This window comes from Pteropus medius, unplaced genomic scaffold, assembly GCF_902729225.1.
Source record: "Pteropus medius unplaced genomic scaffold, Ma_sr-lr_union100, whole genome shotgun sequence".
NCBI lineage: Eukaryota > Metazoa > Chordata > Mammalia > Chiroptera > Pteropodidae > Pteropus > Pteropus medius.
In genome coordinates this window covers 18,893,491-19,034,197 of record NW_024352784.1, presented here as the reverse complement: position 1 = coordinate 19,034,197, position 140,707 = coordinate 18,893,491, and the positions used below count along the sequence as shown (strand labels likewise).

The following is a 140,707-nucleotide window of genomic DNA, read 5'->3' as shown; positions in this document are numbered from 1 at the left end:
TTGTTAAACCTGAGGCAGGTGCTCTGAAGGCAGCGGAAACCTGGGGAATACTTAACGAGGGAAACGGGCGGAACAGCATCCCCCTTCATATTACTCCTGCCTCACTTCTTTCTGAAAAGGATTTGAAGTTTAAAAAGCACAGCTATCTACAATCAACTATTGAAAAAAAAAGAGGTAAAGACACCAAGACTCGGTAAATGAACGGGCCGGGAGTGACAGAATCCCAGAGCCCAAAAGAGGGTCCAGCAGTGAAGGGTTTCTGACAAGGCCTCGGCTGAGAGAGGTTACTGTCTTGGGAGTTAAAGTTTTAGGGAAGGGCTTCACACTGTGGTTAAAATGCATGGCTACGAGCCCAGCAAGAGTAATTAATGTTATGGCTTTATCTTTGACCTTAAAGACAGTAACATGGATCGGTACAATAAAGCTTTACTTATATGCCAGAAGTTACACCAACTTCGATTTTGAGAGTATATAGCCTTGAGGGGAGGAGCAGTGAATAAAAGCATAAACAGATGGTTTCAAAGTTCATAGATAACATGCAGGCTTGGATGCAGGTCCCGCCCCTAAATTGTACTGAAAAACGCTCTGGAGCGAAAGCTGGGAGGGCTACCCAAGCAGCAGGGAGCTTTGTGGGAAGGATTTGGAGGTGAGAAACAGTGCAGGCTATGCAGGAGCCGCAGGCAGCACAGTATTACCAGGGGGCAAAGCTCAGGGTCATAGTGGAGAGAGAGAATGCTGGAGAGGGGTGAGGGGCCGGTCCTCACAGCAAGCAGATGACATCACTCTTACTAGAATGGTGTTAAGAGATTTAAGGTGGAGAGACCAGATGGGAAGCTGTTACCTTATGGTCCTGGCAAAGGTTAGGCCTGAATCCCTCCTTAGGCACTTTAGCCATTTATTCACATTCAACCCACATTCCCTGAGGCCCTCTGGGAAGCAGGACACCCATGCTGGTAGAAGGAATGAGTGCAGAAACAGTTGGGACCTGTTGCCAAGGGAAGGAACTTCAATCTCTAGCTTTTAATGAGAGTCCTCAGCAGCGGTCTGGTCCAAACACAGCAATTAGAGGCACATTCCATTGGAAACTAACTCAAGTGAAACTGAAAAAAATCTCAATTTGGTATTTCACTGGTGCACTAAGGACAAGGGTGACCAAACCTTTAACTGTCTTGAGAAACAGTAAAGCATGATTTGGTATTAAGAGGAGGGGTGGGGAATTCCATTCATTCAGTTTCTAGTGGCAGACACTGTATTTCCAGGTTTGCCATTCTACGACATGGATTTTACAAGGTGCACAGTGAGAGAATTCACAGCAAGACTTATGGGAGAAGATGCAATTTGGGTCCCTAAAGCCCAGCCTGCCTGGCTCCCATGCCAGGCACAGCAGTCTGTGGGTAGGGAACTGCCCAGGCCAGCCCAGGCTCAGGACAGGAACATCGGGTCAGCAGAGTCTGACGGAATGCTCAGGCAGTCAGCCCCTCCCCAGTAGCTTGCACATTGGCATGGAGAGCAGGGTGTCCAGGATGAGCCCTCCCCCCTCCAATTTGAGTAGCATAAATATAATACATGAAAACAGGAGCTCTGAAGATAGGAAACATCCCACCTCTCAGGTTCCCTAAGGTGCCCACCTCATAAATCAACCCTGCTGCCCAGAGTGGCCCAGAATGCCTTGGAGGAGTAAAGGGAGGTAAAGAAGTAATGTTTGAAAGACAAAGCTCTCTTCATTTATTTGGCATAAGGATGGAGATGAAGAGGACTGTGAGGTCACAGACATATCTGCATGTAGAGATGCCAGAAGCTGGGATCAACCAGGCCTTCACTATGCCAGGAGGCCTCTCTGGAAGAGGTGGCCAGCTCACAGATACCCTGGATGTCTTCCATGCCAATCATAAAAATGTCACGACTGTCCCATTCTTGCCAATCTGCCAGGGCTCCAGGGGGAAAAAGCGGATAACTATCCTTCAGGAGACAGAGAAAAAGATGTCATCAGCTCCTTGACTAATCCTTCCTATTCCAAGACCCCATAACTAGGCACTCCCACCAGAGGCTCCCGGGTCAGCGTGCCTTAGCCCATTAGGAATTTTGCGAGCCTGCTGTACCCCATTAATGTTCTCTCCAGAACCCCCAACAGGGCAGCGGGCAAGTCAGGGAATGGATGGTGGCTGTACATCAGCGTGGCCTACTCAAGACAACACTCAACACAGTCAGGACTTCATTCAATTCTGCTAGCAATATGAATGTGAACCCACCATTAGGGGGTCCAAAGGGGTCAAGGTACCTTCAGGGCACTAGACCTTTCTGGAGCAAGGTGAGGAATTTACTTTTTGTCCCAACCTTAGGAGGGGCCCTGTGACAGGATCACTACACCACGTCCGTGGCGCAACAGTCCGAGAGTGTCCTCTCTCTGCCCCTACGCACCGGTCCTGGCCTAGTCCCAGCTCCTTGGTGAGGAACTCAAAGAGGCGGGCGCTGTGGCCGCGGTTATCCTCGGCAGTGCCCACTACACCGATAGAGGAGACAAGTAGCTGAGCACAGGGCTCGGCCGAGCCGCTCACCGCCATAGCCAGGCCCGGACGCACCGTCACGTTCACGCGCTGCAAGGGACATGAAAGTTTCACCCGAAGCCGGTGCAGTCCAGGCTCGGAGAGCACCGGGCAGTGCGGGATCGAAGACGCGCGGACCCCGCGGGGTCAGGGATAGGGGTAAGGGCTGGGGTTCTTAGAGGTCCGTTGGAGTCATGGCTGGGGAAGGCTATAGGGAGCAGACATGGGAGGAGTCGAGGTCATGGTGGGGAAGTCCGGGCGTGGACAGAGTCTGACCCTTGGTCCACCAACCTCCCCCAGCCCCATGCTCCCTGGGCCACGCTCACGTCCTCGGGTTTGCCTAGGATGGCGGCGCTGGCTGCGCAAAGCCGCTTCTCCAGCCCCGCGGGCACGCGGCTGGCGGGCAAGTTCGTGTCCAGCTCAACGAACGGCATGTCGGTCGGGAAAGCTTTGCGAGCGGTGGCAGCGGAGAAAGAACCTGCGGCGTCCTGGTCTGTGTTCGCAAGACCCTTGATTAGGAAGCAGGGGTGCTCCGGCACAGATTTCCGGACGTCCTATTGCCCAGTCCGCCCCGCATAACCCCACCCACAACGAGACATTGGCTGAGCCAGGGCCCCGCCCACTGCACTCCGGCCCAGCCCCTGCTCTAGCCGCACTGGCCGCGGTTTTCCGTCCCCTGCGGCGTTTCAGAGCTGCTGTCTTTTGCTGTCTGTCACAAATTAAGATGGAGGTCTGAAAACACACACAGTCTGTCTCTCTCTCTCTCTCTCTCTCTCTAAGAGCCTTCACACAGACACACACAAACTTTTTAGGAGCCTTCCCCGGAATCTACCCTAATAACGTTACATTGTCTCAGAGAACTAAAAAAAAGTTAAAGGAGTTACCACCGCTTCAAAGTTAGTCAGCTTCACGTTCAATATAAGATCTGCACTTTTCTTGAAGAGGCGACCTGGTGACACGTATGCATGACTCATGGGGCTCAGCAGAGCTTCTCGGGTTCCCTGCATCCCTGCCTTCATGTCCTCGTGCCTGTAGCAACCTAGCAACCTTGCCTCAGAGTGAGGAACTGGAGGCGGGGGAGGGGGGGAGCAGGTCCTAGTCGAATTACCAGCAATATTTATGGCATCCTATATTTCCATAGGCAAAACAAAAGGTGTTAATTTAAAACGTGGAAATAGGTTGGTTTGGCTAACCATGGTACTCTCAGTGTTCTGAAGTTGTTTAAATTGTAAATGAAAATATAATTGAAGCTGCGTGGGTATATATGAACAATTTCGATTACACATCTAAAATTCTATATGTGTGCATATTAAAGGAGCCTCCATAGGAAGACTGGTGAGCTGAGAGGCTCTGTCTGTTCATGACCCTGTCCCATTAGCAGTTTATTGGATGACTCAGATATCAGGGAATCTGGGACACAAAACAGGTAGGTTGTGACAGTAATGAGGGGAAAGGGCAAAAACAGGTGGAAAGCCTGGATCCCAGAATGGGGCATGGAGAAGACATTGGTCGGGGTCACAATTAGGCCGGGGAGAGCAAGGCTTCTCAGCAGCACCTGGAGGGCCAGGAAAGAACCTGGAACTTCCCTCCCTGCAAGGAGGTTCATGTACCAGCATGCACCCCACTGTGGGAGAGAGCATCACTCCAGAGATCCAGGAGACAGGAGCCATTCCTGACTCAGACATCTCTTCACAGGGTCAACCTCCATCTGTGATACCTGCTCAGACAGGGGAGCATGGAACCAGCTTTTGGCCAGAACAGAGGGATGAGGAGCCCAGAGGGGTCACCTGATCCAACCTGGGGCTAGGGAGGTCAAGGAAGTATCTCTGAAAATGTGACATGGTGACAAGTGCCAAAAGACAGGGGAGTGGGTAATAGTACCAGGCAAAGGTGAAGAAGGACCCTGTAAGTAAAGGAGTCAGCATGAGTCAAGGCCAGGAGGCTGAGCTGGGAGCTGGAAGAATGCTGGAAAATGGCTGGTGAACCAGAAGGGGGCAGTCTGGTGGGGTAGTGGCAAAGCCTGGATACAAAGTTTGATAACCTGTACCGCAGCTTCAGGGCAATGAGGCATCGTGAAAAGTTTTAAACAGAGAAAGGACAAGGTCAAATATGCGTTTACTAAAGCTCTTTCCTGAGGTCACATGAAAGTTGAAGTGGAAGGGGCAGGAGTGGAGTGAGGAGACAGACAGAAGGAATGCAGGCTTGATGCATGGAGGGACTGAGGACCAGAGATTGTACAAGGTGTCTTGCTCATGGCCAAGGAGAGGGGCAGCTCTATCTCTTTATTCTGACAACAGAGTTTCCGTCATTAGTGGCTCTGCGGGCCCTACTCCTAATCACTTCAATAAAAACTGCATCAAGGGCTTCAGCCTCTCCTTTGTGGCAGTGTCCGCTGGAGGCATGTCCTTGGCCTTCATGACAGCAGCATGGGCCTCCTGGAAGAGGTCCTCTCCCACTGCGGCCTCCACACGCTTATGCCAGGCAGCCAGCTTGGGTCGGCTTTTGAAGACTTGGCAGCCAGCACTGACAGGCTGTGGGAAGAGGAAGTAAGTGGAGGGGCTGGTCATGGTCAAGCACAAGGTAGCGTGACCTCGTTTAGGGACCCATCAAGTGGATTTTCCTTCCTCTGCCTGCATATGATAAGCTGGGGGGCCTCTCCCAGGAAACACTGAGATACTCCTCAATATCCCTTCAAGGTAGGGTTTTAAAGTCCCATTTTACAGATGAGGACACTAAGGCTCAGAGGGGAAGTGATCCATCCAGTATCCCACAGCCAGAAGCGGCAACGTGAGCTGGTACATTGGCTTCCTCCCAGGACACCCCACTCCCCAGTGGGCCACCCCACCCCACAGTACTCACATGCATCAGCTCTGTGATGGCTACCAAGTCAGCCACTGAGATATGAGGCCCAGCAAGGAAATCCTGGTCCTTCAAGAACTTGTCCTCAAGCAGCTGTAGGCACCCGTCCAGCTCAGCCAGAGTCGACGCTAACATTTCAGGGGGCACCTGTTCACCCAGGAACACAGGGAACAGCATCTGGTGGGAGGACAGGAAGGGAAAGGGCTGATGTTTGGCCCCAAGCCTAGCCTGGTTCTGCTCTCAACTAATCTATCACCAGTCCTGTGGATTTATCCTCTCTGCTGCCCACCCCTTTCCACCCATAGCCACCACCTGCTCCTACTCAAACAGGGACAGCCTCCACCTCTCCCTGGGTCCTCACACAGGGCAGTCAGGGACAGCCTTCTGCAATCTCAATCTACCCATATCCTCTCCCTGCATAAAGCCTTCCATGTCCCCCACTGCCCTCATCACAAAGGCTTCGCCACCAGGTCCTCACCAGTGCAACTGTCATTGTCTTCCCACTCCCCCGCAACACCCCCACCTCCTATCCCACCAAGACTTCTCAAATTGGGGGATGTGGTTCAAGTGCACATTCCTAATCAGTACACTTGGGTAGAGCCTGAGACTCTGCAATGAGTTCCTAGCTGATGCTGACACTCCTGGTCCACAGGCCACACTTTGAGGAGCAAAGGTCTATACTTACTCCACTCAACTTCCTGTCATTCTGCCCTCAAATGCAACAGGCTCCCGTCCCCACCAACTTGAGAGGACTTCTCTCCAAGTCCCTAGAAGCTCAAGGAAGACACTTTTAAGACCATTGAAACCTACTTTTTGCCAAATGGCCACTCACAACAGTGGTACTCAACCTACAGGAGAGCGTGAGCCTGCCCATCTCACGTTCCCTCACACACAGGGCACCCACGGAGCGCCAGCACTCTCCAAATAATGTGTACTCTACACATTTCAAAAACACCTGCACATTTGATAAATAAAAACGGAGTGCACATTTATTTGAGTTTTACTGAGGTTAAATGTGTTTTCATCCATTTATTAATCATTTCTCTCTATTCTTCCATTAAATCCCTGCTGGTTTCCTTTGCCCATTTTCCTCCTGTGTCTTTGATAGGTTTAAGAGCATCTTAAATATTAAGAATGTTACTTCTTTCTAACATATCTTTGCCAAGATCTTTCTCATTTTTTGCTTATGTTAAATTTAATCCTTTTTGTCCTTCCATAAAATTTCATTGTATGTGTAAAGTCATTTATGCTTTTCTTCTACTGCTATTAGGCTTAGAAATCCTTGCATACCTAGAAACCAGATCAACATTTATTGAAATGTCTCCTCGTTTTTTCTTTGTTTAACTTTCTTCACTAAACATCTCTCTATCTGGAAAGTATGTATGTAGCAAACTGAGGATTTGTTTTTTTTTTCTCCTCCCAAAGGCAATATTCCCAAGCAGCCTTGAGTATGCAAAGGGGCTCAGGAATCAAGGAACACTGAGTAGCCACTCCCTGGCTCTATCTTGGTTTTCCCTCTGAGAAACAAGTCGGTTGGAGTCTCTAGCATTCTAAAATTTGGTGTTCTAAGGTTTCGGGTCTGAACAAAATGTTTTAAACAGAAAGCACTGCCCCCTGAGCATCCCGGAAGGAGTCCCTGGCCCTGGGACTCACCTTCTGCCACATGGCTCGGGTGCAGCTACTCCGCAGGGCCGTGTGCTGCCACGCCAAGTACTCGTCCACACGGGCGCAGGCCTGCAGGTCCTGGGGGTACCAGTGGTCAGGGGCCTTGTACTTGCGGCTCAGATACAGCAAGATGGCCACACTGGGAGACACAGCAGAAGAGAAGGAGATGTCCAAGTCACTTTTCAGCTACTCCACAGGGGCCAGGCCCTGGGTGGGGCAGACTCCTGCTCCTGGCATGTCTTTCCCCAACTCCTGTGGGTACAGCATTTCACTATCTCCATGACGCAGATTAGGAATGTGAGGCTCAGAGAGGTTAGGTGACTGCCCCGGGTCACACAGCTCTACATTGGGCCATCCTACCATCCAAACTAAGGACACCAAGTGAAAAACAAAATGTAATGGGACTTCAGAAGGTGGGGGGTGGTGTGCTCAGAGAAAGCTTCCACAAAATGGGGCACCCAGCACAGGTCCTGAAGGACGAGAGCAAGTCCAGTACCACTGCTCAACATATCCAAAGCTTGAACACACCAGGAGCAGGTGCTCTTCCCATCCCTGGGTACCTCTGCCCACTTCAAGCCACTCTCCACTGTGGGGCTGGCACAAGTGCTCAGGGCACACAAGCCACAATCCAAGCCATCAACAGTAAACACACAGATGGCTGACTGGCCCCACAAGGTCATGCAGGAGTCCAGGAACCCATTACCTCTCAGCCAAGGTAAAGTCCCCATCCTTCAAGGCTGGCACTTTCTTCAGGGGGTTCACCTGGGCAAAGGCATTGCTGTGCTGCTGGCCTGTGGGAGAGACCAGTGAAGCAGTGGGGAGAACCCTGAGCCCTCCAAGGTCTCTGCCCATCCCTACCCTATTCTTGTGGGGCATTAGGGAGGAGGAGGCCACTCCACTGGTCAGTGAATCACAGACCCTGACACCACCACCAAAAGGCCACCATTCCTGTGTCCACCCCCTCGGAACCTGGGCCAGGAAGCATCTTGACTTGGGCCGAGGGAAGGAGGTGGTTCCATGGAGCTGTAATACACACACACACACACACACACACACACACACACACGCGACAGACTCCAGGCAATTCCATCATGTCAGACACTCCAGCCTCCATCCTGGGCTCTAAGCTTACCTCCTGCAATCCATCTTCCTATGCCAGCTGAATGACCTGTCCACACCCAGCCACACCCAGCTCCAGCCACACCTGCTCCCAGCCCTCAGTCCATCCTTGCTCTCACCAGCCACCCAGCCTCCAACAGCTCAGCTCTTCTTTCTCTCCTGTGCCAAGCCCTCAAGTCTCCCTCTCTGATGTGGATTCCCAGGTCTGACTCACCTCTACATGCCTCCCCAGCCGATGCTGGAGGGGACATCAGTCAATGTGCATAAAGTCGGAGAGCCTCAGTGGAACCAGGTTCTAGCCTGGCCATAGGCTCCTTTTGTGGCCCCCTTTGCCCTTCTACTGAGTAGACAGAATCACCACTACCCAGTCTCCCTTCCGAAACTGCCTCTGTGCCCAGCCCCTGTCTCAAGGACAGCTGAAAAGGCAGAGCAAAGTGGCAATGTAGCAGTTGGTGGCCCAGGGTCGGGGATTCAAAGACAGACGGTGGGCAGGTACGGCCAAGCAGGGTCATCCCTCCTGGCCTACCCAAGAAGCTCTAAATCCGTAGCTTGCCCTACTGCTCAGTTACAGCCCTGTCCCCTTCATCGGATTCTGTAAATGCAGAGGAGACCTAAACAGGGGTAGGTAGGTTTAAAGAGACCAGATCCAGGTGGAACAACCTTCTCCCGCCAGCAGATGCCGAAATTCAGAGATGGGGACCACCCCTACTAGGAAATGAGGAGTTTTCTCTAAGCCACAGTGTGGCACACAGTCAGCACACAGTCGGCCCAGACCCCAGGCCTGCCTGCCGGGCTTCACCTTTGAGCAGATCCACGGTGCGGAGCTCGAAGGGGATGCCGTTTTTCTTGGCGAATATGTAGACGGCGCGGCAGGGCTGGGACAGCAGGTCCAGGTAGAGCTCCAGGCTCATGGCAGGGGAGGCAGGTAGATCCAGCGGGTAGACCTGAGGGACAAGCCCGGGAACAAAAACTGCGGGCAGGAACCGCCGGGCCACCGAGCCTACAGACGAGAGCAGTCGGGGCAGGACTCAGTCACGCCCTCCCCGCCCATTGGATGGCTCCGGAGAACTTTGGGCCAATCAGCAGCGCCCTCGCTCTCCCTTCTTTCCTCTCCAGGGTTCTGTGTTGTTAGGCCCTCTCTTGGTGGCTAGACACAGGAAGATCTGGGCTCTGAGCCGGGGTCTCACGGTCAAGTCACACCCCTTCTCTGGCCCTCAGTGTCTACCTTTGTCAAATGTGGCAGGGGGAGTGGTAATAGAAAACGGGATGCCAAGGGCGCTCCAGCACAGACTCTCAGTGAATTTAGGGTCAAGGGCTGGGCTGCCTGTAGTAGGCAGGCCACCTCTCCCACCCAGGGAGGAGGCTGAGAGAGGGGGGAAATCCGAGTCCCTGAGAACACAAAGGGAGAAGGAAGAAGGTGCAGCAGCCTCCCCTAAGCCTGGTGCCCAGAGGCCAGGGTGGAGGTTGGGAAGGGTGTCTAGACCTGCTCTCTGCAGAAGCTAACCCAAATCCCTCCCTAATCCCTGAGGTCATATACATTACACTCCAGCTAATTCCTCTCCCTGGAAGGAGAAGCCCTGTGAGGATCGTTTAGAGGTTTGCAAGGGGGATAGCACTTCCTCACTTCTTCAGCAGGGCCAGGTCCCTCCAACTGTGACTCTGGAGCTCCTCCAGTCAGTGATTATGATGCCCCATCTTCTAAGACAGCCTCCTGAGTTAAGAAGGCTCTTCTCCTGAACCCAAGAGTCAGAGAAAGCCACTTAGCAAGAGGATCAGTTACTGGAAAACTTGAGAAGAGATTGGCCTCCCTGGTCCCCCATGCTCCCCAGTTAGGGAAGACCTGTCCCTCCAGGAGAGTGCTTTCCTAGCCTTGTGCTGCAGCCCTCTCCATTCTGGCAGGGGCATGTCCTCCACCTCCTTCACTGGTCTGCCCTCTTCCACAAGCCACCTTTGGCTGAATTACTACAATATCCCAACTTCCTTCTTCCTCCCTGGCCACCTGCCAGTCCAACCCCTACCAGCAGCCAGAATATTATTCTAAAACACAGTCTGAGCACAGCATTCTCCTCCATGGTTTACAGATCCTGTGTGTGGCATTTTAAGCCCTGTGTGACTGAGCCCTGAGTGAGAGAGCTGCTTTGTGGATTTTCTCCTCCCTACCAGTTCTACAGCCGAGCCTATTGTGACTTTAATTCCCCTAGTATTTCTGGCAGCTAGAATTAAGTACTTTAATTCTTAATGAGGAAATAGGTATAGGTTTTAACTACATGTTTCAGGTGCTTTGGTTGTCATGTAACTTATAGTCAAAGATTAAGAAAATATGTTGGTCATGTTCTGAGGGACCACCTGTAAAGCAAGTTCCAGGAGAAATGTTTAAAAGTACACTTTGCTTGAAGTAATAGAAAAATATAGCTAGTTAAGCACAAAACAATGATAGTTTAAACAATGATGATAGTCACAAGATGTCTAGTTTCTGCTTTTTTGCTTTAAATTTAATATCACTGACACTTCTTCAGTGACACCATTGTGGGATATTTCGCAGAATCTTGGTTATTCAACGCAGCACTCATTGCTCTCACAATATAATTTCCTGTTGCTGATGTACTGTTTCTTTGTCAAGCAAGAGATAACTCCAGGGCCATAAGAAGAATGTTTGTTTTGCAGAAGGAAAGGTTGTACACAAGGTAGCTGCAACTGGGTGCTGGCACCTAGGAGTCTAATAAGAAAAAGCATCATCTATGACTAAGAAGACACAGACTTCTCTCTCAGTTCCCTGGAACTCCTCCTCCCTTACTCCTTAGCTACATAAAAACTCCTTACTTTTGCTTTTTGAGAGAGATGGATTTGAGAGATCTTGCTCTCCTGTCCTCTTACTTTGGCCAAATCAAATAAACCTTTATACCTAAGCACTAGTGTCTCAATGTTTGGCTTACTAGCACATTGGGCACACAAACCTGAATTTTTGGAGGTGATTACATAACAATTCCTACAGGCAGATTCAGAACTCATGACTTGGAGCCAAATGGCAATGTCCTGGGAGGCTGGCCCAGCCAACTGATCTACCACCATGCCTACAAAGAACACATGTGGAATGCCTGCTGATCTTTACACCGTCTGAGAAATCACTTTCTCCAAGAATTAGAAGGCTAGGGGGCAGTTATTATTCATTTCATTCTTGGCAATCATCAGGGTGAAGCTGACCCTCAGGGCCTAGGAAAGGAAGGTTGCCTTTTGGATAGACAGGGCCAGGGCAAGAATGTCAAATAAATCACACAGCAGAGTTAGAAGCAGAGGGTCAGGCTAAGCCCAGACTTATTTACCAAACTGAAAATGAAATGTAGTGATTAAAGGAGACAGGTTTGGGTGTGCCATTCTCATCGTGGTTTTCAGGCAGCTGTGGAAGACAGGGTAAGGGTAGGGACCTGGGGCTGGAGAGCCACAGTACAGTGGGACATGGGCAAGTTACTCTTGATCTCTGAGCCTGCCTCCCATGCCTTCATGGAACGAAGGTGCTTCATGAACTGCCAGGGGCAGAGCAGAGTCAAGGCTTCCCAGCTCATTGGATCATGGCCAGTATCCCAGGTATCAGCTTCTGCTTTATGACGGGGTCTGCAGGTGGAAAGTTCTTGACATTCAGGATGGTCTCATGGGCCTCTTGGAAGAGGATCTTTCCCACTGCTGCTTCCACGCGCTGGCGCCAAGCAGCCAGCTTGGGTCGGCCTTCAAAGACTTGGCAGCCAGCACCCACAGGCTGTAGGGAAAAAGGGACAATACAGGAGTGGATGGGTGAGGCCAAGGATAGTAGCACTTTCCTGGTTTGGGGACCACACAGCTCCAGAAGAGGTTACCGCAAACAAGCACAGTCCCACAGCCAGGCGGGGGTGGCATGAGCAGGACTTCAGCAACTCATCCTGCCAAGTGGGCCTACCTTGCCCACAGTACTCACATGCATCAGCTCCGTGATGGCTACCAGGTCAGCCAGGGAAATGTGGGGCCTGGACAGAAAAGCATTCTTCTGGAGGAACTTGTCCTCAAGTATCTTCAAGGTCACATCCAACTCTGCTAGCGTGGCTGCCAGCATTTCAGGAGATACTGGCTCACCCAGGAAAACAGAGAACATCGCCTAGTGAGTGGGCAGGCAAAGTGGGGGATTAGGGGTCAGTCCAGCTTTGGAGGAAGGAAGCAAGTCTCCCTCCTCCCATTTCTATGCACCTTTCTTCTGCATCCTGGGTAGGCCTGCAGGAAAATTCCCAAAGAACCCCTTTTCCCTGAATTATTCCTGCTTTCATGAGCTCTGATTGGCTGAGCTTCAGAGGTTTCTGAAGGACTCAAACTCCTTTGAGAATGACTCAAAGGGGACCTAAACAGTGAATTTCATACTTTGGTGGAGAGGAGAGGGCTAGCTGGCTTAAGAACTATCTAATTTATAATCTTTTTTCTCCTGAATATAAAATCAGTTCCTCTTACAGTATAAGTAATTATGAGGACAGGCTTTTAAGGTCTCCATTTTGTCACTTATTAATTTGTGTGACCTAGGGCAAAATACACACTCCATTTTGTCACTTATTAATTTGTGTGACCTAGGGCAAAATACACAATCCTTCTTAGCTTCAATTTCCTTGAATAAACAGTACATGACTTATCTTGTAAATAAAAAAGTGAGGTCCAAAGAGGGACAATCAATTTCCAGAGATGGCATAGCCAGGAAAAGACTCAGCCAAGCATAGAATAAACAACTTCTGACCTGGGAGCTACCAGGGACTAAGGAGGAGAGCCAGGAGAGAGAGGTGTCCAGGATTTGGGGAGGAGGGCATTTTTAGGGCAAAGCCATCAAGAGCCTCAGGCTTGGCAGCTGTTAGGGAGACAGAATAGATGGGGAGCACAGGTGGGTGGTGGGGCTTCATGCTCGGTGTGGTAAAGTCGCTTGGGGGGGCTGGGCTGGGATTCAGGAAAGGAAAACAGGACTAGGGCTGTACTCAAACTCCTGGCTCAGGGCTTCAGTCCTCACTCCCACACGACAAGGTGGGATTAGCGATCACAGGCCAGTGCTGGGCTAATGACATTCCTTTGGCTCCAGAGTTTTAAAAAATATAGATCAGCTATTGACATTTAAAAATGGAGATATTTCATACAAAAGTCCAGATTTCCAGTTTCTTTTTAACATAAAGGGAGCATTGCTAGCTGGTACCCCTGCCTGGCATCTAAGGCTGATGCCTGAAGAAGGAAGGGCACATGCGCTCCCGGTGGGCTGGACCTCACCTAGCCCATCTCCCTCATTTATTACCTGCCTCCCCCTTGCAAGAGAAGGTCTACGTTTCCCTTCTGTTCCAACTGAGTGATTCCAAAGTTTTTAGGGTCTTAAAAAAGTGTTTTTGTTCCTCTTTAAATATAAAAGACCATAATTGGTTAATAAGTAAATTAAGATTTATTCACATAATGAAATACTACAGAGTAGTGAAAATGGATAAATTAGACCTATCCATAGCAACAAGGAAAAATGCAAGTTGCAGAATGGTATGAGAGCATTCATTTAAAAATTTAAGCACTCAAAGCAAAACTTTATTTTGCTTATGGCTATACGTAATTGTAGCAATGTATAAAATCATGAACTGGAAAGACTTGTCCCAGATCCCAGAGTGGGGTGTTCTCTTGGGAAGGAGTGAGCTCAACAAAGAGGTCTTTTGACTTTTGTTCTCTAATGTTTCTTTCTTATATTAAAAATGATATGAGAAAGAACAATAAAACTCACGATCCAGAATTAGCCACACATTTTTTAAAAAGAGTTCCATTGCTGATTAGGCTATCAAAGGTCGCAAAAATACCATTGTTTCCACCCTAAGGACCTTATTTATAAATAACCTTACTTTTCTGTCAAGCCATCAAAGAGTTACAGAATTTGAAAAGAAAAAAAGCCTAAACCCATACTGTCCAATATGGTGGCCACCAGCCTCAAGCGGCTACTGAGCTTTTGAAATGTGGCTGGTTCTAGCTGAGATGTGCTGTACCTGTGAAACATACACCAGATTCTGAGGACTTAGAAAAAAAAAGAAAAATATTTCATTAATAATTTTTCTATTGATTACACAGTGATATTTAAAAATGTTTTAATTCTGGTAAAAAAAAACAAACCATATAATATAAAATATACCATTTTAACCACTGTTGAGTGTTCAGTTCAGTGGCATTAAGTACATTCACATTGTCGTGCAACCATCACCACTACGGTTCCAGAACTGTCTTCACCTTGCAAAACTGGAACTCTGTTCCCATCCAAAAACTTCCCCTCTGTCCCTCCCCCGAGCCCCTGCCAACCACCATTCTCCTTTCTGTCTCTACGAATTTAACTACTCTAGGTGACTCATATAAGTGGAATTATACAATATTTGTCCTTTTGTGTCTGGCTTACTTCACTTAGCAAATGTTTTCAAGGTTCATCCATGTTGTAGCATGTGTCAAAACTCCTTTCTTTCTTAAGACCAAATAATATTCTATTGTATGAATGTACAACATTTTGTTTTTCCATTCATCCGTCAATAAACACAAGGGTTGTTTCCACTACTAGTTATTGTGAATAATACCATTATGAACATAAGTGTAAAAATATCTATTTGAGACCCCGCTTGCAATTATTTTAGGAATATATCCAGAAATGAAATTGCTGGACCATTTGGTAATTTTATTTTTAATTTTTGTGATGTGTGTGGCTATATATATATATATATATAACGCCATCCTAATGGGTGTGAAGTGGTATCTCATTATAGTTTTAATTTGCATTTCTCTAATGACTAGTAATGCCAAGCATCTTTTCATGTGTTTATTGGCCGAAATGATAATATTCTGAATATATTGGGTTAAGTGAAATATATTTATTTCACCTGTTTCTTTTTACATTTTAAATGTGGCTCCTAGGAAATTTTAAAGGACATATATGGCTCACTTTATGCTTCCGTTGTTCAGCACTGGACTAAATTAATCAAATTTTAGAGGACATGAGCCCTTCCTGGATTAGCCTCTTTCATTCCTGGGGTCCAAGAAGGCAGGGTACAAGCTTGCCATTGTTATGGGACTTTTTTGACGTGTGGTTGGTACTTAAGTTCCAAATCCCTGCTGGAGAAAGCAAGCAAGCAACCTGATCCCACCTTCAAGATAACTGAAACCAGAGATGAACTGAAACTAACTAAAGCCACAACCTAGCCCACCTCCAGATTAGCTGAAAGAAACTAACCTACCACTGATGCTTCCTGACAGAAGAAAAGTGCAAGCCTTTAAAGGGGTACTTATTACGTACTTCAATCTCTACTCTTATACATAATGTCTGGCACACAATTAAAAATTGAGGCATGCAAAGAAAGCAGAAAATATGACAGATAATCAAGAAGATGAAAAACAACCAATGGAAACAGACTCACAGAGAATCCAGGTGTTGAAAGTAAGACAGAGACTTTTAAGTAACTATTATAAATGTGTTAAAGAATTTAGAAGAGAAGATGGACCAAATTGGTAAGCAGATGGTGGATTTCAGCAGAGCAATGGAAACTGAAAAAAAAAAAAAATTCTAAACTGAAAAAGTACATATCTCAAATAAAGAATGGATTAGATGGGCTTAACAGCAACCTGGGCACAACAGAAGAGAAAATTAGTGAGGTCAAAGTCATGTCATTAGAAACTATCCAAACTAAAAAGAAGAATGCAATAGCGCCTGAGCTCCTTTGGGGGTGATGCCCTCGCTGTCTTCCCTACCCCACCCCAGGGGCCTCACCTTATGCCACAGGGCCCGGAGGCAGTTTCTCCGCAGGGTTGTGTGCTGCCATGCCAGGTACTCATCCACACGGGCACGGGCCTGCAGGTCCTGAGGGTACCAGTGGTCAGGGACCTTATACTTGCGGGTCAGGTAGAGCAATATGGCCACACTGCAGGGGAGGGGAGAACATGATGGTTGTGGGAAAGGTACTGAGCTAGGGGTTTCTTTAATCTTCCTGATAATGAGTCAAGATATTTGCCTCATTTTACAGACAAGGAAGCCAGGCTTAGAATAGTGAATGGACTTGCCCAGGGACACGGCCTTTGGTAGCATTGCTGAGAGTCTTTCTGAGGCTAACACCCAAACTCATCCTACCACCAGGCAATATCGCACAGCAGAGTGTCCTGCCATGTGCTCAGAGACAGTTCTTGATGGGAAGGCCAGACCTTCCTGCAGGAGATGGCATCAAAGCTGAGCCTTAAAGAAGCTCAGTTCTGTCCAGTCTGCAACCACTCTCATCACCTGGCATTCGGACAAGGCTCAGATGACCTGACTGCTCAAATTAGCTTTCCCGTCCTCCTCTTGTTCTTTTCATCCCTTTGTTCTCCCCTGTAGGAAACACTGGGGCTGCTGCAGGATGGTGGAACAGTAGAACAGACGAGCCCCTAGAGCCCTCCTTCTGCCCTGGGTTATGAGGGCTGTCGTGGTGTTGGGACAGGGGTGGACCGGAAAGGGCACTGAGGGTGTGTAAATTTGGGCCCACACGAAGGCTTTCAGGAACTTGGGATGTCCTAAGGGCTGGGAACTCCAGCCAAAAAAGCAGAAAATCTCTGTATCTGCCACTGGCCCATATTCCTATTAGGAATCCTGCCCCCAAAGCCTAGTTTAACAATTCACTCGTCTGTGCAAGATACTTGAACTTCTCTCACTCCCAGCTAATCGTTCAAGTCAACTCTGAGGAAGGCAGCAGGTCCCTGGGAGCCATAGACATCCCTAGGGGGAGAAAAGAGACAGACAAATGCAGATATTGCATGTTGCCCCTGGCAGGTACCCGTGGGTGCTCAACACCAGCGACACAAGGCCTCAGGACAGTAGGGGCCGCAGGAAGGAAAAATGGTGCTGGCAGAATGTCTGAGAAATTCTTTGGGGGGTGTATCATCTTAAGATTTCAGAGATAAGTTCTAAAGCTCCAGGTTCTCCTTTTTGTGGTAGGGATGACTTATGTGACGAAAGAGGCAGAACCAGAAAAATGTTCGGCCTTTCCTGAAGAGGTTTCCACTTCTTAGGACCTGTGGTGATGTAAAATGTCCACATGCCTGGAGGTCCTCCCAAGGATGAGGCCCACCCATGGAAGCTGTAGCTGGGAGATGGAGTCACTGGATAGCCCAGACACTACTGGGCCATCTTGAAGCAAGTTTGGCCAGAGGAGGCCTCTATGGGGGGTGAAGCTGCCATGCCCTGCCCCCCTGCCTTACGCTACGCTCACCAACAATCACAGGATTGGTATAAAAGTAAAATACATGCTTGCTTTTCCAACCATCCCTGTGTGAACACACAGGGGCCTGGGGTCCAGGCCTGACTCTATAGGATATAGGGCAAAGGGCCCCTCACCTCTCAGGATTTTTGGTTTTTTGTCTATAAAGTAGAGGGTTAGGACAAGATTGTTCCAGCAAGGTCTAGTAACAGCCTGAGGCTGTAGTTACCTCTCAGTCAAGATGAAGTCCCCATCCTTCAAGACAGGCACTTTCTTCAAGGGGTTCACCTGGGCAAAGGCATTGCTGAGATGCTGGCCTGCAGAGAGCACATCGTTATGGGTACTGGGAGGAAAATGTGCCCTGTATGGCCTGTTTCCACTCCCTGCAATGCCCAGTCCCCAATTTCACAGCTCTTTCCCAGCCCCTGGCTGCTCTCCTGTGTGGTAAAGGGCTAGTAGGGGCCGCTGTGGGAGGGGCAGGAGGCTGCTCTGCCAAGTGGTGCAAAATAGACCTGGACACCCTGGCCAAGGCCCGGAGTAGGGCCATAACCTTCCCCCGACAGCCCACCCCTCTGCAACAGAGCTCATGCTGCAGGGCAAGGTGCCCCAGTCAAGCCTTCACATGCACCCCACTTACTGCCTTTGCATCATCACCAGCTTCATGAGCTCACATTTTGGGTGTCCCAAGCTGCAAGGGCAGAGTAGCTAGTCACCTGAAAGGAGCTCTGACTTCTTACAGTGCCCTAAGTAGAGCCACCAAACACAGAGAAGTGGCCTTTTCCTGGTATCTATTTAATTATAACCAACTTCTACTGGGCCCTCTGTGTCCTCTTGTTCACCCAGCCCTGGGCACTGAGGACATCGAGCTAGCCCTGCTGTTGCAAAATTTCAGCAGTTGAAGGCCACCAAGGAGGGACTAGACTAGCCTCTGTCCTAGTCTCTACACTAGGCCCCTTTAACCTCTCTCCTCCTGCCACATCTCTCTTCCAGAGGTCCCCTGTCCCTATGCCCAGGTGCACCCCTTTCCTCGCCAGATCTCTCCTTCTTTCCTCCTCCCTACTCCCCACCTTCCATCCCTTCTCCCGCCCCTTTATTCGGCCTCAGCTGAGCCCTGCCCTGTTGTCCACGGCACCACCAGACTTTGGGAGGTTACTCGAATCTCTCGGATCTTCTTTGTGACCCACCTTTTCCGGTGATGGCCCCAAGAAGTGGGTGGCGCAGGGAGGGGTGCCCCTAAGCAATATTTGGCCTCTCCATTCCTCCCCTACCTCTCGGTTCCCCAAACTCCGCCGTCGGGCCCACCTTTGAGCAGCTCCACGGTGCGCAGCTCGAAGGGGATGCCGTTCTTCTTGGCGAAGATGTAGACAGCGCGGCAGGGCTGGGACAGCAGGTCCAGGTAGAGCTCCAGGCCCATGACCGGCGCCACGGAACCAGACTCGGGAACCAAAGGACGCAGTAAACGCCAGCACTGGTGCGGAGTTGCCCTAGAGACAACCACGCCCCCTGGAGGCCGGTTCCTCTTTGGGCGGCTCCAGGACCCAGACTTTGGCCCAAACACTGGCGACCTGGTGTGCCTGAAAGGCTGAAGCCAGGGGCTCTGGGGCTAGAAGGAGGGGTGGCAACAAGGAATATCGCCCCTCGGAGGGGGACGCTGAGGACCCCCAGTCCTAGTCCTTTGTGACTGGCTCCTTTCACTTAGTATAAGGTCTTCAAGGTTCTCCCGTATTGTAGCAAGTATCAGAATGTCCGACCATCGCCATTTTACAGATGTGATTTACAGATCAAGAAAGTTTTCGATATCCTGTTTTCATCTCCTTTAGGTGTGTACCCAAAAGTGGGGATTGCTGGATCGCTACTCATCATTTTCAAGATGGAGAAACAGAGGCCCAGAAAAGGAAAGACACAAACCCAGGGCATGTGAGGCATGGTGCTGGCAGGAGCAGGAAGATCAAGGCTGTCAAATGCTGGGCCATGGAATTGGAGTGAAGTGAGTAAACACGAAACACTGACCAGAAGCCCTGTCACTTTGACACTGCCAGAACCAGGATCTCTAGAGCGAGGGGCTAAGAGCGTGAACACTGGAGCCAGACTTTCTGGTACATTCCATTGTGTTCAGAGAACATACACTGTATGGTTTCCATGTTTAAACTTGAGAAGAACATGCCATGTGCACAGAAGGATGTTTATTCTGCTGTTCTTGAGTGAAGTTGTTCTGTGTATGTATCTAGTAGTTCCAATTGGTTTATAGTGTTTTTCAAGTCCTCTATTTCCCTGACGATCTTCTGTCTCATTCTATCCATTAACAATAGTGGAGTATTGAAGTCAACTGTTATTATTGGCAGTTTAATCATATTTAAATAATTTTTAAAATTAAAGAATTTAAACATTAAAGAATTTAAAAATTAAAGAATTTAAAAATTACAGAATTTTTAAATTCTTTTTGGAAGCTGGGAGGACCCACTCCCACCCACTCCCACATTAGACCTTTTGCTCACACCAGCAGTCGCAGGCTCAGCAGCCATGGTGGTTGTTCCAGTTCTTTATTAGGCAAAGAAACAGGGCCATTTTCAGCATCTCTGCCAAGGAAAGAGGCTCAGAGAGCTGAGCTAGCCAGGCTCTGCAGGATGGGCTGCTTCTACTTGAACTTCTGTAGCAAGTCACAGATCCTCTCCTTGACCATTGGATCCAACGTTGAACAGTCCCACTCTACCAACTTCACCAGCCGGTCATGGGCCTCCCAGAAGAGGCCAGAGCCAATGGCCAGCTCCACCCTCATGCGCCACTCTGCCAGCTTGGAGCTGTTGAGGAAGACATCGTGGTTGCTCCCTATGGGCTGTGTGCAGACAAAGAGGAGGTGTGGTTGGTCTGGGGACCAGCCTCACCTGGGTCCCCTCCTACAGCCTCAGTCTGCCATCCTCCAAAGCCTACACCAGGGGTCACAGGCTCTGTAATAGATGTGAGATGGGGGTGGAAGACCCAGAATTCCCCAGGGTTCTTAGTCACTGGTCTTGCCTCAAGGCTCCTAAATCCTTCTCTGAGGTAAGCCCTGGCCCAGGTGGTTCCCGCTTCTCCAGTGTGGAAACTCTCATAAGTCCTGTCTTCTTACAGGGAAACCCTTTGTCCGTAGATGAGGGTGGGTGGAATCAGTTCTTTTTCCCCACATTGAGCCTCCCTCTGTGGTCAAGCACAAGGGCTAGAATGGGAGACCCAGCAGGCAGCCTAAGAAATGTGCACCCAAGATGTTAGAGAAGCTCAAAAGGGAGTGGGTTGGGAAACATGCAAGGAGTGGAGGGTGAAATGTAGGGGCTGCACCACTTGGAACAGAAAAACTGGAATGGTTTTTCCTGGTGCTGGCCTGTGCTGCATGCTGACCAAGGACCAAAGTGACCGCTTTGCAACTGGCCAGAGGTTATGCTGGCCTCACAAGACATAGGCTAGGGTCTAAACTGGCCAGCCTGCACACCAACTAGCTCAAAACTGGCCACCTCCCCTGAATGAATGCCCCATACCCGCGTATACACCCAAACGCACAGTGAATGCCCCTCAAACCCAGAGCCAAGGGAACTGCTCTGTACAGCTGTATAGAGCTCAGCTAGACAGACACTTTGGAAACCTCTGGACACTTCCTGGAGAGTCTGTCAGGAGAGGAGGCATCCAGGATCCTGGCTGACTAACCAAGAAACGCTGTGTGCTTCTCCATATCCCAGGCTCACCCTCTAGCTCCTCCCCACTGAGGAATTTTTGCGAAGTATGATGATCATGACCCTCCCTGGTTCAAAACTTTCTATGTTTCCTGTGGCCTCCAGCCACCCAGACTTGGCTCCCACAGCCCAAATGTATCCTGCCTTCACCTGCCTATCCTCAAGTTATGCCCAACTGGTCACAGGGGAGTCCCGCCTCTGTCTTGGGCTCTGTCTCCCCACCACCACACTCCACACCTGCATCATCTGCACCAGGGCCACCAAGTCAGCCAGTGAGATGTGGTCCCCAGTGATGAACATTCTGTCCTGCAGAAACTTCTCCTCGAAGAGCTGCAGGTTTTTGTTTGCCTCTGCTATCATCTCCTCTGTCTTCTCAGCTGGAACCTCCTCACCTGTGATCATCGGGATCAGCAGCTAGCCAGGGTGGGAGAGAGGAGGGAGGACAGGGCTGTACTCCAGTCACCTCTGGCCCTTGTCTGCTAGAGAGGTATTGGACAGAACCAAGGAGATAAAGTGGTTTCACCTCTTTTAGCAGTTCTGGTTGCTATAAGTTACCTGGGGCCATTGTTCAGAAGCATTTTGAGATCCCAGCAGGAAGGAATCATGTGATTGATTAGTGATGTCTGTCACAGGCATAGGATAAGATATAGGAGCACATGTACTGTGATGGATCGCATATATGATGGTGGTCCCGTAAGATTATAATGAAGCTGAAAAATTCCTATCACCTAGTAATGTGGCCATCATAATATCATGATGCAATGCATTACTCATGTGTTTGTGGTGATGCTGGTATAAACAAACCTACTTCACTACAGTCATATAAAAGTATAGCACATACAATTATATATGGTACATAATACTTGATAATGATAATAAAAGGCTGTTTCTAGTTTACAAACTTGCTATATTATACCTTTGATCGTTATTTTAGTGTATTCTTTCTACTTAAAAAAAAATTTTGCTGTAAAACAATATGGTATGTTACACTGGCAATAGCCTCATACACTCCGTTTATCCCATCTCTTGATTGCATCTCTTTCTCTTGTGCTTGATTTAATCTTGTGTTGTTTTGTACAGTAACACACTGTTTATAGCCTAGAAGCAATAGGCTCTACTATATAGCCTAGGCGTGTAACAGACTATATCATCTAGGTTTGTCTAAGTGCAATCTATAACGTTTGCATAATGACAGAATTGCCTAACAACACATTTCTCAGAATGTATCCCTATCATTAAGCAACACACTATATTTGGTGGTCTCTATGGGCCCTTCAACTCTGATATTTTCTAGTTCAGAATGAAATTTCTTGAATTCTATGCTGGCTTGAGTGAGATCAGCCCCTCCTCGGTGCCCCTCCCCTTGCCTTGACAAAGCTCTTTCATATCCTGTGGTTCACTCCACACTCTCGACATCTCTGTTAGGCAGGTGGGAGAGGGCGCTGAGGAAATGAGGCTCAAGGAGGGACACTAGCTTGAGCTCATCAGTGGTCAGCCCCAGCCGCGAACCACTTACCTTGATCCAAAGTATCTTGTTCATGGGCATTTGAATGGCCGTGTGCTGCCAGGCCATGAACTCATCCACACGGGCGCGCATGTGCAGGTCTGGTGGGTACCAGTGCGAGGGGGTGCTGTACTTGCGGCACAAGTACAAGAGGATGGCCGCGCTGCAGAAAGGGTAGGTCAGAGCACTTCTCTTGCCTTCCCCGACTCCGATACACCACCCCAGCGTGGCCTGGGCCCAATGTGGCTCCAGCCACAGGTGCACTCTAGGCATTCACATTCTTCCAGGGGAAGGATGGGCCCAAAGGCCCTGGGAAAGTCTGTCAGTTCCGTCTGCCAGTCAGCAAGGACAGAAAGAGAAACCCTGCAGGGTGAGTGGGAGTTGGCGGATGGTGTCAGGAGGAACAGTCCAGACAAAGAACAGCGTGAGTGGAAACATTGGGGTAAAAAGGAGCGTGGTAAATTTGGAGAAAGGAGAGTATAACGGAAAAAAGGGAGTGGGTAAGGAGTGATTAGAGACAGCTAGAGACAGGGAGGCCCTCAGAGATGCAGGGAGGACGTGGATTTAACCGTCAAGGTTATGGATTATATAAGCAGTGGGATGAGAAGATCCACCTTGACTTTTAGAAAGCTCCCGCTGGTGCTAGATGCAGCAGGTAGGGTCCCCTGGGCAGAGTCAGAAGGTCGGAGGAAGCAGAGCTGGATGGAGGGGGAAGAAGAGGAGAAGGAACAGCCTGGGAGGGAAGAAGGAGGAGGGAGGTCCTGGAGAAGGAGGGCAGTCCTAAATCCTGAATCGTCTCAACTGATCTCACATTAACCCCACAAGGTGGAAACCGATGTGTTCTCTACCCACATTTGAGGAAACTGGGGCTCAGAGATACAATTAACTTGCCAAAGACACATATCCCATGAGTGGCAGAATTGGTTTGACTCCAGCAGCCCAGCCTCAAGCATGAGCCCTGCCACCTTTCTTGACTACCTGGCATAGCTGGTGACCTTGGTCAGGTGGGGTGGGGGAAGGGAGGAGCTGAGGGAAGTGGACAATGGAGAGTAAATTGGCAGCAAGACCATTTGGTCTTCAGCCTCTGCAGGAGGCTTGAGAGGCAGGCAGAGTCTTGCCTCACTGGCGTAACACCCCTGCCCATTCTGTGACTCTTGGTGGCCAGTCGTAGGTCATGACTGCTCTGAGCAGACCTGTCAGTGGCTCCCAGATCTGACTGATTCCTTCTAGCTTGTCTGAGGCCTGCACCCCCTGCTCGAGCCCACTGTCCACACCACCGTACTCTCTGTGTTTCTTTGTCCTGAACCTTGAAATTCTGCCCTCCAACACTATTCCCTGATGTTAGCCCTCCCAGCTCCCACTCTGGGAGCATCAGGGCCAAAGGGGACCCATATGCACCAGCATGTTCTCAAACATTTCCTGACCCCCAGAGAGGACCAGGGCTCACTATGACTAGAGGAGCCCCACCTCCTGGGGGACAGGCACCCCTGCTGGCCTCAGCCCCTGAGATGACCCTTGACTAGGTACCTGGCCTTCTGTCTGCCCAGCACTCTTTCCCCTACTTTTCCCACAGGAACCTGCTCTGCCATCTCCATCCAAATGATTCCGGAGGGACCAGCTGGCAGTCACAGGTCTCAGTGCCCCCGTCATTGAGAAGAAGGACTGGGCCCATCCTTGTCCTTCCCTGGGAATTTCAGATCTCCTAAGAAGGAGGAATTTCTCCCTTCCAGAGAACCAGGTACTCCGAAGATATGGCTACAAAGCTGCTATTAGCTGTGAGTGTACAGAAATGAGGGGAGGAGGCTGACACGCCCTCAGAGAAGCCCCATAGGTGATATGGGTGGAAAGAACATCAGCACCACAGTAGCCAGGCCCAGATTCCCCTGGCTTGTCACATCTTCCAGTAAACTCAAACTGGTTCAGTAGGGTCTCTGCCATTTGCAGCCAGTATCTTTAGCCCCTCACTAAGTGCTCTAATAGACACACCTGAGAGGCTGGAGCGGATAGGGGGATGGGAGTGGATTTACCAGATGAGAAGAGCACATCATTCTAAGGCCCAGACTGGGAGCTGGGGAGGAAGGGACCACCAGGACGAGAATGTGGCATAATAAGGCCAAAGGCAGAGAGAAGGAGCCTTGGCACGCTGAGGTTGAGGTCCTGCTCCGGAAAGAACGCCAAGGATGTGGCTGGACAACTGTTTATTAAAGAGATTAGATACATGACTTGTGGATCCAATCAACCATTTCAGTAGAAACACACCAGCCTGGAGTAAAGGGGACCGAGTTGGGGTAAAATGAAGGAAGGCTGTTGGACTTCTGAGAAATGGGCTGATGGAGCTATTCAACTGCAATGTGTGTTAGCCTTCAAGAAAAGGGAAGAATGGCCCCGAGGGAGGTTCAGAGTCCAACAGGGCTGTCCTGCTGCTACAGGCCCAAAGCGGGATAGTGAGGTGGGGGCCGGGCCTTGGCCTCCTTGGTTCCAGAGGATGAGGCCGTCACCCATAGAATAGAGCATGCGGCCAAAGAAGATGATTCTCAACCCTTAAAATCTAGTACAACTTGCTCTGCTAGGTTTCAGGCTTGTTTGAAATACATGAACTCTCTTTTCCTTCCTCTTCCTCTTCCTCTTCCTCTTCCTGTTTTGAAATGGGAATATATATCCCATTCTTGTCCCCCCATGGGATTTTGGAAACAGGATGACCTATCACAGTTCACAGATGGAGGGGAATTTTGGCCCAGAATGAACCATACCCTGACTCTCACCCCTACCTGATTTGGATTTAGACGTTGACATTTTGGACTTGAGTTGATGCTGGGATGATTAAGATTTTTGGAGATATTGAGATGAAGTGAACACATTTTGCATATGAGAAGTACATGAAATGGGGGGGTAGGGGTGGGGCGGAGAGCAGACTGTTACAGGTTGAATCGTATCCCTCCAGAAAGTTATGTTGAAGTCCCAATGCTCGGTAAATCTCAGATTGTGACTGTATTTGGACATAGGGTCTTTATAGAGGTAATCAAGTTAAAGTAAGGTCGTTACCATGGATTCTAATCGAATATGACTGGTGTCCTTATTAAACGAAGAAATTTGGACACAGACATACACAGAAGGAAGGCAGTGTGAAGAGACGCAGGAGGAAGATGGCCACCCACCAACCAAGGAAACCTTGAGGCTACCAGAATCTAGGAGAGAGGCCTGGAACAGACACTTCCCAGCCCCTTCAGAGGGAGCATGGCTCTACCAACACTTTGGTTTCAGACTTGTAGCCCCCAGAACTGTGAGACAATACATTTCTGTTGTTCTAAGCCACTCAGTTGGTGGTACTTTGTTATAGCAGGAAAATACTAGGCCCTTGTCTGTTGTCCACTTGGGAGGTATACTTCAAAATTATGAGACCACCTGTGAAGTAATCTGAAAACCAATCAACTCTGAATCTTACCAAACCTTTAGATCCAACTATCAATTTACAGGAAATGAAGGGATAGAATACCATGTTCCATGACGCCATGAGAATGCAGTCAGCAAAATTCAGACGGTGGAAACCCCACAGAACAAAAGACCTGGTTTCTTCGGCCACAACAAAGATGCAAAGGTAAAAGTTGGGGCTTGGAAGGGGCTGGAGATTAAAAGAGATTTAAGAGACAGATCAATCAATTGCAATACTTGCAGCTTATCTGGACCTCGATTCAAACACATGAACTGCAAAGGGAATATTTACGAGGTAATCAGAGACTTTTGAACATGAACTGGATATTTGATGAAATCCAGGAATTATTGTTAATTATATTAGATGTCATCGTGGTATTGCGGTGGTAAGGTTTTTTTGTTTGTTTTGGTTTTTAAGAGCCCTAATCTTTTAGAAGTACATTCCTAAACATTTATGGGTAAAATGATGGAGTGGCCAGGAAGTAGGGAAATAGATTAGGGTACCAATGATGCAAAATGGGCCTCTGAGCAAATGAGTGTTGGAGCTGGGTGATGGGTACGTGGAGGTTGATACAATCCTCATTAGTTAGTATTCATTCTACTTTAGTGTATGTGTAAAATTTTCCATAGTAAAAGAAGTAAATAAATACTGGCAGGTTGACTCCAGGTTAATCTCCCAGGAGGAGCAGAGACAGATGGAGGAAGGGCCCCAGCAAAACTGTTACCTTTCAGATAAGACAAATTTTCCATCTTTGAGGCTGGGCAGCTTCTTCAGGGGATTGATCTCAGTATATTCCTTGCTGTGATGCTGACCTGAGAAGGGCAGGGAAGGTCTGAGGCTTCTGGTAGGCCTACCAGAGGCAGAAATGCCTTTCTCTCTATTTACTTAAAAAGGGGAAACTGAGGCCCAGAGGACATCGTGGCTCAACCCAGGTCAGAACGGGGGTCAGGATCAGGACTCCTGCTCCCATCCCAGGCTCTGTGACCAGGAAAACCCTTTGGCTCACTGAAGCTGGAGGCTGCCTGTCCCACCCCTAACTCGGAGCCTGAAGCCACCGCCTGCATCCGGGAGCCCCAGCCCCAGCACACAGCTGGGGAATCCAAAAGGGAGGCTTTCACATGCAATCCATCCAATGTAGTGGGGAGAAGCTTTAAGCTGTCTTTATTGGAAACATTTCTGGGGCTCCACTCATAACCCATTCATTTCTGGAGTTCCTGGATATCCTCCTCTATGTTCTAGAGGCTTCTGCCTCTGCAAGTTGAGCTTTAAGAGTGCCCTCTGTGCTTGGGAGTGTTGGAGACTGGTGCCCTGAGCCTCACCAGTGTCTATGTCACCCTCAGCAGGCTTGAACATTGGGAGAGGATGGGTGTGGCCCAAAGCAGTATCTGGACTCTTAGATGCTAGAGGACCAGACACCTCTGCGACCTTTGCCAACCTTGTTGACAGGTGCTACAGCTAGCAAGATTCTAGACTCCCACAAGGAGAAGGTGAGGTACTGGGTGGAAGCCCAGGGGCCCTTCCACAGTTCTTTCTCCCACTTTGCCTTCTGAAAGCCTGTTCATGGCAGTGGGGCAGAATTAGTGGGGACTGGTAAAGGTAGGCTGCACAGCAGCACAGCCTACAATTCCTTGGGAACCTTTTCTTCCCCTGTGGACTTGGGAGAGAACAGTCTCCCCAGTCTCAGTCTCCACTTTTCAGAAATACCCTGAACGCCTACTCCTAAGACTAGACCTGCCCAGACAGCACTGGATGCCCAGACAGCACTGGATGCCAACCTTTCAGCAGATCCACAAACTGAAAGTCGAAGGGGATGCTGTTCTTTCTGGCGAAGATGTAGACGGCGCGGCAGGATGCTGACAGCAGGTCCAGGTAGAGCTCCAGGCCCATGCTGAAACATATGTTAGGCCCTCTCCAGCTGTGGTCAGCAGGCCCTGAACTTGAGCCTGAGCCCCTTGGTCCTGTGTCAGCCAGCCCTCTCCAACCCAGGCCCAAGACCCCGCATTCTGGAACTTTTTGTTTCACTTGGTATTGTCATGAGGCCATGAAGCCTGGAATTCTCATAGCAGCAGGATTCTGCCACCCGGCTGCCTGCCACCAACGTTTACCTGTGCAAGGTGAAACTATTTACCCTATTGGGCGGGACTGGACAAGAGCCAGGACCCCCAGAGCTGGAAGGAACCAGTTTACCCACATACCTCCTCCCAGCCACTGCCCCTGGCAGACATCGCTAATCTATCACAGCACTCTTTCCCTTGAGCTTGAATGAAACCTCAGAATCCTTCTGAACACAGAGCCCCAAGGGGCATCACTAATGGCTGGTGGCTGGAAAGGAGGGGAGAGAAGGCTGAGGAGTTTGGAGGAGCCCAAGAGAAGCTGCCCCTTTCTTCTCTGCCTGGTCTCTCCTGGGAGTAGGCTAGGAAAGACCCCTAGCTCGGAACTGAGGGCTGGAGTTGCAGGGGAGTGAGGGGTGACTGTGACTTTGCCTTTCTCCTCCCTTGTGCACATGTGTTCGCCCATGGCTTTCTGAGAAAGGCTTACACATAGGAATTCCCAGGGCCAGGCCTTCATTGTGGAACGTGACCAAAGGGGCTTTGCAGGGGCCGGAAGGAGGATGGGCTGGGAAAACCAGCCCTGGAGGATTTCAAAGCAATGATTGGGAATACTCACTGCTCAATCCAGCTTTAACTGTGACTAGAAAAGGATTGGAAAAAAGAAAAACAGGGGCCTGGACAGCTGTCAGAGCATTGGGAACAACGCCACAGAGAAGTCAAGGGGTAGCCGGCCAGGCTGTGCCATGCAGAGGAGCCCAGAAACTTCCAGCCTGGGGCGGCCCGGCCATGCACCTGGAGCTCAGCACTGAGGAATTTAGACTCCGTGGCAAGGCCTGAGTGAGGCTCACTCTCTGCTGTGTGATCTTGGGAGAGTCCCTGTCCACTCAGAAGTGAGGGACCCCACTTCCTGGGGCAGAGAAAGGCTGGAGACAAGTGGAGGACACACGGCATGTTCATTGCAGATATCAGGGTGCAGGAGAGCGGGCAGCACCCCTCTCAGTGGAGCCGCTCCTGCAGCTGCGGCACCAGCTCCTGGGCCAGCTGGGGGTCCTGCTGGGCCTCTTGGGGTTCCCGAGGTTGAAGTACAAGTCTGTGGGCCTCCTAGATGAGCTCGGGGCCCAGAACAGCCTCCATGCGGACCTGTCATACCGCCAGCCGAGGCCACTCTCAGAGGAGGTCAGCCGACATCAGTGGGCTGGGAAGACAGGGCAGCTGGAGCTGGAGGTTCAGCCCAGCCCAGAGTACCCCGCAGAGGGTGAGCAAACAGGAGAAACTCACCTGCATCCGCTCCGTGAGCACCATCGGTTCCATCAGGGAGACCTGCTCAGTCACCAGGAAGGGCTTGGCCGCCAGGGCCTCTGGATCCAGGTATTGCAGAGCAGGCATCAGCTTTCCCAACACCTGCACCAGCTGTGTGGCATCCACAGGCTGCCCCAAGAAGTGGGACAGGAAAGACTAGGCAAGGAAGAAAAGGAACGGCTTATCTTGGGCTCCTCCAAGCTCCTCAGCCTTCTCTCCCCTCCTTCCCAGCCACCAGCCATTAGTGATGCCCTTTTGGGCTCTGTGTTCAGAAGGATTCTGAGGTTTCATTCAGGCTCAGGGGAAAGAGTGCTGTGATAGATTAGCGATGTCTGCCAGGGGCAGTGGCTGGGAGGAGGTATGTGGGTAAACTGGTTCCTTCCAGCTCTGGGGGTCCTGGCTCTTGTCCAATCCTGAGCAATAGAGTAAATAGTTTCACCTTGCACAGGTAAACGTTGGTGGAAGGCTGCTGGATGGCGGTGTGCTGCCATACCCGGTACTCCCTGACGTGGGTGCAGGCTTGCAGCTGAGGTGGGTACCAGTGTGCGTCTATCTGGTACTTATAGCTCAGGTATAAAAGGATGGCCATACTACGAGCAAGGGTGTCAGAGATCTCCCCATCCTGCCAGGACCCGGGGCTCTATTTCTCACAAGCAGGGTGATTTGACACTGTTTGTCTCCAACTCTACCTCCAGGAGAAGACCTCCCCACTCCCACACACCCCTCCAGGTGGCATCTTTCCCCCCAGCAAACTGTTCCATTCCCCCATCTCCAAACTCTGCTCTTCCCTGGGCCCCGTTTCAACCTCCTCCTCGGCTACTACTCCAACTTGCCCTCTGCCTCCAGGCCCAGCTACTGGCACTAAGGTCCCCACTCAGAAGGAGGAAGGCAGATCTGCCAAGGACACCTACCCCAAGGGGTCTCCAAGTTCCTTTCCTGGGCTGGTTCTGCCTCAAGCTCAGAGTCTGGGGAAGAGGCTTGGAGGGTTCCTCTGTCTTGAGCCCCCTCGGGTTCCTGGCACTGGGAGCCCAGTTTCTACCCTCAGGCAAACCCCATTTTACAGAAGAGAAACCTGGGGCAGGAAGTGAGGATGTGGGGAGTTGGGATGCATAGCCCAGTGTCACCCTGGGGCTGCCTGGCTCTGTGACTCTGAAAGGACAGGTTCAGGACATCTGGGCAGGGGTTCCCCTCAAGCCTTGCTCCAGGTTGTTCAAGCCTGGCTGGGTGACCTACGCCTCTTCCTGACTCTGAAGCTCCCAGCTTTAGCCCCAAAGCAATTCCCCTGGTCCAGCTCGCTGCTCTCTGAGCTGCGCCAGCTGAAAGGAAGAAAGGGCTGAAGCATTTTGGAAAGATCTCCAAGCCAGAGGTTATCAGCTTTCTGCCTCCCTGCAACCCTGAGCTCCAGACCCAAAAAGAGCGTGGCTCTCAGCCTAGACTGTCCCCCAGGTCACCATTACCTCTCCGCCAGCAGGAAGTTCCCATCCCTGAGGGCAGGCACCTTCTCCAGGGAGTTTGCCTTCAGGAATTCTGATTTCGGGTGCTTCCTTGGGAGGCAGAGAGGAGGGGAGGCTTAGTGTAGGATCTGGCCCCAAGTGCCCCCTCCTTGGGGCCCTCATAGCTTCCGGGCTCACCCCGTGCCAGCTCCGTGGGCTTCAGTTGAAACGGATGCCATAATGCCATTATTCTTAGCAAAAATGTAGATGGCATAGCGCAGGGTCAAGTACAGGTCCAGAAAAAGCTCAAGTGCCATTGCTGTACCTCAGTCTGGCCTCACCTGCCCTCCCCCTCAGGCCTGCCTCCAGGGTTTGCTCTGCCCCTCAAAATGGGGCCTGAGGTCTATGCCCCTCCCTAGAGCCTACTTCCTCTACCACTAGCTGGTGCCCTGCCAAGCTGCCAACCGTCCTGGACTCTGGGGAGTGGCATCAGGGTGGGCCGTGTCACCGTTGGGGTTTGGTTGTGGGTTTTCCAAAAGCAGGTTCCCCAGCCTGGCCCTCTTCCTCCTTCACAGGTGTTGCAAGCTTGTGGACACTCCCACCTCTTGCTCCTTCCCTCTGGCTACGGCCAATCACTCCCTCCAGGGCAGACCTGATTCCTGCTTGAGGAAGCCAGGGTGGCTTTCACAATCCTTCGAGTTGAGGTGACATGGGCAAGTGGGGCTGGGAGACCAGCTGGCAGGCACATATTTCAGGTGTTTAAAGCCTGTGTCTTTTCTCCCACTACACCTGCGAGACACGCATACACACAGAATCACACTCATACACATTTGCACGTGCACATGCCCATCCACCCCCAGCCGAGGTCTCCCCTCTCTCCACACCAAGAAATGTCCAGACAGCTTAAAGTCACCTCTCCCTCAACTGCCCTCCTTCAGAGCTCCCCACCTCAGGCCAGATCCCTTGCAGTCTTTCTTCTTCCTCATCCTAACCCCATCCTTCCATCGCCAAGTGCTGTCATGCTGCTGCTCTACCTCCTGCATCTTTTATGCCACCACCAAGCTTTTGGATGGCATGAAGGACCTCAGCTTCCAGACCAGCTGCCCTGCCTCCACCCTGGGCCTTCGGTCATGGTCCACACAGCACAGAGAGGATTTCTAAAGTCCAAATCTGAGCCCATGCTCCCTGTGCAACAGCCTCCCATCGCTGAGTGCCCCCTCACCCAGTGTGGCCATACTCCCCGGCCCTATCCATTTGCCTCTCAGCCTCCTGGCAGGGCAGCAGCCGCAGGATCTGAGGGAAACAAGAGAGAGATCCCACTGCCCCCTCCTAGGGGGAGGAAAGAGGCAGGGGGTGTCCCCATCTGCCAAACAGAAGTGGCACCCCCAGCACTCCCAAGCAGGGTCTGCTAAAAGAAGCTGCCCAGCTGTTCTGAGCCCACACCTGCAGAGGCAATTGGCTCCTTCAGCACCATGAAGGAGTTGGTGCTGGGGGTTGGAAAGTCCTGCCCCCAGTAACTTGTCTGTCCTTCTTCCTGCCTAGCTCCTCCCTGGGCACCTTCATAACAATGAGTAGACCAGCACCTCTTGGGCAGTGGAGGGTGGGCTCAGTCTGCAGCCTCCAGCACACTCCCTCCTGCCTTCTCCCCTCCTCACCCTCACCCTTCTCACCTGGGTCCGCACAGGCACACCCAAGTTGCCCTGGACGCAGTCGTCAAGCCAGCCCCAGGAGAAGCACAACATTCCAAGGTGCAGATAATAAAACTGTCTACTAGGCCCTGTTTGATCTGAGAGTTCCCCGGATACATTTATCTTTGTACAAAACATTAACGGCTAACTTCTGCTTCTTGTAATCTGCTTATTCAAGGATGTAGTTGGAGGCTTTATAAGCTGCCTCTGCTGGAAGCTCGGGGCTGATCTCCTCTAACCCTGCAGGTAGAGAGTCAGTCCCCGGCTGGCTAATAAAGGCTCATAATTAATCTCAATTGGCTCCATGGGTCTTAGAATCGAATCGTTCATGCCATAACTTTTGGAGGCCCCAGCAAGATCTCTCCAGCGGGGGAGATCTCCTAAGACCCGCAACTCCAGCCGCCTTGGGCGAGGACCTGCCCATCCAGGGGATGGCCGCTGAGAGATGTTCCTCAGCCCCGGACGCCAGGCAGACTCGCCCAGGATGGCAAGTGGACAAAAAGGTTTAATTCTGTAACAACTGGGCACTCGCCCAGGATGGCAAGTGGACAAAAAGGTTTAATTCTGTAACAACTGGGCACGAGCCATCTGGAGCAGCTTCACTGGTGAGTAAGACTGCGCTTGGATCTGTCTGTCGGTGGGCCCTAAAGAGAACTAGTGGAAGGCTGGACGCAGCAATACTTCCCTAGTCCGGTCAAGGTCTGAGACGTCAGACTTGACTCCAGGTATTCAGTTTTCTGGTGCGCTAGCGTTTTGTGTTACCTGTAGTTTGTCTTGTCTGTCTGTATTGTGTCTGTCTGTCCAGACCGGCCGAATGTACTGTTACCCTCCTATTGCTTTAGCCTTCATAAGTTTACTTAGTTTGATTCTTTCCTTAAGTCTGGCCTCCGTGGCCCTGCCTGACTAGGCGTTAGGTCAGAGGCTGATCCTAGCCCTGGCTTATTTGGCTTTTGTGGGGATTTTCTCTTTTCTTGCCTATCTTTACTAACACGGGTCAGGCTTCCTCCTCAAATCGTCCTACCCGCCTGCAGTGCCTCCTTAACCAATTTAAGGATTTTAAGAAACGAGCCAAAGCCTACGGAGCTAATGTCACTCCCTTCGACCTCCAAAGGTTCTGCCAGTTAGAGTGGCCCACATTTGGAACAGGGTGGCCTTCAGAAGGGTCACTTGAGCTGCAAGCAGCCTTTCAGGTGGGAGATATCATCTACAGAGATCCTGGCCACCCTGATCAGGCTCCATATATCGATGTGTGGGTCGATATCATTTCTGATGCCCCCAAGTACTTGAAGGGCTGCCGCTGTGGTCAAGAGTCAAGGGTGACTCCCAAGCCTATCCTTCTCTCAGCACTGAAGGGGCAAAAGGAGAAACCGTCCGGACAGACACCTAACTCTCTTTACCCTGTATTACAAGAACTCCCTGAGGACCCCGAGATCACTATTCCTCCCCCTTACTCCCCTCGTAACCCTTTCCTGTCTCCGTCCATCCGGGAGGCAGAACCTCTCTGGAGCCCTCCCCATACGCACACTGGAGCTGTGTATCGGCCCCCACAAGACCCTGACCCTGCTCTTGATTCCTCGAACCAGGCAGCAGTCCTGGCCTCGCTCCGGCAATTGGCACCCCTGGTTGGGGGAGAAACGCAGAGGCCATTCATGGTCTATGTCCCTTTCTCCACCAGCGATTTATACAATTGGAAACAGCAAAACCCCTCATTCTCAGAGAAACCCCAGGGATTAATCTCTCTCCTAGAGACTATTTTCTTTACCCACCAGCCAACTTGGGACAATTGTCAGCAACTTCTCCAGGTCCTGTTTACCTCAGAGGAGCGGGAATGAATCCTGAGGGAGGCTGCAAGGATGGTATTAGAGCCCAACGAGCAGCCTTCCACCGATCCGGCCCGCATCCAGCATATTTTCCCGAACACCTGTCCGCCTTGGGACCCCAACTCCAACCAAGATAAAGAGGCTCTCCAACGGTATCACCAGCTTCTGCTCCAGGGCCTCCGGTCTGCCGCCCGACAACCCACTAACTTATCTAAGGTAAGCGAGGTCATCCAAGCTAAGGATGAATCACCGACGGCGTTCCTGGAACGACTTTTAAAGTCGTACCGGTTATATACTCCTATTGACCCAGAGGACTCTAATAATAGAGGGCTGTGAATTTAGCCTTTGTCAGTTGGCCCCAGATATTTGAAAGAAACTGCAGAGGATGGAAGGGTTTGAAGGAAAGAACCTGTCTGAACTAGTTGAGATAGCCCAACAAGTATTCAACAATAGAGATGAGGTAAATATAGCACAGACCAAGAAGACAACCAAGGTCCTGCTTGCAACCATGCAAGGAGCCAATCCAAAGAGACCAACAGGAAAAGGCAGAGGCCAGGGACAGGCACCCAGAGCAAACGATGGACCTAGGAGAGTCGGGCTAAAGAAGGACCAATGCGCATATTGCAAGAAAAAGGGACATTGGAAGAATGAGTGTCCTGGAAAAGGACAAGCCCCCAAGAAGAAGGCCCCCCTCGTCCTCTTCGAGGACGCAAAACGAGGAGGTCGGGGCTCTTATATTATAAGCCCCCGGGAGCCCAAGGTAACTTTACAAGTCGAGGGCAAGCCTGTGAACTTCTTGGTAGACACAGGAGCTACCTACTCTGTCCTACAGAGCTCCCAGGGCCCACTCTCAAAGGAAAAGACACTTATACGAGGGGCCACTGGACAAAGGAAATCTTACCCTTGGACCCCAGCCAGGATAACAGATCTGGGAAAAGGAACAATTACTCATTCATTTCTAGTTATACCAGAATGCCTGTACCCGCTGCTGGGTAAAAAATTTGCTACAGAAGTTACAGGCCACAATTTCCTTCAAGGAAAGGCATACTGAATTGACTGTCAGGTCAGGCCCACCAACCATTCTACTCACCTGCCCATTGTCTGAGGAATATCTTTTGCTAGAGGAGCCCCTAATAAACTCACCGGGAGCCTTACCTACAAACCCCCTATTAACCGAATTCCAACAAAAGATTCCTGGTGTCTAGGCAGAAACAAGTCCCCCTGGCCTGGCAGCACATCATCCTCCTATTATAGTGACTCTGTCCAGCTCAGCTACTCCAGCCCAGGTACGTCAATACCCTGTCAGTCAGAAGGCCCAGGCGGGTATTGCTGTCCATATTCGAAGGTTGAGGGGGGCAAAAATCTTAGTTCCCTGCCACTCCCCCTGGAATACTCTCTTGCTCCCAGTACAGAAGCCCGGCACCCATGACTACCGACCTGTCCAGGTTCTCAGGGAGGTCAACAAGCGAGTTGAGACCATCCACCCAACGGTCCCCAACCTTTACACTCTTCTCAGCCAGCTACCCCTGAGTCATCAAGTATATACTGTCCTAGATCTTTACTCTGCCGCTGGCCAAGGCTAGCCAGCCCATCTTTGCTTTTGAATGGGAAGACCCAGACAGACTTTACTCAGGACAGTTGACTTGGACTCAACTGCATCAGGGCTTCAAGAATTCCCCAACCCTATTCAATGAAGCCCTAAGTCAGGACTTAGTCAAATTCTGCCAGAGGCACCCAGAGGTCGTACTTCTACAATATGTTGATAATCTTTTGCTAGCGGCTGAAACAGAATTACAGTGTGTGTAAACAGGCTACTGAGGACCTACTCCAGGAGTTAAACAAGAATGGGTATCAGGTGTCTGCTAAGAAGGCTCAGCTTTACACTCCCCAAGCGACATATCTAGGGTACAATCTACAGAAAGGAAAAAGGGTCCTGTTCCTGGGAGCAGTAGGTTACTGCAGGCTTTGGATTCTAGGGTTCGCAGAAATAGCTAAGCCCCTGTACACCAGTACCAGAGGGAAAGGAGAGGACCTAGCCTGGGGAAAGGAAGAAAGGAAGGCATTTGAAGCCCTGAAGGCAGCCCTAACCACAGCCCCTGCATTAGCCCTGCCTAACCTGGAAAAGCCATTCCAACTCTTTGTTACCGAGGTGCGGGGAATCGTGAAAGGGGTCCTGACACAGACCCTAGGACCCTGGAAGCGACCAGTTGCATACCTCTCCAAAAGATTAGACTATGTGGCAGCAGGATGGCCCAACTGTTTGAGGGCAATCGCTGCCACTGCAATCCTCACTAAGGAAGCCCTAAAATTGACACTAGGGCAGACCCTCCAAATCATCGCCCCACACGCAGTTGAGTCAGTGCTTCGCAGTCCACCGGACCGGTAGATTTCCAATGCTCGAATCACCCAGCGTCAGGTCCTGCTTCTCAACCCACCCCACATACGGTTCCTGAAAACTGCCACACTCAACCCAGCCACCCTACTGCCTGACGATGACCCTCGCCAACCCCTACATGACTGTCTTGAGGTCATAGAGAATGTCACCTGCACCAGACCGGACCTGACAGACAGCCCTTAGCCGAACCCAGACGCTACTCTATTTACGGATAGGAGTAGCTTCGTCTCAGAAGGAGTCGGTCTTCGCAGGCCCTCCATCTCACACGGCAGGAGACCCACCAACTATTCTCTGCCACCAGAACAACCGCTCAGCATCCAGTCTAGCCACACAACCACGCTCCAGGTGATTGGATCTGGGTAAAGAAGGTACAGCCTGCTTCTCCTGAGCCCCACTGGGACGGACCTTTCCCTGTCATCCTTACAACACCCACCGTGGTCAAGGTAGCTGGGCATCGTCATTGGATTCACCATACTAGGATCAAGGCTGTGCATCCACCACAGACATCGGAACAATGAACCCTACGTTGGTCAGAGGACCCACTAAAGATAAGACTTTTCAAAGGTTCGGACTGGACCATCTTAATTGTCTCTATCTTCCTACACGTCACTCACTGTCACTCCAGCAATCCTCACCGGCCCCAAGTGTATAAATGGGAGTTAACTAGAACCGAGACAGGCATTCCTATTTCCATAGTGAATACCTCTAGCCAACCAATTTTCAATGTAGATCTATGTACCATCCTCAGGCAGCCTGGCAAAGCTCACTATAAGGCAAGGGGCCAACTCTGGTCATCCCCATACGGGTGCGGAAACCTCGCTATGGAAAAAGGCCTTCAAGGAACACAGCTTTATATGTGTCCTCAGGAAGGAAGCCCCATATGTGCTAAGCTAAGTGAATATTGTTGTGCTTCTTGGGGCTGCGAAACAATCGCACCACAAGAGAGTGAACTGGGTGGGAAAGAACATTACATGTCTCTCAGCCGCCCTATTCAGTTTATATGTACTAACCTAGGAAACTGTAACCCTGTAACCCTCATTGTAAAACAATAAAATGCACAGGCCTGGACTACAGGGAAAACATGGGGCCTTCGGTTATATGTATCGGGAGTTGATCCTGGTATACTCATCACTGTACAATGGCAGGTAAACCGCCGCTTCTCACCTCTACCGATAGGACCCAATCACCTACTAAACCCCTTGATTCCTTTGCCCTTGCCATCTCTACCTCAACCCATGCCCCCAAAGGAAGTACCTCTGCCCCTTAACTCCTTTGAAAGTGCTACCCCCACCACCCCTACTATTCAGAGCATCCTAAGGCCACCACAACTCCACAATCCGGTGTTAAGTATGTTAAACACAATTTTTTGTTTTGTTAATCAGATTAACCCTAATATCACCAGTGATTGCTGGTTTTACTTGAACCCAGCCCCACCATACTATGTAGGGCTTGGAGCTACTGCTGCTTTTAGAAATTCTACTCACCAGATTAGGAATATTTCAGTAAGCAATAGCAGCGCTTTGTGCCCTTGGGGTAAGACCCCCAAGCTCACTCTGGGAGACTTACGAGGCCAGGGCACTTGTATCCACTCTACTAGCTATCCCTTAAGCACTTCACCCTATGCCCAGAATTGTGACAGCATCACTCCCACGGACACTACTCCTCTGTTTTACTTAGTTGCCCCACAAGGCACCTGGTTTGCCTGTAATACCAGTCTAACCCCCTGTATCAGCTCCAACTACTGGTCCCAGGGGACATATGGCTTCTGTGTATTAGTTCACGTTATCCCTCAAGTGTATTTCTACTCCAGGGAAGGAGGCCGCGAACATTTCCAGTACATAGACTATCACATTACAAAGAGGGCGCCTATCCTAATACCTGCACTAGTAGGCCTAAGTGTAGCAGGATCAACCGCTGTTAGAGCGACAGCCTTAGTTACGGGGGATTCTAAATACCAGACCCTGAGTCAACAAGTAGACAAAGACTTGCAAGACTTAGAAACATCGGTTTCTCACCTAGAGACCTCCATAAACTCCCTAGCAGAGGTAGTCTTACAGAATAGGAGAGGACTGGATCTCCTCTTCCTGAAACAGGGAGGTCTTTGCATGGCTCTGGGTGAAACCTGCTGATTCTATACTAATCATTCAGGTATTATTAGAAATAGTTTAGCCCTGGTCAAACAAAAACTCCGTGACAAAGAAGAACAACATCAGCGGACAGGGTCTTGGTATGAGAACTTGTTCAACGGATCCCCTTAGTTAACTACACTGCTTACCTCCATCACGGGACCCCTAATGCTGGTATTTCTGGGGTTGCTATTTAGCCCCTGTGTAATTAATTGGATAACTGCCTATGTCAGAAAGCGGGTCCAGGCAGTAAAATTCATGGTCCTCAGAAAAAACTATCAACCACTCCAAGTCGGAGAATCAATGATTTGATTTCCCTTTGAAAACCAGTGAGGAATATAAAAGTAGAAATTCTCCGGTTTCAGGGAGGTAATATCTCCAGGCACCAGCCCCCAGGGAGAGCAGAAACTCAGTCACAGGGAGGTGATATCTCCAGGCGCCAGCCCCAGGAGAAGCACAACATTCCAAGGTGCAGATAATAAAACTGTCTACTAGGCCCTGTTTGATCTGAGAGTTCCCCCAGATACATTTATCTTTGTACAAAACGTTAACGGCTAACTTCTGCTTCTTGTAATCTGCTTATTCAAGGATATAGTTGGAGGCTTTATAAGCTGCCTCCTTTGGAAGCTCGGGGCTGATCTCCTCTACCCCTGCGTGGTAGAGAGTCAGTCGCCGGCCGGCTAATAAAGCTCATAATTAATCTCAATTGGCTCCGTAGGTCTTAGAATCGTTCACGCCATAACATCATAAAATGAGTTGCAGGCCTTGTTGTTATGGCCTGTATGGAATACACCAAACCAAGTGTGCTCGCAAAGGCTGTTTGTTTGCCGGCGGCTGTCCTGTACAAAGGAGCAGCCCCGAAATGCCAACATACAAGGTTTTTAAGCCCTAAATCCCATTCCTCATTCTGTCTTAAACACAAAGGTCTATTTCTCTCCTATTCACTACCTGTCAACCAACTGGTCAGGTGTGCAAGTAGGGAGCACAGAAGCAGAAAGCCTATTGTTAGAATGTTATGCTCCTATGGGTGATTGGCTATGTTCCCATGGGCAATAGCCAGTGTTCCCATGGGCAATGGCCAAACAATAATTTTTCAGCTTATATACAATTGATTATTTTTCATGCCGCACAAGCAAGCAGGGTTACACAGGCTAAAATTGGCAGTTAGCGTATGAGCTCATTGTTACAAGTTTCATGATTAACAGAATGCAGTTAGGGGTTCCAGAAACTAGGCCTAAGGTATAGACTTCCTTTGTCCAGTTTCAGGTTTTAATTATCCTTTAACCCTTTCACATTTCAGCAGGCTATCACATTCCCCACTGGTTTTCAGGCATATATCAAATCTTTGATTTCTTATAAACTAGGGGCAACTGAAGTACCCCTGTTACTTGAGTAGATAATACCATTAATTTAACAGCCTGGACTCTCTGTTTAATATAAGTTAGAAGGCAATTCACTGTACATGGTCCAAACAGCAGTCCTAGAAAAGCCAATATTAAAGGTCCAGCAATAGATGACAATAATGTTGTTAACCGAGGGGCTGCATTAAATAAACCTTCATACCATGACTGACCTTGTAGTAGTTTTTAGTCCCATTTGACCAATGTGGGTTGATGAGGATTGGCAGCTACACAAGCTGCAAGTCAAAATATTAAACCCGCGAAAGTCTTAATTTGAGGGGATCTCCAGTGGGCGTTGCTTTCCATCGCTGGTCAGGATCCGGAGGCTGGGCCACTTTGAGTCGGGTGTGATGGATCCAATGCCGTGGTCCAGCGACCTTAACTGCTGTTGGTGTGATCAAGACGACAGGAACCGGGCCTTCCCATCGAGGCTCAAGAGCAGCAGGTTGCACTTTCTTTATCCAGACCCAGTCACCTGGGTGATAAGAGTGGGGCTGGAAGGAGAAGTTCTCATCTTCTCTGGTGGCCGACACCAGATGATTTACATCTCTTCGGGCTGATTGTAAAGCCTGCAAAGACTTAAGCAAGGACAGATTATGTACTTCTATTTCTTTTCTACTTCCTAGTTTGGGCAGTAAAGGGAGTGGACACCCAAACATAATTTCATAAGGCGTTATTCCTTTTACATAGGGGGCACATCTAGCACAGAGAAGTGCAAAGGGAAGGAGGCTTACCCAATTTTCGCTGGTTTCTAATTTATACTTAGTCAATGTTTCTTTTAAAGTTCTATTCATCCTTTCTACCTGGCCTGAACTCTATGGTCTATAAACACAATGCAATTTCCATTCTATTCCTAGTAGTTTTGCCATAATTTGACTAGTTACAGTGATAAACGCTGGGCCATTGTCGGACCCTAATGTTATGGGCAGGCCAAATCTCGGAACTATCTCTGATACTAATTTCTTAGCTACTACTTGTGCAGTTTCATGCTTAGTGGGATAGGCCTCAGTCCATCCAGAGTATGTGTCAATAAAAACTAATAGGTACTTAAATCCAAAAGTTCCAGGCGTAACTTCTATAAAATCAAGCTCCCAGTGCTCTCCAGGTCTCTTTGCCCTGAGTCTCACTCCTTGTTCCGTGGAGGTCCTTCCTTGGTTTACTTGTGCACATACTGCACACCTATTAGCCACGTCCTTGGCTAAACTTGTCAGTCCAGGAACATAATAATCCCTTTTCAATAGTTCAATTAACTTGGTTCCTCCTAGATGGATGGACTGGTGTGTTAAGTCCACTAAGGTCCTTCCCAAAGCCTGAGGAAGGAGCAGTCTTCCATCTTCGTTTTCCCTCTTGTCCTCCCAGTCTTTCACTTAATTCCAAGTCGAACGGGGTATACTCAGGCCTTTCTTCAAAGGCTGGGGGAAGCTTTAAAGGCAAGATGTCTACGGGCCCCACTGGTTTTCTGGCAGCATCCTTTGCTATCTGATCTGCAAAGGAATTTCCTTGTGCCACCTTAGTCTCTGCATTTTGGTGTCCAGGACAATGAATTATGGCTACTCTTTTTGGTAGCCAAATGGCTTCTAACAGGGCTAATATCTCTTCCTTATTTTTAATTTTTTTTGCGTCCTGATGTTAAAGGTCCTCTTTCCTTATAGAAAGCTCCATGTACGTGGGCAGTAGCAAAGGCATGTCTACTGTCAGTATAGATGTTTACAGTCTTATTCTTTCCCCACCATAAAGCTTGTGTTAAGGCTATAAGTTCAGCCCTCTGTGCCAATGTCCCATGGCTTAGGGCCTGTGCCCACATCACATCCCTGACTGTTACTACGGCTGCCCCGGCATACCTTACTCCGTCGGTTACAAAACTGTTTCCATTGGTAAATAATACCGCATCTGGATTAGGCCACGGCTCATCCTTCAAGTCTGGCCGTAGTCCAGTTACCTGCTCAAGGCACTGAACACAGTGATGCAATGGAGCCTGCAGGTCATCATCCGGGAGCAGCGTGGCGGGGTTCAGGGCTACAGTTTTCAAAAACTGGGTCTGTTGGGGGTTAAGCAACAGTACTTGGTACTGAGTAATCCGGGCGTTGGAAATCCATCTTTCAGGAGGGCTGCCCAGCATGGCTTCAACTGCATGTGGAGCCACGATCTGAATATTTTGGCCCAAGGTCAATTTTAAAGCTTCTTTGGTCAATATAGCAGTAACAGCTAGTGCTCTCGGGCAACTAGGCCATCTTCCAGCCACCGGATCTAGTCTCTTTGAGAGATATGCCACTGATCGCTTCCAAGGTCCCAAACTTTGCGTGAGAACCCCTTTTGCAATTCCTCTTACCTCAGTCACAAATAGTTGGAATGGCTTTTCTAAGTCTGGCAGAGCCAAAGCGGGGGCTGAGGTCAAGGCCTGCTTCAAGGCTTCAAAGGCCTGTTGTTGTTCCGTGCCCTAGCTCAGTCTGTCTTCCTTTCGCCCTGTGCTAGTGTACAGGGGTTTAGCTAGATCAGCAAATCCGGGAATCCAGAGACGGCAATAACCTACCGCCCCTAGAAACTCTCGCACCTGCCTCTTAGTCTGTGGGGTAGGGATGCCAAGTATTGCCTGGATCCTGCTGGGTGAGAGTCTTTCGGGTCCCTCTTTCTAAATTATATCCCAAGTACATGGCCTGCGAAGTGCAAAGCTGGGCCTTTTTGGCAGACACCTGATACCCTTTCCTTTGTAGCTCTTGCAACAAATCCTTTCTCGCCTGTCGGCATTTTTCCTTCGTGTCAGCAGCTAGCAGTAAATCATCCACATACTGCAAGAGTGTGACCTTCGGATGTCATTGTCTATACTCAATCAAGTCTTTTCCTAATGCCTCATCAAACAATGTGGGGGAATTTTTAAATCCTTGTGGCGACCTAGTCCATGTTAGTTGTCCCGAAAACATTCCATCTAGATCCTCCCATTCAAAATAGACCGGCAGTTTCTGTTAAAACTGGGTAAGTTTGCACCAGTATGAACTAAAAAGTTCACAGGTTTGCCCCCTACTTGCAAAGTTACCTTGGGCTTTCGGGGGCTCATTAGATAGGAGCCCTGATGCCCCTATTCATCTTCTAAAAGAACGAGGGGCCTTTTTCCTTCTTTCTCCTTAGAATTCTTCCCTTTTTCAGGACACTCATTTTTCCAATGGCCTTTCTTCTTGCAAATAGCACATTGGTCTCTTCCTAGCCTGGGTTTTCTATTTTGGCCTTCTTCGTTGCTAGGTCTCCCTCTATGGTTAGGGGTTTTTTTTCCAAGGAGGTCGGTTTCCTTGTTGTCCCACAAACATGACCTTTTGCACATCGTCCCTATTGTTAAATACCTTCTGTGCTATCTCTAGTAGCTTGGATAAAGTCTCACCCTCAAATCCTTCTAATTTTTGTAATTTCTTTTTAACATCTGGGGCCGGCTGACTAACAAAAGCCAAATGAATTGCCCGTCTATTGACTGGATCTTCAGGATCTATAGGAGTATATAAGCGATAAGACTCCAGTAACCTTTCTAAGAAGGCAGATGGTGATTCATCTTTCCCCTGTAACACCTCGCTTACCTTAGACAAATTTATTGGGCGACGGGCAGCCGCTCTTAGGCCCTGCAACAGCAACCGGCGATACCGTTGGAGAGCCTCCTTGAGTGGTGTTGGGGTCCCAGTCAGGACGAGTACTGGGGAACACAAGTTGCATCCGAACAGGATCCGTGGTGGGCTGACCTGTGGGTTCTAATACATGCTTTCTCCCTTCTTCTAAAATTCTGCCTTTTTCCTCTGTAGTGAACAAAACCTGTAACAACTGTTGACAATCATCCCAGGAAGATTAACCCTTACAGTTTTTTTTCACAAGAGAAGAACCAGGAAGGAAACTGAGGAAGTTGGGGAGGAGAGAGGGGATCTATCTGCAATTTCCAGTTATACAAATCACTAGTAGTAAAAGGAACATACAACATCATAGGGGTGGTGTCTCCAGGTGGCATGACCTCTCTCAAGGGTGCCAACACAGGCACCGGTGATGTTGTGGAATCAGGGGGAGGCTGGTATTGCAACCCAGTATGGGTATGTGGGGGACTACTTAATTCTCCATGTGCTCCGAACCCCGAAATGTTGAGGCGCGGGTACGGAGCGGGTATGGCCAGTTCAGGCGGATCTTCTGGCGGAGCCGGCAATACTGGCGGCTTCTGGGGCGGGCTGGTTGGAACTGCCGCCATTATAGATGATACAGTACTTTGGCATGTTTTCAAATACTTAGGGGCATCTGACATGATATCAATCCATACATCAACGTAAGGGGCTTGATCCGGGTGGCCTGGATTCCCATAAACTATACCTCCGACCCTGAAAGCCGTTTGCAAGTCAAACAAACCTTCACTGGGCCACCCGACTCCAAGGGTAGGCCAGTCCAATTGACAAAATCTCTGTAAATCAAAAGGAGTTACCGAAGCCCCATATCCCTGTGCCCTTTTCCTAAAATCTTTAAAGTGATTAAATAAACACTGGAGTGGTGTCAGTTTCCCAGATGTTTGCCCCATTATTACACAAAACAGAGCAGAAGCAAATACAGACAATCAATCAGACAAACAGACAAATGAATAAGCACACTCAACACCAAACCTAGGTAGGGGTCTGTTGTCACAGCCCCCACTGGACCAGTGATCCTGTGTCACGTCCGACTCACTAGGTCCCCTGGGCCCCCTTCTGATACAGCCCTAGAGCATACAGGTGGTTCTCCCTTTTGCCGCTGCCAAGAGGAGGGGGGATCCCGGCCCGGGCTGGGTGAAATCCCCAGAGGCCTCTCCAAGCACATGGGGATCCCCGCCCCCGTCGCAGCAGCGACAAACGAACCACCCACACAACCAACAGATCTTACCTGAAGGTGTGGATCTCGCTGGGGCCTCCAAAATGTTGTGGCCTGTATAGAATAGACCAAACCAAGTATGCTCTCAAAGGCTGTTTATTAGCCGGCGGCTGTCCTGTATAAAGGAGCAGCCCCGAAATGCCAAGATACATGGTTTTTAAGCCCTAAATCCCATTCTTCATTCTATCTTAAACAGAAGGGTCTATTTCTCTCCTATTCACTACCTGTCAACCTACTGGTCAGGTGTGCAAGCGGGGAGTACAGAAGCAGAAAGCTTGTTAGAATGTTATGTTCCCATGGGTGATTGCCTATGTTCCCATGGGCAATAGGCAGTATTCTCATGGGCGATGGCCAAACAGTAATTTTCAGCTTATATATAATTGATTATTTTTCATGCCATGCAAGCAAGCAGGGTTACACAGGCTAAAATTGGCAGTTAGCGTATGAGCTCATTGTTACAAGTTTTATGATTAACAGAATGCAGTTAGGGGTTCCAGAAAGTAGGCCTAAGGTATAGACTTCCTTTGTCCAGTTTCAGGTTTTAATTATCCTTTAACCTTTTCACATTTCAACAGGCTGTCACATAAGGAATTATATATACAACTGATTATGAATCTTTATAAATTTTGTTCCGATCAAGATATCTTTAAGTTTTTGAACTACTTTTCAAAGGTACTTAGGAAAAAAAAAATGCACTTGTGTCAATCTCTACCGAAACAAAGTGGCAGGGTATATTGGGGGGTGAGTAACCTATTTTTAACAAGCTCAACAGTGATTCTGTTGCATAATCATGTTTGAGAACTACTGTATTTTTTATGCATACATTTGTAAAAAGTTTTAATTCTTTACATTTTAAATTTATCATAGGTTCTATTTGTGCTAGTCACTGTGCTAAGTATTTTAAACATATTTCTCATTTAATCTTTACAAGGTACTCATACTTCTGCAGTTTGGCTGGGCCATCTCCGGCTTGCTCATACACCCGAGAGCCAGCTGATCTAGACTGGGCTCCACTAGTTGGTTCTACTTCAAGTTATAGGTCTACAGGTCATTCAGATGACTCTACCATGTGTCTCTCATTCTACTTGGAGTAGCAGGCTGGTCAGGTTATGTTCTTTTTATGGTGATGGTAGAGGTACAAGAGGTAAGCCTTGCCTGTATCACATGTCTAACATCCACAAGTCCCATTGCAAGGCCCAGAAGTTAAGGGTGGAAGAGAGTATTCACTCAGCTTTCTTAGTTGCAGAAACTGCAGTTACATGGTAAGAGTAGTGAATAAAAGAAGGAGCAGGGCCAGCAATCTGCCATATATGGAAAATAATCCAGTTACATTCCCCTCCTCATACCACGAAAAGTATTTGTCAGATTTGAGGCTTCATGGAGTTCAAATCTTCCAAAGTAAAGAACGGAACCCTCTAAGGAAACAGGGATCTGCCAGGCTCAATTAAAACCTCTAGATTAAAAGGCTCTAAGCAGAGGTGTCCTGAGTCTTATTTAAATTTTAAAATGCAACCCAGTCCCAACCCAGCTTAATCTCTGATTACATTGAGGTAATCAGTGTCTTATCTGCCTAACAAAAGAAAGGTGGAAGTTATCATCTAGAACACACAATCTTCATCATATAATGATGCTAGTAGTAGTAGTAGAAGATATGTAAGTAGGCAGGAAAGAGTGACTGATAATCAGAAGCAAAAACAAATAACTAATGTGTTAAAGGAAATAGAAATAGACAAAATGGATGAAAAGATGGGGTGTTTGAACAGAAAATTTCAATCTATAAAAAAATATGTACATTCTAGGCTGGGAAAAAAAAGCTGAAATTAACAACCGATAGGATAGGTTTACTAAGAAGTTTGACATAGTACAGAACAGGATTAGTGAACTCAGAGACAGGTCAATGGAAGGATCCAAAACAAAACACAGAACAGAACAGAGTGTAAGATAATTTGGGATACACATTCAAAAGTCTTACAGACATTACAAGTCTAATAAAGGAATACTATAAACAACACCCTTTTTCCTGCTTCCTCTAGCCACAAATACGTTTTTATTTTAGCCCCTCAAATCCCATCCTGCAATACATTTCTTCACAACTGGGGCCACCCCCCACCCCCCCCACCCCCGATGAAATGCCAAGGGAAAAGAGAAAAACAGGACCAGAAGAGGCCCATTTCCTGATTGCTCTGTATTCATTTTTCTGGTTTTTCTCTTAGTGTTTTAGGTGTTTGGCCTCTGGGCAGGGCAGAGAGAAAGAGAAAACAGGAAAAAATGGAGACTTTAACACAGTGGCTTGCTGGGGCTCCCTTTTCTAGTTCTTTGGCCTGAAAGGACTGTCTCTTGGGAATTCTTACTGTCCCATGCCTATTGCTTAGTTCTGTGACCTAGGCTGCCTTGAGTCAAATTCAGGATATAAAAGAATATAAAATTTATTCTTCGAGTTTTGACTTCCCTCTTCAGCCTGGCTGCTACGGTTTAATTTTCAAGAGTGTTCTCAGTTTAGGTCCTTACGGCAACTTCTAGAGACCTAAAGTGTGAATTCAGCAGGCAGGCCTATAGGAGGACAGCTCACTTCCCCCAAGGGCTGTGATTTTTAGTAACTCAGCCCATCTTGCTGGCTTCACTTTGCAGTTAGTTCCACCTTCACTTTTCTCCCTTACTGAATGCAGAACCCTCTGCCTATTCATATTTTTTTCAGAGCCAAATCCTCTTAGCCCTTTACCTACACTTCTGTTGATTTTTCATGTCACTGTACCAGGGTGGGTACTTGAAAAATTGGCTTATCATTTCATTCATAATATGCCTCAGGAATTCACTAGTATCTAAGACTAGTGAAGTCAGTATATCATGATCCAATCTTACTTAATACGGTTCTTTACTTTAGTATTTCAATACATTTCATAGGAAAACATCACATAAGATATTGTCATTGACACTTTCTCATACTTTCCAAAGGCAAATAGGATATCCTCACCCAGCACAGTCATCCCTCTCGTTACTGTCCACACCTTCTCACGTTATCACAAATGGAGGTCACTGAACACACAAAGCATAACTCCTTAGGAAAAAAGTGGTATACATAGGAATAGGATGTCAATATATCAGAAAAGAATTCTAACCAAGTCAAGAGAACAAAAGAGAAATAGTTAACTTAAAAATAATTGTACATTACTAAATCACCATAATTCTTTAGTACAAACAAAGATATTTTAAGAAAATACATGAAAAGTTAAGTACAAAAGAACATACTTCCAAGAAAGAGATTCATGGTACTATGTCCTTAACTTTATATTTAAGAGTTAAAAAGAAGTTACCAATAACTATCTGTGTAATGACACCATTTTATTAGGAAATATTACTGATACAATTAAAGCTCCTTTGTACTCCTAGTTCACATCTCCCTCTCTCCTCCTAGCAATACCATGACTTATTTCCATGTGTTTATTTTTAAATCAGTCACTTAATTTCTGTGAAATAGAGCACTCCAGGTCACAGGTTTAAAACAGTAATCATTCATACTTTAAGCATCTGTTTTCTGGGGATTGGTGGACCTAAGCTGGGCTTCCATTCTCTCCTAGATACTCACTGGCCAAGTAGTCTTTCACTATCTTGTTAACTCTTTATTAGTACCTTCAAGGAGGTACATTTATATTTTTCCAGCTTTTAAAATTATCTTTAGTGAGGATCTGTCTGAATTATCTAATCCACTATTACTGGAAATAGAAATCTTAACATTTAACACTGGCCATTGGTTTTTCCTTTTCTGCTACATGCCAGTTCATAATTTCTATTTTTCTATTGGGTGTTTGTCTTTTCCTTAATGCATTCTTAATACGAGCTGAATTTCATCAGCTATGTTTTGAAAATATGTTCTCCCAGACCGTGGTCTGCTTTCTTCCTTTTTGAGATATAGTTTGACCAAGAAAAGTTTTACGTTTTGATGTTGTCAGATCAGATTTATCTGTCTTTAATAGTTTGTGTCTTATGTTCTTTAAGAAATCCTTCTATGCTCCAATGTCATAAAGATAACCTCTTATACTTTTTTAAAACTTTAAACAATTTAATATTCGCATTTAAGTCTTTAATTCATTGAGTATTGAGTCCAATCTAATTTTATTTTTCTTTATTAAAAACTGGTTGTGGCAGCATTATTTGAATACATTTTCCTTTCCTCATTGAAGTATCTACATATGTGAGGATCTGTTTCTGGTCTTGGTTTTCTGTTCTATTGGTTTGATTGTCCATCACTGTGCCAAAAACATGATCTTTTAATAAGTTTATAGATTTTGATATCTATATATCAAATATCCCTAACCTAGTCGTCTTGAAAATTGTCTTTGCTTATCTTGGCCTTTTGCTATTGCATATATTTTAGAATCAACTGGTGAGGTTCTATGAAAAGCTTTAGTGGGATTAGGTGGGTATTGAACTGAATTTATAGTTTTGAGAAGAATTGATATTTTAATGAGATTGCATCTTCCTAGTTATAACTATTTTTTGACACTTCTTTAAGTTTACAACAGGTTTATAATTTTATCAATGAAGGTTATATATAATTTTTGTTAAAGTATTGCTATGTAGTTTTGATAACATTGTAATTGATCTTTTTCACATTTACATTTTTAATTGTTTCTTGTTAGTTTGCAGAAATACAACCCATTATATATTGATTTTATATTTAGAAACTTTTTGAACTCAGTCTAATAATTTCACTATACATTCTCTTTTGTTTTCTAAAAAGTCAATCATGTTTTCTGCTAAAAAGCTTATTTTTTTCTTCCTTTTTGGTAGTTACGGTTCTTCTCTTTCCTGTCCTTTTTTTTTTGGTTGAAATTCCAATAATTAATGATATTGGGCATCCTCACATTTCTAATTTCAAAGTGTATATGGCATTAACATAATTTTGTGAATAGATATATCTATATATATAATTTTAAAAATTGCTTCTCAGAGAATCCTGTTGTGTTCACAGTGGCCTCCTTGCTGTTTCTTGAACATACCAAGTTCTCTTCTGCCTCTGGGCTTTTGAACCTGCCAGGAAGGATGTTTTTACAAATAACTTAATGTCTCACTTCTCATTTCTTTCAGGTCTTTGCTCACGTATCTCTTTATCAGAAGCTTTCCCTGATCTCCCTATATAAAATGTCCTTATATAGAGAGTCTGATTCCATTTTTGATGTTTGACTGCTGACAGCTAAGCCTTACCCTTTCTTCCCTTTCTGCCCCACATCTGGGCAAGCTGACAAAAAAGCCTGGGTGCTCCTTCCTTCGACACTTGTGGGAAAATCAAACTGCATGCAGAACCGTCACCCTGGCCGTACCTCTTAACCACCAGCAAACCCCCAAGGACTTCATCAGTCTTGACATTTGAACCAAATTTTGCGTGGGGAGTCCATTCTGTCTCGGCATAGGATGGCCACAACAAAATAGCATCTACCTTTACAGTCCATCCAATGCTTTATTTTCTTCATAGCACTTACTACCACCTGACATTATTATATATTTGCTTAATATTTGTCTTCCCTACTATATAAATGATTGAATGATAGATCCCAGCATCTAGTCAAGTATCTGGTATAATCATCCACCCATTCATTCATTCAATCAATATTTATTGAGTGCCTACTTTGGCCAGACACTGTTGAAGGCACTAGTGCTATACTGATGATCAAAGCTCTTGTCCTCATAGAGCATACATTCCAGAGAGCAGGGTATGTGTTCAATACATATTTAAGTGAATATTAATATTATTTTTGTCTAGAGGTAAATATTAAAAAGAAACAATATCATATTGTGAATTTTAAAATTTTATTCATTCTTTTGCTACAAACTAGTACTTATTTAAAAATATTTTAAAATTTATACTCAAAGGATATGTTATAGCTTACATCCAGAGAAGACAATCAAATAATATTTTTTGATTTATTATGTGCTTAGTACTGAAGATCTCCTAAATCTGCACATTGTTGGCATTAATAAGATTACAGTTGATTTCTTACTAATGATTATTACAGAAGAACACTGAAGAAAATTTCAACCATTATAACCAGTAACAAATGTATTCAAATATAATTTTATATTTCACAAAGGACAGTGGTCATGTGTAACAACAGCCTCACTTAGAAATTATACTCACTTCAGTGTTGTATTTTGATGCTGTTTCTTTTCCCCGCTTTCTTCTTCCAAATAACTAATAAGGTACAAACTGCTTCCAGTTGGCGATCCAAACAAAAGAGGAATCATGGCTAACTGTCTAGTTGCTAATGTTTGTACAAGGCAAACTGCAAACTCTGAGTATGGTTCAACTTCACCAAAAGGGGTAAAGTTGCTCCCTCTGATCACCTTATTCCATGAAAAAAGTGTACTCTGACTCCTAAAATAGACTTTTAAAATTCAATACAAAGATTCAACAACTATCAAAATTTCCAACACTGATTTTTCTAGTACCCAGAAATACCCAATTAGCAGTTGTGAGACTAATTTGAAAAAATTAATAATGTTAAGTGTAAATTATTACTGTTAGTAAAATTAACCAATCACATGATTCCAGATCATGTTTATATTTAAGGTATAAATATAAGACTGATTTTTAGAATAAAAAAATAATGAAGAACATCTCCATTATATATCTTTGTTCCCAAGAAACTTTTTCAGATCTATGAAATAACAGAGTAATGTCAACATACCTTTCATTTCAAAGGCCAAAAAAATAGGGTTTAAGTAGTAAGATCATTTCTATTGAATTTTATATTTGTAGCAATTAATGAGTTAATCATTTAATTAACTTTAGTTAATCACTTCTTTTTCTAAATGCTGATCAGTTGATTTAATCTCGCCCATATGAATGGGTCTCTTCTGGTTGATCAATGCGATAAAGAAACTCCGCAGGTAAGAAGTAGCCAAGATATTCTACTATATCTGGGGTAGTGTCATAATGGTAGTGTCCACCTTCTCCATGATGACTGAAAAAGTGAGTGTGCTCCAATCGCAAATCAAATCCCTAGGATGACAGACAAGCTATCTGTTAATATTCAAGTTATTTTGGATAGAATTTATTGGGGCAAGAGATCTTTATGTTACAGTAGTTTTTATATTTTATTGTTTAAGTAGGTAATACATTCACAAGATACAAAATTCAAAGGGTGCAAAAGGATATAGTCAGTAAAATATACCTTTCCATCTCCTGCCCTTACCTGACTCACTTCCTTTCCTTGAAGGCAACCAATGTAAGCAGTTTCATCTATATCCTTCCAAAAAGATTGATTTTTTTGTTTTTTACTCAAATGGTAGCACTCTGTGTGCTGCATATTGCTTTTCTTCATTTGACAATATAGCGTTGAGATCTTTGTATATCAGATCATAAAAGAGCTTCCTTATTCTTTTACACCTACATGGTATTCTACTGTATGTACATACCACTTTTCAACTAACATTTAGATTATTTGAATTCTTCTGCTATTATGGCAATCCTACCATGAGTAATCTTTTAATAATCATTTTATACACTTATGCAAATATTCAAGGTTAAATTCCTAGACATGTAATCAATCATTGGATCAAAAGATATCACTAGCCAGGATTTTAGTAGATATTTGCTTTGAATTGGTCTATATTATAATATTTTTTTCTAATGTATAATATTAGAATATACTGAACAGGTAATAAAATGGTAAGCCTGAATCTTGTTGCGATTCTACTACTTAAATACATGACTTTTGGTATTATTTAAAATGGTTGTGTCTTCATTTCTTCAAAGTTAAAATCTGCTCTGCCTAACTCATAAGGTCTTTAGCCACCTGCTCTGTTACTACTCAGAATAATTCTAGAGACTATCCTAATTCTTAACACAAAAAGTGCCTGGTTGTAAAAGAATATTCTGAATATTGAGCATTATCATTGTGGTATACTGCAATATAAAAGATAAACATAGACTTACTGGGTCTTTGGAGACAAAAACTGGCAGACAAATCAAAGGAGCCTTCATCTCATAAAAATTCAACCATTTATTCACCTTTTCCTCAGAGTTCAATGGGCAGGAAGAAAATTCTGCAGGCTATAATAAAAGATCATTAAACAGATAAACATACTGAATATTATTGAGAATTAAAATTTTTATATTACATTAAAAACTTTAAGCCTTCTTATACATTCTATTGACTATTTCTGGCATCAAAAGAAGTTATACACTCTAGTTTTCAAAAGGATCATCAATCAATGTATATACACTAAAACATATGCATGAATAAATGAAAGAAATGCGTCTATTACTATATTTTTATTCTTCATAGCCAGTTTTCCTGTGAATATATCCTCATTCTAATCTTAAATGTCATCCTATACTTAAAGTACACAATACTTTATTAACTATAATTACCATGATTCATTAGATTTCTAGAACTTACTCATAACTGAAAGTTTGTACCTTTTGACCAACATCTCTCCATTTCCCTTGCTATCACTTCCAAGCCCCTGACAACCACCACTCTACTCTGTATCTCTAATTTGGACTTTTTTTGGATTCCAAAAGCTGGTATCACACAATATTCATCTTTCTGTGCCTGGCTTATTACACTTAGTATAAGTTCATCCACATTATTGCAAATGTCAGGATTTCCTTCTTTTTTAAGCCTGAATAATTTTGTATATATCTATATCACAGATAGATAGGTAGATGGATAGACAGGTAATCACAATTTCTTTATTAATCCATTGATGGACACTTAGTTTGTTTCCATAACTTGGCTATTGTGAATAATGCTGCAGTGAACATAGGAGTTCAGGTATCTCTTCAGGATACCAATTTCATTTCCTTTGGATATATACCCAGAAGTAGAATTGCTGGATCATATGGAAGCTATTTATTTAAATTTTTTGAGGACCCTTCGTACTGTTTTCCATAGTGGTTGTACAATCCTGTAATAATTTGGTAGTTACAAATAAATTTATAATTTTGTTGTAAATAATTTGGAAAAATAAGTAGTTTCACAAATGTGTTTCTTTGCAGGATCAGCTGGCTTGCCATTTAAAATTATCAGCATGGAAAAACATTAAAACAATAAATTTTATAATGACTTTATTGATTAAAAAAAAAGGAAGTTGTAATCACTTTCACCATTCATTCATTCACCTACCAAAAATTATTTTAAAGGTATGCCCTAGGCCTGTCTTTATATAGTATTCCATCCTTAATATCTTATAAATTTGTTATATTTAGCCAACAGATTATAATTTTCATGATACCCAAACCACAACTATCCTAATAGTAAAGTCTATGTATGGGATTCTGGCAATGAAAATAATAATCCTTTTAGCACGTTTAATGCTCACATTGATCTTGATCTTAAAAACAAGGAAAGTTGAAAGTTCTAATATATTAACATGAAAAAAAAGACTCTAGATGTTATTGCATAATATAATTTACAGTATTGTTTGTCATTTGAATTTTAAAGTAATACAATCTAGTAAAAGGATTTGTTCAGGGTGTCTTTAAAAGTAGAATTCTCAATGCATATTTACAAAATCCATAGAGCCTTAAACATATATGAACACACCCACACGAGCATGCGTTCACACACCCACAATCCCTTACCATAACGTGAGTCTTCACTTTTCCCTTCTGAATTACGAAAGTACCTCCCATTCCTACAGCCTTATCTCCATAATGTTTTTCAAGAGTCTGTCTCATACAAGTCACAAAGTTAAGTTTTCCAGTTCTTCTTTTGGCTTTCACCTCAATGACCTAGAGAGGACATTAATATGCATACCGTTGTTATAAGTTGCAAAATTTTATGTAAATAACTACCAAAGTGAAACATACAATCTAATGCCATCAAGCAAATATTCACTAGTTTGCTTAGCGAACCCAAATGAGTTGAAGTACCTGAATCCTCTGTAAGTCTTGATCAATAGCATATATATGAGTTATATATAATTTTCTGTAATAAGTCTTATTTATGGACTGAGAAAGAGTTATCGCTAAATCCTACACTGAACTCTAGAGATTCTTATTATATCAAGGTGGTCAAAGGTTGAGAATTCCCTCGCTTAAAGGGTATTGCTTACTGAGTGTGATTCTTAACCTCAGTTTTAAATGAGACTTTAGTACTTTCTGAATCTTTCATAACTGGGTTAATTGCAGGGGAGGTGAAAATTATTACATTTTCTCACTTTAAAATTCTGAACTCAGGTTACCTCGAGTTTATTAGGTATTTTTATTTTACTACCTCATTTCTCAAAGTAGCTGAAGTAGCTGTCTCTATGAAATCTGAGAGTTCTCACAACTGCTAAAACTGAAATCATCTTTTTGGGTACTAACAGGAAGTAAATCTGAAGTGAGGCATTAATTTTCCTTATCTCCTTCTTACTATAATTTTTTTGCTGACATCATTTCTGTCTAGTTCAATTTCTGATCAGTTAGGAATGAACAAATTGCAAATACACTAACTATATAGGTAGGCATTGTATTAGAAAAACGGTTCATCTGTTTGACTAAGTCATTCTCCACATGAATATCCTGTTATCTTTTAGTTCCTCAGAAAAAAAGGGTATTGCTTACTAAATATTAGACTTAACTTTAGTTTTAAATGTTACCTTCACTCTGCCTGTATCTTTCATAATTGAGTTATTTAAAGAGCTTTGACTTAGGTATTTGGATTTTCTTTAGAAAATGATATTTGTGGCAATAAAAGTTCAAAATTTTAGCTATCTGAGAACTTTTGAACAACACTATGTTTTTATGAACAAAATCACCTTTCCATGTTGGCCCTCACTGGCAAAAAGATTAGCCAGTAATGCACACCCAAAATCACGATATTTCTCACTGTATTTCTCTAGTAAGCATCCTCCATCTGCAGGGTTAACACGGGCAAAGTAACTTCCATTCACAGGAGGTTTGTGTTCACTTTCTGTTTGAACAATTGGCATAAACTGAAAAGTAAATAAGGTAATTAGTCAATCCTAGTATTTCAATGCAAACAGAATATTTTGAATAATGTGATAGAATTTTATTAGACTTTGACAATTTAAAGACATAAGAAAACATGAAATACGAAATAATTTTAGCGTTAAAAAATGTTGAAGGTTTACAAATACCAAAAAACTGAAAACACTGTTTACAGTATTTCTTATAGTTTTCTATAACATTGTAACATTTGCTTTTAAATTTCTAATTTTAAACTTTTTTCCATTTGAATACTAGGCAAATTATATTAATGATTCTGCAGAATAACTTGTATGATTGTTGACTAATGGTCACCTCTGTAAAGGTTGTGAGAGAATTGGCAGACTGAGGAGGTCATTCACTCTTTATTCATGAGATGTGAAGAAACAGTGATACTTTTATGCTGGAATTATATTGATATACATAGTAATAGATATTATCTTCTGTAAATAATTATTATACTCCTGGGGTAGTTTCCCACTGTTTGGTCTGAAAGGGGCAGGGATTGACTAGATCATTAAATATTCCATTCATCTTATGATTGAAAGCTGCCCTTGTATCAAAAGCAAAGATTTATAGAGAAGCTAGGAATTCTCTGATGTAGAAGGATTAAAAATTTTCACAGTCCACGGTCCTTAGCAGACCACAGTAGGACCTGGGACTCATCTAAGACTGAGTGAGTGTATACCCTAAAAAAAACTGGGAAGTAGAAGTTAGTGCTCCATTACAGTTGCCATAATCCAAATTTGTATCAAACAGTATCAAATCCAGAGAGACATGACATCAACTACTTAGAATTCATTCAGAAAGTAGGATTTCTGATAGGGAAATAAAAGGAAAAAGGCAAACTAAGTATGAAATCAATAAAATAAAATAATTATACATATGCTGACCTCAGCATTGAACCCGAGAGTCTGAAATGGGCCTGCCCCCGCTCCAAGAATAAAAGCTCCAGGAAGCTTGATTTCTTTTGCAATCTTATTTAGATCATAGACCTATATAAGAGGAAAAATATTTAAATCATAACAGATAAATTACTTGGTTTACTTTTTATCACTGAGTCCAATAACACTTCTTTGCCATACTGGTCATTAGATCTGATAATAAAAAGAAAGAATCAACCCAACCTCTACAATCTTCAAGTGAATGTGAAAAGTAAAAGTACACTTACTTTGTTTCTATTTACAAGAGGCAATAAGTAAGGCACACCTCCTACTTCTGCAATTCTAGTTTTCCCACAGATGCCTAAAAAAAAAAGCCATCTTAAAAATAGGTAAACATCTAACTTAAGTACTATATAATAAAGAAGAAATTAATTTATTAAGAGTATATAACTTCTGTTCTCATAGTATTACAAATAGTAGGGGTTGGAAGATGTAAGTAGCTAGGATCCATGTCCTATTCTAACTACCTGTGACTGATATTGTCATAACCAAGCATGATTTGATATAGTTGGTAGCATAAAGGTAATAGGAAGTTGATGATGGGGCAAGGGCTAGAATTGGGGCCAAAGTTTGGATTTGATGAGGTTTCTATAATTTCTAGTCTATAATTATTCCTTTAAAACTTTATTTCTTTGGGGGTACAGAGGAGTTTAGCTAAAATTGTATTTTAAGTTAAAATACTTTGCTGTGGTAGAATATAAATAACATTGATTCTTTTAGAAATCCATATTGGGAAATCCTCTTGTCAAAGTTGTTTTTTCCTAAGGTTTTTAAATAAAACTAACAAGTAATTAACGGTAACTTCAGATGTGAGAAACTTTCTACTTAAATTTTTAATTAATATCACAGGTGCAGCTAGACATAATTTGGGAGAAGGCATTATTTTTAATGAAGAGTGGAAAATAATTACCTTTTGTTTGAGAAAAAGTAGTCTTGTCAGTTTCATACTAACATCATTACACAGTAGATATAATTGATCTATTTCTTCAGCTATGTAGAGGGTAGATGTACAAAATTCTTTTAGGTCCTATTTATAATTAAGGATTTTGGAAATGTTTTATATGGGATCAGCAGAAATTACACATAGATAAGACTCTTTCTCATAAGTGACAGTAACGCTAGAATTTAAAGAAACCACAGGAGGACTATTTGAGTAGTCCAGGAAAAAGACAAGTAATGAGCTAAAAATGGTGACTTGTAGAGATGGAGAAGAGGAAATTAAGAAAAAGAACAATGAAAGAATAGCAACTATGGTGAAATAGAGTTAAATTTTAGACATGTTGACCTTGTTATCTTTAGCATATATGGGTGGAGATGTCCTGTCGATAGCTGGAATTCCTGATCTACAGCTAAGACAAAAAGAGATCTAGGTGAGATATACAGATTTCAAATTTGTTGCATCCAAACAGTAATTAAAACCACAGGAGTAGGTGGAAAAACCCAGAGAGATTGTACCGAGTAAGAGGAGGCTGAGGAAAGAATTCTGGAAAACATCAAAATTTAAAAGCCTAATAGAAAGAGAAAGAAATCAGGAAAAATGAAGGGGGATAAAACAGAGAGAGGAAAGGCACCAAGGAAGAAGAGGCCAAAGAAGAAAGAAAAGAGGAGAACCAAGGGGAGAGTTAGAATGTCAAGTAGCAGTGGCCAAACAGTATGAAATGTGTAGAGATCAAATAATACTAGTAAATACACCAAGGTCACTGGAGATTTGAGCAAGACCAGTTCATGTAGAAGAGCCTAACTGTTTATGAAAGGTCATACATATATAAATATACATTCTGGTTTCCTTAGTATTTCAATTTAAAGACTCAGAAATTATTGACCAGAAACTCTTTTTCAAAGTATAACCCTTTCTATGACAGAATTAAGAATTCACATTTTTTCTTTTTCCTGGTACCCTCTGTTTTCTGTTTTTTCATTTTATTGTAATCATTGATTTAATTATTTTTAATTAGGGAGAATATAATTGGAAGAAACATAGTTATAAAAAAGCATTTGCTAAATGCTTTCAAGGTGTGAAGAGAAACTGCCATCTGGCACACAAAATTTCTAGAATTTAGAGGTCTAGTTAAAATCAAAGACTCTAAACTGGAAAGACCACCAAAAGAACATTTAAACCCTCCCTCAGCCCCGTGAAGCCCATGTACATTGATTAGCTTGGGTAATGAAATGAATGACAGAGAAAGAACGAGAGCCTAGGTGTTTCATGTAAAACTGCTCTTTAACAAAGATGTCAATTATATAATAAAAGAGTGAATGAGTGTGAGTGTTTATCTACAAATTTTGGACTTTAGAAGCAGACCTAGATTTGTATCTTCATGATTCACACTGAGCTTACTTAGCCTCTCTGAGTTTCAGATTTCACGTCTATAAACAGGGGCTACTTACCTTGCAATGTTAATTTTAAAAATTAAGACATCAAATATAGGTATCATACTATCTGACAAATTATATTTACTCAGCCAATATTAATTTCCCTTTAATAATTAAATTAATTATTCCTTTCACTTTAAACATTGGCTGGATGATCACTTGACAAATTTGTTAAAAGGATATAAATATTTAATAGATTATTCAAATACAAGGCTTTTAGATCCCTTCACATCTTGAATAAGTAAAAACAAAAATTAAAATAAGTTTACTTAACGGTCACTTGAGCAATTAAAAAACAAAACTCATGTAATAGCAAGGATTCTAGTCTATTGCACAATATTTTTCCCACAAGGATACAAAATGACATTTGACCAATATAAGAAAACAGCACAGAAATTAAGTATAATTTCATTTAAGAGTTGGGACAATATTCTTTATTTGTAGATAATTTAAGATAGTCCTTAAAAATAATTCTGGTTTCAGAAAAATATTAGAACTGAAAAACAAAAGCTAATTGCAAAAATTGCTTACCTTTCACAGGAAAGGTAAATGGCTCTTTAGTCAAATCAGGGCAATCAACTACAGAAACCTGGACGTCAGCAAAGTTATCCTTTAGCCCCTTCTGTAGAACTGATAAAACAAGGAAAACGGTTATTTAACATCAGGTAAAAATCTGTCACCACATAGCAAATCTTCCCTCAACATTGCTGTGTCATATTTCCAACCTAAACTTTTGTAATTAAAAGAGAGGGAACTGGTGTTATTAATGAATATAATTTGACGTCAGACACATAATCACAAGACATGTAGACTAAAACACATAAATATTAGTATTTATATCATTGTAATTATAAACCACTAAAGATAAACACTGCACTCAGTGAAAACTACATTTCTTTGGGGGAGAAGATTCCAAATATCTATTTAAATGGAAATATTTAAAGTGCTAGAAAGTAATCGATTACATGCAACAACTTCCTTTAAGCTTAAAGACAAAAACAGGCAGCTATTCTAATCTAAGGTGACAGAACAGTGGCTACCTCTTGGGGTATAGATATTGACTGGGAAAGTGCATGAAGGAGCCTTCTGGGATGCTGTAAATATTTTATACTTGATCTGGATGGCAGTGACATGCATATAAACATGTTAACATTCATCAAGCTGTACATTTAAGATTAGTGTACTTTAATATAAATATGTTATAACTCAATAAAAAAATAAAAAAACATGTCTCAAAGTTATAAATCTAAGAGCAACGTACTTTTAAGGATGACAGTTCTTATAAAAATTCTTTGACAGTAGCGTCAGCTATTAGTTTGTCTTGTAGAATCTCTAAAAACATGAAATTATCCAAAATCTAGCTTTAGCTGTCCTGTCATTATCAGGGAATACAGAAAGACTGATAGAAAAATCCAGGAAAATAAGTAGCAATACAAATTGTTTATGAGCTGCCATTCAATTTAGGAAAAAATAGGAAGGTTGTAAGAGAGCCATAACCAAGGCATGAGTACACTTCTTGACTTAAGCCTTATCAGGAAGACAGACGAACTACCAGGACAGATACACGTTGAGAAGGGAAGGTTTTATAGTTACTATCAAAATAGAAACAAAAGGCTGTCATACAAATGTTAGTATTCTGATAGGCTACATAGTTTTGGGTTAGTACTATTCCTGGCTTCATCTTCCTATTTTTCTTTTCTTTTTTTTTTTATGTCCCCTCCTAATTAGTCTTGTGAAGGAACCTTAAATTCTTGTTTGAACAAGGTGAAATACATAAAAATATACAAAGAAATATAAGCAAGTTCACTGGCAGTCTAGCATATCAAGAGAGAGGAAAAAGTCGTATATGGGAATATGATAAATACGCCACAGTAGATTGTATATTTAAAAATATTGTAACCGGTAACACGTTAATAAAGCAAAATTGTGCACCTCGGCATCACACATGATTTAAATCTTGGATTCCTATAGTTTCATTCTGTAAAGTTAGTATACTATAAAGAATCTTAAATGGTTTAGTTTCTTTGGAGGGGCAGAATTTTGGGCTCTCAATAAAAATAGTACAGAACAGATACTGAAAAGGAAAATGAGTTCTATATTGAAAGTACTATTACATAAATGAAATCTTAGCATATATTTATTTTTATTTTTTTCCTTAGAATAATTAAAAAAATTCAAAGTTCATCTACAGCCATGCCACCCTGAACAAGCCCGATCCTGTCTGATCTCAGAAGCTAAGCAGGGGTGGGCCTGGTTAGTATTTGGATGGGAGACCACCGTGTCAGCTTACAATCCCTTATTTTTTATTTTTTACGCCTACAGCATCTGGTAGGCGTAAAAAATAAAAAATAAGGGATTGTAAGCTGACACGGTCCTTGCAATCTGTGAAGTCAACCAGATTCCTTCAGCTATAAAATAATAAGTAAGTAAATAAATAAAGCAAAGTTAGCATCGTATTTACCTCCAGCAAGCTCCTCTAGACTCGGCACATGAAAAGAATACTCGGCACAGGCCATTTTCTTTCTTCTTTAGGTGCGAGACTGTACAAATAAAGCTACTGTAGGTTAATTATCACAGGAGTTCAAAGTGCACCAAACATGAACAGTTGCTGTTGTGGATATGAACATTAGAGTTCATATCTAAAGAAGGCAGAAGGGATTAAAGTTCTTATAGTGCTGGTAGAAAAAAAAGAAAAAGAAGGCAAAAAGGCATTGGGTTTCTGTCTTCACAGAAAGGCAACCACAATTTATAGTATTTAATATTTCAGGTGAGAAAATGCCTAGGTAACCTCTTTTAATACTTAAGTCTTATTTTTTTGTTTTTATTTTTTTCAGTTTGTTAAAATTTTATTAGTAATTTTACACCTATGCTCATAAATGAAATTGATTTAAAATGAGCATATTAAAATCCTATTTTGTTCATTTTTAAATTTTTTATTTTTCAATTACAGTTGACATTCAATATTATTTTATATTAGTTTCAGGTGTGTAGCATATTGGTTAGACATTTATACAATTTCGATGTGATCCCCCTGATTAGTACTCACCTGGAACTATACATAGTTATTACAATGTTATTGTTATATTCCCTATGCTGTACTTCACATCCCCGTGTTTATTTTGTAATTGCCAATTTATACTTCTTAATCTTCTCACCTTTTTCACCCAGTCCCCAACCCCTCTCCCATCTGGCAACCATCAGTTTGTTCTCTGTATCTAGGAGTCTGTTTTTGTTTATTTTGTTCTTCAGATTCCACTTATGTTCATATGGTATCTGTCTCTCTAATACTGATATTTTAAATAGTTGACATTTAAAATAGACAGGAAATTGCAAACCAAGAGGCAACATGGTCCATTAATATTATATCTAGATTGAACACGGAATTTTCTAATGGTTGGTCTAAGGAATATACTGAGGCAAAAAGTAGTTAACAGTATAGGACACTCACGTACTTTTATAATAAATGATTTGTGTATTCTAGACTGTATTTGACATTTAGGCTAAAAATTAAATGTTTCTTAGACTTACAAAAGAAAATTTAAATTACTAAGAGAAATGGAAACTTCTATAAATGATTAGGTTTTAAAATCCAAATTACTTTCATTTACAAATAAACATATTTTCTTGGTAAGCATCTTTAATATTCAATTATTCTGATAACCTAAACAATTATAATATTTAAAAAATATATGCTAAGTATATTTTACAATAAGTAGGCAAGTACACACAGAAATTAGTATCTTACCTTTTATTCACAGGACAGCGTGCACAAGCAGAGGGAGATAAAATGAAGACAAAGAGAAAAAAAACCAAACAAAAGTAATAAGATGGGCAGGGAATCCTATTCTAGGCCATTTGCAACGAGGAATAAAGGCAAAACTCCTGAGGGTGCCTCTAAGAACACTGTTGGAGTTCTCATGAAAATTGTTAATGGAAAACTTCATTAATCTGAATAGTCTTTGGTACATGGCTACTTAGTATGCAATGGAAAAATTCTTTGAAAAAAAGTTTCTTTTTAACTTTTCCAAAGATTCACAGGTTTCTTAGAAACTCGATTTTTAGTTTTGAGGATAATGTCAAACAATCCATCTCCCACAAACATGCTATTGCATACATTTAGGACCTGACATTTACTTTAGTACTTTATGCATATTAATTAAAGGATACTAAAAGTTGGAATTTGATAATCTGGTCTCCCAAATAAAATATAAACTGTTGATAATAGGCCTTAAGTCCTATATAATCTTAATTCAGTTATCTCAAACATATTTTTGAATTGAATAATCTATAATTGTTCAGGAATTAGACATTTTAACTTTTTTAAAAAATAATTTCAGATGGACAGAAAATACATACCAATAATTTCTGTATACTCTACACCTAGATTTTCCAAGTGTTAACATCTTATATTTTTGTTATCACAAACCAGCAAGTACTAATTAAGAACGTTAAAATGTGCTCAACGAATACTAGATTTATTTATAATAAAGATAATACAAGCACTCCAGGTATTTGTTTACACTAGAAATAATAAAGACTCAAGTTTAAATTCAAATACAATCCTAATTTTACACCATTTGCTATCTTTAAAAGAAGGTCAGTTTTGTTTTGTTTTTTTCTTTCCCCACCAAGACAGAAACAAAATCCAACCCTGGGAGGCTATAACCTGAATAATTGTTTTAGATATATAGACCTTCAGGCAGGCCAGCAGCCCAGAAGGCCGTGTATGTATAAGTGTGTTTAAGTGGGAGGGAGGAGGTTGCAGTAATGAGAGAACAGGATTAGAAAGGTTCTACTATAAACTCAGAGTGGTCCCAAGAGGACAGCTTTGGGCATACAATATTTATCCTTCAGATTCCATTGCTGGGATTCAGTTGCCCAATAGTGGGGTGCAGAGAAGGGAAAAATAGAAGGAGGCAGTTGGATAGGCATAGCTGCAGAAAGAACACCTAAAGGGATGAACCAACTATGGCAACCAAGCTGATAACTATTAACTGCATATTATGTACCAGACACTGTGTTCAGGCACTTTACAGACATTCTCTCAAACCTCTCACAACATAGATATTATCCGCATTTCGTAAAAGAAGAAATCAGCTACAGAGAATACATTATTGACTTTAGATCACCATTAAGTGGCAGAAACAGAATTCAAACCAAATCTAGCCCAGCGTAAAGCCAGAACTCATCACATACAATGTGGATTAACTGGTGAAGGAATGAGACATCTCAGTTCACATTAGGGAAGAATTTGTAGAGCAATCTTACAGCACCTGTGATCATGTTTACTTTGCTTTTCCCCCTAGACTGTGATTTCTGAAGATAAGGCTGTTTCTCATATATGTCTTCTGTTAAAGAACAAAAATCAACCAAGTAAATTTGAGGATCTAATTAGCTTTATTAAGTGATTCATGAAATAGACAGCATCCTATCCAGTAAGTAGATGGGCCCTCCCATGGATTGTACAAAATGGAAGGTTTTTATAGGAAGAAGGGAATGTCAAGCAAGTTATTAGCAAAAGAAAAAAGATTCTTTTTAGGCCAGGTCATCTTTTTTTAGGCTAGGGAATGGCAGGGGTTTTATCAAACAGATTACCTCACTAGTTTTAATCAGGATATTCTGAACTGATTGGCTTAAAATTCTACTCCTGGGTGAGGCTGAAACTGCAATTAGGTTTGTTATTTATTAAGTTTTGATTTGGTGACTGGGCTTAGCAAAAGTGACTCCATTCTGTCCAGTTGTTTCTTTTTATTAACATTTCAAAGTACCTAGCAAACAATGGACACTAGTTTAGCCTTAATTATTTATGGAACATTTACAATATACCAGACTCAAGGCTCTGGGATAGGACTGGCTTCATGGGTATGCAACTAGTATAGTTACTCAAGGCCATATGCTCAAAATAGAACTTGGTTTAATGCTCTGCTGTCACTATCTGAAGTTCTTAATTTTATATGTGAACTATTGTTTAAGACCAGTAGTGTGCTGGCTGGAAAATTACTGCTTGGCTATCACCCATGGGAACATAGGTTATCACCTAAGGGAACATAACATTCTAATAATAAGCTTTCTGCTTCTGTGCCCCCACTTGCACAACCAACCTGTAGGTTGACAGTAAATAGAAGAAAAACAGACTTTTGTGTTCAGACAGAATGAGGAATGGGGTTTAGGGCTTAAAAACTCTGTACCTCTACATTTCGGGGCTACTTAATTTGGGGTCTGCGTACCCCTGGCAGACCCAGCTGGCTGAATAAAGAGTGTGTTTCCTATAACTCACTGATTTCTGGTGGTCCATGTGTCTATCGGGGGCTGGCGGCTACAATAGTAGGACTGGAGCAAGGAATGAGAGGAGACAGGCACAATACGCACGCCGCCCACCATTCCTAACTACCCCCATTCACATAAAGTATTTGTGAAGCCATGAACATGGCACTGAGTAAGACATGTGATGCCTGGAGCTTAAGATAGTTCATAGACTGAAAATGCCTACAGGATTAGACTTTTTATGCATGGACTTGTTCAATATTTGGAGCAAAACTGAAGAAAACAGATTACTTCCATGTCTGTCTAATCCTGAGATGACACTAACTATAAACCAAGATTAGACAGCTTTACTGGTTTATCATATAATACAAGTGGTCTGAAAGTGGACAAATCAAACAAGCTCATTCCTTTTTATAACTACTTTGGGGAAGAAACCCCACTAAAACTAAGCTAGTTTAAACAGTTTCACGTAAACACTCAATTACTGTTCAGGGACTTAGGGGGCGTGAGTGGTGGGGGGGGCAGAAAAAAATTTGTATCGTGATATATTAACGAACTCCTGAAAGGCTGACCTTCAGTTTGGAGTGAAAGAGTTAGATAACATAAGTCCAAATGTGGAGAGAGGAATTGAGTGTCCAATGAAGTAACATTGGCTTCCAGCACAAAGGTTACATTTTTTGAGTGACAGTCAAAGCATGATCCTTTTACAATTTAACACAGAAGAGATTTAAAAAAAAAAAATTTTTTTATGGTGACATTGGTTAATGACATCCAATAAGTTTCAGGTGTACAATTTAACAGTAAGGCTTGTATATTATTGCATTGTGTTCACCTCCTCTTGCTAGATTTCTTTCTGTCACCACATATTTGATCCCTTTTACCTCATCTACCTCCCTCCTCCCACAGAAGAGATTTTGGAAGACAAAGGTAGACATAATATGACAAAACACACCCCGCCACTTCCCCCGCCCCCCAACTTAGTGAGAGACCACCGGAAACAAATCAGGCTGAGTGACTGTTTCATCGCAGTTCACATCTATTCCGTTCACTTGATCCCACAATTTCTTTTTGTCTTTTGCCGAAATTTTCTTGGCTATTCCACTTACCTAGTCCGTTAGGGAAGCCTGCACCTGAGTCCTTTGCCCTGTCGACCTCGCCTCCTCTGGGTTAGGGACTTCAAACTCCGCCCACTTTCACTCGCTCCTCCCTTCGCGGTGATCAAGATGGTACCTCCTTCCCCTCTTTCTCTCCGGAGCTAAGTTGTTATCGCGAGATTTCGGCCCCACTATTAGCTGTGTAGTGCGTTTGGCCCATCCTTTTCTTCCGCTCAGTGGCAGAGGTAAGCTGTTCTCGGCGTGAGGGAATGCAGAGGTTGGGAGGTTGCGAGCGTGCAGGTTACATACTTCCGAGTCCTGGGTAACCGGCAGCAAGTATGCATTTGAGCCCGGTACTGAGCCGGCGCTTGTTGGTTCTAGCCGTCTGTCACCCTGGATGATGAAGGGAGAGGACCTGCCGCCCGGGCATGGTGGGTCTGGAAGGGGTTGCTCGTCTAGCTTTTCCCCGGGCTTTCTTGGGAGGATCGAGCCGAGGAATTCAGGCCCTAAGGATGGAGGGCTCACGGTTGTTGTTGGCCTGGGTTCTAGACGTTGGACTGCGGCCCACACATATTTGATTATAGTGTGCGCGTGATCCACTGTGTCTGAGTTGTAGATATCAAAATGTATATAAACAAGTACAGATATTTTGAGTTGATAAATGCGAGGTAACAATTACGCCATTTTCCATGCATGGAAAGATTAGGTGCTTCTTGGAGACACCCGCCCCAAGGTCACACGTGGTGTTTGAGAGGTATTGTTAGCACTGGTTAAGAGCACTATCTGGCCATGTGGCCTCATCGTAGAATCCCAGAATAGGAAGCGACAGTTGGGTAGGAATGCTTTCCAAAGAAGTTTCGAAAGTGACTTTTGAGTTTGTTCTTTGGTAATGTTCTAATTTATTTAAAAAATCTCACTTCAGGAATACCAGCAGCAAATGGATTCAATTTTGTTGAATTTCGTTTTTGAGCAGTTAATTCCATGATTTAGATTGTGCATTTAAACATAATAGAACCATGAAATTACTACGTGGGTCTATTGGACATTTTGCAAATCTAGAATCTGTATGACCGTATTGATTTCTTGTATTTGAACTATTTTGCTATTCTAAGATTTCCTTTCATCTTTACTCGTTTGTCATTCCCCAGTATGAACAATACAAAAGTGGAAGAATGATAGATAGTATCCCTGATAACGGAGATTCGATATTAAATGAAGATGGCGTCTTTTTAAAAATTATTTTGCTCAACCTATTGTAAAATCTTCAAAGAAGATTTTTTAAAAGGAAGACAAAGGGCATCATTGTTACAGTCTGTTAGGCTTTCATTGAAAATTTTGAGAATTCAGGACTTTTAAATTAATACCCATAATGGCAAAGAGGTAATATGCCAAATAAGTGGTTTCACAATAATTTTGATGAATCAGTATGAATGGGAAGAGACCGTAAATAAAAACACCAGGCCAGGAGTTTAAAATGGTGTGTTAGATTTAGATAGTAAGTTGTGATGATTTTTTTTTCTGGGTATACTGAGGCTACGCCCTGCCTCCTGGCTTTGTATGTAAAAGTTTTTTCTAAGGATTCCCATTTGCTCTTGAAAAATGGTTTCAGGGCCATTAATTGTACATTAGCAATTGCCCATTACTATATGGCTAATAAAATTATATTTTACTGTTAATGGAAAGATATATGATATTTTTCTTAAGAATGACGGTAATTTCCTAGACTTGTTTCATTGGATAGCTTTAGAGGTACAACTGAAAGACAATTTGAATAAAATTTCTAGATTTTGGAGTTTATCTGAAGTAGATAGCTCCTGCATGAAAATAAATGATTTTGCTTTGATTTTACATATCATGGTATAATTTGACTATATTGAATTTTATATACCAGCTGTTTGTGCTGGTATTTACTTGTTCAGAGAAATTACATATTTACTGTCTTTTGTATTGCAGAAATTTGGTTAAAGAAAAGTGACAAAAAACAATTTTAAGAGGGACTTGAAGAATACAAATCAGGAATGGATTCTCTCCACTATGTAACAGCATCTGATTCAGCTATGGAAATTGATAATCAAAGGTAAGTGCATTTTTTTTGTATTAACAGCAACCACCAGTTTTTTACTGGAAAACACTAGATTCCATGATGTTTACTGTATTTGAATTACCGGGAAAGCATCAATCATCGTAGATGAGTTTTCAAAGTATTTTCCAAGAATGAGGAAGGAAAAGAAAAACCTGTTTTACAGACCTTCAAAGTTTACCTGCTTGTATAGTTAATAGTGGGACAGATTTACTTAACCTGAGGAGACGAGTATATTCTCTGGGCCAACTTGGTATCTCTTAACTAAATCACCCTAATTTCATAACAAGAAAATGGACATCAGTGAGGCATCTTACTTAAAAATCAGCTTGCTCTGATATTCCATTATCAAGGATGCTGACTTATGCATGTGATGGAGGTATCCTTAACTCGTCCATTAATCTCACTGGGAAATCAAACCAGCATTTCTAATATACTCACACAAAATGTCTACTAGGCAACTCTTGTTTTATTTAAAGAGGAGCCTCTAGCAGTGAACAAGACTACCTGTACGGAACTTGTATTTACTTTGGAAGATTAGTATTTGGTGAACACAGGCATTTTTGGCTATCTTGGGTAGAATGGTCAGAACTAAGTGGTGAACTAGTACTGAGCCTATCTTTTTAAAAATTGTCCTGAGCTTGTTTTCCTGCTTTGGTGAAATAAAGGTACTGGTAAGCAACATTCTGTTATATTAAGAGGATGCCATTAAGTTTCCCTTTTTTTTTGTCTCTCTAGTGATAATTCTTCCTCTGGTAGCAGCTTATTTAAAACTCAGTGTGTTCCTTACTCACCTAAACAGAGGCAGAAAAACCCTATTAGAAAATTTGTTCATTCACCTGAAAGAGTTCAAGCGAGAGATTCATCTAGTGACTCATCTTTTGAACCAAGACCATTGACTTTAAAAGCTATTTTTGAAAGGTTGAAGAAAAAGAAACGTAAAAAGAGAAAGTATAAGCCAACAGGAAGACCCAGGGGAAGACCAAAAGGAAAGAAAAACACTAAAAAGTCACAAATAAATGAACAATTAAAAGATAAAGGGCCCGGGTTCCCATTTTTAGAATCAGAGAATGGAAGAAAACCATTACCTTGGAGGAAAATTTTAACTTTTGAGGTGAGTCAGTTTTTTATATATATGGATATAACATAGCTGAAGTGCCTAAAATGATTTGTTGGTCACTTGTAGAATTTAGCTGTACCTGACTTATTGCCACTTAAAAACCACCCCATCCTTCACCCTAAACTTCATTTGGGCTTCTGGGAGGAATCTTCACTGGTATATTCAGTGACTATCTGTATGTGAAGTGCTCCAAGGCTGTTTATATAAAATTCCTTGATCTCATCTTATCAGGTTTTTAACATCCCTAAAACCCAAATGGTTCTCAATTGTAATCTAGATCAAACCCACACCTGCCTTTCCTGTTCAGTGACTTTGGTAGATTTTATTCTCTTACAGATATTGAGTATTCAATTTCTAACAGAATTGCCTAGTAAATACCATAATATTTATCAGTATGCTCTCAAATATTTGAATTAATGTTTGTAGTTAATTTATAATCCCTTGATATAGAATCTGATTTACTTGAAGGGATTAATACTCATTAACTTTTTATGTTTTAATGTGTTTATAAAACATTAGAAATTTCTCTCTGCATTTAAGTGTCTTCAGTATCAGTAATTTCCAAACAACACAAAATTTGTGCTTCAGTTTTTCTTGGTACCAACTTGTTTGCTAACTTGTTAGGTAGCAGTGAATTCTTTTTACAGCCAGCATTACACATATATTAATATGTTACCTGTGAGCCATTTATGGCAAAAGTAAAATCAAGATCACCAAGAGTTCTTGGTAAGGAGCTCCTTGCCATTTTGGAACACAGACACCTGCTGAGTGGAGAAAATTTTACTTTATAAAGCCTTGACCTAAAATTGTGGTGTTTTTGACATATAGCAAGCAGTGGCAAGAGGATTTTTCAACTACCTTGAAAAACTGAAGTATGAATACCACCTGAAGGAATCCTTGAAACAGATGAATGTTGGTGAAGATTTAGAAAAAGAAGACCTTGATAGTCGTAGATATAAATACTTGGATGATGATGGATCTATCTCTCCTATTGAAGAGTCAGTGTAAGTTTAATCATGTGAATTAATTTTAGTCATAGATCTTAACAAGTGTTTTTAACTTTTAATTGCTCCATATTATGCTAGCAATTTTTTTATACTTTAAGTGATGTGAGCACAGGATCAATAGGCCATATGGGTTATTACAGTTGAGCTCTGTTAGGCACATGACATTCATTTTGGGGTGTTATATATGACAACATAATTTTTCTCCTTGACTAGTATTGCTTCTATATACTGTATGTCATGACAGTATACTACTAATTGGGTTATAGATTCTGTCATCTGACTGATGGTGTATTTAACGTTACAGAGGAGAAGATGAGGTTGCAACCAATCTTGAACATGATGATGACTGTGATATCAAATTGGTGGTAAGTGACATTTTTGTCTCAGATTATTTTGGAAGGGCAGCAGGTGATGCCAGAGAAATTTTATCCATTCTTACAGTCTGTTTAATTTTTGAAAGGCTTAATGCTTTCGGTGCAGGAAATGCAAGGATTATGATTTTTTTCATAGTTGATGAGAACATGGACTTTACAGTAGTAGTGTTTTAATATGTGGTATTATTACTAGAATATCGAATAAGAAAATAAAGAAGTTAACTTGGATTTTTAACATCTAGCTAGATGTAGTCTCCAGGTTATTTGAAGTAACCTAGAGCTCAGTTATGTGTAATTAATGAAGCAATAAAGTTTTAGTTATTGCTTAAATCTTCATATTTTTATGCAGGAGGAGAATTATTTCATAATAAATTCTGAATTACCAAAGAAGATGAATGTATATTTAGACCAAGAACATACTAAAGAAGCTGCTTTGTTTAAAAAGAGAGTATCAAAGTTAAAAAACATTGGACAGAAGACAGAATGGCCTGAAAAGGAGATAGGAATATGAATGTCAAACAGGTAAAAATAGAGAAAAAGAAACTTTACAGAAGGAAAGTAAAGATAATGTGCCTATATATGTCAGTGCAGTGATAAAAAAAAAAAATCCTAAGGAGAAAATAAAGAGCCTCGTAACATTGTGACAGAAACTGCCAAAGAATAAAAATTATCCGAAAAAGAAAAAAAAAATTAAATGGTAAAATTATGTATGTACAAAAACGTGAGGCTTTCATAGAAATAATCACTTGCTAATAAATGGGGTTCTACTGTTTTTGCCTGTACTTATTTTATTTCAGGGTAAGAAAGCTTAAACATGTCATTTGAGCATTGAATCAAAGTAGAGATTATATTCCTTAAAAGAATTTTACAGCAATCACTAATGATTGACAACCAACCACCTTCTTAGGATCTCTGAAACCCCCTACTATATAGGGGTTTTTATCACTTTTTTTCAGACAGGTGACCTTTATTGTCAAATGTTTAGTACTGTAATAAGAATTTAACAAATTTCCCTTTTTAACTGCAGGTAATATTTCAACTATCACTTTGTCACTACTGTATATTGCTGATTATTTCACTGTATATGCTGCATTTTAGGATAGCACTTGTATTTGTTTTTGTTTAATTTGTGGACAAAGACTTATAGACAGGTGCGAAAAATAAATCCTCTTTTGCAACCCAGAACTCATCATTCAGTATGAGTTTTGATACATATAAGAAGGAACATGATACCTAAAACAAATTCAAGTGATAGGATATAAGTAAACATAAAGTTTGGTTCCAGAACTGTTGAGTTGATCATTGCAAAGCACAGGATATAAGGGAAATCTCACTTATGTTGATTGAGTTCTCTAATTTTAATGTTGATGCTACAAAAGATGGCTTCTTTTTTTATTAGGGTTTTATTTTGAGAACACAATGTCTGGACTTAAAGGTATGTCTTAAGCTTTAGGTGACTTTTGATCAGATTTGTTTAAATGTAGCAAATTATAATCTAAACCTTAAACCTCCATAGTTTTCATTATTAAAAGATATTTTTGCCAACTTTTGTTTATGGCATGATACCACAAAATTAATCTTAGTCATACATTTTATAGTGATATTACATCAGCTTCACTTTACTTGCAAGACAGGGTTTCAAAACTAAGTTAGGCTATAGCAATAACCAGAATCTTGGATATCCCCACTCAAGCATATATAACATTTTTAATGCCTAATACAAATTGAGGTAGATCTAATATTGTAATGCTAGAAATGACTGCATAGAACATAAGATTTCATAAGTAGGCAAAAATTCAGTTAATGTAAATTTTTTGCTGTGTCTTTGGAATTTCATAGGCAAAACACTGCAGTATTGTGGTGTTAAAGTTCATAAAAATCAACGCTTCGATTTATACATGGAAATCTTTTGAATTATCTATAGTAGCTTGGCACTTTTCGTTTTTGTTGTCAGTATACTCTAAGCAGTATTGTTAGTCTTTGTGATTAATTTATGAATGACTAGTTTAAATAGAATGTTTGACTGCACAATTTCGAACTCATTGAAAAGGCTGGAGCATTTCGCAGTTCTGATGTCTTCCAAGTGTAAATAATGGTTGAGGTCTATCCCGATGGGGCTTTTTCTGTAGACCTACATCGTTGGAAACGCCTCATAGAGTAAATATGTGCTTTCCTTTCCTCACAGAACTATATGTTAGATCTGTGGGAAGGAACTACATGACAGCTGCTAAAACTATGAAAGGTGTAATAGGTAATTTTTTTTTTAATTTTAGGTTTTGATAGATATCAATGATCCTGTACTATTCTAGGGTGTGATAGCTTAGGTAAGTTTTGATTGGTGACAGTAATCTTGTGCCACTGCAGTTCAGATGATGAATTTAACTGTTCAACTGCTGAGTGATACAGACATGAACTAAAACTTAATTCTGACAGAGCTGAATATAGCTCTTCATAGGTTTTAGTTTTTAATTACACTTGTCAATCTTTTAACTCGGTATTTTCTCTGTAGGAGTGAATATGATTTGAACTTAATCATGTTTAGAGGTAAGTGGAATGTTTAATGTCTACTGAAATTTAAGGATTCAAAGTCCTGAAAAAAATGTAAATTGAGTGCCATTAAGTCTTCACTTAACATTATTAATAGGTTCTAAAACTTTAAGTAGATGTATAAGAAAGCCAGTTTTACCATAGGCTGATTGATATAAACCAGAGATAAGTTCCTATGGCTTCTCATCGCCATTAAAGCATTGAACCAAAGGACGTTATGCGAGCACCTTTTGTACAGGATTCCATTATTGTTGTGACTAGTAATTATTTAGGTATAAAACAAAATTGTCAAGATTTTAGCAAGAGTATTTTCCATAATAATTTACTTATATACAGAATAGGAAAAATGAGACTGCATGTCTAGGGCTACCAAATGAAAGTGCCATTTTGCACTTTTATTAAGGTGACAATTTGATATGGTTTATCCTAATAACATGTATACTTGGACACATTAAAGTAGCGAAGGAATTAAAATTTTGAGCAACTGTGATCTTCATTTCTAGTGCAAAGAGAAAAAACATCACTAGCTTTATAGTTCATAATGCAGTTAATGTGGTTGCCTCACTGAAATGACAGGAATTAAAGGTCAGATTATTTTATCTGTTAAATGAAGTTAAAATTTTTAGAGATTTGTGAAAGTAGGTTTTCTCAGATAATAGCATTGCATACTTGAAGTAGAGGTGTTTATAGTTCAGGCACAATTGCACTGCATGGTATCTGCATTCAGCAGTTTGTTCCTGCTGGGTGTTCAAAGGACAGTGCAATATAAATTCAGTATCTGGCATCGTTGGTTTTCTTGTCTTCGTGCATGTTAAACCTGGTATTTTTATTGATACAGTATTCCTATAGTTTCTTCTACTGTTCAGTTTGACGTAATCTTCATTCGGTGGGAGCTAATGCTTATCTTTTTTTAGGGTGTCTGAATGAAATTGAGAACTAAGCATATCCATCTACTGTGACCCTAATCATGTAAGGCTTTCTATTCCTGTTGCTTCTTGGAGCTTCTTTTCTTTATTGCTAGCATGTCAGCAGAAACTTCTATATGGATGTAGAAGCCTTTTGTTTTGCATAGTGTACATATAAGCTTGAGAGAAACTTATAAAAAGCCTCATTCTAGGTGAAAATGGGCACTGTTCTTCATGGTGTCCAGAAATAATTAATGTGGCTATATTGAGACACAGGTTATGCTTCCATCACAGTAAGTTTATTGCAGTGATGACAATGAGACCTGTAACATTTTTTGCTAGACTCAATGAGTAAAAGATGGATAAAATACTTAGAGGCCGTTAAGGAATAATATAGTTTAGATAATTTGCCAAAATGGCAATGTACTTATAATTTTAACTTATAGGGCCCTGAAGTAAACTGAAGAGGTTGAGTCCCAATGACTACAGGTAACATTTTAATTTATTCCCTCATTCCTAGTTTATATGAGACTTAAACTTCTCCCTTATAAAACTTTAACATTAAATGTCTTTGCATTTAATTAATTCTTACAGCAGCCCTTCCTGGTGGTTTATGATCTCAAAAAAGATTAGATGTTAAATAGGCCACCATGTGTTTGTACTGTTACCAGCATGATGTTATGATGATGGGCAAAATGTTCAACTGCTCTGAATGAGCTGAATGAAAATAGCCTTTCTGAACATCTAAAATATGTGCTACATCTTAAAATATGAAAGCACTAAGATAAAAGTTCCCTGAAACATGCATGTTTCCAAATAGCTGCCTTTGCAGTTAATGATCAGGGAACGTTTCATATAGGTTCAGTTATGAATGGAAATGGATTAATTAAGGCTTATTTCAAAATGTTTCTTCCCAACATTTAATTTAAATGAACTGGATTGAAAATATGCTTATCCCAACCATTTGCAGTTTTAACTCTGGAATTTTCAATGTATGCTAGTAGAACCGGGTTTCAGGATACTTTGGAACCTAATGAACCTCATTTTGAATAATTTAGTCCAATAAGAACTTTAAAATCTTTCTCCATAGGTGAGGAGTTTTTGAAGTATGTCTATATTCAAGTGGAGATCAAAGAAACCTAACTAAAAGAATTGTGGCAAGTAATTTCTTTATCTTACCACACCAAATTATCAGAGTATAATGGTCATTACCAAGGCTTTTAGAATGCAGTTTCTCATTTGCCGTGGACATGACCACAAAACATTTTTCCCACTGGGTTTTCTTTCTGCTACATTGTGAGCATTCAGCCTATTGGGAACATTTTATTAACCCTTGTTTTATTTCCATGGTCTAGATCAGCTCTGTCCAACATACAATATATATATAACAAGCTGTAATGTGATTACTTAATAGCCATTGGTATTCAGCAAGATTTCAACAGTAGCCATAGCAAGTGGTTATTATATTGAATAATGAATGCCTAGATTTAGAGTCATGCAGCTGTCCTTTGTCTAGTTAATTTCTTTTGGGTTGCTAATGACCAGATAGTTTGTGATCATGTGGTCATCTCTGTATTCCTGTTATATAGGACTGACGTGACAACTGGATTAAGCAAAACTTATTTTAAAGGTATGCACACATTAGAAAAATAATTTATAGGTCATTTCAAAGAGAGCTTACAGGACGAAAACCAGGAGCTCTTAACGCTGTGACCAAAGATTGAAGTTCTCCATAGGATGTAATAGTCACTCAATAGTGCTATGTTTTCCTGAGGAGATATAAGATTTAGCTACATAAGTGATGTGGGAAAGTAAATAAATGTCTCCCAAGTTTAATCACTGCCTACTCTCTTCTTTCTTAGGGATTGAGACTCAAGAAGAACTGAGGCAATGGAAAGGGGAATTCCTTAAATAAAAATTTATTTTAAATAATTATGCCTATGTTACACGTAATAAAAAACCTTTATGCTTTTTGTGGAAAGTAGTCAGCATGTATTTTTTGCTCGAAGTTTCTCTAGTGTTTTCTGTGGAAGAAATAAGAATAGTTAGCAGTTAACAGTTGTATTGAACCTTTGACTTGAAAAGTTGTAGGGGGCCCCTGCTTACCTTATGAAATTCTTTTGCCCTTGCTCTATTTTGGGCATAAGCATCTTGCTTTGCTTTCTCATCTAACTGATTGTATAATCTGTAAGAAATTTATATGGAATTAAAGGCAAATATTTCAGAAATGTGAATTATATTTTATTATTCATATATACATACCTTAGAGCTCTTTGGTGCATGAGGGCTTGTGCAGTCTTTCTGTCTTGGGGAAGTAACACTCTAGTCACACCTTTTAGGCAACTCACAGATGAACCTGAGCAGATGGACAGATGTGATTTGAGAGATTCTATTTTTGGAAAATGATACAAATGTTTTTCAGAACATACCTGTAGGTTTCCCCTTAACTATTTTGCTTGGAGAATTTTCTGAGACACGAATTTTATTCTTTATTTCCTTCTGTCTCTGAGAGGATCTCTCTATAAATGATTTTTTTTTCTTTACAAATGCTTCTTGTAAGCTTCCTGGCATAGGTGTAAACTTGGGAATGGTTCCTGTTAAAAGAAATTTGAAGCTACTTTCTTCTCACTGAAATTTTTTACGTCAGCAGTATGCAAGATTATGAGATTCCTACTTCCCACCTATCCCACCTAGAAAAGTGGAGGCTGTGAACTTGAGTAGGGAACTCCCGTGAGCCCCTGAATTTACTAACCATTTCAGATGCTCAGGGCATACCTGCTGATGCTGTAGCTGGCTTCTCCACAGAATGCTCTGGATAATCTGAGGTTTCTGTTTCTGATACAAGAGGCAGAAATTCACTCACCTAATTACAAAAAAGTCATAGATGAATTTACCACTTTCCACCTCATTGTATAGCAAAGGCTCTAAACTTAACCAGGTTTTACCTAAACCCTGGTTCCCTTGGGTAGACAAAAAGATGCTATGTCCAGTTAACTTGGCTCCAGTTCTCACTTGTTCACTGCTTTGTGTTCCCCTCATATCTGTCTCAATAGCTTTAGGTCTGAATTTTCTGGGAAGGGGAAGTATTTAATAAATGGTTTTATTTCTTAAAAGACTGTATGTTACCAGCAATACTAGAGAAGATTACTAAGTCTACCTGCCATCCTATCACCTCTACTATATCCTCACTACTTGTCCGTTGCCTCAATACCCTTGTCAGTAATCATAATTATCAGAGGTGAAGTCCATTCTAATTTGGCTTTAGGCCACAAAAATTAAAGACTTGCATACAACAAATTCTTCATTAACCTGGAGACTAAATTAAGATTACATTAATAGAATTCTATTCATGACTGCCTTATAAGAACTGGAATTATGAGCCAGGCAAGAATCAAATGGTTTGCTTGTAGTGGAAAAGCAGTACAGGAACATGCAGTCAGTATGACTTGAAATACATCCTTATTTTTACATCAGGACTGAAAAGTGAAAAAACTTCCAAAACAACAACATTCTACCTCTGGTTTGGATTTCCTTATTCATTTTCTAGAGCACAGTACTGGTTCATCGCCTGTTAGTAAGTGGGTCACACAGTAGGAGGTGAGCGGCAGGCAAACCAGCAAACTTCATTTGTGTTTGCGGCTGCTTCCCAGCACTAGCATCACCACTTCGGCTCCACTTCATATCAGGCATTAGATTCTCATAGGAGCACCGGTTCCTGGTGCCAGAAAGGTTGGGGACCACTGTTCTAGAGCACCTGTGCTGCCTCAGCTTTGGAACAAAGTATCTTTCATTGGAGAATGGAAGGCAAGAGTTCCAACTTAAGTCAATATTATTGGGGGTTTGAGAGACTTGCTGTCAGCTCTCAGTTTTGGCTGTGAGCAAATTAAGACTCCTGTTCACTTAGTAGTTTGTACTTGAGCAGTAAACTGCAAACTAATATGAGGAAGGAAATTAGTTTGCAAACAATTATGGAAGGAAAAAATGCCATGTGGAGAGAAGTGAAAAGAACAATATCCTTTTCTATTTCCCAATCCTCAGCTATGGGTTCCTGCTTAAATGAGGTGTATTACCTGAAAACTTTCTGCCTCATTCTCTTTCCTGTCTCCAAGGGTTAAGTTTGCAAAATCCACTTCAGCAATACTGACATCACTGGTGCTTACTAATGTAAGCTCTGGTTCTTCCATTATGCCATGGCCAGACTCTGTCTCCTGTGTAGTAAAATTAAAAAGGAAGCTAAATAGCCTTAAACATTCAAAATGAAATACTGTGCAATTATAGAACAACAACAGACCAAGATAGTACACCTCTACTTTCAGAAACACTGGGGATGGGTAAAATAACATTTCTCTGAAAATATCTGCAAGGATTACAAACTCAAGTGCTCACAAGGCTGGACAGATAAGTACAGGTTAACTGGGCTGTGCAGAATCAGAGGGTACATCCCATCTAAAAGGAGCAGCAGCTATTGGATTGTAGCCAAATGTAGGCAACTGCTGCCAGAATAAGGGAGATGCCATCTTTCAAACATTGAACAAGATTTTTTTGAAAGACTACAAAGTAAGTTGAAAAAAACAAAATGCAAAAGCAACCAAATCATATTCGTGGTCTAGATGTAGCCCTTATTTTCAATCTCTTAAAACATCTTCAGTCTCTTACAATCTCTTATCTGTGGAAGGACAATACTATATTCAGGTGACGAGTTGAAACCTAGAACATTTAAGTCAACGCAGTGCAATGAAGTTCAACACAGGGCTGAAGCATATGCTAGCCACCGTACCTCAGGGAATTTAAATGTTATTTATACAACACAGATTTTACTTACCCAGACTGGAATAGAGCTCTGTAGTGAAAATGAACCAGAACTTAAAAACGGCTCAGACTGTGATAGCTGAGAGAGGTTTTGTGTGATTTTTGGAGTTTCTGCTTTAGTTGAGTTCTCAAAATATTTTTCATTCTGAAGAGTTAATGAATATGGTGTCTGAATTCCCATCTCTACTGTTCTTACACATAGCTGTGAGTCAGTTTCCTCTACAGATGGATTTGTATTTAAAACCCCACAGGTTTCATTATCATTAATGAGTCCTTGACTTTGTAGCACTGGATCAACCCCTCTTTCTGATAGTTCTCCAAAGGCCAGTCTTTCTTTCCTGTCTTCTAGTTGGTCTTTCATTGAGCATGCACTAGAGGTAGAACTACGCGGAGGGCTATGCTGTAGATTTAACTGATGAAATACATTAGCCTCATCAGATAAACTGAAAACTGAATCTGGAAAATTTCCTACAGAAAGCTGGAAATGAACACTTTTTTTCTTATTTTGTAGTATTTCAGTCTGTTCAGAGGAGTAGTTCTGATTGTCCATGCCTTGGGAAGAATCTCTTGCTTCAATGCTAAAAATACTTGGTAGATCAGCATGCTGGCTCCCCTCCTGGGAAGAAAATTCTGGCAGAAGTTGTTTAAAAGATTGTTCAGATCCTGCATTAAGAAGTTTAAGAAATCAGTTAATCATCATATGTTATAAAACTTAAATAGAGATATAGTCCCTGACAGTCTGAGTAAACTGCAAAGGTTACTTCCTACAATTTTAGGAGAGGAAGCTCATGTTTGTAAACACGAAGAGAAAGCTAAAGGATGGTCAGTGATTTTTCAAATAACTCCACTATTCACGCAATGTATTTTCTAATATTTAATTTAAAAAATATGGCTATGAGGACATCTTCCCCCGTAAGAGAAGCAAATATTGATTTTGTTATAACAGGAGTTAGGTTAAAACATGAATGTGTATCTCATGTATAGTGTATGTGTGTGCGTGTGTGTATGTATAAAATTTGTACAAAGTTTCAGAAGGATATTTAAACTTAACTGTAAGGGTGGAGTTATGGAAAGTGAGCAAGAGACAGGACTTTTTTTAAATTTTATCGAGTTCATGACTGAAAATACAAACTCAGCATATATTACTATTTAAACAAATACACAAAGAAATAGAACTTGTAACACTGGGGACCGGGAAGTGGACAGGAATAGAGACAAACCGAGAGCTGCTAGGCACAATTTCCAAGCAACCAAGAAAAAAGTATTTTTTTCCAACTTAATCATACATACCCTCAATAATATTTTCTGTGGGAAAACTGTGAGCTGCAGTGTGAGCCAAGTTAGGGTCAGGTTGCTGATTCAGGCCTATGTTAAGAGGAGAATGCAGGCTGGTCCTCAGTGCTGTAAAAGAAACTGTACTTTTGGATGACATAGTTGCATGGTGGCTTTCACATGAGGAGTCTGAGCTCTGAAGAAAAGAACAGGGAAACGCTGAAATACTGGTTATTTATTACAAGTTGAGACAATAATCCTTATGTTCTTTGATAGTACTCCTTAATTGCCACTTCACTATCACACTAATTTGCTTATTCAAACCCAATTCTTCCATTTCAATCAATATGAAAGAGACTACAGAATTAACCAGATTGAGTGTAGAACATGATGTCATTTTCTGAAAAGCAAAACTATGTGCAGCAGCCTGGGGTGTCAGGATGTACAAGTAGAAAGACCTAGGTTTGAATCTTAGCTCCTCTACTGTATAGAAAGAGACTTTAATTATATTTACCTGAACAGTTCAAGGCTGAATTCCATTAAAGTAAAAAACAAACAAAAATACTAAAAACAAACTAAAAATATTCTCAAGGCTTGTATGGGTCATACTCACTAGATGGATAAGGCTAATAGGACAAAATACTAATGCAGCTATTTTCAATCTTGGTTCTAAATTAGAATCACTTGGGGAGCTTTAAAAACAAATCCCGAAATCTGAACACTCTTAGGGATTCTGTTTTAATTGGTCTGGGGTGCAGCCTGAGTATTGGGATTTTTAAAAGCTTACCACATGATTCCAATTGGCAGCCAAGGTTAACAACCATTTGTTCTCTTCTAACAGAAGAAAATTTAACAAACTGTTCTTGAAAATTCATTGCAATGAAGCATATACTTTAGTATACCTGGTAAAAGTCTCTGCTCTCTTGAGAAATCCCAGAGGATAATGATGACAAATCAAAATCTGGATGTGGTTCTAAGGGTTTAAACAGCTGATGATGCAAGTTTGGAAAAATGTGTTCCAATTCTGGAAAGTCAAGATCAACTGTTGGCATTTTGAGAAAAAAATATAAATTTATTTTTAAAATAAAGCCAAGAAAAGTAGTACTAAGAAATATTCATAAAAGCTTACTTTTAAGTAACTCTAAAATTCAACAAAATTGCTTCCATTTTTTTTCATTATCAGCAGATGTTTTCAGATTAAGTTGTACCATTATTTTCAACATACAAAAAATAGGGATATTCTCAGTGACCAAAACCTTTGACAAATATGTCTCCATTTCTACAAGGCCCAAAGTCTTATGAAATTAATTAGGACTGAGAGGCCATTATAATCACTGCTTTGTTATAAGCTTTGTTATTCTCACTTAGCTCACTTCAGGTCAATGATTAAAAAAAAAAAGCTCACCATACGCAGCTTTTACTTAGTACTGAGCTTTTACTGTATTGAGTGTTACTATGGGCCACGCAATATCACAGCTAGTAAAACGGTTAAAGTAGGAGTCAAATCCAGGTCTGAGTGATTTCTGAGCTCTTGTTCTCAATATTGGCAATACATACTGCCTCAGGCTGTTATCTAACTTTGCAACTGTAATGGAAGATCTGCTACACTCTTCTACATGTCCTTCTGTCTAACTCGTTCCAAATCTTCTCTCTCACTAAACGCTCTGTTTTCCATAGCATAACTGTGCTGTGGCAGGCCATAAAAACGTGGAGCTCAAACAATCACTACTTAAAACTAAAAAGAATGAAAGGTTTAAAGTTAAAAACAGTTTATATGAAAGTATTTGTTCAAAATAATTTTACCCCGCAAGTCTTTTTGAGTCATCAAATTTGCTTCATTTATGTACTTGTCTATCATCTGCTGAACGTGCGCTTGACCAGATGTACATTTTTCCACTGCAGCCAACATAGGTTTATGAATGTCCCAAGAGGCCTGCCTTTGGTAAATAACTTGTGAAGGAGGAACTATAGAACTTAAAATATTTGTTTCTTCTTCTTTGCTGGTGGTAGATTCTTGTTCCCTATGGTCCACATACTCTGAAAATGATTCTGAAAATTGAGTTTAATGAAAATTTTAGTGGCTGGGTACTTCCTTAGAGGTAAATTTTGGCAGAGAGGCACAACGATATACATTTATAAGGGGTCACTGTAACCAAGAAATTTGCTCAAATAGCTTCCCACTGAATGGGAAAATGTGACATTAGCAGATGCTTTTCAAAGTGTTGGTGATCTACAGACCATCTTCAAGGGTCTGCAGGCCTGTGACTTCCAATGTTTAGAATATCATACTGTCCAAACTTTACTTTTGAGATTCAAAGAAACAGTCCCTCTCAGCACAATGTCAAAAGCAATGTTTGCTCTCACCATTGTATTGCAACTGAACGGATGCTGTCTCTCAATTTATTCACAAATGTTTTGACATTATTACCTGGATCTGTAAAGCTCAAATCTATGTTTTCATAACTTAAGCTCCCAGTAGAAACAGTTACTGAAGACAATGGCTCATGATAAATCTCTTGTGTGTCAGCCTAAAAATTAAAGAGAACAATAGACTATAATGTAGGAAATAATATCTAGAGAAAAACCCAAATCACCAATATCAGCAGTTACGAATTCTGAGCTCAGATCAAGTGTAGAAACCTTCATATTTATAAGGTCAGTAGTAACACCTTTTCATCATTGCTCAGAACTGATTAGCCTTTCATGCACACATAACTCCCCAACCCCAAATCTCATTCATTCATCAGCAAATCCTCACTTACCCACTGTTACTTTTACACACACACACACACACACACACACACACTATTGTTTATACTTTTGCTTCTCAGAACTATAGAGATCATGCATCAGGTAGACTGGAAGGTCTTCTGATGCTCAGATTTGGCTATTTTCATCATTGATCCACTTAGAAGTAGATCTCAGAGAACACTAACATTTAACAAATGTTCATTTCTATGAACAAAACAAAAGAGAATATAAAGCCAAATAACTCTAACAATGCAGTGCACATTAAGACATTACTAACCTTACTATCTGGCTTCACAGCTGGACTCAGATATGTATGTTCTTCTTCCTCCACGGCATAACTTAATACTGCATGATTCTCAATCACAGCCTCCTTAACCTTGACTGAAATGGAAGGAAAAAAGGTATGCATTATGACAAATCAAAATCTTGGCACCAGAAAGCATCATTTCCTGCTTTCCTACAATTTTCTTTCATATTTTGCTTTTAGAGTTTCCTTATATTAGACCAAAAAGAAAAAAATGAACAGAAAAAAATCATTCATTTTATTATTCAAACATTTACCAGTCAGCACAATATACTTTTTTTTCTTGGAAAACTGTAGGTGTCATTGTTATTTTTATGAATAAAACTCTTTTGAAAAGAGCCAATGTGATGTGAAATAGTTTGTCATCGTTTTAAGTGAATAAACAGGAATATTCAATCATAAATACAGTATGATCTCAAAGTTGAGAAAAACATATAAAAAGGACAACCAGTGGTTGCTTATGAATGGTAGGACACAGAGGAATTTTCTTTTTAACTTTTAATGCTTTCTAAAATCACAATGAGCATGCATTGCTTTTATTATGAACTATCATTTATAATTATATTTGAGATACTAAAATACATATAAAATTATATTTTGTCTCACTATTAATAATTCAGGTATACTGAGTTAATTTTTCTCTTATGTCCAGCAGCCAACATTTACGAAAATGCCAGCCAAGGCATATGATTAGCTATGGCTCTAAAAATTAAAACTGCTCCACCAAATATAAACTAAAAATTTCTGTCTCATTATCGCCATGTTATTAAGAGATCATGCACATTAAAAGTATGTTTCTTAAATGTTTGTGTAGGAAATGTTTTCTAAAGGGTAACCCAGGACACAGACACACACACATGTATATCTGTATCTGTGTGTGTATGTACATATTTACTTATAAAATATCTATATTATAGACATTAAAGTAGGAATAAGGCTAATACCAAATATAGTAAAATACAATTAATTTTAAAACACAATTTATTTTTAAATACAATTTTTATTCTCTCCTGGGTCTAGTTCATTTAAAAATATATTACTATGACATAAGTGAAAGAACCATTTAACTGTTATTTGGTGGCTTCTATAACACACTAGAATTTTAAGTAAAGAAGATAAGATGGTAAAATTTTATAGTGAGTTATTTTTTCTTAAGTATCTCATTTCAAAAGCTAGTTGGGACATCGGAAATTAATCTGTTTTTTTTAATTCACACTCACAATTATATACTACTCTCTATAATATACCAAGATAACCTCAGAGGAGAGATGAATGAACAGGATAGCATTTGAGTAGTGGTAGAAAGTGAAAAACAAAAATTGGAGAAAAGAGCAGAGTCAGAGTTATTTAAGATACTAAAGAATTCAATGAATAGGTCCTTGAAAGTAATTGGAAGAGAAATAACTGTCATTGGTTTGGAAATGGTTCAGTGACAGTAGAGACCCATTAGGAGCTTCATAAAAACAAAGTAACATTATGAAAGCAATGTCTTAAATAAAGCAATCTTTCCATGCTAAGAGGAAGGCAACATTTTCTGCTTTCCTACAAAAGCAAGGGTGCAGAGCTTGAAGTTATTGACGCCATCTAACAGCTATTAAGATATAAAGGTGAGCTGATGAGGACCCGAACAAAGTGCTAGGGAGGGAATGGAGAAGTAACGAAACTAAGACCCTCCCTTCTATGATAAAAACAATATAAATCTGAGGCTGATTATGAGAGGAGGAAAGCAGCCCCCGAGCCAGGAGCTGATCTGGCACAATCAGCCGGGCCTTGGTGTTCTCCTGTTAAACATTAACGATTTCACAGAACACCAATATCAGAAAAGTCCACTCTGTGACCATGATGATGGATCAAGAAAAAAAACAGACTACTCGTACTCATTTCTGAACATAGAAAAAATCATGACTATTGTCCAGACCACAAAAATGACCAAGAATCTCCTTATCCTGACTAACAGAAGTGACTGTTGCTTCATTATTACCGCTTTAATTGGCTTCACTCCATTATTTCTACCTCCTAAATAAGAATTTTTTAGGTATTCCAAAATAGAATTACCCTGTTCCCTGATAACATCCAATACTAAGCAAAGCCCCATTTCCTTGAATCTTCCCCCAAATCACCTAATACAAGCCCGAATATTACAGTAACTTCTAATACCCACTTATTGAAACATCTTACGGTCCCCTGCCATGGCATTCTACCTCACCACAACAAGTCAAAATCACCCAGCTTTGCTCAACTACAGGTGTGTTCCTGGTAGTCTGGCTAGAGGACATCAACAGCTAGAATAAAAAGGAAATACAAGTATCTGATGGCTAAATCTAAAAGAATGATATAGCAGTTTTACTTTAAAATGTCAAAAACTGTAATTCACTGGAAATTATATCTGTTGCAGTTATTTCAATCTCCAATTTAAAAAAAAATGTGAAAGTCGATTTCTCTATAAATCCTCAAAAAGAAAATAGGTCTCTCTCACCTTTCGTTCTATTGAACTATATAGATAAAACTAAGATAATCATTCAAGTACATGTGACAGCTAAAATAAAAAGAAATCTGGTTAGAAAAGGTAAAAGGTGCTTTAGAATTAATAAAGCGGTACAAGAACTATGCTCTGTAGGTAAACATAATACATGTAAAATAGCTTGTTGTATACTTACATAAATTCAAAAGCAAGAAAATTAAAATTGCTTGTCTTTGGGTGGCAGAATTAAGAGATTTAAAGTTTTGTCCTTGTAACTCTTTTTTTCCAAATGTTTAAAAGTAAACATAAAATAGCTCATTTAGAAAGCCATACATAGAACTTTTTAAATATAATATTTAATAGTATTTAAATGTGAATTGTTATGAATAGGCTTAAATACAAAATTTGTAAAGGTTGACAACTATAAAAACCTCATATTTTCATATACTTCCTACCAGCATTTACTTAGTGAAACAACAGAAAAGTGAAATTATTCTTTAAATAAACTTCACTTACTTCATTCAACTTTTTCTGTACAGAAATACATGCTTCTTATAAAAAAAAAATCTACAATATGTGAACATATAAAATAGAAAGTAAAACCCTGTCTCCAACAAAAGTAAACTTGTACCAATACTTTGGTGATTATCGTCCAGACAATTTTCAGTGCAAGAATGCAGACTCCACCTACTCATTCGACACCACGCAGAACTGCACAGTATGGGCGCACCATAATGCTTCCATTCCCGACGGTCACTAAAGTGATTCACCCGTTTTCATCACATATAACACTATAGTAAATATCTTCTGTCCACATACCCTTGCGCACAGCAATTCCACTTTCAATTTCTTTATCTCTCACCTGCTTCATCAGAATCATCACCACAGACCTTCTCCTGGTCAGTTGGGGGAGGACGACCAAATGGATCGTGGTCCAGTGAGGTCTCAAGGAAATTTTGTTCTCGACTAACAGAGACCCGCAGGGGGTCTCTGTCTTGATAAAAATCTGATTTACCTGGTAGGGGAAGAAATGGACTCATTAGATTTCCACTTAAGTTTCAAGTGCTAACCAAAACTAAAATGGCAATTTAGATTACGGGGCAAAAATCTAAACTCTGAAAGACTTGATATATGTAGCAAGAAAATGATAACTACTTTTCTTTCACACAGGCTTTTAAATTATTTTACTTCAATTTTACTAAGATGATATACCTACATCTTAATACCAGATAATGCTTCAGTATTGACTAATAATAGGAAAAATGCCTGGAGAATTTACTCACCATTATAAGACATAATATGCATTCATAACATAAAGTTTGAAAATAGCCATGGCTAATCAGTGGTAATAAGAAATCAAGATAGGGGTTTAGCCTGGGGAGAACTGAGCAAACAGTAACCGGGGAAGGGAAAGGGACGGGTTTATGGAGTTCTCCAACATTCCACTTCTTGACCAAGGCAGTGATTATGTATGTGGAGGTGGTTATTACAGTGATAATCTCTGAAGTAAACACTGATGATTTATGCACTTCTCTGAATGTTGAACTTTGGTACCGAAATAACAAGCAAACAAAGGAGTAGAATATTCTCAAAAGTAGAAGCTAATTTACTGTGCAGAACCCTAAAAAACTTGGTTATTAAAGGCACCAGTTATTGCAAAAGGAAGGTGTATGTCAGGGAGAATGTTTAAAACTATGTATTTGGAACAGATCCCTCCCAGCCAGGGACATCCCTGTCCCTCAACATCATCCCCAGAGTCGACTAAAGGTTTATTCTCCAGAGAAACGCTGGAGTCTGATACGCTCTGAATTCAGGGGGATCAGGCACCGAAAGGTGCAAGGGTGGAAGGAAGAGACAGAATGCCATTAAAAAATATCAGGCCTATTAAAAGAAAGTCTGCATTCTCAACCCAGATCCCCCAGGTCTGGCTGCATGACAGCAGCAGCCAGACGTGTATCAAGCTTGGAGGATCTTTGAAGAAACTAAATTGTAAACTGCTTTAAGGAAAAGAACCACAGATATTAAGTTGAGGGTCCCCAATGAAATCCAGCAATACACAAGGCCCCTGCCTACAGAATCCCCAATTAGCCTTTTAGTGTCCCACTCCAATATGCAAGCTATTAGAGAAAGCCTCTAAAATATCTAAAAAAAAAAAAAGGAACAAAGGAATTCAGACAAACAGAAACTACAGGAACCCAAATAAACAAAACTCTATAAAAATTCAAAGTAAGTAATATCTTGCATCCATGAAAATAGCAGAATGCTATGAAAAAGGGAAAAAAATCAGGAAAAAGAACAAGCTTTTGTAAACTACAATTTGACAGTCAAAATGAAAGTTCCTAAGAAAAGTCAGAAGTTAAGGAAATTCTCCCAGGAAGTAAAACCAAAAGAAAATGAAATGTACTATAAAAAAGAAAATTGGGAGATCAATACAGATCAGTATTTTTCAACATTACTTTTTATCATCATCACCTAGCTAAGGAGCCTTTTTTAGAGTTTTTTTTTCTTTTTAATTTACTCCTAACTCCATGAAATTTTATACAGTATAGTTATCCTGTATATCTTTCTATGTACATCTGTGCTTTGGTACATAAAAAGAGTTAAGACTTTTTCTCCTTCCCCAAACCAATTTTTATCCCTTTTGGGGACAATACTACTCTTGTTAAAAATATATGACATAAGTCGTCCAACTTTCAACTAAAAAGTGTTCTACAGAGAAAATGGTGTGACCTCAAATTATATTAGTGATATTTAACAGATTAGTGTGGGAAGACAGACATTCAACATAAGCTTTAAGCAAATGAAAAAGAGGAGACAAAAGTTTTACAAATAGGAAATACAATCGTAGAATACTAATTGTCTCAGCAGTGAAAAATATTTACGCATCAGCATGATAATAATTTAGCTTGATTTTGCTAAAATCCACTGCCAACTATAGAGGTAAAACAAGAAGAAACACTTAAAAGACTTGAAAAGTGACTGCTTCTGGTGAGTAGGATTAAGGGGTAAGGAGGTGGGTAAAGCAGGAAGAAATGTTTCATGCTATAACCTTTAGCACTATTTACCTTTTAAAACTATCTGCCTGTAATATTTTGATTAAAAGTATTACCCAAAGAGGTATGATAAAGGCTATAAGAAAAGCTCCTAAAGAGCACATGAGAGAGATATCTGACAATTCAGGAAATGTTTACCAGACAAGTGGCACTTAAGCCAACCCTGAAGGGAGGAGTGAGATCATGAAGGGCCTGGTAGGTGAAACTAGAGACTTAGACTTAATTTGGACTTATTCCTCATATCAAAAGGAAACCACTGAAGAGTTTTAAACATGGAGAAATGAAGGGCGATTACTCTTAGTATATTATAGGAAAATGAATTAGAGCAAAGCTAGACTGGAACCAGGGAGACACTGGGAGATGTAGGAGCCATTCATGAAAAATAGCAGCCTGAATTAAATGAGTAGTAGTGGGAATGGAAAGAATTGGACAGATTCCCGAGTTGACCAAGTAGAACTGAGAAGAACTGGTGACTTATAGAGTGTTGGACAGGTAGACAAAGGAAATCTCAAGACACGTTGGGGTACTATTCACTAGAAAAAGAAGGCTAAAAAGTAATGAAGTGGAGGTCAACGAATAGTACGCAGCTTTCCTTTTACAGGTGATATTTTGCAACCTCAAACATAATTCATTAAATTATAAGAATCAATGGTGAGAATTTCCCAATGTTCATTCTGAATTAGGAAAAGCACCAATCAATTCCCGAAGCTGTGGTTTGACAAACAGTACAAAATATGCTAAAAGCTTCTAAAGCCTAGTAATAAATAAAATCATTTCTCTGTTTTAAGTTCCATAAGACATAAGAAAGCAGAAAGGGGACTGACTCTTAAAAATTACTCTCAGTTTCTACCTTCTTTAATTCTTTCAGCCAGAAACAAAGATATAATGTTTTATGGCTGAAGACCAAAATAGCTAATATTAACATTACACTTCTATGTACCTTTGTACTGACAAAGCTAATTTCGTCTTTAAAAAGGATTTGCTTCAATGAATTTGATCAAGAAAGTTATTTGGTAAATCTGAAATCTAAAAATAATTATGAAATTCAAACAGAAATCTCAGGGAGGAATCTTTCTAGATAACTGGATCTAGCAAGAAGTATAGTGAAAAAATATACCTAACTGTCCTTAAAGCCAGATTTTAAGCATAATACTTACCCTATAAAAGATATAAGAAAAGAACAATAAAGGTACGGAAGTAGGAAAGCAAGATGGGAAAAGAGAAAAAACTGAGCTCTATCCTAAAGAAACTGGTTTAAAAGGCAGACGTGAAAGGAAGCAGATGGAAACTAGAGTGTCAGAATAAGGGATGTCAAAGAATTTTTGTCTACAGTAAATGAGTCTCCCCCATAGATAAGAAAAACCTAGTTACCTATTGCCACATTTTTCTAAGTCCAAATTTTGTATAGTTTATGTAAATCATTTTTTTCCTTTCACAAGTACTCAAAGCCAAATTCTTCAACAATAACAACGAAAATTAGCATCTTAATTTCTACAAAGATGTAGAAAACTGGCAAACTGTTAAAAACCATATTTCACAAACCATCTGTTTACCTAGTATAGAAGGTCTGCCACTTGCTGGTGAGTCTACCTCTTGAATAGCACTAAGTTCATGTTGGTTCAAGTCCAATCCACATTTCACTTTTGCTACAGGTGGCTTTGAGGCTCTCCTATCCGGTTCTTTGTTCAGATGCTCACCTATCAAGTCAATGACAAAGTTAGGAAGGATACAAATCTATTAATATACTATAAACTTCTTTTCAACCAGCAAGTTGCAGGAAGTGAAAGCAAAAAATAATCAGCTGAATAATTACAATAAAATCCAATTATCTTACCATTTTGTTTGGTACTACTATCTTCTGAAAGCAGCTGATGATTATCATCAGAATTGCTTTTATCTGCAGGACTAATGTCTTCAGGACCATCTCTAGCTTGGTCTTGGAGATGAGGAAGCCACTCCCTGAGCATCTGGGTTTTTAAATCATTTTCAAGTGTGGACTTACTTGTCTGAAACAGTAGACAGATGAGGGTAAGGATGACAAAGGATGAGGGATCATGCGATTAGATTCTTATATCCCTCTTAAGTTAGAATCGCAACCAAATAAATAGTTCCATCAATCATACTATTTTTATCAACAGATAAAAATAAAAAATGCTTCTAATATTAAAAGGGTGATATATTACCATTGGAAAGTACAACTACTCACAGCCTTCGACCTAAAAACTTAGCTTCCACTGTACCTTTCAACAAGAGATTTTACTTGAGTATCCCCCATTTGCTTTTCTTTTCCCATTGTTTTTCCTTCAAATGACCAGTAAATCCCTAGAACTCCAGTTCTCATTAACTTGACTCAAACTTCTCCTGAACGTCAAAGGATTTATAGAATTCTATTTAAGCTAAATCATAACTTTAGGAAATGGCCTTTAAAATAAAAAAAAAAAAGACAGTCATATTTATGAGAATATACTCATCTCCCATATAAAGAAACTATGAATATCTGAGTGACCATGCCAGAGTTTTCTCAATAATTCAGTAACAAGTAGCAGGTCCAGCTGTCCATCAGCCTAAAATCATCTCAATTATACAACAGGCATTAACATTGTCAATTAAGGAAAAAGATAATACTAATTTTGATTCATATACAAATGTCGAAAAGTGCTATACAGAAAGTACAAGGTCTGCTATTTGCTTAAGATTAATTCTGCTAACTGGTTATTTTACAATTTAATCTTATGGTAAGCTCGAAACCCTTTATAACAAAACTTCATATGACAATCTATATTTTTAAGAGTGTTCGCATTTGGTTGTATCAAACTACGGGCTGAAATTAGTTGGGCTTCAAATAACTATTAACCTCATAAACACCATGTGAGGTAGTTTAATTTTATGTTTTGATGTCCACATTAAAGTAGAAAATTAAAGCAGTTAAGATCAAACCACTTATTCTCAATAACTAAGAACTTACTTAGGCCTAAAATTTAAAAAAAAAAAAAAAATTTAGCTTGTCTGAGCCAGGTTAATTCCATTGTTTAATTCTTAGATACCCATTTGATACGTACCTGACCATCTTTAAAGAAATCCTTCAAAGTCTCTTGGTGTTTCTGTATCTGCTGCTGCAGTTCTGTTTGTCTCTGTACTAGCAGTTCTTCTTGGGCTTTTTGGTTATAATGCAGGATTTTTTTTTGTAGATCCAACTGCTTCTCAAGTCCCAAGTTATCTTGCTGAGCTAAGATAGGCTGTGAAAAACTCAAAAGTCTATCTTGAAATTTGGGGACCACAGAATTGCCTGAAGGAACTGCATGTTCATTCTTGAATGAATCCAGTTCACAAATGTCTTTAGATTTCACTTCAGCAAATGGTAGTGGAATAAATAAATGCTCTCTTTCCTTGGGTAGAGACAAAAAGGGAATAGCGTGCTCAAAAGATTCACTTTCAGTCAAGTTATTTTTGTTTAAAAACAGTTCTTCCTGGGCCTTCTCATCAGAATGCATTACTTCCCTTTGTAAATCCGACTGTGCTGTCAAATGTTCATGTTGAAGCAGAAAAGGCTGTGATAAACTCAAAAGCCTATCCTGTGATCTGGGGATCTCAGGATGACTTGAGGGAACAGTATTGTTACTTCTTGTTGGAAAAGAGTTTGAGATTCTTTCAGATTCAGCAACAGGTAGTGCTACCTGGGATAACAATGAAGAGGAGCTCGTCGGATCAGATGATACCCTTTTCTCCAATTGACTTAGTCTTTGCAAAAGCAATTTTTCTTGGACTTCCTGTCTAAACCGAATGGCTTTCCTTTGTATATCTAACTGCTGTTGAAATACCTTCAGATCACCATGGTGAGGTTGGATAAAATGCTCAGAAGATAAATTTTCCTCAAATTTATTTTGTCTGGGCAATATACCTTGAGGTAAAACTGGCTGTGATAAACCCAAAAGCCTATCAGGCAATCTTGGTTTCTCAGAATGACCTGAAGAGGCTGTATTGTCAATCTCAGTTGGGCAAGGTTCGTGGATTCTATCAGATTCAGCAAGAGGTAATGAAGCAAATGAATGTTGTCCACTTAAGGGTAAGAAAGAGGTGCCAATCTGATCAGGAGATATTCCTTCATTCCACTCACTCTGTTTATGTAAAAGTAATTCTTCCTGGGCTTCCTGTCTAGGTTGAATGATGGCTTCCCTCTGTGTAGCTAATTGTTCTTGAAGTGCCCTCAAGTTATCTTGTTGAGGCTGGATAAGTTGGGATATTCTCAAAAGCCTATCCTGCAATTGTGGGATCTGGAAATGGCTTGAAGGAATTTTTCCATCACTCTCTGTTGAAAGAGGTTCCTGGGTTATACCAGATTCAGAAGGTAATGAAGTAAATGAAAACTGTCCTAACTGGGGGATGAATGAGGAGGAACCAATTTGTTCAGAAGATACATTTCCTTGGGTTTTCTGGCTAAAACGAATGGCCTCCTTCTCTGTGTCCAGCTGCTCTTGATGTTCCTCCAAATTACCTTGTGAAAATCTCATAACTCTTTCCTGAAATCTTGGGAACTTAGAATGGCTCAAGGAGACCATACTGTCACTATTGATTGACATAAATTCCTGGCACATTTCAGATTCAGTTACTTGCGATAGGGATAAAGAAGTGCCAGTCTGTTCAGAAGAAATTCCTTTTTCTAATTCACTTTGTTTGTGTACAAATTCCTGGGTTTCTTGTTTGGCACCAAGTATTACCCTCTGTATGTGCGACTGTCCTTGGAGAGTTGTCAGATTTTCTTGCTGTGGCAGGCTATGCAGTGGACAACTGAGAGACTCATCTTGAAACGCTGGCATTACCGAGTGACTTGAGGAAACAGTACTTTCCTTCTCAGACAAATAAAGGTTCTGAAATCCAGGATCAGTTTTAGCAGAAGCTTGCGAAGCAATTGAATGCCGAGCAACCATTGGTGGGAATGAAGAACTCATCTGCCCAGATTTATCGTCCCCCAAATCCCTTCGTCTATGTAAAAGTAATTCTACCCGGGCTTCATGCCCAGGCTGAAGAGTTTCCCTCTGTGCAGCCAGCTGCTCTTGGAGCAACTTCAATTTATCATGCAAAGGTATGAAACTCAAAGAGCTACCCTGAGATTTTGGGATTTCAGACTGGCTTGAGAGAAGGCCCTCTTCACTCTTTGATGAATACTGCTTCTGGATTTTTCCAGATTGAGTATCAGCAGAAAGTAGTGAAGTAAATGCATGCTGAGCTACCTGAGATGGGAGAGAAGGGGGCTCGGTCTGTTCAGACCGCACTTTTCCATTCAGTTCACCCTGTGTGTGTACATATAATACTTCCTGGGCTTCTCGCCTAGCCTGAAGGCTGTCCCTCTGAATATTTAACTGTTGCTGAAGAAATTTAAAATTATGTCGCTGTGGTAAGATAGGCTGTGAAAAATGCAAAAGCCTATCCTGAAGTTGTGGGATCCCAGGATGACCTGAGGAAACTGCAGAATCATTCTTAGCTGGAGAAGGTTCCCGGATTCTCTCTGATTCAACTTTGGCAGAAGGCAGTGAAGCAGATGAATCCAGAGGTACCAATGGAAGCAATGTAGAGACACCAGTTTGCCCTTCTAATTCTTTCTGTTTGCACAAAAGGAACTGTTCCTGAGCTTTCTGTCTTGAGCGAAGAACTTCCTTCTGTAGGTCTAACTGTTCTTGGAGAGCCTTCAAGTTACCTTTTTCGGATGTGATGTTCTCTGAGGATGGCAAAGACTTACCCTGCATTTGTCTGATTATAGAATGGCTTACAGAAACTGCACTTTTGCTCATGGTTGAAAAGGTTTCCTGGATTTCTCCAGATTCAACTTTAGCAGGCACAGTACGAAAAGAATGGTCAGGTACCAGTGGTGGTAGGAATGAAGAAGGTTCGGTTAGCTTAGAAGATATATTTTCATTGTTCTCTGAAACAATCTGCTGGGAGTCTAAAGTTTGAAAAGTTGTTGCCCTAGATGTTTCAGCTATTTCACTAGAATGCCGGAATACTGGAAGCCTTTCATGTGATAGAGCCCCTGGAAGTATATGAGACTCTTCAGGGACTGATTTATAGTCTCTTTGTTGTGTTTCAGTCTGAGAAAATTGCTTTGGCTGTTCTTGTGATTCTAAACATTGGTTGGCTAAAACATCAGTTTTTGTTGTTTCTATCTGTCTCTGTGGAAAACCTTTTTGTCGTGGAACCTGAAAATAATCTGGTTCTGATTTGGGGATCTGTATGAGCTGTATAGGTTGATATTCGTTAGGACACAACTTAGGTCTCTGGCCTTGGTCCCAAAGGTCTGATACAACAGTGAGTCTTTCAGATTTCAGTGGTGGGACTGATGTAACAGAATCGGATATCAACGATGTGGCTGTCATGGATGGGTATTTCCCTTTTAACATAGTCTGATACTCAAGTAATCGTTTCCTGGCTGTTTCAACAGACTTTCTGTGAAGCCTACCAAAAATAAATACAAAATAAACATATATTATTCTCTTTTGATTAAAAAAATGTTCCATATTCTTAATTATCTATACTTTAAATTTAAGAGCAACCTAAGGTTAGCCATAATCATGGTGGAAAAGGAACAACATTCACATTGCCCTTTCAGAAATCTGTAATAATTCGAAGGGAATCCCGATAAGATCTTCATATAAATAAAGTAATAAATCCTGAGGATGTAGCCACACACTATAACATATGAATTGTATCCTAACTAATACCTGTTTTGCTGTAAAAGCTGATGTTGATAGTTACGAATCATCCGCCTATGACTTTCTTCATCAGTACTGATGGCACATGATCCTGGAGCACTGCCAACCTAATAAAAGACAAAGCTGCTAAGACAAATCCAGAAACAAGTACTCAAGTATTTAATATGAACTGAAGTTCTATAATGGTAAAATTCCATATAGCTTCCTTTTTTTTATAAAAAAGACTGGCACTTCTATTATTATAAAACAAAGTAATCTACCATTCTCTTTTAGTGCCAAGTCCAAGAACTCAACATTCCCATTACATACAAATCACGGTCACATGATTTGTATGTAATGGCACATGGCACTCTCTAGAAGCTGAAAGATGAAAGCCATTAAGTTTATATAAACTTATTTATATATACACATTATTAAAATAAAAAAAAGTTACCAAGTAAGAATTAGAAATGCATTTCACTTTTCTGAATACTTAGATTGCTCATAGTTTCTTTTTCTCCCCCAATGATCTGTGCAGGGATGAGATTTCCCACATCCTACCCCAGTCTGTTGAGCTTTTTTTCTTTTTACTTCTTCCAGCTGAGCCCTGAAGCAATCAGTTTCTAATCTTAACTTCTGTTGTTCAATTTGTTCAAGTAATTCCAACTGCTTTTGATTCTGCTCTTCTATTTCCATTATCTAAGTAACAAAAAACGATTATTCTATTAACAACAAACTCACATAAAATCAAAGTTTATAGTAAGCATTACACTGAAAAGAAATAGGTCTTATCACCAAGAGTACCAATTATGTGAAAAGAAAGTAGAGATTTTTAATTTCTGTTGTACCACTGCCAGAGGGAAGGGATTGAGAAATGGGAAAGCAGGGAAAGGAGAAAAAGGGAGAATTAAAAAAAGAGGCAGAAAGAGAAGAAAAAATAAACGCATTAACTATTTATATTTCCTGGGAATATAGTGAAATCTTGATCATCACTGAAGACCCACCTCCAGAGAAGTAGCAAATGAAGCTCAGACAAATTCTGTCTTCACATCTTTAATTTTACTTTGTTCTCAGTAAGACTGACTAAAGAAATTAAATAACAAAACTTCCCCAAACACTTTGATTTCTTAGGCATACCCATAAAGGAGAAAGCCAAATGATAATACAATGAGGAACATTCCATATCTTTTCTGACAGGCATGAAACAGGTGGTCAGACACTGGCAGAGAGATGACACCCAAACTCTAATATTATACCAATGCACACACAGATGCATGTGATAAGAACATGTGTCAGAGTCACTAAGTTTCATGAGTACAGGAACTTGTCTGTTTCGCCTGCTAAATCTAGCACCTAGTATAGTTCCTCATACAAGCATGATACATAGATAAATATTTAATGAATAAGTAGAAAAAGGAATGTATGTGAAGTTTCATTAAGAGGAATACTTCTACGAGAGGTAATGAAGAATGATCTTGTTTTCAAAATAAAAAATGCCTCAATCTGACACTTTACCTATTTCTAATCAGGCAATAGTTAATATTAATAATTAACCAAGCTGTAGCCGAGTTCTTATCTTCCTTCTCCTTACTTTCCCTTGCTCACAGGAGCCAGTGAATTTAGACTGTTTACAGTTCTGCAGTACCTTTAGAAGCGCATTATCAGTACAAGTCGCTAGCTACATGTGACTATTAAAATTTAAAGTAGCCCAAACTAAATACAATTTAAAATTCAATTCCTCAGTTCCACTAGTCATAGTTTAAGTAGTCAACAGCCCATGTAGCTAGTGGCTGCCATATTGGACATAGACATGGAATACCTCCATTACCACAAAAAGTTCTAATGGACAATATTGCTTTGGAATATTATTAGAAAACATTTATTTGAAAAGAATACTGTGCACTCTCCAGATGTATTTTTGGAAAACTATAACTATAAACTGACTGGCTTAGTACTAATTAGCATCTTTTAAGGTAATTTGTATTTAAAAAATCTTTTATTAAAGTAAATGGGATGCAAATTATAGTTAAGGAGCTTAAATTTAAATTTTTCTTCTGAAATACTATTTTTCAAAAAAAAATTGGAATTATAAAGCCCAGCTGAGTGTCCAACATTATGACAGGAACTCGTTTATTCAATAATTATTTATTGAGCACTTACTATGTATAAGGCATTGTATGTAGAACTTACTATGTATAAGGCATTGTATGTAGTACATAAAGTATGTAGAATGGATTCAATTTTTAAAATACAGTTTCTGCCTTTAAAAAAACTTATGAATTTTATCGGGAAGATAAAGTACATACAAAAGTATAAAATACAAAGCAGAATGCCATAAGGGTCAAATGAGTAGTATAAGTGAAAATGAAGAGCCTTCTATCAGCTAAATGTGTAAGACAAGATAGAATAAATGGTATCAAAAGCAGCCAGATAGTAAGACAAAGGTCATTGGTCAAACAAAGGTATAGTACCTTAGGGTAGAAAGTAACCTTTAAAAATAAAAATTTCAAATTACCTGTTTCTGCCTTGCTGCCATTCTAATTTTGGCTGCTTCTTCTTGAGGATGAAGTAGTACTGAACTCTGAGCTACAGTTGTGATAGGCTGAGTCTCTTTTATTTCTAAGAGAATCCCCAAAACAAAAATTCATTTCAATAATTCAGAATTCTGACACTACTATGATACCTTTTATTCATTCACTACATGAAATTTTATTAGGAAAAAAAATTAAAGAATCAAATAAGTTTAATTTGAGGATGTGATAAAAAGAAGTACCTTGTTCCTTTTTAGAGTCTCTATCACATGAAAGTGGTTTATCCTCACTAGTAAGTGGTCCAGAGTCAACTGTTATCGTATCACTTTCAACTGTAATAGATAATTATGGACATATTATCACTGTCACGCCTAATTATAAACAAAGTAACAAAAATCTGCATTTAGATTAACAATTCAATCTTGGTCCACCTAAATGTCTAATTTAATTAAGATATAGTCACCTTCCAGATAATCATATATTTTATACATTAAATTCAAGCCTAATATAAAACCGATGGAAGTCTAAAACTGTGAAAAGGAGAACTCATTAAAAAGCCACGTTAACAGTTTCAAACATAACAGAAAAGCATCAAAGGACACAGGTAAAATAGAGCAAGATGAGGCTAGAGAAAGCCTACTTACACAAGGCCCTTTTCAAAATAACCTGGTTATGGACTGAAGATGAAAGAGCCCTTTTTATTTCCTACTTTGTTGGTCATTCCTTTTAACTGCCTTCGCTATTTGCCCTTTCTCTTGCCATGTACTAAATGCTGGAGTCCCTCAAATGGTCTTAAGCCCTCGTCTCACTTCTTTCCCCTAAGAGTTCTTACATGCCCATGGCTTTAATTAGCATATGTATGCCTGACTTCCTAACTTACCACTCCTACTTTAAGCTATTCAATTAATTCAATAAATATTAACTGAAAACCTTTTATGTACAAGGTACTCATCTAGGCCCTCGGGATACAGCAATGAGCAAAATCTAGTACCTATCCTCATGGACCTTACGTTCCAGGATTGGAGGGTGCTCAGGGTGGAAAGAAAAGGGTAGGTGTCGAGAAGCAAATAAGAAATAAATTTATGGTCCATCAGATGTTTATAAGAGCTATGGAGAAAAAGCAGGGTAAAGGGGATAGGGAGTGAGGGGTGTGGGGAGGGAAGCTTGTCATATTATACAGAGTGATCAGAGAAGGCCTAAGAAAATGATATCTTAGCTAATACATGAAGGAAGGGAGTGAGACCAGTAATCGCAAAGACCATGTGAGTCATGTTTGCTCTGATAGAGGAATAGGGAGGCCAGTGCCTAAAATGCAGTGGTTGGGATAAAAAGTGTGGTAGAAAAATGAAGTCAGAGAAAGAAGGAGGATGAGAAGTGGTGTGAGAGGGGTGTTATATGGCTTTGATGCCACTGTGAGCACTTTGGCTTTTACTGAGTCACACAGGCAGTTGTTGGAGGGCTTCCCCCACAGGAATGACGTGGGCTGATATATGTTTTACCAGGATGACTTTGGGCATAGACTATAGCAGGAATGTGCAAAACTGAAAACAGAAGACTTGTTAGGAGGCTATTGCAAAAATCTACACTATAGAATGAATGTGGCTTAAACTAGGAAGGTAGGCAGTGAGAAATGGCTGGACCTTAGTAATATTTTGAGGGTGAGACCAACAGGATTTTATTTTTTAGATGTAGGATATAAGAGAACAGGAATAACAGGGTTTTTGGCTTGAGCAAGAGAATTTTACTACACTTATTGAAATGTGAAAGACTGTAGGAAAAGCAGGTATAGGGTGGAAGGGGCTATCAAGAGTTTAGTTTTAGAAAAGTTTAAGATGTGATTAGATATACAAGGGAAGCTGTCAAATAGACATTTAAATGAGTGGAGTTCAAAGGAGAGGCCAAGCCTAGAAAGACACCCTTGGAACTCATCAGTATATGGATGGTAATATAAAGTCATAACATAAGAGATCAAAACCCAAGAGTGTTGATACAAAGAGATTTGAGAAACAAGCTCTGGAGGCAATGACTGGTGGTTGTAGAGATGAGGATAAGCAGCAAAGGAAACCCTGAAGGAGGAGCCAGTGACGTAGGATACCAAGAGAGGGTGGGGTCAAGAGGTCAAGCAAAGAGTTGTTTCCAGAAGGCTTTCTGTCATACTTAAGATGAAATCCAAAATACAAACTACAAGTCACTTCTTTTAGAAGCCTGGTAGCAAAACATTTCCATACAAACCCAACCACATTTTTCAAAAATTCCAGATGATAAAACTCTAAGAATAAACACACAATAGAGTACACTCAAAAGCTGTTAACATGTTCATCTCCTTCAGGAATTCTTTCAAAATTAAAAATGTGGGCAAGGACTTCGCTAAAAGAATGCTCATTGCAGCACAAGAAATAAGAAAAATTAGAAACGGCCTAAATGTCTCAACAGGAAATTGGTTAATTTTTAGTTCATCAATTACTCTGAAATTAATATATATGAATACTACTACTACATTGAAAAAGGTCTAGGAGATTCACTAAAGTTTTTAACACTTATTGCTTTAAGTAGTAGCATTATGGGCTTTAAAATGTTATCTTGCTTTTGACTTCTATTTGATTTTTCAGAAATGAAGATACTTTTGAATAACTTAGAAAGGGTTGATGGACTACAAAATGAGACTATTAGAGAAGCACCTTGTTCCTGCCCAGAGGATAACGTTCTCTCTTCGACAGCAGTTGTTCCTGATTTAGCTGTTGGTGCTTCACTCTCAGTTCCACTAACAGTTGCAGTCTCCTCACTTTCATCCTCAGACATGGATTTAATTGTCCAGAGAGATTTTTGGCTTCGGATCTTATTTAATAATTTTTTAAAAAGAATTTTTGAAGGGAGCTGGTGGGTCTTCATTGCCAAGGGGACTGGAAGAAAAAAAACACAACTTATTTAGCACCTATTACATACCAGGCAAATTATTCAATCTTTTTACTTAGTTATCACTATGACCACCAGTTAAAAGAGAAGCACGACTTTATTTTTCTCCCCATTTATAATTTAACACTATATACAATGCTAATTCACCCCCAATCACAATTTTATAACCAGGAATAAATTTTTTCAACTTAAATTTAAATACTTCCCAACACCAATTTCAAGCTTAAAAATTTATCATGCTTATTCTGCTTGCTAGATAATGACAGAGTGCATACATCTAATTTGCGGATAAGATTAGCATTCAAAATATGTGCTGTAAGGTTCTATACTCTATGCTAGAGAAGAGTCCCAAATATGGCTCTGAACTTCTTAATAAGCTACAGAGGAAAACGTTACTAATTATAATTTTAAAAGCAAATCAAGTGCTCCCAAGTCATTTCTCGTACTATCTGGGAAAATTTCTCCCACTTAGCTTCACAAAGAGAGCTCTACGGTTAAAAAAAATTTTTAAGCTGTTTCCTCAAAACATTCTTCCATGTGATACAATGCCAAAACTCAGTACAGTATTAACAATTCTCTTATGAGACAAAACTGTGTTGCAGATACATAGACCTCGGACTGATTTGAGTAGTAAAACTCAAGAAACCTATAGAGGTTGAAAACTGGTAGACTGCAGTTTTGTTGACCCACATTTTTCTTTAAACTTACAAACAGTAACGGCACAAAACCTAAGTGTACAGCTCATGAGTTTCACATGAATCTAAGTAACACCATTCAGATCATTATGTGGAACACTTCCAGCACCTGGATAACTCCTTCGTGCCCCTTGCCAGTCAATATACCCCAAGATAACCACTATTCTAACCTTGAGACCAGATAAGCTTTGTATGTTTTTTGCCTTTAACTTCGTATAAATATGGAATTATACTTAGGTGTTCTTTTCTGCCTGGTTTCTTTCACTTACCATTAATTAGCCTGTGACTCATTCAATTTTAAGAAATAAATTACATTGCCAATATTTAAAAATAAGTATTTAAAAACAATGGGATTCCTATTATCTTATTTAATAAGTTTTGAAACATCAAAAGTGTTGGCAACACCAAGCCAGCAATCTCAAATGGGATCAGCAGAAGCTGAAGAATAACTGTTCCTTTCGATAAGGCAAGACTCGCAATTCTGACAAACTAGAGATCTGAATGACATTCCCAATGAAAAAAAAAAAACTAAAAAAGCTGGATAAAGTAATCAAATATCTTCTTAAAGGCACAGCTGAGCTGGCAAGAAAATAAAAGATTTGCAGAGGTCGGAAATGAAGTGTAAGTGGGAATTCTGGTAGGCAACTGAGCCCTGAAACCATCTGCTGAAGTTTATGCCAAACCACAATAACCTGACACTTCGTCTGAACAGCAGTGTGGGCACAGGGGCAGGGATAAAACGTAGAGCTCTCACCCAAGGAGTAATAGGAGATCCACATAAAGTTGTAACCGCAAAGGGCTACCTATCCACAGTATAGAGGAAAATGATAAGAAAGCCTGAGTGGTTTTGAACAAAGGCAATACTAGTAGGTGTGGGGGTAAAATGAGGTCAAAATGAAGAGGACTTGGTCTCTAAGGAGATGTAGAGTAGAAGAAAGGGAAGTGTTAGAGAAAATTTTTATTGGTCTGGCTTGGATAACTGCAGACTGTGGTATCATCTACTATGATGAGGAAGACAGGAAGGTTTCAGCAGACAAGAGAAGATGATAAACTTATTGTTAGACATTGAATTTTAAGTACCTGTGAGACGGTCTAGTGAAAAAGTTCAGAATGTGGAGAAAGGAACAAAGTTTAAAAGAGACATCTAAGTTTGTGCTATTTATCATTACACATGAAGTGCCTAGCAGTAATTAACACAGAAGACTCTCTGGTGATTTGATCAAAGTAAAAAAATGCTGACCTTACAAATGAATGAATCATCTAATCAAATAACCTAAAAATCTTCAGACTATATGTACATATGAATAAAAGAACTCTCTTCTTATGTATATGAAAAGGATATTTCATAATGGAAATCTGAAAACACTGTTTCTTCCTTCCATCACTCCCATTAGTATTAGTCATTGTTTGCACTTAAATTAAACCTGATTTTTCTAACTGTTGGCAAATGATTAGCATTTTTTTTCTACAAAATATTTTAATAGTCAGCTCAAAAGAAGTTTTTACCATCTGCTTCACTAAAACATGTTCTTTCAGCTTCTGTCACTGGAAGGTTTTCAGTTGCACCTAAATTTTCTCGTTCCATTGAAAGGTCCAGTTCATCTTCGATCTGATCAGTCACAGTGGGCAAAGGCTCTGGTTCAAGGTGCAAAATCAGGTTTCCTTTCACCTCTCAATAGAGAAATAAAGAGACATGTTTTCATTCCAAAAAACCTTGAGCATATAATTTTAAAGGCCATCACAGTTTCTAAGTTTAAAACATAAAATCCTTATATGGAGAACTCATTTCAAAATAAAAACTGCTCCATCAATACAAATGTATTTTCCCACCAAAACATCTGAAAGCATTGTTAAGTTTATTGAAAATTTCTTACTCCTGTCTGCATTGTACATGTCCTCAAAGGCAAATTCTAGCTCTCTCTGCCAATCTTCTTTCATTTCACTGCGTTTGTATGGAAGTTCAAGTAGTTGTGATGGCATTTGTGCTACAGTCTGTCTCCTACGTGCCAGATCCTCTTGCTGTAGCTGTCTGAGTTCTTTCATTAGTTTCTCTTGATTCTTCAAGAATAAAGAGAATTAATTAACAACAGCTGAGTCACAAATTTTGCATAGTAGCAGTAACAGTGAGGGGAAAGCGGAGAAACCTGAGGAACAGAGGCCTGGGGTTCCTTCCTCTCCCCTCCACCCCTCTCTCCTCCTCTCTCCTCCTCTCTCCTCCCATTTATTCTGTCACAAAAAGCCATTAACATACTCGTTCGAAAAAAATTTACTGAATGCCAAATACCACGACAGATGCTAGAGACACAATCTCATCCCTAGCCTACAGACCAACAAATAGGTAATTAGTATCCCGTTAGTAAGTACTATAAGATGGTGGTGCTTCAAAAGTATCTGCCAATTACAGTTCTCTCTTGGGAAGGTTGTCATGGCTCCTGCAATGTACTTTGTGCCAATTCTCCACATAGCCAGCAGCACATGCCAGTCTCAGGTAAGCAGTAAGATCCAGAGTGACTATGGCTAAACAAATGATATTTGTTACTTCACGCTCTTAGGAATCACCGTGATTAAAGGGTATCTGTAAGTATCTCTTTAAGCTTAAAGCTAGGGCCCCCAACCTCCAAGCTGCAGACTGGTACCCGGTCAGTGGCCTGTTCGAAACCAGGCCGCAAAGCAGGAGGTGAGCGGCAGACAAACAAGCAAAGCTTCATCTGCATTTGCTCCACCTCAGATCCCAGGCATTAGATTCTCATAGGAGCACCAGTTCCTGTTGGGGACCGCTGGCTTAAAGAATCTGGCTAACACAAAAGTTTAAGCAAGTGTTTAAGTGAGGCTATCTAACTAAATTTTGGTGGTGGAGGATAGGGAGGGGCCATGAGGGACGACCTCTCATCCCTTGGTACGATTTAGCCAGATAAAGTGGGTAAAGGAGAAGTACAATAAAGAAATAATAACAAGTACAAAGGTATGGAGATAAAGGAATGAGGTAGTCAGAGAATGTACACTGTTCATTATAGATAGGACATAGACGGCAAGGGTAGTTAAAGAAAAGATAAAAGTTGAAGAGCAGGCAGAGGCCAAATACTAGTGACATTTAGCAGGAAATAAGATCCCAGGGCACAATGGGGCATACAGCAAAAGATTCAGACACGGGAAAGGAAATGCTCTAATAATAATGAGATTGCATGGTTTTGACGACCATTCTTGTGTAAGAGACACTAAGTCTACAAAAAGGTGGACAGCCTGTAAAATAAAGTGTTTGTCAGGTGATAACATATACACACTACTTATTCTTATGTAAAGTTTTAAATATTTTCTCATTTGGAGATTTTTTTTTTGCCATGCCCTGAAAACGAATCAAATTATGAACAAATTTATTTCATTTATATTAAGATCAAATCATCTCATTAAATTAACTTGAAAGTTATTTGAATAAGTATACTATTTCTGGCTCACTGAAATCTTGGCATATTTATCTATTTGAATTATTTAAAATAACAGCTACCACCACCACTGACATGTACTGTAAGCTTATGAAATTCCAGGCACAATTCTAGGGGCTTTACTAAACTCATTTAATCCTCACAAAATAGATGATGAAACAGAGATCAGAGATGTTAGGTAACCTGCCTGAAATCAAACAGCAAAGTAGTGAAGAAGGAAGGAAAAATCCAGGCAGATTGTGAGTCCACTTTTTTAACCATTAAATACTATTGATTTATGAGAAGATTGTAATCAGTTTATGATGCTTTCTCATTTTTTCCCTATAGGCTTAAGCTTTAGATAAGAATTACTGGTAATAATTCAGACATTCAGTTACTTTAGTCATGATTTACTCCTGGTTCATCAAAGCTAAAAATTTAAGGGAGGTCATAATTCAGTTCAAACTATACAAATGAACTTTAATAAGACTGACATTTAATTCCTATCCAGAAGTACTTAAAAACTCATTCCTCAGATATGAGTGTTTAAAATATCCAAATGCATTAGTCAAATTCAGAACATAAAATCAGACTTCTAAAAAGATGAATCATTTTTATGCTGTTTCAGGAATAAATGCTCATTGAGTAGGCATGACGAAGTGAAACTCAAACTATGAAGCCAGTTTTCATTTTATGTATTTTGCAGCTCTGCAACAGTCACTTTTTCAAAACTCCTTGACAACAGAGTCATGACTCTACCTTTGAATCAATACTCTGCAAAGCCAACAAGTGCTTTGCTCAATAAATATTTAATGAACTGAATCTTAAAATTTGCAGAGCACAAATAATTAGAAAAGTGATTAACTTCTTCTCAGGCTATTTTTGAAGTGATTAAAATATTAAACTTAATAAATTCATCATTAGTAAAAGTTTTAGAACAGTAACATACTCTAAGTAAGAATAGCTTCACCCAACCTGAACTTGAAACAGGAGATAAAAGAAAGTTGGAAAACCTGAAATCATGACTCAGAGACTATACTGTCACATTCTTCATACATACTTCTATAACGTGAGCCCATTTACTCCCGAGTTCTACAATGCTACTCGTAAATCTATCAGTATTGGTCACAGCCAGAATTTAAGTCTTACTTGAGCCAACTGAATCTTTTTCATTGCTTGGAAACCCCGTACGTGTGCCTTCTCATTCTGTTCCATTCTCTCTTTCGCTGCTTGTTTTTGTACTTCTTCCAATCTTTTAGCTTCTTCTTCAGCAGCCAAATGAGGATCTGGCTAGCAGTGAATCAAACATTTTAGACAATTTAAAAGTGTGAAATAAAGCGATAACTAAAGAACAAAACAAATTTAAGATCATGTTTTTCTACTTATCTAAAATTAAACTATAAAGAGTCATATTTTTAAATGCCCACAATTATCAACAGCATGTTTCTACGAAAAAGATCACACTGCTAGTGTAGTTTGTTCACTATACTACTCAAGTTGCTCTTTTCAAACCAAATTACACTATATTCATCCAAATGCATTTCTCCATTGTTGTCTGTTAATGGAGAAATCCCATAAAACTGACAATGTTGAAAGGTAAATGCCCACGAAGCTAGTAGTTAAGAAACCACAAACATCACAGGTCATATAAGTCATTTAGAGAAGCAGTGAAATTTGTCTTTGGTTCTTAGCCAACAACTGTTGCTTGGCTTCAGCCTCAGGAAGGCCAAATCACCAAAATACCCACTTTAATAAAATTTCTAGCTTCCTAGAACTTGTGCATAACCAATAATTACGTGATTGTACTTTCGGCCATATCTCATTAAAATAACAATAGTAATACCAAAAGCAGGGAGAGGAACACAACTTGGATTTACGATTATATCTGAACATTCACTTTCAAAGATAGGTAAACATTCCAAATGTAACTTTAAGTAAAAATCTTATGTATTTTATATGTTGAAATTCCACTGGTCAAGTTATACAATAATTAATGACCATGAAAGCTATTAAGTATAAATGTAAAATTATTTAAAACATTCAAATAGTGAAGTAAATAGGTAAAGAAACTGACAATATATTAAGAAAGAGTGCACTGGCCAAAAACTTTATGAGAAATATTATATCCCCTTTGAGCCAATAAATATTTATGCAAATCTAAATATACCAGGCAGAACAAAGGTTAGTTAAGTCTTTCATCAATCTTAGTTGAAAGGAAACATCTATTTAATACTACAAAAATGCAGTATTAGTAACCACAAGAGCAAGTTAGCAACAGACTGAAGTTACTATTCTTCTATTATAATACTGAAGTTGTGATGATAATTTATGATTTTAAACGAACCTCAAGATTTATTCTTATTTCTTAGAAGTTAACTCTATAACAATGACACTCATCTTAGGTCTTAACCAAACATTGATTTTAACATCTGCTATCAAGCAGTCAACAAAAGTGTGTATTCGTTGCATTTTAAACTCCATATGAATGCTATATTGAGAACATTTATTTTCCTAGTAACCAAATATATCCAACATGAAAAAAAAATTAAGACTCATCATTACAAAAATATACAAATTCTAATAACAAGAAGATATCTGTCATTCTTAAGACTGGCAATAATTTTTAAATCATAATAGTCCACACAGATAAGGGCACAATAAGATAGCGATTCTCATATTTTGCTAATGATTTTAAAAGGCAATTCAATGATCCATATCAATTATCTGTATCAAATATTACACAGTTTGGAACAAATAATTTCTCTTCTAGGAATCTATTCTAAACAGACAGAGTTGTAGACAAAAATGTACAAGATTATTATGTTTGCATTATTTACAGAAGAAAAATGGAACAATAGAAAAATGGTTAAATAAATTCTATGATGAAATATTAAGTACTTGTTAAAATCATGTTTTGAAAAGTGTGTGTATGTGTTTATATGTAAAGACTAATAAATTCGTTAATGCATTAACCACATTTTCTTTTAGTGAAGAAGTCATAAGTTTTCTTCCTATAGTTTATGCTTGTATGTGTAATTCTGAATTTTTCACAAAGAGCATGTATTATAATAGTTTTAAAATCTGCTATTTTAAAATATAATCATTTAAATAGCCAACTCCTTTCATTCATATTAAACCATCATTCATATCAGACACAGCATGATAATTCAAAGCATAATTAAAAGATTTTTTTGTATCATTATTACCCTGTGATGATTGGTAGAGTTGTTCAAATTTTGATATCTGGGAACAACACACAAAGAACCAAGAAATAACTCAATTCAATGAACAGAGAAATAAAGTGAGGATCATAAACAAACCATAAATCAATCACCTGCTTTGTGTCTATCTCTCTATTCACGAAAGTGTAAAGATGATGGTAGGTAGAGCTACCTGTTTTCACATTAGAAATTCTCTTTACTTCAATGTTCTAAAAAATGGAACACAGAAAATAGATTATTAGGTTAAAAGCGTTAATTTTAATTTAAAGCTAGATCCACTGCAAAAAAATAATTTTGTATTTTCATCAGTTATCCTTATTTGTTTTTTTCACATGGCATCAAGCACTGTATATCCATTAAATTAGAATTTAGGTTTAAAAGCTGGATCAGACTGAGGCAAGAATATTAAAAATAGGTGATACTGTATAGTTTAATGCATCACATCAGTAGGCACATAATGGTAAGTTGCGCCACTATTATTGATTCTAAGTTTGATCATTTGTTATGGTGGTTCATGCCTACTGATAAGACAAAGTTCTCTTTTCTTTTTTCAAAAAGAAGTAGGCCAATGAATAAATGTAGAAGGATGATAGATACCTGCCTGGTGCCAAATATCATATCCCAGCTTATCTGGTAATTGAAAAGAGAAAAATAGATCTTTATGATGGATGTCTTGTGTAATCACCATCATGAGACAAATATAGAATATGAAAAACTAGTCTAGTCCCTTCAACTCATCTCTTCAAAAGTATGAAATAATAAATTTGGCTAAGGTTGGAGGAGATAATGTTTTACATTAAGAAGGACCAAAGAGATAAAAATAAGAGGAAACAATGGGTGAACCTTGACTTAGATCATGGCTTAAAAAAAGAAAAAAACCTGTAAGACAAGACAATATAGGGACAGCTGGAGAATTCTGATTATAGACTGTATATTAATTGGATTTAAGGAATTAATTTTCTTAGTGTGATATATAGTTGCATAAGAGAATACCCTTATTCTTACAAGAAACATGCTGAGGTATTTAGGGTGAAATGCCATCTCTACAATTTACATTCAAATGCATACACATATACACACAACTGTTTGAAATCTAAAATTTTTTCCTAATAAAAAGTTTGGGGAAAAAGTATAACCACACATTTACATACAATTCATATTTGCCAAATCACTTACATAGACACTATTTTGTTTGCTTTTTGTAAATTTTTGAACTTGGCTTGTTAGGAACATTGGGAATTATGACAAAGGTAATCAAAAGGCATCATGGATAAAACACTGCCTGCCTTTTAACACAGTAACTAAGGGAGGGACTGAAATCTGACTCTTCCATTTGAATCTTGTTGGATTAAATGTTGCATTGCAGATGGCTTAACATAAAAGCAGGAAGACTGACAAACGGAAAGGCTTAAGAGGCAAATATCTGGATTTATGCTGATTAAACACCATAAAATATACTTGTATATACAACTAGATTAGATATCCCTGTATGTTTTTTTCTTTTCTATGTAACTTTTAGATAAAAATATCCAAATAGTCATCTCAATAAACCACAGCAAGCTAATGTGAACAAGAAAACCAATATCTTTTAAAAATAATTTTCACTTTGGCCTTTTTTTTCAAAAGTAAGCTCCAAATCACAAAAGCACACATTTTACTCTCATAAAGAGACCTTTCTCATTACTTTGTCATCTTGTGTAAATTCATTAACTTATCTGAGCCTAATTTCTTTATATATAAAATGGTATCTATGTACAAGGGCCAAATCCTGAATGTGGGAAAGTCTATATAGAGTAAATATTCCATTTTTTTCAAATAAATAAAGGGCATTAAAAAAAAAAAGGGCCAAACTATTCCATTTTAAAAAATCAAAAACATTACAGGTTTTCAAACAACAAAAAGACATTTTGAGACAACTGGGGAAAACAGAACATAGACTGGGTATTAGATGGAATAATATTAATATTATGCTTTAAAAAAAGTCCTTATCTCAGAGATACATAATAAAGTATTTACAGGTAAAATAATATCTAGCATTATTTTTAAATACTCCAGATATAGTCACATGTTACTTGTACAATTTAAAAGTTAAATGATATTTTGATCTGTACTGAATTCTAATAATAAAGAATTACAACCTAGGTCTTCTAATATTCAAAGTAATTCACCTCAAAAAGAGTTGGAGGAGGAGGTGGCAGACTTGTAATTTTGGCAGATCTCTCTTTTTCCACAAGCAGTGCTTCCTTTCGAGCTTTTATATGCCTGAAAAACAAGAGATATCATAAATTAATCTCTCAGATAATAATACAGTATAACCCTTAGGGTTAAAAATATAAAAACCATAGGATCTCAAGAAATCCTCCAGTCCGATCCCACAGGCTCAGTATCCTGTTTAATGAGTTTATACACAATGGATAGGTAAAAAAAAAATGTTTACCAAGTAAAAGATGTATCTAAAGTTGTAAAGTTCTATAGTGGGGACTGACCCAACAAATATCCATGTTCCTTAGTTTAGGATAGTTTAGAGTTAATGTCGATAAAGATAGGCCACTGAATAAAACGACCACTGCTGACTAGTAACAGGCTCTTTCATTTTTATGCAAAATATGCAAAAATACTCATTAAGGACTTCCAGAGTCTACAATCTCTTTTAATGTTCTTAAATCATGCCGATTTTTTTTCCTTTTTTACATCAGAAGCAGAGAGATTCTGGTTGACATGCATTCTGAACTAGCCATATATTTCTATAGAAATTTAGTAATTGTTGCTAAAGTTGGACTGGAAAAGAAAGCTCTTGTTACTATGTTCACCTAAGCAAACCACTCCCCTCACTGCATTATTTTTAAACCAAGTTAACACTCAACAGGTGTACAATGATTTTTATTTAATATCTGCTTAAACAATATCCATGCAGCCTCTACTTCTAGCCAACCAGTTTTAGTGGAAAATATGGTAAAAATTATTACTTTACCAGGTTTTTTGTTTCATTAACATTTCTTTTTGATTTTTCTGTACTTTCAAGGCTTCTTTATGCCTCACTTCTGCTCTTCTTTTTCTTTCTGCTGCCTGCTCTGCCAGAGCATTCAAATCAGGTTCCTAAAAATATATATTACTTAAAATGTCATGTTAAACAAGATTAAAGTATTACATACAGTACAACTCTTGGTTGGTTCCCCAGTCATGGCAAAAATAATGAAGGTGGTATTCAAATGACTGAAGTTTAGTAAACACTGCACTAAAGCATCAAGTTAATGGTGGCAGAAATAAAGCTACAAAAATCTGATGTCAGAACTTAAGGTTATTACTAAAAACACAGACTAAAACTGGAGACCCAAGAAACATATTTGATTGCCGCATTCTTTAAAGACATTTGTTTTCCTCCCTAGCAGTTTGATATCAAGGACTTCCCCTCTTTGGAACCGGAGGGGAAAAACCTCTTGTTTATTTTGTGTGACCACCTCTGGAACTGCAATCTAGCACAGGGATGCCCGGTTTCACCGTGCTTTGCTTTCTTGTACTTAATAGTGCATTTTTTTAATAAATTGAAGGTTTGAGGCAACCCTGAATTGAGCAAGTCTATCAGAGCCATTTTTCCAACAGTCTCAGATGATGGTCAGCACTTTTTAATGTTGAAGTATTTTTTAATGAAGATGTATGTACACTGTTTTTTAGACATAATGCAACTGTACACTTAATAGACTACAATATAGTGTAAATATAACATTTATATTCACCAGGAAACCAAATTAATTCCTGTGACTCACTCTATTGTGGTAGTCTGGAACGAAACTTCAATATCTCTGAGGTAGGCCTGTATTTTCCAACCATAAATCACAATAAACAATAAAATAAGGCTAGAAAGCAGTCTTAAATAGAGTTAAGTTCTACTTTGCATTTCTGAAAGTCATCAAAGAATTTTTACTCTCTGTGAATGAAATCTATACATTCAACTATACATGTTTTAGAGATATGAGGAATGATAACAAAATGAGAAATTTGAATCCACCCCACTGAATCTGTCCAAAATGCTTGAAATAACAACTTCTGATTCAGAAGGTTACTCTCTTATATGCCCATATTCTTAGGACTGAAAGAGAATAAAGTTAATTTAAACATAGCAGGAAGACAGATTTTACTTAACATGACTCTTACTAGAAAATGAACCTAGCGGCAGTCTTAAATTACATTAAACTCACAATAAAGGTTCAGCCCGCCCCAAGCAAATTCTATATAAGAAAACATTTTTATCACACAAGCATTTAACAAATACAATTTACTTTTAACCAATATTATTACCACAAAGACATAATCAAATAAGTGTTCACTTACATTTTCTTTGGCTCGTTGATGTCCCTCTCCCATACTTCTTAAACTTGCCAAATAGAGTTGTTCCAAGTTCTTTATTTTCTGAGTTTGTGATTCTTCCCATTCTGTCCTTAGCGCTTCTGCCAAACGAATAAATTGCTGATTTCTCCTCTGCTTTATATCTTCTCTTATCTGTAAAGCAATGTCCCTTTCTTGTTCTCGAACCTAAAGAACGAATATTTAACAGATTATATGAAAAGAAGCTTAAAGTTTTTTGAAAAATTATTTGAAAATAAGAAATTAAATAAATTCTCTTTAGGTCTATCAATTCTCTTGATATTATATTAGATAAGATCTATGTAAAGCAAAAACATCCAAATGGTGTAGAAATGATTAGTAATGATTCCCTCCCCGCATCAAGCCCAATGGTAATGCCTTTATCATTCTAATAACCTAATTTAAGAGGCTAAAAATGCTTAAGCATGATTCAACAAAATTTATAGCTAAGATAGGAACACAGAGACCTAACAATCCATATCTGTGGTACATCATCCCCAATTCTAGGCATAATGGCACCTAAAATATGCTTCACAAAGACTTAACTTACTGTAAAAAGACTTCTAGAAAAAAAATCTACTTAATAAATTTGTTTCAGCAGCTAATAATCTTTCTAGTAAGTCTTCTCCAGTCATTCCTGCTCTAATCTTCATCAGTTACACATAATTTAAAAAATATTTAAAGAACTATTTTCCAATAATTATTGAGTCAAATAATCCCCATCCTCCAACTCTTCATCTATTTACCATTTCAGCCTATTTCTCAAACGTTCCAAAAACTAGTTAATATGCAAGAACCAGAGCTCTTGCACAGCCAGAAAAGGTTTTAAATGCGACATTTTATTTCGAACACACTAATACAAAAAATACTAATAATTTGGGGAAGACAAAGAATTGAAATTTTGTTTCAAATAAATTTTACCTGTAGCAATCTTAGTTTTCGTCTTCTTTCATAATCTTCTTTTAAAATGAAAGCTTCCTCATTAGGACTCAATCTCAACTTGCCAGCATTTACTTTTCTTTTCATTTCTGTGTTCTTTACATATAAAGGTTCTGAATTTAAAAAAAGAAAAATGTCTATTAAAAGATGGTAGCAAAGATGAGAGTGATTTTTAAAATACGTATTAATACATTTGACATAAAGGGCTATATACATGAAAATAATTTGGGTAAACAAAGTCCAACTTATTTATAGATATCAGTTATTAATTTAGCACTTAAGTCAGTGGTTCTCATATGAATGGAAACTATCTATATTCCCATCTATAGGAGATGATTATTTAACTAGAGTATCTGGGACCTGACTTATTCCTGACTGGGATTTCCAGAGTTCATCTAGCTTAAATGTAAAAAAGTACGAAGAGTTAAAAAGATATGTTAACATAGAGTAAATGTTTCCACAAGTACAATTTTAACACTCTAGACCTTAGATAACTTCTTCATAACCAGCAAGACTTCTGTAATTGCAAGGGTTTCTGATACTTAGATTCAACTCCCAATCTGCTGTATGTAACCTGATCACCAAGTGTCATTGTATTGTATAAAATCACATCAACCCCTGAACAGTAAAAAATTCTTCAATAATTAAAAGCATGATTGTTTTAGCATTTTATTTTATTATGTTTCAAGTACACAGTATATTGTTTAGACACATATAGTTTATGAAACAATCCCCCTGATTACCTATCACCCTCTGGCTCTATACTTAGCCATTATATTATTGCTAACTGTATTCCCTATGCTGTGCTCCCCATCCCCGTGACCATCTATCAACTACTAATTCGCACTTCTTTAACCCTTCACCTCTTTCACCCAGCTTCCCAACCCTCCTCCCCTATAGCTATACCGTCCTCTATATTTGTGAGTCTGTTTTTGATTAGTTGTTCTATTTATTCCTTAGAATAAATTTATTCTGCATATAAGTAAAATCACATAGTATTTATCGTTCTGACTTATTTCACTCAGCATAACAATCTCTAGGTCCATCCATGTTATTGCAAACGGTAGAATTTCTTTCTTCTTTTATTGCTGAGTAATATTCCATTGTATATATCAGCGGTCCCCAACCTTTTTGACACCAAGGACCGGTACTATGAGAATCTAATGTCTGATGATCTGAGGTGGAGCTGAGGTGGTGATGCTACTAGCGCTGGGGAGCAGCTCTAAATACAGATGAAGCTTCGCTCCTTGTCTGCCACTCACCTCTTGCTGTGCAGCTCAATTCCTAACAGGCCACAGACCATTACCTGTACATGGCCTGATGGTTGAGAGGCCCTGGTGTATATGAATCACAACTTCTCTATCCAATCATCCATTGATGAGCATTTAGGTTGCCTCCATATCCTGGTTATTGTGAATAGCACTGTCATGAACATGGGGACGCACAAATCTTTAAGAATTATTGTTTTGGTTGTCTTTGGATAAATATCCAGAAGCGCAATAGCTGGGTCAAAAAGTAGATCCATTTTTAATTTTTTGAGGAACCTCCAAACTGTTTTCCATTGTGGCTATACCAACTTGCAATCCCGCCAACAGTGTATGAGAGTTCCACATCCTCACCAACACTTGTTTTTTGATTTATTGATGATAGCCATTCTAACAGTTGTGATTTTAATTTGCATTTCTCTGATTAGTGACCTTGAGCATCTTTTCATATGTCTACTGGCCATTTGTATTTCTGCTTTGAGAAATGTGTACTCAGGTCTTCTGTCCATTTTTTAATTGGATTGTTTTTGTTGTTTTTGTTTAGTTGTATGAGTTCTTTATATATTTTGGATATTAACCCTTTATCAGGTGTATCATAAGCAAATATCTTCTCCCTTTCAGTAAGTTGTACAATGGTGTGATTTTAAATGAATATTCATTTAAAAAACTCCTCTTGGAACAATTCTGTTGTTTTGATGAATCAAACGTTTAGATTCGCAGTTCTAATTTTTCCAGTGGTACTGTTTACACTCGGGTGTTCTCACTCTCTTCCCTAGATTAACATGCCCCTATTTGAGGGAGTTTGCTGGGGAGAAATGGAAAGAATACAAGGATCTATAAGTTTCTGTAAATTGAAAACCCTCCTCAGGTGATTCTGATAGCTTCTTGTTCCCATTACTGCCCTTTCCAAAAATTAGATAAAATCAGCATATGACCATGGTGCTTGACTTGTCTGAGACAAGTCAATATTTCTCAGATCCCCTCGCAATGATCAGGCAGGCAAACTGGGTACTTGGATACTTACATCTCTTTCAAGCTAACTTAAGCCCCACTTCTCCAAGACACTGTTCTCTAGTAATTCTTGCTCCACTCACCCATCTACTCATTCCTGACCTGCCCACCTATTATAACCTTTACGTTCATATGGAGACTAACTTTATGTTGTTGTAGTTTTACTTTCCTCTAGTTTTTCATCATTTACAGTTTGCCCTTTCTAGTTATGAAGACGAATTTTCCACTCAAATGCCTAACCTTGTAATCAGCTCTTTGTTCTGCTTCTGTAGACATGCTTCCTGCAGAGGCCGAAGGTCAGAGTGATCTCAAGATCAACTGAAGGCTCACTCTCCCCTTTGATTGTTCTGTTTAGATAACAGATGTATTGCCTAAATTCTTGTCTGAAAATCTCATGCTCTGTAACTGCCTGTAGCCCATAGCGACTCCCTGTGGTCTGTAACCGCCTGAGGACAAATCAACCTGTCAGCTCATGCCAACTACAACAGCACAGATAAGCCCTGTAAGAGTAAAACTACTCCTGAGCTTGGGGCCCAGATCTTCAGAGCACTAGCTCTTCTGGGACCATTGGCGTAATAAACCTGAGTTCTCCAACTCTCCAAGTGGTACTTGGTTTCTCACCGGTCTGATTTCACAATATTTCTGCAACATTTCTAAAGGCCCCAGCAAGATTCCAGCCACGCTGGCCCTTTGAGCTACCGGCCCCAAGATGAATGAGGAGGCGTGCCACCTGACGGTATTCCGGGTTCTCTTTCGGATTGGCACTCTAACTCTCCTGACGGCCAACCCCCTGACCAGACTCAAAGGAGGAATGGACCAACTAACAAGGAACAGTCACAGGATAAGGTAAGGCGCCAGGGCTCAGCATCCTAGTCAAGTTCCGTCTCTGGACAGAAGAGGAGCTTGATCGCCTCCTAAAGTCTCTAGTTAGAAGACACAGGTCAGGGTCTTCCGAGCAGGGGAAGACATCAGGGTCTTCTCAGGTGGGAAGACAAAGGTCAGGGACTTCCAAAAAGGGGGAGGCAATGTTTTAACCTGGCATGTGAATGAGTGAGTGAATGGGCGGTCTGGCCAGCTTGACTCGGTCAAGTAGGAATTTGTGGCTCCACGGCTGGGCACCCTTAAGGTCCCCTAAAGGCTAGAGAGTCCAAGTGGGCTCATCTGTGGTTCAGTGGTATACAGCATATGGTCTATGGCAGCATTGGACTAGTGTCTGATCGTGAGTCACAAAGCTGAGTCTGCTATGGTCAAGCGTCACCTAAGCTCCTTTGGGACGCAGCCAGATGAGCACCTGAGTGGTCTCCTCTCTGGAGGTGGCACCTACCCTTGTTTGTCTTTGCATCACCAACACAGGGAGGGATACACAGGGGGTGGGGGGCAATTAATTACTGATTCAGCTTAAGAATTGTCTGTCTCTAAACGGTCCTTTTGACAAAGGGGCCCTCTGTTGAATTATTTTCTTGAAATTTTAAGGTCTATTTTCCCCCTCTATTAGGAAGCTCCCTAAGGCAAATATGGGGGGAGGTTCTCCTAAGCCAACTGTCTTAAATCGTATGCTGAAAAATTTTAAGAAAGGCTTCTCAGGATTACGAGGTCAAGTTGACCCCAGGAAAATTTCGTACTCTTTATGAGCTTGAGTGGCCTGCCTATGGGGTAAGATGGCTTTTGTAAGGACCCTGGACCTCCCCACTGTTAGAGCTGTGTACCAGGTAGTCAGGAACCCCTGGACAACCAGACCGGTTTCCATACATAGACTCATAGTTGCAAATAGCTACTGTAGTGCCCCCTTGGGCCCGCTACTGCGCAAATAGGCAGGGACAGAGTAAGGTACTTGTGGCCTGCCCGACTCGAGGAAAGAACAAGGAAGAACCAGCAAAAGACATCTAATTTATTTTAGCCACCTGCTGTACAATTATTGAAAAGGACCGCATTCTAACAGCGGCCCGTCAGGAGGCAGAGGAGGCCTCTGTTAGGAACCCCCAAGGCCATGCCCCTGGAACAGAGGTAGTACCTTTAGCTGATCTTGTTTGGAATAATACCCAAGAGGGAATAACCAGATGTGCCAAATTTCTAGAGGCCCCCATGGGGGAATGAAAAAAGGAATACAAAAGCCGTGAACTATGAGAAACTTAGAACCATTACTCAAGAAAAAGACAAGAACCCAGCCAGCTTTTTTAGCTGGCTGGAAGAATCCTTTAGGAGGTATACTAATGCAGACCCCTCTTCCCCTGCAGAGTTAGCTTTGTTAGGCCAGCATTTTATTAGCCAGTCAGCCCCTGATATCAGATGCAAGCTTCAAAAGCTGCAAATGGGGCCACAGACTAACCAAAATCAATTACTATATATGGTCTTCATGGTCTATAACACTCAAGATCTTGAAGAAGGAAAAAGAAAACAGAATAAAGAAAAACGACAAGCCAGGATTATGGCTGTCACAATTGGCCAGGCCCTTGGTACCCGACAAGCATCCCTTAAGAGACCGGGAATAAGGAGACATTGAGTTCTTGCTTCAAATGCAAGAAAGTAGGACATTAGGCAAAGGACTGTATAGAAAAGCCCCCGAGCCTCTGCGGCACATGCAAAGAAACCAGTACTAATCCCTGGCATTGGAGAGTTGACTGTCCATAATCCCAGAGAGGAGGAAGGCCAGCCAACACCCTAGGAGCCCAGGTCCGGGAACTGTGTGACTGAAGAGGCCCGGGGCCATCCTCGCCACCCCTGCCCAGGAATGTGGTCATCACTACCGAGGAACCCTGGGTAACTCTGGACATAATGGGTAAGCAAATTCAATCACTACCGAGGAACCCTGGGTAACTCTGGACATAATGGGTAAGCAAATACATGGGCAACCTATTCTGTTTTCCCTGCATTCGCAGGAAAACTCTCCTCACAAACTACGATTATCATAGGAGTAGGAGAAGGCAAGGTCAACCATTTTACTCCACCACTGACCCGCCAATTTGAAGATGAGATCTTTCAGCAGGAGTTTTTAATAGTTCCAAGCTGCCTAGCTCCCTTGTTAGGACAGGATATTTTAACTAAATTAGAAGCAATATTACAACTCGGTACAGACCCCCCAGTCTTTTAATGCTTCAAGAATCAGCTAATATAGCAGAAAACATTGACCAATATGTTAATCCAGTGGCTTGGTATAATGGCAAGCCCAGACGAGCCAGGATTGCTGCGCCAGTCAAAGTTCAGTTCTATGCTCCTTCACCAAGACCCAGACTTATTAACAGGCCCACTGAAAGGAGCGCCTTCCCGGAGATGTCGGGTATCAGGAATTTTCTCCCCTTTCACCCTCAGACTCTGAGAGGGGAACAAGTTCTCTCGGGACCCCATCTATTTCATCGCTCCCTGAGGAAACTAGTTATGCACCCTCAGGGAAGTGATAAATACTGATGATATGGAAATATGAGTATGTGCATGACCTCTGATCTATATTTGTCTGTGTTATATGTAATATGGTAGTTCATTTAAAATTCTAATTATGATGGAAAGGAAAATATGTTTTTGGTAACAGAAGGTATAAAGTATGGAGATATATTTTGAAGGAAGTTGAAAGAAAGGTGTTTGTCTTAAAGTTGGTTATTTCTGAATGAGTGAGAAGAGAAATTGAAGGGATGAGGAAAGTTGTAGGTTTGGGAAGAGAAATCTTGAGAGGAAATTTTCAAAATTAGAGTTGTGTTTAAATATTTCTTAGACTATTGGTCTGCAACTGATGTTATGGGAAAGTTTTCTGAATAGAAAACAAGGATTTCATACACCATCAAAATAAATTTCTGCGTTTTATGTTGCCTTAACCAGTTTTCTGAGGCTTTTAGAGAATATACTAACATTGGCCCAAAGTCTGAGAGCCAGACACACCAGGCTATACATGGCCTAACTCGAGCTGTGCCCAATATTCAAAAGGAAGCTCCAAAAATTGAGGCATGGACTCCAAACTCTGCAGAATACTTTGGTGCCAGAGGTCTTTAAGGTATACGATAACTGGGACCGGGTAGAGAAGGAAGCAGAGAACAAGAAGGTACACATTTAACTGCCACAATACAGGGACCATATCGAGGTAACCTTAGGGAATAAAAAAAAAAAAAACCTTTCAGTCCTGGAGGGCCTTAATCTTGATTGGCCTTGACTGGCGTCGTCCAGACTAGGGCATAATCAATGTGCAAACTACAGGAAAGACAAAACTATGTTTTCTTTAAAAATTTCTACTATAACACCAGCAGAAAAATGCGTAACATTTACTAAGTGTACTAACCAATGTTTTAACATCTCAGATAATATGACCTTGAACTGTAGCTCCATTACTTCTGTAAACTATGCAAATGCACATGTTAAATTACCTACTGGATGATTTCTTATTTATGGAAGAACTATTTATTCTTATGTTCCTGCTAACAGTACTGGGGGACCTTGTTCCATGGGAAGACTAACTGTATTTATGCCTCACAAGTCTCCACCTAGGCACGGCAGGGAGACCTAGTTGACCACAGCTGTAATAGTGACCTACACTTATTTAGTCTAGCTGAATATACTGCTTTGTCTCTATTTATTGTACCAGCTATGATAACTCTCTAAATATAGTCAACAGAATAGCTCGCTCCATGGCAAAAGCCTTAAATACAACTTCTCAGGCCATCCATGCCATGGGAGAAGAATTAGGACAGGTCAGAGAAGCTATCCTTGAAAACAGGGTTGCTATAGACTACCTATTACTCAGACATAACCGTGGATATGAAGAATTTAAAGGACTATGTTGTTTTAACCTCTCTGACAACTCACGATTAACTGAAGAAAAAGTGAAACAAATTCATGACGTTGTGTCCAATATTAAACAGAGGACAGGAATTTTCAGTTTTAATCTCTTCCCCCTCACTTCCTGGCTGCCCAATCTCATTGGGCTAAAAGGAAGCATTTCTTATTTTCATTTTGTTTATCTTTGTAGGAGTTATCACTTTTTGCTGCATCTAATGCCCTCCCACCTGTAGGTGCATTGCCAGTTGGATACCTAAGACAAAACCGAAACCAAAGGGAAGAATTTTCTTACAGCAACAAAGCAATCAATTTCATCTCAAACTGGTCTCACAGATGTGAGATCGATCAAGAGAGGGGGGAAACGATACAGGACATCACTTGTAAAATTCTTAATCTTTGATCAGGAAATGATATGGAACATCTCTTGCAGAATTCTTAATCTTTTTAATAAACCTAGTTAAGTTTTTTTCCCTCCTTTCTTTGGGGAAAAGGCCCTCTCCCTCAAATTCCAATAACTGCCCAAAACTGGTGACTCAGATTCTCTGGCTATTGATAAGGGTCATCTGCCCATTGTTAGCAGAAATGGTGTTAGGCCAGACAGGGCCCTTAGAGTCTGAGAGGGGAGGGGATTTTAGGCCAAAGGTCTTTTCACTCTTTAAGAAATACATTAACCAAGCCTATTTCCCTTTACTCACTTAATAGGCAAATCAGTAATAAAAATTAATAGATATATGATTAAAATAATCAGTTTGTATCTTCTTTTCCTTGTCTAGGGACTGAAGAAGCACTTCAGCAGGAAACCCAAGATCCTGCCCTGACAAAGGCAGAAAGGGAAAGAGCTCCATGAAACCCCAGTAGGCAGAGACTATGATCCTTCTCAGCAGGAAGCAGATACAGAAGAAGAGACCTCCTGTCCCTAACATCCATACTAATAGTTAGGGGGTTCACAGCTCTTAGAAAAGAGTTAGGCAGGAAAATTAGGGGGTTTCCGGGTCTGCCTGCAAAGACACTGAGGTCATCCTATCCTAGAAGGGGTCCACCCTAATCCACCAACAATTAAATGAGTCATGGGGGTCCTGGTCCAGAATATGGAGTTGGGAATCCTGGCTTCTCTCAATTGCAGGTCCTCTCCTCGTGCTCTTCATAGCTCTTTTATTTGGTCCCTGTATCCTGAACTGTCTGGTCAAATTTGTCTCCTCACGTCTAGAACCCATAAAGTTACAAATGATGACACCTGGATCACCCTTACACCAGCCCCTAGGCCAAGAAAATCAAGAGGTAGATGCTCTATAAGAATTTAAAAGGTCATCAAAAGGGGGGATTGAAGAGGAATTTTCCACACAAATGGCTAACCTTGTAATCAGCTCTTTGTTCTGCTTCTGTAGACATGCTGCTTTCTGCATAGGCAGAAGAGCAGAGTGATCTCAAGATCAACTGAAGGCTTACCTTCCCCTTTGATTGTTCTGTCTAGATAACAGATGTATTGCCTAAGTTCCTGTGTGAAAATCTCATGCTCTGGAACTGCCCATAGCCCATAGTAACTCTGGCGCAGATAAACTGCCCCTGAGCTCAGGACCCAGATCTTCAGAGCACTAGCTCTTCTGGGATATCCGGTATAATAAACCTGAGTTCTCCAATTCTCCGAGTGGTGCTTGGTTTCTCGCCGATCTGATTTCACAACATTTCTGCAACATTTCGATTCCTAACAATTGAAGAACAGAGCCTATAGTTTTATTTTAATACTCAAATTAATTTAATAGATAATGAATACCAGGCAGTATTTCACATACTATGGAAAGATACTGTGTTCACTAAGGTGTAGACAAAATAGGGGCTAGAATTTGGGATCATCTAATGGGGACTAATACTTTCCCAGTGAATTCTCCATCAAAACACCAGCTCAGTGAGGGCAGGAATGGTCTTATTCATGGATTTATGTCCACAGCCTAAAAACAGTGCCTTGAACAGGTATTTCAGTGTGCCGACTAAAAAAAAAAAAAATGACTCATTCAGTGAATTAATACATGTCAAGTGCTACACAGGTATATTTCATTGCTACTATTTTCAAATATATGCCAAAAAGGAATAATTGCTTGCATTTGAAATGTTTTCCAGTACATTTAGTTGATACTCACAAGGCTTTGGTAATAGTAGGTAGAGAAGTCATTGTTTTTCTCATTTTATACACAAAGAAATAAAGGTTTCTTGGCTTAAAGCACTTGACTAAAGGGACAATATCTATTGGTAGAGCCAAAGGAAGAATCTGGTTTCCTTATTCCATGTGGCTCCAACTTTCAGACATGCTAAAACAAGTAAAGTGAGAAATTTTGTTTAAGCTGGTATTTTTTGCAAGTGAGGATTGAAGAACAGCAAAGAATTGAACAAAGAAAAAATCGACAAGATTAAATTCCATCTTAACAATGGGTCTTTATTAACTTGTCTGAAGGTCTGAAAAATTCTTTCATACTGAGAAAAAGGAACCCTCATACACTGCTGGTGGGACTGCAAACTGGTATGGCCATTATGAAAAACAGTATGGAGGTTCCTCAAAAAACTAAGAATTGATCTACCATATGATCCAGCAATCCCTCTACTGGGTAATAACCCCAAAGACTTGAAAACCCATATCCGAAAAGATATTTGCACACCGATGTTCATAGCAGGATTATTCACAGTGGCCAGGACATGGAAGCAACCAAAGTGTCTTACGATAGATGATTGACTAAAGAAGCTGTGATACGTATATACAATAGAATATTAATCAGCCATAAGAAGAGATGAAATACTGCCATTTGTGACAACATGCATGGACCTCAAGATAATCATGCTAAGCGAAATAAGCCAGACAGAAAAAGTTGAAAATCACATGATATCACTTATATATGGGATATAAACCTAAAAGCAACAAATCAACAGGACAAAGACTCATGGACATGGACAACAGACTAGTGGTTACCAGAGGGTAGAGGAGAGGGGGAAGGGAAGAGGTAGACAGGGTAAAAGGGGCAAATATGTGGTGACAGAAAGAAATCTAACTATGGAAGGTGAACACACAACATATATATATATATATATACACACACACACACACACACACATATACACATACACCTTAATGTTAAAATGTACAGCTAAAACTTATCGGATTTCATCAACCAATGTCACCATAAAAAAAAAAAATTAAAAAAATTCTCTCATACTGAGTCTATTATAACTAATTCTTGATAAGTCTCATAGAGCATCAGTGGAAAAAAAAGGGACAATATACTATAAAATTCCATTTATATGAAGGTCAAAAACAAGCAAGACTAATCCATGATGAGAGAGGTTAAAATGCAGGGGGTGTCACCTTTCTGAAGGTTACTGACTAGGAGAGAACACAAAGGAGCTTGCTGGAGAGCTGGATATGTTCCATATTTTAATCTGCGTGATGGTTACACAGGTATATACACATGTATAAATTCTTCAAATGGTATACTTAGGTTTGTGTACTTTATTCTAAGTTATACCCCAGTAAAAAAATTTTTTTCAGATTGTTTTGAGCATTCATTATCTCATTTGCCAGAAGATTATGGGAAAATATACATATATTTGTTATTTTTACCTCCTAAGATGTGATAAACTGTTTTCTCTTGTATATATGTATATATTTTTAATTTGGAAATAATTTCAGACTTAGAACTTCCATATACTCTTTCCCCAACATCTCTAAACATTAGCATCTTACATAACCACAGTATAATAATCAAAACCAGGAAGTTAACAATGGCACAGAAAAAGTTAAAATCTTCAAATTTCATCAATGACTCCACTAATGTCCATTTTCTGGACTAGGACCCAATCCAAGGAAAATACATTCATTGCATTTGACTGCTGTGGTACTCTGCAGGTGCCAAGATGGGATTAAACCCACAAATATTTTATTAGGGGAAATGGCTGTATGAGAAAAAGAGGGGAGAGATGGTAAAAGGTGGGAACAATTCAGACTTCCGTGCAACTCTGACCCTGAGTGAAGGAGGGAGGAATTTGGGTTGATGCCTAAGGAAGGTTCTGCAAGACCTCTGGGGAGTCCTTAAGCCAAAGTCCCTTGTTTCTCAGGAACAGGCCTGCTAGGCTGTTATTGGCTAGGAGCAGCCAATGGGAAGTGTTTATGTAAATGAACTTCATAATGCAGGTGACGATCTGTGAATTATATTCTCAAGACTGCAGAGGTTGTCATGTCTCCTTCAACATCTCTAATGTGGGACAGTTGCTCAGCCTTTCTTTTCAAGATCTTGCCATTTTTGAAAAATGCTGGACAGTTATTTTGTAGAATGTCCCTCAATTTGCATTTAACCTTTTCTTGTGGTTAGACTGAAGTTATGCATTTTTGGCAAGACTGCCACCCTTCTCAGGGCATCATATCAGGAGGTAAATGAGGTTAACCTGTTTCACTGGCTATGTGAATTTTGATTAGGTGGTTAAGGCGCTATCTACCAAGTTTCTCCACAATAGTTACTTTTCCTTTGTAAGTACCTGGTGGAGAGGTAGTTGAGGGTATATAAATATACTGTTCATCAAACTTCTGTCCCCTAAGTTTAGTATTCATTGATGATTGCTGTCTGAAACAATTACTGTGGCGTTTATCAAAAGGTATTTTCTATTTCCATTATTTCTTCTACATACTGATCAACTTCTACATACTTATCAACTGAAATCCTACTTTATGGAACAGTTTCCCCTGCTCCTTCACTTGTTTAATAAATTATTTATATAAATATGGATTTTTAAATTCTATGTATTATTACTATCCAATAACAGAAATACTACTTATCTTGCAAGATTCGGTTCTGATTAAACGGCATCTGGCATATTGTAATCACAAAATTAATACTAGATTTAGACCCAACGCTACTTACAGCAGGAAGACACTGCTCGAGTACTTAAGACACTTTGGTCTCCTTTCTTAAATCATATAATAGGAGTAATAATACCTACCCCAATAGGTTATTCTGATGTTATGTCACTTACTGAATGTGAAGCTGCCAAATGCTTTCTACATATTAGATTCCAACGTTCCCTCACTGTTTTAAAAGCTCAGTTTGGAGTAAGACTTAATGTCCGCAAAATTAAAGGTGGCAGACACCAAAAGAGAGCAAGCTTTCAGCCCTGAAAGGATTCCAGGCGGTGGTCTTAAACATCAACCAGGATTCAGGCACGTCCTCGAGTGACCTTGGGGGAAGGAGGGGTAGGACGCACCGAGAAGAGTTTGCAGCAGCAGCAGCAGCAGGTACAGCGGGGGCCCTCCCGGCTGCCCCGGACCTGGAAGCTCAGGGACCCCGCGCGACCAGACCCGGGAAGAGCGAGCAAAGGCCCATGCGTAAAGGCCCCGGGCAGCTTCTAGCACAGAGGTGGCGGGTCTGGGTCAGGCCGCACCTCCTGCCCCGGAGCTCCTTAAAACCGAGCCAAGGCCGGCGGCCCGCCGAGGCCTGAGAATCGGCGGCCGAGCTGCGTTTGCGGCGCAGCGCCTTCTCCGTGTCCCTTCCTTCCGAGCACACTCTCAGCTACCGGGCTTCGGGTAGTCGTGCACGTCCATGGACGCGGGGAAGCCGGCTCGTCCGCCACTCACCTGAGAACCTGTAGCCGGGAGCCAGGAACCGCAGCTCAGACAGCGAAGGCCCCGGCGGTCGCCGCCGATCAGCTTCCGAACAGCCGTTCCTGCGCTTGCGAGGCAGCCATCGCCGAGCCACCGTCACTTCCGTCATTCAAACCGCCCGCCAATGGCGGGGCCAAACCGCGGGAACCCGCCTAGTCCCGCCTCCCCCGGGGCCGCCGGGACTGCAGCGCTGGAAAAGCTCGCGCACGCGCGCGGGGACACGCCAGCCGCTACGTAGAGCCCATTATTTCTCATACCGCCGCTTTTAATACTTCATCTCTCTCAGCCTGCTTATTTCACAGACCAGGAGACAGAAGTTTAGAAAGGGGAAGGTACTCATCCAGAGCTTTGAGGGTGGCTTTCGTCTTAAGGCACAATCATGAAGATGCCTTGAGATTGCCATCCTTTTATGTACTGAGTGCGCAATTCATTTGGTACTGTCATGATGCAGTTAGTTTCTGATTGTTTTCATTGAAGACCTCCGACTCGAAAACAGTGAACCATATCACGATCTTCTGTTCTTCCAGAGGTCCGACACACCTAGAACATGTCAAAATTTATCTGCTATAAATAACATAATTAGGGGAAGAGTACAGATTCGCATTTATGGAGCATCTTACTGTGCCAAGTACAGTGCGCTAGGTGTAGGAGAGACATGGGTAAGTGGATTATGGCCCTTATCCTAGATTTTGTAGTCTAGTTAAACATACCAGGAATCAAGATTAGAAAATGGGGGCTAAGGGAGAGGTAAGTCACTGACATGAATTTATCTGGCTTCCTTGTGGAGAAGAGGTCACAGGGAATTAAAACAGAAGACTGAAGGCAGGGAAACCAGTTGGGATACAACCGCAGGAAGTGAAAGATGATCATATGGAGAATGGAGAGAAGTGGGTAGGTTTAAGAGGCAAATAGGCCAGACATCAGAAATTGGTAGTTACCTAGGCATTTGCAACTGAGTAGATGAAGATAACATCCTACTGCAACACAGAAAGAAGAACAAGTTGGAAGGGGGATATGAGTTAAGCTTTGAATATATTTGACTTTGTGCTATTTATCGGATATCTAGACAAAAGAATGAATTGCAGAAATGTTTAGGAGGCAAAATTAGCAGTGTTAACAAACAATTGTATGGGAGGTTGAGAAAAGAGAGAGTGAAGTTAACCTTACAGGCCTCTAGCTTGGGGAGCAATGTTGATGATGGTGCCACCAACCAAGAAAGAAATCAGAAGTGGGAGTCACTAAAGTGGGCAAGGTGAGGAGCTCAGCTCTGGACATGAACTTCACATGCCTGTGGAACATCCAGTAATGTACAGTAAGCAAATGAATACAATGTTAGCCCACAGAACTGGGTTAGCATATAGATTTGGGCTTCCTTTCCATATGAGTAATACCCAAAGTTATAGAAGTAGTTGAGATCACTTAGGAAGAATTCGCAGAATGAGAAGAGCAATGAGCCCAGCACCAAACTAAGGAACACTAAAACTTAAAGGAGTTGGAGAAAGGAACTGTCAAGTACATGAAGAAATAGTATGACTCCACCTCAGTTCTATAAAAGAAGCTGAGTTACAGAGAGGTTCAGTGACTTGGCCAAGAACACAGTAAAGGATGGAACCAGGACTAGAATTCACATTTTTATCCCAAATATTAGGGTTCTTCCTCCCTGCCTCCCTCTTCACTTCTTGTCACTTTTCTTATGATGAGTAATTTGTTCATTCTGAACATATTCTTCAATAGCCTCAACTCAGACTCAGAGATATGTTCCCACGCCCAACAAAAGATGTGCCCATTATTTCATGCCTTGGGCTATGTATAGTGCCCACCATGTGTTCCAAAAGCACCCAGCACATTCCTCATTATGGCATTTATCAGTTATTATTGAAAAGAGCTGTTTATGGGCTCTCTATTGATTAGACTCTGAATTCTTCAAGAACCAGGAGTGCATCTTGTTCAGTTTCCTGCCATGTAGAACTTCTCAAATGTTTGTTGAATGAATTAATTATATGTTTCATTTTCCCAACCTATATCCTGGACAGAAATTCTACAATTGGAAATTCTACAATTGGAAATTCTACAATTCTGAATTAAGGCTTGTTCTGTTTTTAACAGGAGGCAACGAGGAATCAAGGGAAGCCCAGTGGGCTTCAAGTCAGAACATTTGGTTTAATATTGCAACTCCGAGACTTTCTAGCTGTAGGACATTAATCCAAAGCCTTAGTTTCTGTTTTCGTTCTCTATTGTTGCCAAACAAACCACCCTGGAATGTCCAAAATGGCTCTCATTTCAGTGGCAGTTGATGCTGGCTGTCAGCTGAAAGTTCAGCTGGGATCGTTGAATGGAGTGCCTCCATGTGGCTTCTCCATGTGGGTTGGACTTCTTACCAGCTGAGTAAGCGTGGTAAGAGTCAGTATTCCCAGAGAAAGAAAGTGGAAGCTGCAAGTCCTTTTAAAGGCCAGGCTGAGAAGTAGTTATATGAAGTTCTGCCACATTTTATTGATTAAGTATCCCAGGGCCAGTCCGGCGTCAACTGAAGGAGAAATGAACTCTGTTTCTTAATGGAAAGAGTGACAAAGAATTTGTGGCTATCTTTAATCCATCACTGTTTCCTTAGTAATATTTGACCCGCCCTCTTCACAGAGTGGTTATGAGACTCAAAAGGCATGAATTACAAGAAAACACTTAGTAAACTCTAAAGAGCTACGTACGTGTTAGATAATTTAACAGCTATTCTATTTTCTCTGTCCAGTGCCTTTCTGTCCTCTTCTGGTACAGACCTAGCCCACCAGGCCACAGGGTTAAGCATGTGACTCGGACGGGGAAAATCATAGTTACTGATCTCCCTTGCCACTGGGGTTGACCCATGGATGGGTAAGTAATCTAAACTGGGTCAATCAGTATTTCACATGAATTTTTCTTATCCGCGTCATCAGAGATGAATATTTTCTCTCTGGGCTCATGTTAGGATATAAAACTAGGGCTTCCCCAGTGAGGTTCCCTACCATGTAGACTCCCGCAAGCTGGTCTAGAAGGAAGAGTCTGACATTCAGCAAGGAACACAGAGAGAATCCTGACAGTGTTCAAATCCCTGACATCAGCCCATTCTGTAACTTACTGATAGGAACCATTAAGTTCCCCTTCCGCCCCCTTTTACTTAGGCTGCTTCAAATGGAAGTTTCTCTTTTTCTACAAATTAAAAGATGCTGTAGATTTATATTTATATTCTCATAGACAAACATCTAGGCATCTTGGGAAATAATATAAAATAAAAGTTAAGATTTTGGACCTAGAGTCCAACTGCCCAGATTTAAATTTCTGGCTTAAGAACTCTGTGACCTTGAGCTAGTTCCTGAAATTACCAAAAAGTCAGTTTTCTCATCTTTAAAAGGGACGTAGTAAAAGTGAGGTTTACAGCTCTAAAGACAATGCCTGGCAAAAAGTGTGCAATAAGTGTCATCTTTTTTGGCTTTCATTTTAATACATTCATTTTAGACTACAGGAGGGAAAAAAAATCCCTTTTAAATGTATTTATTGCTGTTTTGGTTTAATTTTTAATTAGGTCTTTTTGTTCTCTATAGTTTCTAGAGAGAAGTGTGTATGTTAAGCTTCTCATGTTGTTATCCCACTAGGATGAATGTTGATAAGCAGTGAGCAAGAAGAAGAGTTGCCCCTAGGCAGTAATGGCGTGAGTGTGACTGGTCACCATGTGATGCTGCCTCATCTCAAAATGCAACTGAAGCCGCTGAGGATGGGAGCAGTTTAAGATGTTTCTTTGATGGTAACAGTTTCACTGTTCTGAGTTCACTTTAATCTTTATCCATATTTAGTGTGAGAGACTGACATTAAAGGTGGGGCGGGGGTGGGGTGGGGCTTGATAATTCTCCTGTATAGAATTCAGAAGAAAGGAAACTCTGCAAGAACAGAAGTAATCAAACTTCCATCTAACCATCTGCCAACTGCCCTCATTCTCTCTGCCATAAACACCACAGAAGCTTAATAAGTGATAGTATCTCAATAGGGTAATTTAGAGCTGTTACCAGGAGTGAGATTAAGAGTGACCAGGAGGAGAGAAAAGGCTTTTTAAAAGTTATAAATATATGTTTTAAAGTGTGTGCGTAGGTCTATGGGTGGGAAGGAACTGGGCCATTCATTTAAGGTGAGTGAGAAATGAGAAGAGAGAATGAGGAAATTAATTGATTTTGTTTTACATTTTAAATCTTTTTCAACACATCACTAATATGATATTTATTAATATTACTACTATTTATTAAGCCATAAGCGACTGTGAATTACATTCAGAGATGCCTAAAAGAAAAAGGGAGAAAATGGAGATTATCTACAACCCAGAAAAGTACATAGCAGTTGAAGAGAATCGGATGGGTTGGGGAAGAGTTTTGCAGCCATGGTCAAAAGATGTGGATTTGAACATCCGCCTTATCAACAGTTAATCTCTCTGAGGCTCAGTCTCTATCTATAAAGTGAGGATAAAAATACCTCAAATTTGTTGGGCATTCTATGTGCCAGGAATATTAATACCCATCCTGTCTTTAAGAGCAATTGTAAAGACCAAATAGAAAAAGTTATAAATATCCTACATAAAAGCATGTAAATAACTATAAAAGATCATACTACAATTTGGCCACCAGTGAACACTCGGGGCAGGCAACTTCTGCACTGCAGTTTCTTTGTTACTGCCATTTGACCTGATCCGGCTTTCATACAACATGAATCAGTACTATTGGATCATATCAAAAATTATTTCCATTTACCAGTGAACATAACAGTAATCTACACACATGCTACTCAAATTGTGGTTGAGGACCAGAAGCATCTGTATCATCTGGGAGCTTGTTAGGAATGCAGGCTCTCAGGCCCCACCCCAGATCTGCTGAACCAGAATGTGCATTTGAACTAGATCTGCAGGAAGTTTGTACACACATTAAAGTTTGAGAAGAAGCATTACTCTACATAAAGTTGCATGTGAAGTAAATTTAGGACAAGATAATAGAACAGAAAATGGGAAGCACGTGGGTCATAGTATGAATAAGTAACAGAAGTAGACCATGCCACCATAGAAAATGAGGTTAGTGGCTCCTTTTACTAATGTAGACCTCAGCCACTTTTGGTATAGGTATGAGGTGTGGTAGAAAGAGTATACTGTATTTAGTATTCTTAACCTTGCTCTGTCATTTACTAATTTAGAAAATCAGTCACTCTGAGACTCAATATCTTCATCTATAAAACGGGGATTAGAACATCTACAGTTTACATGAAGCATTGAGCACAGAACTGAGAACCCATTGTTCCTTTCTTCTTCCTTGATGGAGTGTGTCCAGGGGCTAAGAATATGATGGGTTGGTGTTATCTTTATGATGTATCATATTTCTTTTCATGGGAGCTCTCACCAGAAACCTGGGATGTGTATATGAACTGGGCATCTCAACAAGGTGGTAATTATTCATTTTTAAGCATTTTGGCTGCTGCATTATATTCATTCATTCACTGAATATTCATTGAGCATCTACTAAGTGCCAGGTTCTTTTGGTTGAGAATTAACCAGATATTAAGAATACAGCAACTTGCATAATAGACATGATTCTGCCCTCAAAACGTCAATGCAGACATGTGAACGGCTCTTATAAGACCAAGTGCTAAGTGCATTAACCCTTTCATTCTTACATACCCAGCCAACGTCCTGTTCGAGCCTAAAGTGGAGTTCCTATATAACTGGTGAACTTAGGGCTAGGATTAGCAGAAAGAAGAGGGCAATGACTATTAAGGAGACAATTGATGGTCTTCTACCAGAAATCCAGCACATATGGTAAACGCTCTATGGTTTCCAGAATGGAGTAATTCTAGCTATAATTCTTTGGCACCAGGAAGAAGACAGGTGGGGATCTAAGATATTCTAACAATTTCAAAGGGAGTAATGTCTTGATAATATAATGCATATGGTATTATTGTGTTGGTTAGTGTAAAATATTTACTTAAATTATTGTAGTTTGGTGAAACAGGCATATTGAAGGGAATTCTGCTCTTCTAGAACACTGCCAAGCACAGCTGACAGAATAAATTATGCTTGCTTCAATGTCTGTATGTTTAAACTTGTTTTTTCCCTCAGCATTCCAGAAAGTGGCGACATGGGACAAATCTTTTAGCCAGACATTCCTCTATAAGGATTCCTGCCCTGCTTAAAACCTAAAGTGGCTCCCTTTTACATAACACATCAACTCCAAGTGTCTCTTAACAGCTTTCCAAATCCTCTGTAATATGGCACTAAAAAGAGCAGAGCTCAAGGTTTGAGTTTATCACTAATAGTTTGGGGCCTTACTTCCTTTATTTGTAAAATAAGAATAACAATATCCGCCATGCCAAACTCACAGGACTGTGTGACAGTCAAACAAAATGATGCATCTGAAAGCACTTTGTAAACTCATCTCTGAGTCAGTGCTATTTCCCAGCAAAGTGGGGGAAGAGAGCAGACCCTGAGGCCAGACTGCCTGGAGTCTGGATGATAGTGGTACTTGTTTATGGGGCTATAGTGAGGATTAAATGAGTTACTGGTGGAAAGCACTTAGAATCAGCCTGGCACGCAGTGTTGTATGAATGTTTGCTGCTGCTGTCACTCCTGGCACTGTTGTGGCATGTGCTCTTCATACTCTACCATGTCTTTCAGCTCTAGTTCACGTCTTGTCTCCTCCATGAAGTCTTCTTCCCTTAGTTCTCTCTTACCTGTAAAATATTGCACCTATAGCCTGTGTCACACAGGTTAACTATTTTGTTTATTATTTAATGAGACGAACGTTCTCCCTGGTTAGTGCTTTAAGTCAGCATTTAATGAACACCTGCTATTCCCAGGCTGTATACTAAACAAGGAGAGTAAAGAGATATAAGACACGGAGCCCTCTCTCAAGATGCTCATGACTAGTGGGAAAAATGATCACTTCCCCATCCGTGGCCAGATAACCAAGCAGACAATTACAATGAGACGTGCTATACCCTGAATGTTTGTGTCCCTCTCCCACAAATTTATATGTTAAATCCTAACCTCCAATGTGACAGTGTTTGGAGGTGAGGTCTTTGGGAGGTTATTAGGTCATGAGGCTGGAGACCTTATGGATGAGATTAGTACTCTTATAAAGGAGACCCCAAAGAGCTCCCTCACCCCTTCTACCAGGTGCAGACACACAGCAGAATAGCTATCTATGAACCAGGAAGCAAGCGCTCACCAGACACCAAATCTGTTGGTGCCTTGATCTTGGACTTCCCAGCCTACAGAACTGTGAGAAATAAATTTCTATGTTTATATGCCACCCAGTCTATGGTATTCAACACATGAATTCTTGGGGGCGCAATTCAACCCATAACACTTCCTCTTGAAGCTAGTGCAAGGACTGTGAAGTACACGAAATGACTCTGTTGTTCACATGGTTATGACTCAGGACTTTGCAGCATAGAATTGTAATATCATAGATGTGCAAAGTGTGTGAGATTCCTTGCTCCTTACTAGTGTGGGACCGATGTTGTATGACCCCCTAGTGCTGCTTTCTTCTTTCTAGCTACTGTACTGATTGCTTATAAATGGAAGCTTCTTGTTCAGAAGGATGATTCCTTAGAGAGTCAAACCAAGTATGTGCTTGACAAGTAGTGGGATACAAACATCCTTCTCTTTATTTCCACACATCTACAACTTACCCATCTTTCAAGGCCAAGGCAGTCATAAGCATTCCAACCTCTGCCATTTTATTGAGCCCTCAAGTTGCCCAGTGTTACATGGCTCAAGTGACAGAGCCAAGTTTTTACCCAGATGTTTCTGACACCGTACTCTTTCCATTCCTCTCTGCTCACTCCCTGTTTTCCACTCCGCCCCAATCTCTCAATGAATATTTACTAAATACTTACAGGAACAATACTCTGTCCTTTCTGTGTTTCTCTTTAAGCCAGTTGTGATCAGACTGTATCTCAAACTATCTTTGCTCAACTTTAATGGTACCTTCTACCTCGTTTTGTAATTATTTTATAACTATGCCACATCCTCTGGTAGACAGCAAACACCTTTGAGGAAACTACTGTGTCTAACTTATCTTGCTAAGACATTTTACATTCCTTTCCTTCAAGATCTAATTTCCAGTCTTATTACACCAATTACTGTTTCAAGGTATCATTCCTCGATGCAATAGCAATTTTTGAGAGATCAGAAGAAGCATTTTGGGGACTCTTACCTTCTAGTATCCTTAGAATAGTCAGGGGGCCTTTTAAGCTCATCTTTATGGCTAACATCCCATGGAGTTTGCTGTCATCTGGCTGAGTCTCGGGCTGGCTGAATTCAAGTTCAAGGATTCACAGGCAACCACTCCTCCTAGGCAGAGGCACAGTTTACATTTTAAGAAAGACCTTCATAGCCTTAACACAAAATAATGAGCAATGGGCCAGTTTCAGGCACTTTCCCACCTTTACATGGGTGACAGGACCAGTAGTGGGCGGGGAAGCAAACATCTCATACACTACCCTTTATGGGCATTTTCTATTTCAACTCCAGTTAGAGGAAAAGTGATGGCAATTATTATGTCTACCACTAGAGGGCAGGTTAGTCAAATTTTGGAATGTTTACTGGCAATTGAGAAGCCATGGGAATTTTTCTCTTGCTTTCAAAAATCTCCCTGCATTAGACAAGAGACCAGAGTCACCAGAAATAAGAAAAAGCAAAGTCAGTGCCATTGCTGTTGATAAGAGTAGGTTCTCCTCCTCATCTTTTTCTCTAGGTGTGTACAGCACACTAGGCCTACCCTAGGGAAGTAAATAGGTAGGATATCCAGGTAGTAAACACCTAGCGCTTATATTCCAGGTACCGTGCTAAGCATTTTACCTACAATATCTTCTTTGATCCTCACAACAGCCTTCTGAGGCAAAATTTTTAAATCATCATTTTACAGGTGAAGAAACAAGCTTATTAAGTTTAAATACATTGCTCAAAAGCAAGAAGCTAGATGGAATTTGAATTGATGTTTGTGAAGGAAGAGGTAAAGGAGAAAAGGGAGAATCTTAAGGAATAAGTAAGTCACCATTCAAAGCCTCTAAGAAGACTTCAGGGCTAGCATTGTCTATCTTATAGCAGTGGCTAAAATGGAGAAAACACCTTTAAGCAAATTATATATGTATTCATTGTAAAAAAAAAAAATCAGTGTTTTTTTTTTTATTATTGTAGAGACATTACCACATAGATAAATACAGAATCTTTACTATCAATTTTAATAATTGGTTTATCTTATTGTACTGAGATTTCTTAAATTAGTTATCCAATTATTACTGGTAAACTTTTCATTAATTTCAAGGGTTTTTTTTTTTTACCATTATAAACAATTGTATAACAATTTTTTGTGTCTGCTTTTCCCAAGGAATCCCCTCTTTTGTTAATTGGATCCCATCTCATCTCCTTTAATTTAGAAAATGCCTGTTCTTTTTCATTATTTTCTGCCATACTCTTTCTTTAGCAAACAGATATCAGGTAATGTCTCCCATCTTTAAAAATATTTTCCCTCTATGTCACTCCACCTCCAGCTACAGTCTGTGCTGTTTCCCTAGACACCTAAAATTCTTAAAAGAGATGTTTATACTTGCCAGTCTCACTTTCTATCCTCCTGTCTTTTGAATCCACTTCAATCAGGCTTTCATCCACAGCCCTCCACAAACAGTTCTCATCAAAGTCATCAGTGACAACCATGTTGGCAAACCCAACAGTTGGTTCTCTGTCTTCCTCCTTCTTGCAGCATTTGACACATTGGCCTTTCCTTTCTTTCTTGAACGCTTTGTTTGCCTTCCACAAAAGCATTTTTTGGGGTTTTCCCCTATTAGCTACTGCTTTTCACTGCCCACAGCTCCTTTTGCTTGTATCTCCTTGTCCTCCTGATCTCCAGTTTTGGGGGCATTTCAGTACTGACCTCTTCTCTTCTCCAACTATATTCATTCCTTAGGAGATATCCTCTGGTCTCAGGTCTAACTACCATCCATATGCCCAGACCTCTTTTTCTGAACTCCAGATTTTTAATCCAAGTGCTCACCTAATATCTCTGCTTAGATGTCTGACCAACGACTCAAACTGGATAAATTGAAAGCCCTCAATTTCTCCGACCTCACCTCATCCAACTTCTCTTTCTAGGCTTCCTCATCTCAATAAATAAACTTCTCAGCCAAAAACCTCAGAGTCAGCCCTGACTCCTTTATTTCTCTTATAACTCACATCTGCTCTGACAGGATGGCTCTACCTTCAAAACAAATCTATAATTCAACCACTTTCAACCATCTTCGCTGTCATCCTCCCCTATTGTATCTCATCTGGATTATTGTTGTCACATCCCAAGTGCTCTTCCTGCTTACACTTTTGCCCACTGCTAGCCTATTCTCCACCCAGGAGCCAGATTCTTTACAAACTCATGTCATAGATCATCGCTGCTCTGCTCAAAGCCCTCCAATTCTGCCTGTTTCATTAATGGTAAAACCTCAATGGCCTTACTGTGGCTAACAAGACCCTGCCTGGTCTCAGAGCACCACTCCCTCAGCTTCTACCACTTTACACCTCCCTCACTCTGCTCTAGTATCACTGGTCTCACTTTGGTACCTACTCTTCCCTACGCTCTGCTTCTCTACTTCTTTCAAGTTTCTTTTCTACATCTCCTTATCAGAGGGGCCTTTCCTAATCACCCTGTTAGGAACAGCACATTCCATTTTTTATTGCCCTCACTCTGCTTTATTTTACCAATATACCACCTACTCACCACCACACAACACACACACACACACACACACACACACACACACACAATTTATTCCTTTGTCATTTGTCTCCCCTGACTACAATGCATGCTCCTTGAAGGCAGGCATTTTACTTGTTTTGTTCTCAGCTTTACCACTAACTTCTAATCCAATGTCTGGCTCAGTACAGATCTGTCGAATAAATGAATATTCGTCTTATAGTACAATTATCTCCTTAGGGTAGATTTCTAGGAGTGAGATTATTGACTATCAGGTTCTGAATTTTAAAGATAAATTTGATGCATTCGACCAATTTATATTCCCATCAACAGCATACCATGACAGTGACAGTGATCCAGGGCTCGCCAAAAGGGATTTTGTCAATACTTCTCTCCTTCAGTAATCTCATAGGCAAAATATTTTCTTTTCATTTGTATTTTGGGATTATTTTCATGTTTATATATAGACTTATTGACTCTTTGTACATGCAGTGTTTGTGCAAATCCCTAGATTATGTTCTTTGTCTACTTTTATATTTGATTATTTCCCTTATCAATTTGATTTGTTTATTGTGTATTAAATCTTTCTTAAGTTGATATTTTTTTTCAGTTTTCCATTTGTCTTTCAACTTTGTTTTTTATGCTTTTGCCAAAAAGAAGTTAACAATATGTTATGCAATCAAATTTATTCATTTTCCCTGGTGATTTTTTATTTCTCCAATAAAACTATAGCTATGTGAATGAATATTTGAATATTTAGCTTGCTCAGGCCTTCTTGGAAACGTTTACTAAGTATGTTCTTTTCTTGTAGACAAATTTCCCACTAAAGTATTATATCATGACTCAGGTAAAAGGAGGTGGCATAGCACCACCGGGCTGATCAAACACATAGTTCCAGTAATCTGGGAGGTAGGAATGCTATACCACACCAAGATGCCATGAAACCAGTTCACAGAAGGGTGCGCTGACACACTATTAAACATCTGTGCATAAAGCGGGTGTCAGAGAGAGAGAGAACAAGGTTGTTCCAGACCAAAGTCAAGTGTCTTGGGCACAACTTCTGAAACTTAAATGGAAGCTGTGCACTTGCATTGTTCTGCTCCAAGGAGAGACGTGCAAATGAACATAACTACACAGTTTCAGAGAATAGGAAAGGTTTACCTCAACAGATTTCCCAGGTTGCAGAACCGTGTAATCACCAGCTATACTTCTTCCTCTGTCAGCTGTATTTGCTGACATATATCTCATTACAAAGTGGTGCTATACTTATACCTTGAGGTAGGTAACTTCCTCCCATCTACCCTCACCCCATGTGCATCAAGCGCTAAAGATGTCCTCAGGTGCAGGAACAACACTTTATAGTCCCAATATAAATTATGAGTTAGCTCAAATTAATATAAGTGAGGATAACGCTTCCCATCCATTGTGCCACAGACGTGTGAAGGTTTGCTGAGATGTCGATTCCTCTCAGGCCCTCAGAACTGCTGGTACTGGGCCTGGGTGGCCTGAATCCTCAATCCTTACTCCTCAAAATGCCCTCCGTGGACTAGTAGCATGGGCATCTTCTGGGAGCTTGTTGGAAGCCCAGAATTTCAAGCCTTATCTCAGAATCTGCATTTTCACAAGATGCGCATTGAGTCTTCAGAAGCTATGCCTGAAACAATCGACTCTGGTCTTGAACAACTCCATCCTTTTATCCCACTGTGATGCATAAATATTATCATTCTTTATTTGTTCCTTGATCATGAAAACGTTTGGAGAGCACCGACTCTTCTAATCAGAGCTAGGAAGAACGTCAAATAATGTTTTTGCTGCTGTTGTTTTTTCACAGTTCTGGAAAAGTACTTGATTTTGTTGGCACTGTACCATCTCTGATTGTTCATGTATAATATATGACTTGCTTCTTTCCAACAAGACTGTAGGAACTTGAAAGAAAAGGACTATTTCATCATATAACATTTCCCCTATAATTTTTTAGTACCATAAAAGTGTTTTGCAAATTTTGCATAGGAATCACTGGGTGGGTGGATGTATTTTGTTAAATGCAGATTATTGTTCAGTAGCTCTGAGAGTCTGCATTTTGAGCAAGCTCTCAGGTGATGCTGATACTGCTGCCCTGTGGACCACACCTTGAGGAGAGTCATTTGACTCTCACAACAACTTTATGAAGTAGGTGGGTTAGATGTTATCCTCATTTTACAGATGAGGCATTTGAGGAGAAGGGAGTTAATGTACCACGTCCAAGATTCTATAGCTATGAAGTGATGTAATTAGACCCCTTATGGTGTTCGCCTCTTATAACTCTTTTTCCTTCTTACAGTAAAGGACAGAAAAGCAAGTGAGACTGGCTCTACAATGAATTGCTAGAGCAGTTTAGGGGGCTTTTTAAAGATCAAACTTTAAGACCAAAGTTTTATCTTTCTTTTATTGATGGCCATGACTCAGGGAGTACACTTCTGACATCCGGCATCATAGTGTCAGTCTGTCTGGTCTGCCATAACAAAAGTTCATAAGCTGGGTGGTTTATAAACAACAAAACTGATTTCTCACAGTATGGAGGCTGAGAAGTCCAGATCAAGGCACCGACAGATTCGGTATCTTGGTTCACAGCCGGCATCTTCTGGCTGTGTTCTCACAGGGGCTCTCTGGAGCTCTCTGGGGCCTCTTTTATAAGGTCACTTTCAAATACCGTCACCCTGGGGATTAGGATTTCAAGGTATGGATTTGGGGGAAGACAAATATTTAGTCTAGAGCACTGATGAATAAATAAATAAATAAATATTCATCATATTTAGTCTAGAGCACTGCAAAATAAATTTCATGCGAGACACTTATTACTTTAGATCCAGTGGTTCTCAATTCCGGCTCACTTGCTGCACTTAAAAAACAGATTCCTGGGCTCTACCATAAAGATACTGAATCAGAATTTTTGGAGATGGGAACCAAGCCATATGCATTTTTCAAAGCACTACAGGTGATTATAATGGATGATAAAGATTTTTTGAAAATTACCTCTCTTTTTATTTTTCCGTCCTTGCCTAGTCAATCCCATAATGGAATAGCTAACATTTACTCAGAATTTACTATGTATTTGGCAATTACTCAAAGTGTAGATAGGGGACCAGCAACAT

The 140,707-nt window shown here is 40.6% G+C and overlaps 7 protein-coding genes, 1 long non-coding RNA gene and 10 other non-coding genes across 37 annotated transcripts; 10 read left to right on the top strand and 8 right to left on the bottom strand.

Moving 5' to 3' along the window:
* Window positions 1-1,696: 1,696 nt before the first annotated feature.
* DDT (D-dopachrome tautomerase) lies at window positions 1,697-3,122 on the bottom strand. Of its 2 annotated transcripts, XM_039847692.1 has the most exons (3): window positions 2,870-3,110; window positions 2,419-2,594; window positions 1,697-1,959 (listed from the first exon to the last, which is right to left on the bottom strand). In XM_039847692.1, exons 1-3 carry the CDS (start codon window positions 2,975-2,977, stop codon window positions 1,887-1,889), a joined length of 357 nt encoding a protein of 118 aa, XP_039703626.1. In that variant the 5' UTR covers window positions 2,978-3,110; the 3' UTR covers window positions 1,697-1,886. The 2 variants fall into 2 exon arrangements, with proteins under 2 accessions (XP_039703626.1, XP_039703627.1); XM_039847693.1 differs by lacking the exon at window positions 2,419-2,594 and having other exon boundaries at window positions 2,870-3,122.
* A 778-nt stretch (window positions 3,123-3,900) lies between these two features.
* On the bottom strand, window positions 3,901-9,232 carry LOC120590071 (glutathione S-transferase theta-3-like). Of its 3 annotated transcripts, none has more exons than XM_039847686.1 (5): window positions 8,986-9,232; window positions 7,771-7,858; window positions 7,056-7,206; window positions 5,403-5,579; window positions 3,901-5,074 (listed from the first exon to the last, which is right to left on the bottom strand). In XM_039847686.1, the coding sequence occupies exons 1-5, from the start codon at window positions 9,095-9,097 to the stop codon at window positions 4,880-4,882; spliced, it is 723 nt and encodes a 240-aa protein (XP_039703620.1). In that variant the 5' UTR covers window positions 9,098-9,232; the 3' UTR covers window positions 3,901-4,879. The 3 variants fall into 3 exon arrangements, with proteins under 3 accessions (XP_039703620.1, XP_039703621.1, XP_039703622.1); XM_039847687.1 differs by lacking the exon at window positions 8,986-9,232 and adding an exon at window positions 8,401-8,949; XM_039847688.1 differs by lacking the exons at window positions 7,056-7,206; window positions 7,771-7,858; window positions 8,986-9,232 and adding an exon at window positions 6,088-6,169.
* Window positions 9,233-11,467: 2,235 nt separating this feature from the next.
* Window positions 11,468-19,195, bottom strand: LOC120590073 (glutathione S-transferase theta-1). Of its 3 annotated transcripts, none has more exons than XM_039847690.1 (5): window positions 18,673-19,195; window positions 18,042-18,092; window positions 15,949-16,099; window positions 12,133-12,309; window positions 11,468-11,937 (listed from the first exon to the last, which is right to left on the bottom strand). In XM_039847690.1, exons 1-5 carry the CDS (start codon window positions 18,816-18,818, stop codon window positions 11,743-11,745), a joined length of 720 nt encoding a protein of 239 aa, XP_039703624.1. In that variant the 5' UTR covers window positions 18,819-19,195; the 3' UTR covers window positions 11,468-11,742. The 3 variants fall into 3 exon arrangements, with proteins under 3 accessions (XP_039703624.1, XP_039703623.1, XP_039703625.1); XM_039847689.1 differs by lacking the exon at window positions 18,042-18,092 and adding an exon at window positions 17,634-17,721 and having other exon boundaries at window positions 18,707-19,154; XM_039847691.1 differs by having other exon boundaries at window positions 18,707-18,863.
* Window positions 19,196-19,928: 733 nt separating this feature from the next.
* LOC120590069 (glutathione S-transferase theta-4-like) lies at window positions 19,929-31,467 on the bottom strand. Its single transcript, XM_039847685.1, has 7 exons — window positions 31,021-31,467; window positions 30,847-30,933; window positions 27,815-27,927; window positions 26,764-26,851; window positions 22,622-22,772; window positions 21,343-21,519; window positions 19,929-20,237 (listed from the first exon to the last, which is right to left on the bottom strand). Exons 1-7 carry the CDS (start codon window positions 31,137-31,139, stop codon window positions 20,040-20,042), a joined length of 933 nt encoding a protein of 310 aa, XP_039703619.1. The 5' UTR covers window positions 31,140-31,467; the 3' UTR covers window positions 19,929-20,039.
* Window positions 31,468-32,765: 1,298 nt separating this feature from the next.
* Window positions 32,766-34,639, top strand: LOC120590070 (uncharacterized). Its single transcript, XR_005649644.1, has 3 exons — window positions 32,766-33,013; window positions 33,067-33,115; window positions 34,257-34,639. It is a non-coding gene; the product is annotated as an uncharacterized LOC120590070 (long non-coding RNA).
* A 16,260-nt stretch (window positions 34,640-50,899) lies between these two features.
* BKGD (beta-keto-L-gulonate decarboxylase) lies at window positions 50,900-66,863 on the bottom strand. 2 transcript variants are annotated; one of them, XM_039847676.1, is made up of 9 exons: window positions 66,732-66,813; window positions 61,823-61,915; window positions 59,893-59,991; window positions 57,216-57,289; window positions 56,938-57,039; window positions 55,855-56,031; window positions 54,695-54,844; window positions 53,042-53,158; window positions 50,900-52,105 (listed from the first exon to the last, which is right to left on the bottom strand). In XM_039847676.1, exons 2-9 carry the CDS (start codon window positions 61,875-61,877, stop codon window positions 51,932-51,934), a joined length of 948 nt encoding a protein of 315 aa, XP_039703610.1. In that variant the 5' UTR covers window positions 61,878-61,915; window positions 66,732-66,813; the 3' UTR covers window positions 50,900-51,931. The 2 variants fall into 2 exon arrangements, with proteins under 2 accessions (XP_039703610.1, XP_039703609.1); XM_039847675.1 differs by having other exon boundaries at window positions 51,014-52,105; window positions 61,823-61,901; window positions 66,732-66,863.
* On the top strand, window positions 66,833-76,735 carry TAF1D (TATA-box binding protein associated factor, RNA polymerase I subunit D). 8 transcript variants are annotated; one of them, XM_039847679.1, is made up of 14 exons: window positions 66,833-66,964; window positions 68,673-68,796; window positions 69,538-69,913; window positions 70,748-70,923; window positions 71,231-71,291; window positions 71,650-71,822; window positions 72,700-72,735; window positions 73,574-73,624; window positions 73,810-73,844; window positions 74,762-74,816; window positions 75,199-75,241; window positions 75,843-75,913; window positions 76,342-76,382; window positions 76,615-76,735. In XM_039847679.1, exons 2-6 carry the CDS (start codon window positions 68,738-68,740, stop codon window positions 71,809-71,811), a joined length of 834 nt encoding a protein of 277 aa, XP_039703613.1. In that variant the 5' UTR covers window positions 66,833-66,964; window positions 68,673-68,737; the 3' UTR covers window positions 71,812-71,822; window positions 72,700-72,735; window positions 73,574-73,624; window positions 73,810-73,844; window positions 74,762-74,816; window positions 75,199-75,241; window positions 75,843-75,913; window positions 76,342-76,382; window positions 76,615-76,735. The 8 variants fall into 8 exon arrangements, with proteins under 8 accessions (XP_039703613.1, XP_039703617.1, XP_039703612.1 ...); XM_039847683.1 differs by lacking the exon at window positions 73,574-73,624; XM_039847678.1 differs by having other exon boundaries at window positions 72,700-73,624.
* Window positions 72,402-72,529, top strand: LOC120590703 (small nucleolar RNA SNORA40). Its single transcript, XR_005649757.1, has one exon. It is a non-coding gene; the product is annotated as a small nucleolar RNA SNORA40 (small nucleolar RNA).
* LOC120590699 (small nucleolar RNA SNORA18) lies at window positions 73,396-73,526 on the top strand. The gene has a single exon (XR_005649754.1). It is a non-coding gene; the product is annotated as a small nucleolar RNA SNORA18 (small nucleolar RNA).
* LOC120590704 (small nucleolar RNA SNORD5) lies at window positions 73,664-73,735 on the top strand. Its single transcript, XR_005649758.1, has one exon. It is a non-coding gene; the product is annotated as a small nucleolar RNA SNORD5 (small nucleolar RNA).
* On the top strand, window positions 74,550-74,687 carry LOC120590693 (small nucleolar RNA SNORA8). The gene has a single exon (XR_005649749.1). It is a non-coding gene; the product is annotated as a small nucleolar RNA SNORA8 (small nucleolar RNA).
* LOC120590695 (small nucleolar RNA SNORA1) lies at window positions 74,952-75,086 on the top strand. Its single transcript, XR_005649751.1, has one exon. It is a non-coding gene; the product is annotated as a small nucleolar RNA SNORA1 (small nucleolar RNA).
* On the top strand, window positions 75,426-75,498 carry LOC120590692 (small nucleolar RNA Z40). The gene has a single exon (XR_005649748.1). It is a non-coding gene; the product is annotated as a small nucleolar RNA Z40 (small nucleolar RNA).
* On the top strand, window positions 75,955-76,076 carry LOC120590698 (small nucleolar RNA SNORA32). Its single transcript, XR_005649753.1, has one exon. It is a non-coding gene; the product is annotated as a small nucleolar RNA SNORA32 (small nucleolar RNA).
* On the top strand, window positions 76,411-76,537 carry LOC120590694 (small nucleolar RNA SNORA25). Its single transcript, XR_005649750.1, has one exon. It is a non-coding gene; the product is annotated as a small nucleolar RNA SNORA25 (small nucleolar RNA).
* On the bottom strand, window positions 76,656-126,960 carry CEP295 (centrosomal protein 295). Of its 7 annotated transcripts, none has more exons than XM_039847670.1 (30): window positions 126,808-126,960; window positions 114,148-114,278; window positions 113,194-113,394; window positions 111,836-111,960; window positions 111,033-111,126; window positions 108,978-109,073; window positions 106,793-106,933; window positions 104,099-104,282; window positions 103,731-103,895; window positions 101,295-101,516; window positions 98,859-98,948; window positions 98,601-98,704; window positions 96,647-96,784; window positions 96,116-96,213; window positions 92,462-95,849; window positions 91,237-91,408; window positions 90,956-91,099; window positions 87,212-87,364; window positions 83,862-83,965; window positions 83,262-83,361; window positions 82,637-82,882; window positions 81,736-81,875; window positions 80,852-81,029; window positions 79,575-80,224; window positions 78,823-78,960; window positions 77,528-77,615; window positions 77,182-77,346; window positions 77,015-77,108; window positions 76,859-76,937; window positions 76,656-76,776 (listed from the first exon to the last, which is right to left on the bottom strand). In XM_039847670.1, the coding sequence occupies exons 1-30, from the start codon at window positions 126,941-126,943 to the stop codon at window positions 76,738-76,740; spliced, it is 7,803 nt and encodes a 2,600-aa protein (XP_039703604.1). In that variant the 5' UTR covers window positions 126,944-126,960; the 3' UTR covers window positions 76,656-76,737. The 7 variants fall into 7 exon arrangements, 6 of the variants coding, with proteins under 6 accessions (XP_039703604.1, XP_039703606.1, XP_039703603.1 ...); XM_039847672.1 differs by having other exon boundaries at window positions 81,736-81,857; XM_039847669.1 differs by having other exon boundaries at window positions 76,656-76,937.
* Window positions 83,450-83,518, bottom strand: LOC120590700 (small nucleolar RNA U2-30). The gene has a single exon (XR_005649755.1). It is a non-coding gene; the product is annotated as a small nucleolar RNA U2-30 (small nucleolar RNA).
* Window positions 83,659-83,738, bottom strand: LOC120590702 (small nucleolar RNA U2-19). The gene has a single exon (XR_005649756.1). It is a non-coding gene; the product is annotated as a small nucleolar RNA U2-19 (small nucleolar RNA).
* Window positions 126,961-140,707: the final 13,747 nt, after the last annotated feature.

Coding starts and splice junctions, on each gene's coding strand:
- DDT (XM_039847692.1), bottom strand. CDS start 2,977: ATGCCGTTCGTTGAGCTGGACACGAACTTGCCCGCCAGCCGCGTGCCC. Junction 2,595..2,869: donor TCCTAGGCAAACCCGAGGAC/GTGAGCGTGGCC, acceptor TGTCCCTTGCAG/CGCGTGAACGTGACGGTGCG. Junction 1,960..2,418: donor CTGGGACTAGGCCAGGACCG/GTGCGTAGGGGC, acceptor TGTCTCCTGAAG/GATAGTTATCCGCTTTTTCC.
- LOC120590071 (XM_039847686.1), bottom strand. CDS start 9,097: ATGAGCCTGGAGCTCTACCTGGACCTGCTGTCCCAGCCCTGCCGCGCC. Junction 7,207..7,770: donor GACTTTACCTTGGCTGAGAG/GTAATGGGTTCC, acceptor TGTGTCTCCCAG/TGTGGCCATCTTGCTGTATC. Junction 5,075..5,402: donor CCATCACAGAGCTGATGCAT/GTGAGTACTGTG, acceptor CTCTTCCCACAG/CCTGTCAGTGCTGGCTGCCA.
- LOC120590073 (XM_039847689.1), bottom strand. CDS start 18,818: ATGGGCCTGGAGCTCTACCTGGACCTGCTGTCCCAGCCCTGCCGCGCT. Junction 16,100..17,633: donor GACTTCATCTTGACTGAGAG/GTAACTACAGCC, acceptor CCTCCCCTGCAG/TGTGGCCATATTGCTCTACC. Junction 12,310..15,948: donor TCCGGGCCCTGTGGCATAAG/GTGAGGCCCCTG, acceptor CCCACTCACTAG/GCGATGTTCTCTGTTTTCCT.
- LOC120590069 (XM_039847685.1), bottom strand. CDS start 31,139: ATGGCACTTGAGCTTTTTCTGGACCTGTACTTGACCCTGCGCTATGCC. Junction 30,934..31,020: donor GCCCACGGAGCTGGCACGGG/GTGAGCCCGGAA, acceptor CTGCCTCCCAAG/GAAGCACCCGAAATCAGAAT. Junction 27,928..30,846: donor AACTTCCTGCTGGCGGAGAG/GTAATGGTGACC, acceptor CATATGTTTCAG/CATGGGCCTGGAGCTCTACC.
- BKGD (XM_039847675.1), bottom strand. CDS start 61,877: ATGGCCTGTGCCGAGTATTCTTTTCATGTGCCGAGTCTAGAGGAGCTT. Junction 57,040..57,215: donor CTCTTGTAAATAGAAACAAA/GTAAGTGTACTT, acceptor CCTCTTATATAG/GTCTATGATCTAAATAAGAT. Junction 54,845..55,854: donor GTGAGGGCCAACATGGAAAG/GTGATTTTGTTC, acceptor TGTCCTCTCTAG/GTCATTGAGGTGAAAGCCAA.
- TAF1D (XM_039847683.1), top strand. CDS start 68,738: ATGGATTCTCTCCACTATGTAACAGCATCTGATTCAGCTATGGAAATT. Junction 70,924..71,230: donor TCTCCTATTGAAGAGTCAGT/GTAAGTTTAATC, acceptor TTAACGTTACAG/AGGAGAAGATGAGGTTGCAA. Junction 71,292..71,649: donor ACTGTGATATCAAATTGGTG/GTAAGTGACATT, acceptor ATTTTTATGCAG/GAGGAGAATTATTTCATAAT.
- CEP295 (XM_039847669.1), bottom strand. CDS start 126,943: ATGACGGAAGTGACGGTGGCTCGGCGATGGCTGCCTCGCAAGCGCAGG. Junction 91,100..91,236: donor TAGTAGTACCAAACAAAATG/GTAAGATAATTG, acceptor TTGACTTGATAG/GTGAGCATCTGAACAAAGAA. Junction 87,365..90,955: donor TGGCAGACCTTCTATACTAG/GTAAACAGATGG, acceptor TTCCCCTACCAG/GTAAATCAGATTTTTATCAA.